This window comes from Clarias gariepinus, chromosome 10, assembly GCF_024256425.1.
Source record: "Clarias gariepinus isolate MV-2021 ecotype Netherlands chromosome 10, CGAR_prim_01v2, whole genome shotgun sequence".
Classification (NCBI taxonomy): domain Eukaryota; kingdom Metazoa; phylum Chordata; class Actinopteri; order Siluriformes; family Clariidae; genus Clarias; species Clarias gariepinus.
In genome coordinates, this window is record NC_071109.1 from 11126339 (window position 1) to 11248234 (window position 121896).

The following is a 121896-nucleotide window of genomic DNA, read 5'->3' on the forward strand; positions in this document are numbered from 1 at the left end:
GCACTATCACATCAGCACGATGACGATATGATGTCATTGCCATCGCTCTGATAATGCTGACGTCATAAATGTGCATGTGTCCTCCGAATCAAAAGATTATTTTTTCCCAATTTCTTTTTCAATCATCCGGGCCCTTTTGCTCAAAAACTCGGCACATGGAAAATTGGCACACAGGTTGGAATCTGCTGCTATTAGGACACACACTGCACATCCTACACATCCTACACACAGACTATACACACAAACTATTCATCCTACACACACATACACCACACATCTTACACACACTACACATCCTGCACACACTACACATTTTACACACAAACACTACACATTGAACACACACTACACATCCTACACAAACGATGACCAGCCCAAGAACCTGCGTCATTACAATCATAACCCAGCCTAACCCAGCCCATATGATCTCAAAACTGTAAGGATGCAAAATTGCAAAGTGATTTTTGATATCTCAATCTGTTTAGCCATGGTGATGCATTAAAAATATGCTGAAAAGTAGCTAATAACTTCCTGGGTGACATCATATTAAGTGATATCACATTAAGTGACATTAGCAACCGGGGATTTTTGGAGGTTTTAACATGTTCCAATGCGATGGCACAGGTGCTTGAGCTGATCATCATTTCTTGCCCCCGGGAGCACCAGAAAGACATGTCCAGTTGTGATGATGCCTTAAAAGTATGCCATATTCAGTGACATCAGCATATAACAGTTAACAATAGTTTTTAGGGTAATGGCACCCAATGGTTCACGTTTCTAATTCTGGATAGTCAAGATACAACATGTTTGTATTATCCATATTATGAGGATTAAATACTAATTTTGTAACTACAGAACCCTGATGAAAGTGAGTTAGAAGGGAAGTAAGTTAGTGAGTAAACAAGAAAAAAGGAAAAAAGAAGCCAGCTCATTTGTTTCGAGCATTATTTAAGACATTAAGCAATGAAATAGCAATGCATTAGAGGCTACATTGTCCTTATACCACACTGCCTGGTATTTCTTCTGGCCAATTTAATTTTTATATCTGACACAGGATTTTAAACCACTTCATCTATTTCATATCTAAAGACATGCTCAGCACATAGCTCATAGAATTGTAACAGTAAGCCACTATGCGTGTTGCATAAGTGTGCTTGGTTTGGACCTCTGTCCTTTTTTGCCCTCTGCTGGCTGCTAGCCTATGTGCTACGTGCACATAGCTGTGCCTATGTGATCATTCATTTTTTTTCTATACCACTTATTCTTGTATAGGGTCGTGAGGGGCCTGGGGCCTAATCGGGGGAGCTCGGGGTACAAGGCAGGGAACACATTGGACGTGATGCAGAGCACACACATTCACAATGCCAATTATACACTATGAATAACTGGAAATGCCATTGCAACTACAATGTATGTTTTTGTACCTTTGTGGTGTAGGCAGTGTAGCAGCTACTGTACTAAGCATATAACTGCCCTCAGCAGGATAAAAAAAGCTATCTATTTCACATTTCATATTTTTATATACAGTAGTTCTGTATCATGCTTGTTCTGTATAACTGCATTTGCAGTCAGGTGGTCCTTCCCATTTTGGCCAACCAAAGATTTATTAGAAAAACATAAAATTTCTAGAGGGATGGTTTCGTATAATCTGCAAAAAACTGATTTAACCCAAAATTCCCAAGTCTTAGTCGAGTCAATTTTACAACAGCTCTTTGACTTGACTTTAACTTGCAAATAACTCCTTAGAACTGAGTTTGTAGAGTGAAAGTCCTTCCTTTTTATTCCCTCTCTCTTTGTTCTTGCTATTCTTTTTCATCTGCCATTTGATTTCCCTCAATTCTAGCACGGCCAATCAGAACTAATAAGGACTATTAGCAGGCTTGTACCCCAGTCCTCTATAGTTCCCAGAGAACTAGCAACACTCCTGTAAAAACTCCTGTAAAAAAATTCTCAGCAGTGCTATGCACACCCCAAATTCAGCATTCCTGCTTTCTGGTCCCCGAAACCATCAGTGTATATTTTCTATATGACTTTATTGCATTTTTTAGATACTCCTATGTTCTTGCCATTCCCGTTCTACGTCTTCCCTGACTTTTCCTCTGTACTCCATTCTTCTCCATTTTTATGAGGAATGACTTTGCTACAGTATATCATGTAATATTTTATTCCCTTTAATATTCCCTTTATTCCCAATTCCAGCGTGGCCAAGTACTAAACATGACTTAACTTCACCTCCGCTTACTTTACTCCGATTCTTTACAGGCCTGACATTATCTTATTAGTAATGTCAGGTTGAGCTTTTTGATTTCTGGCCATAAGAACATCAATGCTGCTGAATCAGAACAAATAAGAACATTTTGCTGGCTTGTATACTCTGTCCAATACAGTTCCTAAAGTATGGCTGCCAAATTTGCTGTAAATACAGAGATTCCATCTGTGACATGTTGCTTAATCTTTTATTTCCAGCTGGGCTACCAATGATCTCGATGGTTGCAATGATGATAAAATTGAGAAAAATATATACAATCCTTTTAGCTGGAAAGGGTATTAAAAATAACACAAACCCCTTGTGCTCTATAAATGGACAAAGTGCAATAGATTCTGAAAAGTTAGTCATCAGTAAGCAGTCATGTAATGATGTATTACAAAAAGTAATGAGGTTTTGATAATGAGCAATAAAAAGATGAATACACTGCCAAAAATGCATATCTTAACAAGTGGAAATAACTTGACTTTAGTAACATTTAGTCACAATTTTAAAAAAAATATGGACGCTAATGTTCATTTATGACATTAGCACTATAAAAGCATCATCAAAATGATGGCGATGACATCATAGTCAAGGTGTTATCGTGCTGATGTCATTTCTAATAAAATGTTTGGCTGGATTCAAAAACATTTTACTTGCTAAGATGTAATTTTTGTTTTTACAATGTACTTTCATAGGAATATGAAAGTAGTCTAAATGTTTATGATGTGACTATTATTCATTAGGGGATATTAACTTACATATTTTTCCCTATAGCTGCAGGAAGTTTTAATATGGGTGTGCTGGTTAGGCATATGCACATGCAAGAGCAAACAGAACCATGTTAAATATTTTTCTGTTTGTGCCTCAGATGGTTGTAACACAATTTAACATGGATAGGCACAAGTGCAATGTGATTTCATATGTTCCCATATATGCTGAGTTATGAAACTGCAATATCTTTTGGAATTCATCCTTTCAATTGTTTTCAGCTATTACATTTTTCGCCTTTGACATTTTTCCTCTATATTCCACTCTCTCGTGCTCTTTCACTCTCTGGAAAAACAGTACTCTCTATCTTCATTTTATTGAGTGTCCCTCAATTCCAGCATGGTCAGGCACCCCATAACTACATTTCACCTCTGCTTCTTTCAATTCTTTACAGGACTGATATTATCTCATTAATAAGGTAAGACAGAGTTTTTGATTTTTTCCTTTGCGTTGAGTCTATCAGTGCTGCTAAATCAGAACAAATAAGGACTTGTGAAAGTTTTGTATACTCTATTCACTATCCTTATTTGTTAATAAGGTTTTATGGTTTTGTTTCTGTTTCCTCTGTTCACTAACACTTTGGAGATGTGCTGCTGACAAAAAGACAGAGGCAGAGCTAAAGATGCTATGTTATTCATTGGGAAATCATAAGGACAGGATTAGGAATGAGCATTATTGGATGAACAGTGCATGTAGGATGGTTCGGGTATATCGAAAGGATAATGTTAGAGAAGAGGCTGCAGGACAAGAGGAGAAGAGGAAGGCCCAAGGGGAGGTTTATAAAACCAACTAACAAGAGCAATTAAAAGAAGTGTCCTCTGTCCACTACAGTTCCCAAAGAATTGCTAGCAGCTTTCCTGCAAGAGCAGAGATTGCGACTGTGACGCATTCGATTTGAATTCCAAGGTGTGCTACGTACACTTCAAATCCAACTGTCCTGTTTTCTGGATCACTCAAACCATCAGTGTTCATTTTTAGATATGACCTCATTGGACATTTGAGATACTGCCCTAATTTTGGACTTTCACAAGCACTTCTTGCTCTGGTATAAAGTTTAAATTAAGGCCTGGTACTTTTACATTAGCAAAAGGTTTTCTCCCACAGTCCAAAGCCATGCAGATTTGGCTCACTTGCGTTCCCAAATTGCCCATAGTGTGTGAATGAGCGTGTTTGTGTGTGTGCCCTGTGAAGAATTGGCACCCTGTCCAGGGTGTACCCCGCCTCGTGTCTCCTTGGGTAGGATCCAGGCCCCTAAGACCCTGTTTACAGGATAAAGCAGTATAGATGGTGAGTGAGTAATAAGCAGGGCAGGGGGGTTGGAGGTTGACCTAAATGCCCCATAGAAATGCCTCAGTGCATTTCCCAGCACATTGTCTAGCTTTCTAATCTTTTTTTAGAAGCCGGTCAATAAATATAATGTGCGGAATCAAGTACACATCTTAACATTGTTTAATATAATAAATGTATGATCTCTCTCTCTCTCTCTCTGAAAATGTCTAACGGCATCTTCCAGATTTTCCGCAGTGCTGGGCGTATTGGTACAACCTTCCCACGTAAATCTAAGCACGACTAGAACTTTGCCTGGGTTCCTCCGCCACTTTATAACAAAAGTAGTTTCTTTTGTATCTTGGAAATTTAAATGTTTTTGCATTCTTGAGCAATTGCATTTAGCTTTATATAAATGTAATAATATAAATGCATTAAGACTAATATTAGTTAATTATATAAATGTCTTATATCAGTCAGATAGGGATCTAGTTTTTTTTTTTTTTTAATCAAAAGTAGTCCCGCCCTCCACCGCCATTTTGTTTTAGGTTATTGTTAGCAGGAGGTCTGCGATGGTGGAAATGAAAGCTAGTGCGTTTGATTTTTACAAACTCTTCCTTTTTTCAATTTGAGCCTGGACAGACACCAATACCGCTTCTACACCAAAACAATCAAGAGTAATTCGGCGTAGTCTTAGGTTTGTGCTTGTGGTTAAAAAAAAGTGTTCTTCTTTTAGCTAATTAGCATCGCTAGCTAGCTAGAAAACGAGGGGAGAAACATCGCTGTATTTATTGCTGTAGCTGAGATTTTAATGTTGCTTTATTAAATAGGCTTCATTCACACCTATTTGTGATAGAATTTTTTGAACCAACGTTAGTAGCTTATTTATTGTCACACTGACGACCAGTCTGCAAGAACCGAAGTCAGGCGGAGAGATGGCGAGCTCGGTGGGAAACGTGGCCGACAGCACAGGTAACCTGCACAACAAGAGCATTAATCTAATGAGAATACAATCAACGTATTTCACTATGTAATTATCCATAGAACTGTTAGTGTTAAAAATAAAGCATTATGAATAGTTACAAGGTGTTAATTGATTGATATGTTGCTACGAAAAAATTATACCGTAGCGTGAATTGATGGCCGAATCTATTCATTCGTGCTCCACCATCGACAAAAAAAAAAATGCTAAATATGTTAATGTTCTATAACAGTAAGAGGGGATGGTTTGATACTTTCTTATAGCTATTTAATTAATAGGAACGACAGGTAGTACGTTTTGATAGTGATATCTTTAAAAAAAATGCTTCCACTACGTAATCAAATTGAGCGAAACAGTGCCCAAGCTTGTTGGTCTGCGCATGCGCTGTATGGATTGACAGAATATATGCTGAAAGAATAATCACGGATCCAACAGGAAGAAATGCTTTAAAATGTTTTTTAAAAAAATTACATGGTGAAGGAATATTATTATTTCCTGTGGGGCGAGGACTTTTTTTAATATAGCATTTTGGAAGGCGTTTTCAGCGTGAGTACTTTGCAATAGTAACAGTTTAAGCAAAGATACTTGACTTAGTAAATTCATTCATTGATTTTCTATAACGCTTATGCTTCAGCGGGGGAGGGGCTGGAGCCTATCCCAGGACACTTTTGGCACAAGAGAGGGTACTCCTTGGACAGGGTGTAGGGCATGGTGTCTAAGATAAAATATATGGGTGGTTGCAACAAGGATGAATTTGAGAAAGATGCCTTTCGCTACTGCTATGTTGTGTTTTAATAAAATCTTTTTAGCTGCAAAGGGCAGTAAAATAATAACGCAAACACTTTTTATGCTACATAAATGTGGTCAGTCACCATTTCTCTGAATGATGAGGTTTTCATGGTAAGCAGAAGCAAGATAAATGGTGTGGTTATAGATGTATAAAAGTAGTCTCGGTTTTTATCCTGTGATTATTATTCCCAAGTGGCCATTAATTCACTTCTTTTTCCCTACAGCTAAAGTAAGTTTTCATATGGGTGTGTTGGTTAGGCGTATGCAAATGCAAGAGCAAACAAAACCTTGTTAAATATGTTTTTCTTTGTGTACCTCAGATGGTTGTAACGCAGTTGACCATTGATTGTCAGCTTTGGTCGGCATCAGTACTGATTCTTGTTGAATTTATTTCATCCCTTCTTCACTTAAACCGCATCATTTTCATTTAATGGATGAGTTCAGTGATTGGCTCATGTACAGTAAATTTAATATTCTGTAGTCATCCTCATTTGTTAAATCAAATGCTCACTACAGGTAGTCCCTGACTTACATTGGAGTTACGAATTTCCAAGGGTTACGACCGGACCACACTTCTACTTCTGGTTCATAGTGATGGTAAATAATCCTAATTTTGGGAAATCTTCAACATAAGAGTTCACAGTGAAAAAAAGCTAAGACAAAATAGCGTCCAGGATTCCCCTCGCGATTTTAAGGCGCAGAGACAACTCTGTTTCATTTGTGAGATTCATTTCATTAGGCGCCACATGATGGCAGACATAGATTTGATCAAGTGGATTGGCATGCTTTACAATGTATTTTTGTGTTAAAGGCATATAAGCCTCACTTTGTCTGACTTAAGATTAAATCGGACTTATAAATGTGCTCCTAGAACATAATTTCATACGTCTGGGACTACCTGTATTAGTATGATGTAGTCATCATTGACTTTGCACGCTCGTACATAAAGTTATAAAACTGCAAAATCTGTCTGAATTCATCCTTTAAATAGTTTTCCAGTTAATTTTTTTTATTTGCTTGTTTTTTTTTTGTTCCTTTCATCTTGAGTGAATGAGTTTCTCATGTCCAAACAAAAAATAATCGGTCTAAAGTTAATACATCCGTACTATTAGAGAAACTCAGTCATTATTAGCATGTTTTTTCTTTTTTCTTTATTTCTTTATTTTTTAGTGTGATGGCCTTTTTATTTAATAAGCATGATAGTTATTTGTCATCTTTGTTCTTTGTCATTTTATTTTTGCTTCATTTCCATTTTTGCTAACATCTTGTTTCCCCCCCTCCTCCTTTCGGGTTGTGTTGGTGCCACAGAACCAACAAAACGTATGCTTTCCTTCCAAGGGTTGGCTGAACTGGCACACCGCGAGTATCAGTCGGGTGATTTTGAGGCAGCAGAGCGCCACTGCATGCAGCTTTGGCGACAGGAACCAGACAATACCGGTGTTCTGCTGCTGCTTTCTTCAATCCACTTCCAGTGTCGCAGACTTGACAGGTAAGGCTTTTAGGAGGACCTGCATCTCCAGTGGGTTCTTGAAGTGCAGCTGCACTGTTATGACAACTTGACATTTTTTTAGGGTTCAGTGTCTTAAAATTAGCAGGAGAAATCAAAACATGGCATTTACAAAATTGCAATATAAATCAGCATCTATGTATCATGATATCATATCACTTGTGATTCCCATCTCTATCATTCATACTGTGTGTACCTGTGCTCTGAGCATGGGCATTAGGAAGACTAAAAGCTAAACTCACTGGTGAGCTTGGAAAAAAGACACTTCCTAATCTTTATACAGTCCACCTTTTCGATTTCTCATATGTCATTCACTTTCGGATTCCTGATCAGGGAGTGTATTTGGCTGATGACGGAAGGAATCTCAATCTTTTTTAAAAATGTATTTCTTTGTACGTGGACTTCAACCTGGAAAATCGCTGATTTACAGAAAAGCTAATTAGCTTATTTTTAGGTTTAACCTTTTAAATATTTCTACAAACTTCTTGCGTGTCAATTAGTTATTAATAGATTCCCTTTTTCCACAGTCAAAGTGACAAGGATCAAGCTTTCAACTCGCATAATTAATTTATTCATTTCTGTAGACTTGCATTAAAATACTTTGCCCCCTTTTTCCTCTGAGAAAGTAAGAGGTAGCTAGGAAACCTTCACTCTGATATGAAACGAGAAACATCGAATCCTTGTTCTTGAACACTTTTCCCATAAACAACACACTTACCAGTCCTAGCTAGTATGGACACATTATCAGCAGTAACACTTAAAAAAATAAAGTTTCACTTTAATTCTCTGGTAATGGGAGAGTCATTTTCCTTCACTGTGGCTTTTAGATTTGTGATGATCAATGGCAGATGGCTTTTAGAGAGATGATAAATCTCTTTAAATTTGCTCACTTACAAGACAGATTGTTCACCGGCACTCCTTTCCTTAGTGTTTGTTTTTCTTACTCACCAGACCGGTCTGCTTATGAGGAAATTGTACATTATGTCACTTGGCACAATTATTTAAATCTGTCAAATTGTCACCCCATCTCTTCACCATGTCGCTCATGGTAAAAACTGTATACTGATTTCCTTGTTTCTGTTTCATAAAAAAAAAACATTTTGTAAAAAGTGTGTTGGCAGTTGAGGAAAAATACTATTTCTGAGAGCTCTCATCTAACTTATTTAGGACATACTGATTTAACACAGCTCTCATTTGCAAAAAGTACAACATAACTTTTTGAAAGAAAAGGATATTTGTCTTGCTGGGCATGTATGGCTAAATCCAGTTGTTTTATTGGATCTTTTATGTTAAAGAATATTACCTGTTTTGGATCTGATGTCAAGACACTTGGCTTCTGGCTAATTCCCCCTCCTGAATGCAGGTCTGCTCACTTCAGCACTTTGGCAATCAAGCAGAATCCTATGCTTGCTGAGGCCTACTCGAACCTGGGCAATGTGTTTAAGGAGCGTGGTCAACTGCAGGAGGCGATTGAGCATTACCGCCATGCGCTGCGCCTCAAGCCGGACTTTATCGATGGCTACATCAACCTGGCAGCAGCACTGGTTGCAGCAGGAGACATGGAGGGTGCTGTGCAGGCTTATGTATCTGCTCTTCAGTACAACCCTGTAAGAAGAATTTAATAGTAATCCCTATAAAAATTGAGCAGCTTAATAGTTTAAGAACACACGCATTTGTATTTTATTTATTTTGTTTTTGTTCTGTTGCAGGATCTGTATTGTGTTCGCAGCGATTTGGGCAACCTCCTTAAAGCTCTTGGGCGTTTGGAAGAGGCAAAGGTCTGTTTTGATATGTCAGCGTGTGCATGATGTTCAGTGTTATTTTTGTTTCTTTATTTCTTTCAGTTTTCTCTGCTTTTTTCTTTAGACACTAGCTTATTGAGTTCTCTCAAATCTTTTAAACCTGTACTTTGGAAGTGAGTGCTTCCCTGACCCCAAACAGACACTAAGATCTCTTCCTGCTTTCTAGACATATGGTGCTTCTTACTTTTTTAATTCTCCCTACCTTTTCACCTGTCCTTCACTTTAGGCCCACACCATCACTTACTCTGCTGTTTAGCGGACCTAGCAACACAGCTAGTGATACAAGTTCCAAAGAGGGCAATATGCTCTCTGTGCACCTTCCAGAACCACACCATCAGAGTAGTTTAATTTAAGACCAAAAACACCAAACATTATCATTACACTCACAGGGACCTCTTTATCTTCAATGTTGTGTTTATTTAAATTTATTTATTTTTATATAGTGACGAGTTTAAAGTAGCCATATTCTCCTCATTGCCATCCTGCTGCCCCCTCTCACTCCTTTTGCTTTGCTGTCTTTCAACACTGCTTCATTCTGATCTAGTTTCTCAGTCAGTGCCCCTTCACACAGGAAGAAAGGCTGGGTCCTTCTGTCTCTCACCAAAGGGGAAATCTTTAAACCAAATTGTTGTTCTGGCATTCTCTTTATTTTTTCCTTTAAATTTTTTTTTTTTTTTTTTTTTTTTAGAGTTATGGAGGGATTATGCTGGCTCGGTCTTAAACAAAACAATGGATTTTATATGAAATTAGTAATATTTGCTATGCTAAAAATAAGATGGCTTCCAACCCAGAACTGGTTAAAATTTTGTTTTTCAAACAAATTGACATTTATTCAGTACTCTTTGAAAGCGCCTGTTTTGGATGACTCTATGAAGGTCACTTTTTTTTTCCCATTCCCACGCACAAAACAAAAACACAAAAAGCTTTCCTTGCTCTTAACCAGATGAGTACACTTTTTGATTTTTAGATTTGTGGGAGATTAAAGTTGCAGAGAAAGGTTTCTGCTTGTTGGTTAGAAGCCCTCTTATTCGTTGCCTCAGGGGGGAGGAGTGGGGAGGAGCACCAGGGTTCCAGCACCCCTCCATGTCCGCTCTGTCGCTCTGCCCCCCCGCGCGCTCGCTTAGGGCCCGTGGAGTGTGCGCGCTCAGAGCTGCTTGCCTGACTCTCCAGCCAAGCTTACTGATACTCTTTCAGGACTCCACAGTGTTCCAGTAAACAACCAGGCTGTATTTTTTCCATATTCATATTTAAATATCACTTTCCACTCTTCCGTTTTTCGCAGAGATTGGCTGAGTAGCCCCTGGGAGGTTTAGGTGGTGGTGTGCGTTGTTGACACTGTGGTGATGTTCGTCCTGGGCTGTGTCAGGCAGGCAGCTCATAATCTGCACTCCACTGCACGCGTCAGATGCGATGATAGAGAGAAAGAATTACACACGCAGCGCAAGCATTGACCTCTTTATTTCAGAGCTGTGGATGCTTCTAGATACAAACCATTAAACCACAGACTTTTTTCTTTACCCATTGGGCAGGATTCAAGAAGGCAGGACAGGATAAATCAAGCAATGTATTAAACCATGTAAACCATGTAAGAGTTAAAAAAAAAAAAAGTAAGGAAATGATGGAAAAAAAATTCTTCCTTTGTGTTTCCATTAATGGTATGATTAATATTATTTATAAGAACATGTTTTTCAGTTAATTTGGGGAAGATCAAGCCAGTTAGCCTCCCTCCTTTTACTTCCCTTAAAAGAGGTTGAATAAACATTGAAAGTGTAACACAAAGCCTTTCTTCTCTCCCATCCCTTCATAAGCATTTCCTTATCACTTTAAAAGTTCAATTGCTGTTAATTGCATGGTTAAAAATTGAGTAGGATATTTTATTATTTTTCTTTTATCTTTGTTTTTGTGAATATTTTTATATCCATATAAAACAAATGTATTGATTGTCGACTTTTACTAACGCTCTTGTTTTCTTATTTTGTCTCTTTTGGTTTCTTCCACCACTGATATTGTTATTTAGAAGGTTTCAGGTGGGTGACACTATTCCTGCGTAGGTGCGGTCTGACGGAAAGGAACACTAGGGCAGCATCAGTCCTCTCCTCTTCTTCCAGCTGCGGCCGCTACCCCCAGACAAAGTCCAAAAATATGGTAACGGGTTTGTAACTGCCAGCAAAAAAAAAGGCTTTATGCCTAAGTTCTTCTGTCTTGTTAATACCTTTTGAAGAACAAAAAACAGAGGAATAAAAAGTAATTGACGAAAGACTACAGTTTTATTTATACTTCCTCTGTGCAACTTAACATCGCCCAAAACAGTGATTAAAAAATAATATATGTATTGGATGCAGTAAGCAAACAAAAACACAGTAAGAACCCTCTAACTCTTACTTGTTAATTATTTTTTTCCTATTGCTTTGGTTTATCCTTTTGTTTTTCCTCTTGATTTGGAGTTGCAGCGTTCTGCTGAGCCGATGATGCGCTGTGAGTCTGCAGCGACGCATGGGTTGCGCAGCGAGAAAGCGCCCTCTATTGCGATCCAAAAGCGCCTGCGCGCAACAAATGCTCCTCTTCCCCCTTCCCTCCCGGCCTGCAGACTACAGATCCGCCCATCTAGCCCACTAGCATGGCACCCAGTGGACCCCTTGCCCAGCACAGGACACTATTGGCAAGAAGTTTAGATGACCAAATTTTAGCCACAATAAATCCTGAAATCTATGTAGAATTGAACAGCTTTTTAGCTATGGTGTGTTCCTGAGGGTCGGATGTACCTAGAGTGTGTGTCAGTCTGGTGGGCTCAGGAGTGCCAGGGGCTTTTGGTCTGTGGTCTGTGCGCTGAGCCGGTGCGAGCGCAGCGAAAAGCGGCAACCAAGTGCAGTGCGACCACGGTGTGGCAAAACTTAATGGCCGCCCGTGTGGCTTTTTTGCGCCTGCATTTCAGGGACCTTCACCTACACTCCATACAGGCATTTAAGGTTGTGAATGCAATCAAACGAAATCCAGTTTTATATGAATTTGTGCAGTCTTAGCTCTCAGCTCTAGTCATAACGCACAATCTTAGTTTCGGTGTATTTTTTAACGTCTCATACCATTCTTTCATTAATGAGACCATAACTGAAAAATGTCAGTCAGGGTGAAGGTGCTGGTCAGATTTGCGCAGCGCAGGAATAAGCGTGCAGCTTAGCGCGGCAGAATGGTGCGCATGCGAGCCCACGCTGTAGACTCACTTTTTGCTTTATGGAGTATGGACTCTAACTCTGGTTTTCTCTACCCTTTTTGTTTTCTTCCTTTTTATTCAATCTCTTTATTTATTTATTTTCCCCCCCAACCCCACATCTCCTCTCTCTGCTCTATTACTCCTCTCTGGCCCTTTTCCTTCTGTTGCTTTCATTGTTAACCTATCAAAGGCTTGCTACCTGAAGGCGATTGAGACTCAGCCGAACTTTGCTGTGGCGTGGAGCAACTTGGGATGCGTGTTCAATGCTCAGGGAGAGATCTGGCTGGCCATTCATCATTTCGAGAAGGTGAGTGAATGCTTCCAAATAAACGTGGGAAGCAGTTAAAGTAGTGTTTTCTGAGAATAACAGATATAGCTGGATGAGGTCATTGATTGGTTTTGTTTGCTTTGTAGGCAGTAACCTTGGATCCAAATTTTTTGGACGCCTACATCAACTTGGGCAATGTGCTTAAAGAAGCCCGCATTTTTGACAGGTAAACTTTCACTTTTGCTGCCCTGTTTTTTCTCTCTTCATTGTTAAACTATGATGTCAGTAGACTATACGATGTTGAATTTAACAATTTTTGTTCCTGAAGAGCTGTTGCTGGTTATCTACGAGCTCTCAGTCTGAGCCCCAACCATGCTGTTGTCCATGGCAACTTGGCCTGCGTATACTACGAGCAGGGTCTAATAGACCTGGCCATCGACACTTATCGACGTGCCATCGAGCTGCAGCCTCACTTTCCCGATGCTTACTGCAATCTCGCCAATGCGCTAAAGGAAAAGGGCAATGTAAGGATCTGTGTCTCTGTATAATGCCACATTGTTGTTTTTTTTGCTTTTATACAAAAAGCAGTACAAAAGTGATATTTTGTGGTGTTACGTAGGTGTCAGAGGCTGAGGAATGTTACAACACAGCACTGCGTCTTTGCCCAACACATGCCGATTCGCTCAACAACCTGGCCAACATCAAACGGGAGCAAGGCAACATTGAAGAGGCTGTCCAGCTCTACAGGAAAGCTCTCGAGGTAAGGAGTCTAGAAGTATTCACACGCTGTTTGCCCTGGCTCTGCACACTTGGGTCAGCCATGCACCTGAAGCAAATTTCTCAGTCCCTTTGTTTGCCGATGTGTTTGTTGAACAGGTGTTTCCAGAGTTTGCTGCAGCTCACTCCAACCTCGCCAGCGTCCTTCAGCAGCAGGGCAAGCTGCAGGAAGCCCTCATGCATTACAAAGAAGCTATCAGGCATGCTATCATTTCTGCTCATTTATTATTATTATTTTTTTTTTATTCTGTCGTAGGCATTTATGCTGTGTGGGATTTTTATAAATTTTTCCTACACTTTGAACACCTACAGGATAAGCCCCACCTTTGCTGATGCGTATTCCAACATGGGAAACACACTAAAGGAGATGCAGGATGTGCCGGGGGCACTGCAATGCTACACACGTGCTATTCAGATCAACCCTGCATTTGCAGATGCTCACAGCAATCTGGCTTCAATACACAAGGTACTGTGGTTTCCCAGTACTGACTGCAAAAAATAATTGCTGCTATGTATTATGTTGCAAACCTTTTATTGTTTCTTTAATGGCGCGTTGTGAATTTTGGGCTTTTTCCCAATGACTAGCACGGGGCATGATGTTAATCGAAACACCCCACACAGCATTTTAGCAGTTCAAAAGTAAACGTATTGTAGTGTGTACCAAACATCTGTTTCATGGTGAAAGGTGATGTGTCAATTAAATCAATGCCATTTTGCACTTTGTCCCACAGGACTCTGGAAACATTCCAGAAGCCATTGCATCTTACCGCACTGCTCTGAAGCTTAAACCTGACTTCCCAGATGCATACTGCAATCTTGCTCACTGCCTGCAGGTATGCACGTTAATTGTCGCTTCCATTCAATGCAATTTAAATGCCTAGATTTATGGAGTGTAGCTTTGTCTTTTATTTTATAACACTTATTAAATTTAACTACTGTAGAATACTTAACATTCATATTTTAAGGCTTAACTTTAAGTACTTGTTAGAAAGAACTATTAATTATTTAAATGCTGTAACTTAAAGTCCTATTTAATTAAATTTCTGTGTGAGGTTTAAGTCTAAGCCAGTAGGATTAAAATGCACTAAATAAATGTTTAAGCATCAGTTTTGATCTTCTATCTAGTTGCTCTAAATTTACAACCATAATTTTTTTCAGATTGTATGCGACTGGACTGATTACGATGAGCGCATGAAGAAGTTGGTTAGCATCGTGGCTGACCAGTTAGAAAAGAACCGTCTGCCCTCAGTGCATCCTCATCACAGCATGTTGTATCCTCTTTCCCATGGCTTCCGCAAAGCCATCGCAGAGAGACATGGCAACCTCTGTTTGGATAAGGTACGTATACAAACAAAAGGTAGAACTGTGTGATAAACTTTACTGATTTCCATTTATAAAGTTAATGTACTTTCCCTCGGTTTCTCACATGGAAATATTACCTGCTTGCTAAGTTATCCTTGGCTTAAAACTATTTCAGTGGTTGGGGCGAAAAAAGTGCTTTGAGAGATACTGACTGACTGCAGTGATCTTTATCCATAGTTTGTCACAAAATATCAGTTGTCTTATGATTCCCTTATAGATCAATGCTCTTCATAAACCTGCATACGAGCATCCTAAGGACCTAAAAGCAAGTGGGGGGCGTTTGCGTGTTGGTTACGTCAGCTCGGATTTCGGCAACCACCCAACCTCCCACCTCATGCAATCCATTCCTGGCATGCATAACTCTGAGAAGTTTGAAGTGAGTTTTTTTTTATTTTATTTTTTTATTTATTTTTATTAACTCAAATACTTTTTTTGTTTTTGAGTGTATTTCTGATGGATATGACTGTAATCTGCTCTGCAGTATTGTGCTAAGCTGGTTAAATTCTATTTCCAGGTCTTCTGCTATGCCCTCAGTCCTGATGACAGCACTAACTTCAGGGTCAAAGTGATGGCCGAGGCTCATCACTTTACTGATCTTTCCCAGGTTAGAACATGCCACAAAAAAGCAGATTGGAATAGCTTAAATCTCCCTTTCCTGAGTTCAATTTTAATAATGTTTCTTACAATTTTCTGTTTATGTGTATCTTTTAATAAGATTCCCTGCAATGGTAAAGCTGCAGACAGAATCCACCAAGATGGAATTCATATTCTAGTCAACATGAATGGCTATACCAAGGGTGCCCGTAATGAGCTGTTTGCCTTGCGTCCAGCTCCCATTCAGGTAAAAAAATAATACAAATGAACACTAATAATAGATGCTTATGCATGATTTTATTCATTTAAACAATTTGATAAATAAATATATATATTTTTTTTTAATCAGGCGATGTGGCTTGGCTACCCTGGCACCAGTGGAGCTCCCTTTATGGACTACATAATTTCTGATAAGGAGACATCTCCAGTTGAGCTGACTGAGCAGTATTCTGAGAAACTGGCCTACATGCCAAACACATTTTTTATTGGGGATCATGCCAACATGTTCCCGCACCTTAAGGCAAATATAGCTATTATGAATTTCCTTAACTGATATAATGTTGTAATAGTGTTGTCTTAGACAAAGAAAAACTTTTTTTTTTTTTTTTTTTATTTTTCAGAAAAAGGCAGTGATTGATTTCAAGTCCAACGGACACATTTTTGACAATCGCATCGTACTGAATGGAATCGATCTCAAAGCCTTTTTAGACAGCCTTCCAGATGTCAAGGTCATTAAGGTTAGTGAGGAACCTCCAAAATATTAAAAAGTTTGTGCTTTATTTTCCTACGTGACTCCATTGCTGATCTGAGGATTTATTTTTTTTTATTTTTTTTTTGTAGATGGAATGTGACAGCCAGGAGTCCACAGATAGTAACGGAGCCCTCTCCATGCCAGTCATCCCAATGAACACAGCTGCCGAGGCAATCATAAACATGATTAACCAGGGCCAGATCCAAGTAACCATCAATAGTTTTACAGTCAGCAATGGCTTGGCCACCACTCAGGTACTTCTAAACACACAAGAATACTTGAAGTCTTTAAAATCGACCGCATGAGTAATCTTTTAGCTTCCTTCATGTGGATGTGGCTGTTTAATAGCTGCAGGCAATGTTGTATTTCTTATTTGCCATGACACCTAGTAGACTTTTTAAGTTGGCACTAAAATAATAAGGGTTTTATCGGTTACAGAGTTAACTCACTTGAGTTTTGTCTTGATTAACAATTTTGTCTTGAATACTAATTTGTTCGTGTCACAGCAGTTTAGTAAGTTTAATTTCCAAAAAGCTGAGTCTGAATGCTGCTTAAATAGCACAAAGTGCATGACATAATGATCTGTTTATTCCCCCCCCTTAACAGATTAATAACAAGGCTGCAACAGGAGAAGAGGTTCCTAGAACAATTGTGGTGACAACTCGCTCTCAGTATGGACTGCCTGAGGACTCCATTGTCTACTGTAATTTCAACCAACTCTACAAGATTGATCCTCCCACTCTTCAGATGTGGGCAAATGTAAGCTAAGCAGTGTTTTTTGGGAAATCTTTTTTTTTTTTTTCTCTTTGCTTCTGCAGATTTTTTTTGCATTGCTCATTTTTTTAACTTTATTTTAGATTCTGAAACGTGTGCCAAACAGCGTTCTCTGGCTGTTGCGCTTCCCAGCTGTGGGTGAGCCCAACATCCAGCAGTATGCCCAGAGCATGGGCTTGCCTGCCAGCCGCATCATATTCTCCCCTGTTGCCCCTAAAGAGGAGCATGTTAGACGTGGCCAGTTGGCTGATGTCTGCCTCGACACGCCTCTCTGTAATGGCCACACAACTGGCATGGACGTGCTCTGGGCTGGCACGCCGATGGTCACAATGCCAGGTTAGTGACAGTCTGGTGTGTTTAGTTATGTGGTGGTACATCGATGAGAGATTTAAAAGATATTTTGCATTAATGACATTGCAGAAACATTAATAAATTGCCGGGTGTGGGAATGTGTTTTAAAAGTAGCAAACATACAGAAAGCTGTAAATAGAGACTGTATTCAGCTACAATTAACTCTAGAATTGCAAAAATATGAGAGAGCATGTTAACATCATTAGACCAAATGTTAGCAAAACTATTTATCTTCTCACCAAAAATATTTTTTTTAATTTAAATTGTTCTCAGTCTACATGAACTTTAACATTTAAAATCCTTGATTTCCCTTTTCTCTGTTTGATGCATGTAGGTGAGACACTTGCCTCCCGTGTGGCTGCTTCTCAGTTGACTTGCCTTGGCTGCCTTGAGCTCATTGCACAGAGTCGGCAGGAGTACGAAGATGTGGCCGTCAAGCTTGGTACCGACATGGAGTTGTAAGTCAACTTTACCAACTAAACTAGCAAATTTAAGCAATTCTTTATTTTGTAAATGGGACATTTAAAGCAAGTAATGAGATTATAACATTGGATACAGTAAACATTGTTTGATATTGCATCTTGGAACATATTCCATTTTATTTCAAAGCTCCTCAACTTTAAAAGTGCTGTGGAAAAAAAAAAGAATGGAGTTTCTTCTCCTTTTTAGTGTTAATTTATTTTATTATATTGAACATTTGACCTTGCAGTTAACCGCATTGTGTTTATCAGGTTAATAGCTAATATTTGACTTATTAGGCAATATTTGGCAGTTCATGGCCAGTTTGTAATTCCTCAGGAATCTCCTTCCAGTAAACTTGTAGCCCACTTAAAACACCTGTCCCTTGTTATGTCTTGCAGCTTGAAGAAAATCCGATCTCGTGTGTGGAAGCAGCGTATTTGCAGCCCGCTTTTCAACACTAAGCAGTACACCATGGACTTAGAGCGCCTCTACTTGCAGATGTGGGAGCACCACGCAAGCGGTGCGAAACCTGACCACATGGTGAAGATGCAGCTACTTGAGAGCAGTGAAAGCGCCTGAGTCCGCCCTCTTTCCCTTCTACGCGTTACCCAACACACATACTTCAGTTTTCATCAGTGTCAGAGACTCCCTAGAGCCTGCTTTTGAGCACCGTCACTATGATCTGCCCCTTCAGCTATAGATTTAGTTTCTGTGAGCCAGCGTGGAGTGTGTAATGATGGACCCTTCTTCACACTGAGACTCCTTTCCTCCAGAAATCTTATCGACACTGGCTTCCCTTCTGCTGCTTCTCTGTCCTGCTTGGGTGTGGACTTCTTAAAAATGGAGTAATTTTGTGTCAAATTGTGACCTTCGTGTCAGTAGATGAAGGTCTTTTTTCTTGAAGCATCAGAGGGACAGTGTTGAACTTTAAAATTTTGGCATTTTGCAAAGATGAGTGATTGGCTTTAATATGCTAACGTGAATGTTTGCCTTTTTAGTTAGCAGCTGTTTCTGTTTTAGTATGTTCTTGACTGGGAATAAGGTGTGTGTGATTTTGATTTTCCAGTGCTTTTTCTCCCTTCCCTTTAATAGTTAGTAATGCAAACTATTTTCATTTGTATTGTTTATTGAAACATGCCCAGAATGTTTATGGAGAAGCTAGAATGAAGAAAAATAATAATGCAAATCCAATAATAGCCTGCAAACTACTCTAGTATTCATCGTAAATTCTAATTTGTTTTATTATTTTTACCAGAAAGGTTCAAGGTAAGTATTTTCCAAGTTCCATCTTTTTTTTACACGTCTTCCTATTGATCATTTTATTTATGCTGTCAGTCAAATTGCAAGGCTCTTACATAAAATGAAATAAAGAAATGTGGCAAATTCTCAAAATCAGTCTTAATTTTAACTGAATAAGTAAAATATTTTATTCATGCTTGGGAAATTCTGGTTTAAAGGTATTCTATGGTCTTGCAGTATTAAAAATTGTGACTGTGTTGTAAATGTGACCCTGAAAGTTATTTAAAATAGTCTTGGTCCTGGGAAACATTAAAATTATGTGCATAATAAGCAAACCTTATTTCATTATTTAGTAGAGAGAGTCTGGAACGTACAGTTTCATATACCAGCAGAGTTTTTTTTTTCTTTTTAGTGTACTGAATTAAAAATGTAATTTAAATAACATCTTTATTAATAAGACAACCCTACTGACATTTGTGTGATTTTACTACGGCAAAATCTTATAGCCTTAAGTGTGTTTAACACACCACAGTCAGGCCCATTACACGGAAACTGACTAAAAAAAATGCAAGTATACACTGATCAGCCATGACATACAGTACAGTAAAAACTACTTTACTAATGTTGTGTTGGTCACTCTGCTGCCAGGCCGGACTAGTTCTGGACTCTAGAGGTGTGCTGTTGTGTCTGGTACCATGATAAGCCATGAGCTGTGGGGCCTCTGTTTGGACTTATTTGTGCAGCACATCCTACAGATGCTTGATCAGACTAAAATCCCCGAAATGTCATGGCCCGTATTCACAAAGCTTCTTAGTATTTGCTTAGAGAACTCCTATTTTAGCTTAAAAAGTCCTAGCTGGGAGTCCTAGACTAAACGTGATCCAGTAAACCTCAGAGCAACTCTGAGTAAGGAAAGTGCAAAAACCATTGTCTTAATGAGAAGGAGTGGTTGACCCGGTTGCTGGGGATGATGCTGCAAATCAAGGACTGTAATTGGTTAATGAATCTGTAATAAAAATTGTATTATCATGAATGCAGGGTAGATATTTAGCCTATAACAAACTTTGCAATTGATTTGACAGTCAAATGTTAAAATGCTTTTAATGCAGCCCATTTCCACACAGTAGTTACTATATATATATTTAAGTTCTTACATTTATTGACCATACTGATTTTATTGCTTGTAATCCATTTTAATCCGTTTGATTGATGGGAGCAAAATGGCTCAAATTTGTATTAATTTACATGATTGCAGAACAGTATTTAAGCTGCTCTTTTGGATGGTATGTAGCCAACAATCCAAGAAAGGTTGTAAGGAAGTAAAACAACAAGAAAACCCAATTGGGCAGAAAAGCCGTGTGTTTGGAGAATATTTTCCGCCATTTTGTCCTCTGCTATAGAAACTCTTAAGCCTCTTAAAAGTCTTCCTCTCTACTCTTAACAATTTTTACCTTAGGAACTGTTTTTAGGTCCAAGATGTTTCGTGAATCATTATCTTTACTAAGATTTAGTCCTAAATTTAAGGGAAAATTTTAAGAGAATGTCATGATTATCATCACTAGGAGTAACCTTCAACTCTCATGTTCCTTAAACTTTCCTAAGCGATGTTAGGAATGTGGCAGGGTATCTATGTATATTTTTGAGACATCTGCCAGGTGATTGGTGGGCGGAAAAGTGGCTACTTGGATGTTTTAATATGTGTACAGTAGAAAAGGTATCTTACATATTAATCCATTACTGGGCTTAACATATTTAAAAAATATTTTGTTCTTTGTAAATAATTTTAGATATGTATAATATGATATGGCACGGTGGTGTAGTGGTTAGCACTGTCGCCCTTGCACACCCCCGTGACCCTAAATACAGGATGAAGCGGTATAGAAGGTGAGTGAGAGTGATGAGTAACATACGAGACAAATATTTGACTTCTATAATAGCATTAAATGATCATTGTAAATATGTTCATCATTATAATGTAGAAAAGATAAATACAAGCAAAATAAAGTGAATGTTCTATAAGAAATGGGAGCATTAGGTTTGAGGATGATCGTCCATTATTAATAAATATACAAAACATAGGGATGGTGTTGGCCCAGGGTTGAGGCTCAGAGTTACTGATTGGGAGGATGGCAGTTCAAACCACAGCTCTACCAAGTTACTGCTGGGCCCTTCAGCAAAGCCCTTAACCCTGTCTGCTCCAGAGCTGTATTGAGGATTCTTGTTAAGGGCATTCTGTACCTGTTCTTTTAACAGGAAGTCTATTTATTTTTAATCTTAAAAAAAATTCTCTATGATTTCAGAAAATTAGAATAGAAAAAGATTTTTAACACAAATGTTGGACTACATGGAAGGCAGCATGGTATGCGGGAAGGCGATCAGTCTGTGGCACTGCTGATGTGTTATGGAAGCCCAGGTTGCACTGATGGCGACCTTCAGTTCTTCTGCGCTGTTAGATCTGGTGTCACAATACCCCATAGATTCTCTATGAGGTTTAGGTCAGGTGAGTTTGCTGCCCAATCAAGCACATGAATAACATGTTCCTCAAACCAAGTTAATACTTCGGCAGTATGGGCAGGTGCCATGTCTTATTGGAAAATTAAATCAGCCTCTCCATAAAGCTCGTCAGCACAGGAAAGCATGAAGTGCTCTAAAAACTTCCTGATAGATGGCTGCACTGACCTTAGACCAGATAACACAGTGGACCAACATCAGCAGATGACATGGCTCCCCAAACCACCACTGACTGTGCAAACTTTACACTGGATCCCAAGCAGTTTGGATTCTGTGATTCTATCTCTTCTTCCAGGCTTTGGGACCTTAATTTCCAAATGAAATGCAAAATTTATTTTCATCTGCAAAGAGAACTAAAAAAAAAAGGCCAGTCCTTTTTGTCCTTAGTCCAGGTAAGACGGCCCTGATGTTGTCTGGACTTGACAAGGAATGCGACAGTTGTAGCCTATTTCCTGGATACGTCTGTACATGGTGGCTCTTGAAGCACTAACTCCAGCTGCAGTCCACTCCTTGTGAATCTCCCCCAAATTCTTGTATGGGCTTTCGAAATCTTCTCATGGCTGCGGTTATCCATGTTGCTTGTGCACCTTTTTCTACCATATTTTTTTGGTATTTTTAGTTAAGTAGCTAATTAGAGTGTAATACCATGAGTCTCCATAATTTAACTTTTTTCTCAATATTCAAATATTTTGAGATATTTGAATTCTGGGTTTTTATTAGCTGTAAGCCATAATAATAAAAATATAAAATAAATAAATAAAAAGTATTAGTCTGTGTGTAATGAACCTATATAATGTGTTTCACCTTCTGAATTAAATTACTGAAATAAATAAACTTTTCAATGATATTCTAATTTACTGAAATGCATCTGTATATTCTTGCATTGAACTGCTTTAACTAACGTCTTTTGCTGACAAGACATTGTGGAAAAGTGAAGGACATGGGAATGCATAACCTGGAAATTGCAAAGAGTAATTAAGTGTATAGCGCATGTGCAAATGTAACTGGGGATTTAAAAAGACCATGTTCTTTACAAGGAAAACAGTTATTAATAAGTATACAATAAAAAAAATGCAATTTAACAATGTTCCATTCTTTTTCCATACTCATTATCCTGTGTACAGGGTCACAGGGGCTTTGAGGCTATCCCAGGAAATTGGGGCACAAGGTGCCAATCCATCACAGTTCAGGCACACACAACAGGCAATTTGAGAACGCCCAATAATGCATGTCTTTGGAACCCAGCAACAACATGCAACCTGCATGTACACAGACCCTGAGTCAGGATTCAAACCCTCAACTCAGAGAACCCTGGAGGAGTGGGGCCACAGTGCGAACTACTACGCCAACGTGCAGCCGGCAGGATTTTTAATACAAGATTAACATGGAGAGATATAGAAGTGCTTGCTTTTAAAGTGTAAAAAAATGTGCTAATTGTCAAGTGGTGTCTAGCAGGATCCGTGAGAAAAAAAAAAACCCAAAACAAAACAAAACAGTCGCAGTAATGTGTCTGATTGTTCTGGCTTCATTGTTAGAACACAGGGTCAGCATGCATGGCACCGCCGCTAGGGGCGCTAGACAAACGGAAGTTGAATGTGTTACAAATTCGTGACCATTTCCGGTGAGGCAAATTTGAACCGTTTTATCGTCACTGAGAAAGACGAAATACTTAATTTTCGTATTGAAACTCATTGGCTAAAAGGAAGCTTGTTTCTCCTAACAGAGGTATTTACAACGTTTGTGGATGGAAAAGTTTCTTGAACTGTGTTTATTGATAGTCTCGTGCAGCCAAGTATCTTAACGTGTGTGTAGACATTTAAAGTCGTAAACAAATCGTTGAATTGTCGCTTGGGCTTTGCCTCTGTATCGGAAATCCACTGTGATCTAAAATTCGTGTTTTTCTGACTGCAGGCAGCCATGGACCCCAACACTCAAAGGCTGTTTGAAAGAGTTGCACAGAAACTGGGCTGGGACAAACCTGGTGCTTTGGACCGAGCAGCAGACGAGGTGAATAAAGTTTGGGGTTGTATCAGTTAATATACACAATGGGTGTTCATGTTATACGAGGAGAAACTACCTTTATGTCTCTATTTAATTCCCTACTAAACTAATGTACTTATCCAAGCATTTTACTACTGCTTGGATACCAAAGTCTTTCCAGTACACCAGAACCATAATCGGACTGCCTGAAACTCTGGCCTCCCAGGAACTCCTTTAATTTGTGGAAAGGGCTTAGTGGAAAGTCAGGTCTGTATGGGGATGTTTCAGTAACTCCCTGCCTAATTTCTATAATGTGCAAGTGGTGTTTGTAAAGTTCCCACAGACTGATTCATCTCTTCTGACACCATGTGGTCCACCCAGTTCAGGATTGTCATTATTCATGGACGTTCAGGCCTATTGTACACTGTTCAGATGTCTTATGGCAGTTTTAAGAGTCTCATCACCGTATTGTGTCTGATGTTTTCTGTAAATGTCAACTGGGTCGCAGCTTTATTCATGAGAATTCTAGGCTTGACTTAAATGTCTCAAACAACAAAAGTTTAAAGTAACATTTAACTAAAGGGGAAAAGGCAGATCCTTTTTATCAATCCGAATATAATTGAAGTGTTTTGGAATCATTTCTATGTTTTTATTCAATCTAAGGTTTTAAATTATTAGAAAAGAAAAAGCAAAATGATAGATGATTGGACTCCCTTATGTTTAAAACACTGGCTTGCTAAGTATTATTTGTAGTCTGAAGTGATAGCATTCAGCCATGAAGCTGCATGTCTTATTTACTGACTGGTAAAGGAAAGACTCTATAAGAGTTGCAAGTTTGTCTGCCACAAAGATATATCTAACTGTAAATGGATGAAACAAGAGATAATATATTTGACAAATTGCTACAGTATAGGAGGAAAAAATCTTCAGGATGTGCTATTATTGGAAAATAAGTAGTTTTATGTTGCATCAAACTATAACACATCTCCCTTCCATTGACTTTTTTTCCTTCTAACAGGATGTTTCGTCATATTTTATTCCTTATATAAACTATCAGCTATTGCAGCTATTGCAATTCAGTGTATTCTGCCTAGCACTCCCTGACATGATTGACATTTTCTTTTTCTTTTTTTTTGCACAGTTGACCAAAAATTTGAAAAGCAGACATGATGCTGTTGCCAGTTTTGAGACTGAGTCTGCTGAGAGGAAAGAGTCTTTGTTTCTATCAGATAGCGACAGCTCGGAAAAGGAGAATCGGCATGAAGATAAAAACATGCCCTCAAATGAAGCGCTATTGGACTCCAGTGATGAAGAATTTAATCAGAGTAAGTTAATTAAATAAAATCCAACGCACCAGTAGAAATAGAGTTGTTTGCAAATAACCAATTCTTGTTCAGTTCTTGCGACTAAGGCTACACCTAAACCTGCTGCCAGACAAATCTCATCTGTCAAGGAAACAAGGTGAGATTTTTTAATTTGTTCACTTTGTATTTCTGGTTATTAATAAGTGGTCCATGTTAATAGGAGCTATATAGACTGACAGGATTGCTCATAAAGTTGGTATCATGTGAAGATATTTCAAAACCTACTTAAATATCAGACAGCAGTGTTACAATGTGATCTTTATACATAATATATAAGATATGGTGATTTATTTTGTCATTATTTCTAGAGAACCAGCTCAGATTATCTCCTCAGATAGCGATGATGGCTTTGAAAACTGTAAGTTATTTGTAAATGCTAAAAAATATTTTATTAAATTTTTGTAAAGTTTAAGTTAGTAAAAAAAGTTTTTTTTGTAGTTTTGAGACGTGTGAAAACCCCGAAGGCTAAACCAAGGCCTCAGTCTGTGAGCGGTAGTGATGACAGGTTGGTGAAGTCTGTGATGGCTCTTGATAGCATCTTAAGCTTTAATTGTACAGTATAAAATTCTTGCAACCTGCCAGCTTTAAGTAAACACTGGTGGGAAAGAAACAATATTACATGATGATATATCCACATTATTGTTTAATGAATTAATTTCCTGCAATCTTACATACAACTGATACTTTGCCTAGAACTACAATATCACATTTTGTTCATAATAAAGCTGTGAGATGCATTGTACATGTTCTAATTCTACAAATTATTACTTATCTGTATATTACTGAATTGTTTCATATTATCACAAAAAGAAATTCTTAAAAATACGATGATCTAAAGCTGTATGAATTTTCACAGCCTTAAACATTTCATAGTAGATGACTTGTCTTCTGATGATGATTTTGTTGTGGAGAAGAAGACGTCTATTCCAAAAGGTAATTTTTAAAATAATTTTTTTTACAATGTGATGTACTTGTCAATCGACAAGGAGCGTTCAAGTCAAACTGGGATTTTTGATAACATCAGTGTTATTTATATGTGTTATTATAGTAACACAGTTGTAAGTTATAGAATAAAAACTTCATTTATTTTTCTATATAATGCCCTGCTGCACTAATGCATCCCAAAAGTTTCACTAGTGCTTGGATACCATCAAGGTAGAAAGTTTTCTCAGTACTTCGGACCCATGATCGGACTGCTTGCTTCATGTCTGAAACTCTGGCCTTCCAGGAACTGCAGTGGGCTCCAAGCCACCTCATCTAGGATCATCATTCGCAGACATGCGGCTTTCTTTACACATTTGTAATATTCAAATGTTTAACTGTGGCTAAGAGGCTCATAAGTGTTGCGTCTTTAGTACGTCAATTAGATTTACTCCTCCATAACTAGAAAAATGTAAAAGTCTTGGTTTGACTTGAACACCCCTCAAAGTAAAATCTTATGTTGTTTTGTCATTAAAGCTAGCTTTTTGTGGTTTTTGTATCTACAATCAGCCAAGCTTAAGACTCCCAAGTCTAGCCTGAAGAAAGAGAAGCTCTCCAGTCAGTTCGACTCTCCAGTGTTTCTCAGTAACTCGGATGATGACAGCGACATTGTGATCAAGAGCACATGGCGAACTCGGCACAGTCGCCCATCCTCGCAGGACAAGGACGCTACCATGAAAGAAAATAAACCCAAAAATGCCCCATCTTTTTCCTCTCCTCTTGTTTCGGTCCACACACCCAAGCCCTCGTCAGCCCCTCCCACACAAAGTGGATGGCGTGAGGACACGGGCAGCTCAGAAGACGAGTTCCAGTCCTTGCTGGACCGCATCAAGAAAAATCAAAAGTCTGGAAGCAGCACATGCGCATCTCCTAAACCTCTAGGTAAAATCACCACATATGTATAGTGTTTCTCTAGGTGTATGTGCATGGGTATGAATTTTCACGTCCAAATTTATTGTTACTGTCATCTGTGTATTTATTATAGAGCCCAAGGCTGCAACAGCCTGTGTGACCCCATCTGTTAAAGCACAAAAGGACAGTGGTGGACTTCCGGGAAAAGGGTCCCAGGTTACCAGAACTCCAGCACAGCTTCCTATCAGCAGACCTGTGAGTCAGACAGAGCCCAGAGCAGGCCACAGCAGCAGGTAGAGTTAATAGTTTCTGAGGGAATTGAATTGAGTACATGACACAAATCTACTTCTGATCCTTTTCGTCTTGATGTACGAGGGTGAGTCAAAAACTATCTGCACTCTGACTGTAGAATTTATTTTAATTAACTTTTGGTTAAAACAAAGGCATACTTTTTCGACATCTTTTTTTTCAATACACTTTGTCCATCTGTTAACAACCTTTTGTAATCTTCGTCTTTGCTGGGCTGCTTTTAGTAGACCAAAGAGTTGAAAGTCTAACAGAGTAAAATCAGGACTATAGGGTGGATGTTTTAACACCTCACAATTAAATTTTTGCAGGGTGTCAATAGTGAGAGTTGCAGTATGCGGACGTGCATTGTTATGCAAGAGCACAACGTCCTTGGATAACAGTCCTCTGTGTTTATTTCAAAGTTTAGGTCTCTTCAGTGCACATCACTGTAACGAGCACTATTGGTTGTTGAACCTTTTTTGATAATTTTTTAATACTGGCCCTTGAAAATCCCAGAAAACTGTAAGCATCAATTTTGTAGCAGATGGTTGACTTTTGACCTTTCTCTTGGTTGGTGATTAAAGATGTTTCCCTTCCGTAATCTTGCTGTACTCACAGGCTCGTAATGATTCTCTTTAAGAGATTTTCATGTTCTTTAGAGTATTGGTCCAAATTTTGTTTGCAGATTGTTACACCCTCAGACCACAAATCACTCCAAGCTGCTTTCCTTTCATGCAAATTACAAATGGGGCATCTATTTTTGCTCGCGCCGCAGTTAAAAATGAGCTAATGTAACACGTTTACACCAATAGAGAGACAGTAGCCTTGAACCGAAAGCACTGATAAGCACCCGAATCCAGATCATTTTTGACCCACCCCTTGTGGATGTTAATGTTTATTGGTGTTAAAGTATTTTATATCAGAATTACACAAAATGATTGCGAATTGTTACACAAGAGTATATTATATGCTATAATAAAAATACTATTTATTTATTTTGTATCTGATGCACCTTAACATGGGCACCCCAAAATAATGCTCAGGGTTTTATTATGTGCAATATTTATTTTTAGTACAATATTTATTTTTACAATTGGAATTTCAGTATACCTGTATTTTAATGCTATACTCACTCTTGAATTGTCCCTGTACTTTACTGTTGTCTTTTTACTGTTGTAGTATGCCAGTGCAGCCTAATGTAGCTGTACATCCCAAGGCAAATTTCCTCCGTGGGACAATAAAGGATATCTTAGATCAGATATCAGATTATTTCTTATATTTACATTGACTTATGTTACACTTATTGTGTACAAGATAATTCACAAATGCTTCAGTGGTATGTAGTTGAAACAGGCTTTTCAGTGTATGTTTTTAAAATTATGCCCTTTTGTTGTGTGTCTCTGATAGAGTACCTGTGTGTAAAACACCAGGCTGTTTTCTGCAGTCGCTGTCTTTTCCTGAGTCAGTGTACTACCGCAACTTCAAGATAAAGAAAGAGGAGCTCACCAGCAAACTCTACCAGCTCTATAACACTACTGTTTTTGAAAGCAAGGTCAGCTTTAATCACAGCCTATGTTGCATTTCTAAGTTGTATAGTGATGAGTAGATCATAATATTAGTGCTTTTTTTTTTTATTTTTTTTTTTTAAACCTTTGGATATAGGTTTTGATTTGACTGCAGGCAATGAAAAACCTTAAACCCTTATTAACTAGGAAGTTTATTAATTAATTAACCATAATAAATAGGAAGACCTGAAACAAAACAAAAAACACAAGACAGAATAATTATCAAACCCTCTTTAGTTTTGTTTGTTTGTTTGGTACAGTAGTTTTTTTTTCCCTTGAAAGTTTGATTTGTCTATTTTATTTCATAATTATTTTCCAGCTGCCCTCTGACATGTCGATCAAATGGAATACAAAGATGAGGAAGACAGCAGGATATTGCATCACCGGACTGGAAAAGGTCACTGGCGTACGATACGCCCGTATTGAACTATCAGTCAAAGTCTGTGACTCTGCAGGTAATTATTTTATTAGTATTTTTTTCAATTATAAATTTATGTTTATATTACATATTTTAGTATTCTAGAAAAATATATAAATCTTTGTATAAGTTGTACATAAATGTATGAATTTGGCCACATAGTGCCAATATATATGCGTACATATGCAGCATAATGCAGTCAGATCCATAAATATTTGGACATGGACACAATTTTCATGTTCTTTGCCTCTGAACAAAAAGAAGCAATCAAGATTTAAGTGTAGACTTATCTTTAATTCAGGAGTATCAACAAAAATATTGAACTAACTTTAGGAGTTACAGCCTTTTCATTTTCCATTTTAAGTCCTTCCATTTCCACAGACTTAAAAGAAATTGTACAACTGACTGAAAAGCAGTTTGATGGGATTATTTTATGACGAATTAAGGAGCTATTCTATTCACCTTATTAGAGATAGCAGAAACTTTAGAAGTAGTCAAATAAAACCTCTGGTACAGCAACTCCAAAAGGCCTGGAAGACCACGAAACACTGATAATGGATGACCACAGATTTCTTTTCTACCTTGGAGAAAAAACCTCCTTCAGAACATCTAGCCAAGACAATAACAGTCTGGAGGAGATTGGTGTATAAATTGTCAATTAAGATTGTCAAAGTCTACAATCAAGAGCATGTTGATACAAAGAAATAAAATGCTCTTAATTGGCAGAGCGATCCATCTGCTCTCAACCCAACTGAGCATGTTTTTCACTTACTGAAGACAAAACCCAAGGCAAAAAATTAAAGCATCTTAAAAGAGGACACTCAGCATTTGTCATATCTTGAGAACTTGACATTCTCATTGTCCAAATTCTTTTGGACTGGACTGTTGGATATATATATATGTTTTTTTTTTTTTTCCCTCTGCTGAATTCTTATTCCATTGCAGATCGTTTAAGGGACACACTAGTTCATGAAATGTGCCACGCAGCCACATGGCTTATAAACAACGTGAGGGATGGCCATGGTCCTTTCTGGAAGGTCTATGCACGGAAAGCCACCCTGGCTCACCCTGAGTTGCCCATGGTGACCCGCTGCCACAGCTACGACATCAATTACAAATACCAGTACCAGTGCAACCGCTGCAAAAACACGTGAGTGTGCTCAGCTTTCATTTTTTTTTACTTTCTGGCCACCTTTGTCTATGTTTGACAGTTGAGTCTTATTCGACAGACTTCATCTCTCTGCAAGATTACAGTACAGTCCCAGTTGACTTTACATACTTGTCATCACACAATTCTTAGTCATAAGATCAGAAAAGAAAGAGTCTTTCTGGGATACTTTCTTGGTATACTGATGATGGTGTAACCCCAATGCAAGAACTAGAAAACAGCCTCAAGAAATAGTCTAAAGTGCTTTAACGAGTTCATAAAAGTTAATGTTTTTATTATTTTTTTCCCCAACAGGATTGGCCGTCACTCAAAGTCTCTGGACACACAAAGGTTTGTGTGCGCACTGTGCACAGGGCAGCTTGTCTTGCTCACTCCGTCTAATTCACGTGGCCCGACACCTTTCGCCACGTTTGTGAAGGAAAACTATGGTACAGTACGGCAGGAGCTGGCTGGACAGAGTCACGCTGAGGTGATGAGAAAGCTTAGTGCCGACTTCGCTAGCAAGACCCGCCTCAGTCAGAGCTGATCTTTTTGTCAGACTTTCCCAGAAGTTTGCTGCTCCAGGCTCTGTTTTTTTTTCTTCCATTATACACAAAAAAGGTGATTAGCATCTTTTCTGTACTTGTGTACCTCATCTGAAATTGTTTGGGCATTATGGTTTACATTCTTCTATGAAGGATTTCTTTGGCTATTTCAGTTTTTTTTATATATATCATTTTAGACTAGTTAAATGTGTGTTCTTTCCATGAAATGTTTGGCTAATATTAATAGTTGTATATATTTTTTTGTATTTGAATCTTTAACTGTTTGTTTGTTAGTTTCTTTGTTTAAATAAAGCATTGTTCATGATTACTGAAATAAATGATTTTATGCTTTCATTTTTTTCTATATATATTTTCTGAGATAAAAGAATGCAGTTTTACAGAGATGGTGGATATATGATTTAAATGACAGGTGGGGATCAAACTTGACTGCCAGGTTCTTAACAGAGCTAGAAAGATTAATGGTGTGGCCAGAAAAGGAAATGCAGGTAACTGGGGAGGAATGGTGCTGGTGGGGGTACCAATGAGAGAGGGCTTTAGTTTTGGTGCTGTTCAATTTAGGGAGGTACTCTGAGCCACACCTTAATCTCCTCCAGGCAACAAGTAAGAGGTGATGGAAGAGACGGAGAGGTCAGGTTTAATCTCGCATACAGCTGAGTGTCATAATGGAATGAGACTCCATGCTTGCCAATGATGTGGCCCAATGGGGGCATGTAGATGTTGAAAAAATTAGCCCGAGAACCAACCCCTGTGGCACCCCACAACTGACTGAGTGGGGTAAAGATTTGCCCAAGGGCGTCATACTTAGCTGATGAAAAGACCAGATGATTTCTGAAACTTTCAAGTTTCAGTGAGTCTGTGCCCATAAAAGTGTTGCGTCTTCCTGTTCTTTGCTGATGAAAAAATCCCAATGTGATCTTTTGCTGTTTTACTTCTTTTATTAACAAAATATTTTCCCGCTATGTAACATCTCTCATTCGTAGTGTTTTAACATTACTGATACTTAATTGCGTATTTGCACAGACCCAAACACAACTGCATTGATTTATTTTTTTAGTGATTTATTAATTGTCACAAAACTGTCGAAAACTTTATTTAAAGCTTTAGCAAAATAATACAAAAATCACATTTTGCTATATTATGGCATTTTTGTCTTTGCCTCAAAAAAAAACATGCACACAAAAATTACTCTAGTATTTGCAATTCTCTTTTCAAAACTTTTTCACAAAATTACCAGAATGGATTTACATTGTTTTGTACTGAAAATCAAACAAAAACAGAAACATAAAATAATAATAATAATAAAAAAATAAAATAAAATAGGCCTCAATAAAAATAATTAAGACAGCAATAAATAATATATATTTTATTTTTGTGTCTGACAGATGTGGTTCTTCATATAAGGCAAGCTCATCTACCATTGTCCTAAATACATAGAACTGTCTAAAGATTATTTGATAAAAATATTTGTATTTATTAAAATAAAAATAAATAATTTTCTATCCTTCCTTTTTTAACTAAAATGTAAGGGGTAATATTCAAGAGCCACAGTTTAATATACAAGGGGCATTCAAGTCAAACTGGGACATTTTTGAATATCAGAACACAGTTATAGTGATGGTTAAAAACTTGATTTATGCGTCTTTATAATCCCCTGCTACACTAATGAACTTATCTAGTGTATGGACACCATCAAGGTAGAAAGATTACTTAGCATGTACTCAGGACTGTATGGGGGCTAATGGCAATAACTCCCAGCCGATTCCCATCGAGGTGACTCGGAGCCAACTGCAGAGTCTCATCTGCCTTTGAAGTCTTCTGTAATGTCAATCTATTTTATGACTTCATTTACATCCCAGACTTGAACACCCCTTGTATTTGTATTTGCATATGAAATGCTGAATGAAAGAAAAATGTGAACTTACATATCAGCTTAGTATTTTTTAACGGACATGGAATAAGTAAAGGGGAAAAACCTAAAAGGGAAAACACACAGCAAGCTCAGCATACAACAGCTCTCCCTGAAAGATTGCCCTCAGGAAGTGTAAGCAACATGATCAAGATAAATAGTCACGTTAACATACAGTATACACTTGCACTAGATTAATGCTAAGATCAAAATCTTATACGTAAAGGCTGTTGTAGGCACTGCAAAAGTCAACATTGATCAAAAATCCAACATTTTTGTGGTATTTAAAATTTTTCCCAAATTAAATATTTTTTTGACACTTTACTGTTTTTTTTTATGTCTTAAAGTATTCAATATAGTCATTATAAACAACCATCTGAAGTAACACCAATAAGTCTTAAATCAGCTTCTCAAATACAGTAACCTGTAGGCATAAGATATTCTTTTATAAGATACTCTTTGATGCTTTTTATTTATCACCCCGATCATCTTTTTGTTTGTGCATTTCAGTGTCTGATGAAACCAAATTACTGCTAATATGATGCTGTCTAATCTTCTTTTTCAGTACAAACATGTTTTTTTCATGATACGAAGAAACTCCTGCTGGCTCACTTCTCCATCACCATCTCGGTCTGCTTCTTCAATCATCTCCTAATGAAATAGCGATCAGTGATACAAACCTTTTCTCATCATTCAAGAATTGTAGAAATACAGTCATAGGGGAAAATACTATAAGTGCACCCTCCTTCATTTCATGTTATGTTTCAGGGCCTAAGGAACAATTGTTTGGTCCTTAGGACAAAATGCCTTAAAAAGACCAACAAAAACCCAAAGAAAAAGAGGTATTAACATAAAGTATTTTTTTTTCTCCATAAAGTGGAGCGCATTGTTGACTGTAAGTTTCCCAGGTTCTGGGGAGGCGAAACACGTCCAAATCTTCATCCACACATCCATCACCACACTTGACGATTTGGATGAGTTGTTTGTGATGACGCAATGAGTTTCATGCTCAATATTCTTTTTGGAGAGAAGGAACCTTTCCTAACCACCCTTCCATGAAAGCCAAACTTATTCATTCTTTTTCTGATTGTGCTTCATTTTCATGAAGAAGCCTGGGGGTTTCATGATGTAACATTTTGATAGATTTTTTTTTATATCTCTGTGCATTAAACAGTCTTACCTTGGACTGAATTGGCTGTAATGCTCACTACTGGGAAGACTGGCAACTCTCTTGATTGTGCTCCATTCCACAATGGGGAATGTCAAATTGTTTGGAGATGGCCTTATTGCTTCTCTAAGGTCATGGCTGATGTTCTTTCTTCTTGGCATGATATGGACACACAACCTATTGCTTTGTGTGCATTTTATAAGTAACACCTGGCTGCTAAATACTATTTTAAGGATTGTGGAAAGAGAAAGTGTCTTCATTCATTCTTCTTCTATATTGCTTATCCTATGGTCACAGGAAGCCTGGAACCTATTGAAGGAAACGTTGGGCACAAGCCGGGGTACACCGTGGATAGGGTGCCAGTACTGTACATCACAGAGCACAGACATACAAGCACTACACATCAATTAGCCTAATCTCGAAGTCTGATGTCTGAATCTCTGAATGTCTAAATAAGTAACAGAAGAAAACCACCAAGCACGGGGTGATCCTGTGTGCAAACCTTATGCACATAGACCTGAGGCAGGAATTAAAACCTCGACCCTGAAGGTTCGAGGCCACAGTGGAAGAATCTGAATCTGGCTTCTGAATGTTGGTTTGGTTTTTAGGAAAAATAAAAACATATTGAAACCTGTTGTGTTTTTAGTTGTTTATAGTTATGATGAGTAGGACCACACATTTGCTATTTATGCCCTGATAAATAAAAATTCAAACCGGATTAAAGTAGGGTGTACTTTCTTTATACTGTATATTGTATGATGAATCTCCTCACCTGAAGCTCCTCGTCAGTAAGGTTCTCACCGAGCTCTTTGGCAACTCGCTTCAGGTTGCGGAAAGATATCTTACCGGTTTCATCATCGTCAAACAGGCGAAAGGCCTTTAGGATTTCCTCTTTGGAGTCTTTTTCAGCCTTAAAAAGATAAATGGTAAATAGTCAGTGCGTACATGAGTTCAGTATAAATACACCTACATTACCAGTCAAAAGTCTGGACACACCTACTAATTCCATGGTCTTTCCTGATTTTTACTGCTTTCTACACTGTAAAACAATGCTAAGCGCATCCAAAATATGCAACAATCTCCTTTGAACAGTTAATATTGAGATATGTCTACTACTTATTTCTTGGGAAGGTCTTCATGAGAGTCAGTTTCATTATGGTGCTTGATGGGTTTTGCAAATGCACTTGACAATACTGTTCTTGCATGAACTATTCCAAAACAGCTGACTTTAAAATAACATATGACTGTGTCATATGTGCTATTTTATAGTTCTGAAATCTCCAGGATTTTACCAGAATGTAGAAAATAAATCATAAGGCAACAAAAAAAATTTAATTAGAGGCTGTGTCCAAAAATGTGATTGGTATTGTATTCCTACAAGACCCCAGATTTCAGAGTTCAAAACAATGTCCTGGGACAAGAACCGTTTTGATAGTACAAGAGAATAAGTCTTACCATCTTTTGGCTCATGATTGCCAGGAAGTCATCAAACGAGATCTTGCCAGTGCCATCCTTATCTACATCTGCAATCATTTTCTTGATCTCCTCTTTTTTGGGCTCAAACCCGAGAGCCCTCATGGCAACCTGAGTCAGGAAAGATGCCATTAGCAATAAGACACCCATGTTCTGATCTGTTATTTTTGCACTTTGTTAAACCGTACCTTGAGCTCCTTCACTTCGATGTAGCCTGAGCCGTCTGTGTCGAACAGCTCAAAGGCTTCTCGGATCTCCTGCCTTATTTCTTCTGTCAGTTCAGGTTTAGGACTTGCTTTCTTACGAGGAGCCACAGCTCCAAGCGATGGCCTTTTGGCACTGGTGGCCTACAGTAAATAAGCAGTGGCATCTTAACTTCTATAGTTAATTCATAGGCATTTTCTCTTAAAAAATATAATCTTTTTCTTGATATTTTAGACCTAAGAATAAAAGAACAGAACCAGACCGAACACCACTTGACTTTTTTCTTTGGGGAAATCTGTTGTCAGTAGTTCAGAATCTGCCCAGAACCATTGTTGAACAAAAGAAGGAAATATTTTCTGCATGTAACGACATCAGTTGTCATACAGTACATTAAAAATCCTGCAACTTTCTTGTATTCAGAGTATTCACAATTGCCACATTTTCAGTGGCTGTCAGTTTGAGCATTTGCTGCAATTTATACTTTTAAATAACATTTTTTGGATCCATGGGATTGGATCCAATCTTTTAGGGCAACCTGTATAATAATAAGCACTAAATCAGTAAACCCTTATTTATTTACAGTGGCATAAAAAAAAATTTGCCCCTCGCTGACTTTTTTTTTGCATATTTGTCACTTTTAATTGATTGAGATCATCAAACTAATTTTAATATTACACAAGGTTAATGCGAGTAAATACAAAATGCACTTTTTAAATGATGATGTCATTTATAAATGAAAAAAAATCTGTCACAACCTGCCAGGCTCCATGTAAAAAAGGAATTGTCCCCTAAATCTAATAACTAGTTAAACCGTCCTAAACCTGATAACTTTTCCATGGATGCCATTTTGTCCAGATTCTTACTTATTGTTTGATCATAAACACTGACCATAACTGAGTCAAGTGAGGTCTGCAGTTTATTAAATGTTGTTCTTGGGTCTTTTATAAGGTCCTGAATGAGTCGTCGTTGTGCTCTTAGAGTAATTGTGGTAGGCCACAATTTAAATTTAAACCAAGTCTGGCAGAAATGAGGCATGGCAAGTGAAATTTAACTTTCCAAAAAAAAATAATAAAATCACAGTTTATTCATGATTTAGCAAGGGGGGAAATTACTTTTTCACATAGGATCATGCAAGTTTGGATTTTCCTTTTTTCCCTTGATAAATGAGATCAACATTAAGAAAATGCATTTTGTATTTACTCAGATTATCTTTGTGTAATATTAACATTTTTGCCAATCTGAAGAATTTAAGGGTGACAAATATACATAAACAGGAAGGGAGTGAATACCTTTTTATAACACTGTATTTATTATTGTTATTATTATTATTTAGTTGTTTTTATTGTTGTTGTTGTTTTCATAATAAATAAAATATAAAAATAAAATGTAAGATGCTCAGATGTTGAGGCTATTATGTAATGCATAATTAAAAATATATTTACTATTTTCTACCCATACTACCCATCAGTCCGGATTCACAGAATCACAGTCACGATCTTGATGCTGCACTGAGTCAACATTATGGTCACTAAAGATCATCTAAATCCGATTTATTGTTCAGAATGCATTTCTTTTACACTAATATTACCCAGATACGTCTTGTCTTGGGATTGCATAGAGTCTACGGATATTTATGAACATTCGGTGTTTACTGCCCAAGTGCTCAATATTGTAGAAGATGTCGTGTACAAAGCTACAAGCGGAGCGATTAATCGACTGGATGGATGCGTACAGGATCACAGCAAGGCTGATGAGGATGATGATCTCATTACTCACCATTAAGGTGGCAGAAGTGCAGCAAGACAGCGATCAGATGAGTCCTTCTGTCTTTACAGTCTGTCAGCATGTGGTTTATAATATCGTGGCTGGTTTTATCTACAGGATACAGAGAGATTTTACAGTAATAAAGGATGTGGATACATTGCTTACAGCATCTTCTCTCTGATGAGATACAGGCTGGTGGTTTGTCAGTGGGCGGGGAAAGCGCTTATTGGTCGGAGAAAGGGCTTTTCCCTGTCACAGACACACACACACACATTAGAAACGACACTGTAATGTGCGCTGAGATAATAATAGTTTTTTGTTAATATTGATGCTTAAAAAACCCTGTTTTTACTTCATATTCAATATGTTTGTAATGTTTATAAATTCAGATTGATGTGTAATCAATCTTTACTTGCTTTGGCAACAATGTCCATGCCAATAAAACCCTTCTAAACTAAACTGAACTGACCCTGGTGGGCTTTCATTAATATTGTATCTGCTACAAATCATACTCTTAAAAGTATCAATAAATAAAACTACAAAAGCAAATGTAGTAGGAGTGCAAATTTACGTTAATTTTAAACCCTGGGCGGACACTTAGAAAAATGCCATCTATTCATTGGTCAAAGCAATGGCGGAACATTACGTAAACCTCTCTTCATTGGTCAAAAACATGAGTTCCTTTTTAACGTTAGGTCAGCTCAACCAATGACAGAGCTCGCTCTTCTCAGCTGATATGTTCATAGGTCGAATTTCAAATCACAAATTACAGGAAATATAGTACACTATATAGTGTGTGAAACCATTATTTTACACACTACATAGTGCACACATAAAGGACAAAATAATTGATTTGAAATTCAGCCATCGATAAGGGTTCTGCGTGCAAAAACTGATATGTTCTTCACAAACGAATCGATTCCTTGAGTTGGCTCTGAGCCTTTATTTCCTTTTTGTAATGCAGAACAGCTTTCTGTGTTTGTTAATTAGAAGGTAAAGTAAAATTATTTGTAGCTGAAGGAGAAAAAACTGGTTAGGTAATTGCAAGCTCTTTGTCTGGTTTAGCTGTTTGGGATCCGAAAGAATCGGTTCTCATTGATTACCTGAACCAAATGATTTGACTCACTGGAATTCCCATCACAAGTTCAGAGTCTTCTTTATACAAGTGTGTGGGGGTGAAGGTTTGCTCGATATCTAAACTTTATACGTGTGGAGCTCTCAGTTCTCCAGTGTAAAGGAGATCAGAACAGCAGAGAGGACTCAGAACAGCGTTAAACAGTGTTTAAACAATGGCCACGCGCATCAGACCGGTGAGTGACAGTTTTTTTGCTTTTGTTTTATTTATTATTTTATATATTTATATTATTATTTATTTTTCTTATTTCTATAATAATAATAATACGAATATTCCATTGTTTCTCATGTCTTTAAAGCAACTTGAATTGAAAAAATATTGTAAAATGTCAGAATCTCCTTGAGAAGTTTTTATTTATTAAAGTAAGCCATGAATTATCAGTTAAATTAATATATTTTTTAAATATAAAAATGACAGCTCGTTTGTAAGTTGCTTTGAAAAAAACATACCAAATTAATAAATACATTTTAAATGGATTGGCCCACATACATTCTTACATTTCCAAGCACATAGAGGAAATTTGGTCTTGGAAATTTAGGCAACAATCATCCTTCCAAAGAATCATCAATCAACAAAAGAACCCAATGACAATTCACACACTAACCAGCGTTTAGGATCGAACCCGGGACCCTGAAGCTGTAAGGCTGCAACACTTCAATACAAATACAATGTCTGACCAAAACAAAAGTCACACACTCGGATCTCATTGACCGCCTTTAGCTTTTGTTTAGCTGACTTAATTTTTTGTCACGTAATGTTGCTGAGCCTTGACCTGACCAGGCTCAGCGACATTACGTCATAACACAACTTCACGTCATAACACTGCCTGTGACCTGCTTCTGGAGCTTCTCTTCTTGTTATAATACACACATTGTTCTGGAATAGGAAAGTGGAAATCTGAACTCATCAGACTCATCATGACCTGTTTCCTGTTTTCCAAGTGATCACAACTGAGCCAATGGTTTTTCAGTCTCTTGCGCTGCGGAATTGTGGGTAATGGTCTCCCCTGCCGGGTCTTAGTGCACGTCTCTTACTGGTATAATCAACATGTACTATAAAACTGTAACCATGTGTGTGCGCATAGAAGATATTTTATTTTGTGTCTGTATGTGTATGTACAGCACGTGTGTAAAGCAAAAGCAAGTCCAATCTTTATGCTTCCTAGCAAATGGAAACCTTTTTTTCCCCCAAGTCTTATCACATTGTGTGCTTATGGAAATGCTCTTACTTTCAATACAAGTATTAAGCATAGCTATGGTTTTTACTGTTGATATTTATTTTTAAGCATGCAATTTCTCCAAATGTTTAAGTGATTTCCAGTCATGATTTTCTTCTGACCACATTTCTTCCATGAAGTTGAAGTTTCAGCACCATCCTTACAGGATTTAAATATTGACTAGTTCTTAACCCAGTGCCAATCCTTACAAATCTCCTTAATTATTTATGGTGCTTCATGCCGGCCAATAATTTCACAGGCATTATGTATATCTTGGAGCCACAAAGTGTAAAATATAAAAAATGATTAAAAGGTCTAAACATTTCTCATATCACAGAACTGAAATTTATTAAAGCCTCAACATTTCTCTTAAACAGAGCAGCAAAAGATGTGCTGTCATTGGCGGCTCTGGCTTTTTGGGAAGGCACCTTGTTGAACGTCTGGTGGAGAGAGGCTACTCAGTGGCTGTGTTTGATATTGCACAGAGATACGAGATTCCCGGAGTCACATTTCATCAAGGAGACTTGTGTAACAAACAGGTTATCAGATTTTTACATTTCTTAAAAAAATGTAATGCAAGCACTAAAATGCATTTTTCCATCATTTACTTTTATGTCACAAAAAATCTTATTTAATATTGAAATAATTGAATAAGTAAAAAATTAATAAAAAATTTTTTTTAGCTCTTCACAGGACATATAAATTATATTTAAGTGTTTTCCCCCATCAGCATCTATGTAGATTGTATATAATATTTGATCATTTTTTATACAGTGAAACCTCGAATTGCGAGTGATTTAAAAAAAAAATGACTTGGAAAACAAACAAGTCTTGGTTTACGAGTACCGAGTATCTATCATGCTATTCTATCTATCATGCTATATCTATCATTCTATTTTTCATGTACAGCATATTTCTATTTTTATTTTTAGTTCTATTTTTCCTAGTTTAATTTAATTTTTCTATTTAATTTTTCTATCTTATTTCTCTTATTCATATTTATTTCTTATTATAAGCTTTAATTCTCTTTTAGGCTGGCAATTGTATAAGCATTTCACTACATTTCGTACTGTGTATGACTGTGTATGTGACAAATAAAATTTGAATTTGCATGCGCTTCTTGTTTTGACGCAGCGCGTCAAGTGATCACAACTGAGCCAATAGTTTTTCAGTCTCTTGCGCTGCGGAATTGTGGGTAATCGTTTCCCCTGCTGGGTCTTAGTGCGCGTCTCTTACGGTATAATCAACATCCGTGCACGCGTGTACTGTTTACTTTAATACTGTGACCACGTGTGTGCGCATAAAAGATATTTTATTTTGTGTCGGTATGCGCGCGTGTTAAGCAAAACCGAGTCTCATTATTATTTTTACTTTACAGCAGTGATTCTGTTAGTGTGTCGCTCAATCGAGTGTCCTTAGAGAGATTTCTTGTTTATTTTTCCAAAGAAACAGTGTTTAACTTGTGTGTGCGTGAAAAGAGCGGAGGAAGGGTAACTGTGTAAGACGGGAAAGGGAAGAGGGGATGGGCTCCTTACTTACTCCAGACAAACACACACAAACACACTCACACAGCGCCTGCACACACGAAAACACTTATCTGTCGGGATTTATTAGTACTTTTTTTAAAGGTGAAATGGAGGTTAATTTGTTTTATTTTTACTTTATATTTTTTATTAATTATTTTAATGTATTTATTTTTTGGGGCTGTGGAACGAATTATTTGAATATCCATCATTTCTTATGGAAAAATTCTATTTACGAGTGTTTTGGAATACGCTCGTAATCCAAGGTTCCACTGTATAGATAATTGGACTGGCAATAATATTTATATTATATATATTTATATATTAAAATTAATATTAATATAAATTTGGGTATTTTCATAACAATTTACACACATTGCCAGAAAAATAGGGACAGGATCGGTAAGACAGATCAGTAAAGAACAGAACATTTTATTTCATTCTTTTATATCATTCTTCTCATTTTTAGGATTTGCTCAAAGTTTTGAAGGATGTGTCACTGGTGTTTCACTGCGCTTCTCCTGCACCAGGCTGCGATGATCGGAATCTCTTCTGGAGAGTAAACGTTGAAGGCACACGCACTGTTATCCAGGCTTGCCAACAGGCTGGAGTGCAGGTATGGAGAACACACTTTAGAGATAGAGTACTTTGGCAAATCTGGTTCTTCCCCAAACTGTTGCCACAAAGATGGAAATATACAGTATATGTATAGAATCACTTTGTGTGCTGTAGTATTAAGATTTCCTGTCACTGGAACTCAAACCTTTTCTCACATTAAAGTGTACAAATTGAGCTTCATTAAGACATACAGTACTTCTGGAGTATTGACTGAGTCTTAAGCAGTCTCATCCAACAAGCCAGATCTCTCTAATGCTCCAAAATCAAGTGGAACTCCTTCCCAGTAGAAGTTATTATAGCACTAAAGATTAATTCTTGATATTTAAGATGTTTAAAAAGCACATATAAATGCACATATCGGAATCGGATCTGATGCATTTATCATTAAAAAACTGCTGCTTATGTATTGTTCTTGTGTTATGCGCATTTCGCAAGATTCATCCTTGAAAATTGATAGATAACTTGTCGCCAACTTCTGAAACTGATGCATCTATCTGTGTAAACTGTTCACACAACAATTCACAAACACTACTTGCACATTACAGGAAATTACAGGAAACACTATGATAAGTGCATTAATGCATGTAGGAGTATATAGAGAAATTATATTATGTTGTATAATTTTCATAAAAATGTGTAATAGTTAAAAACCACACAACAGAATATATTTTACATTTAAATAGTTCAGTAAGGCGTCATATAAGCTTGTCCATGTGGGAAATGCACCCCTGGATAGAATGTCAGTCCGTTACAAGGTGGTGGTAGGAAAACAAAAAAGAGAATAGCCATACTGAATAAGAAACTAAATATAAAAATGGGTTACAGTCTCCACACAGAATTAGACCAGCAACCCTGCAACTGTTCAATTGAATTGAATTCAGTTTTATTTATACGGCGCGGCGCTTTTAAAATTAGTCATTGTCTCAAAGCAGCTTCACAAAAATGAAAGAATTTTTTAGAAAAGAAAATATTTGGAAGTGTGTATGTGTGAGAAAAATGTGTCTAGATAATAATGAGATGAATGAATAATGAATGAAATGTCTCTGATGAGCAAGCCAAGAGTGACGGCGATGGTGGCAAGGGAAAAACTCCCTGAGATAGCAATAGGAAGAAACCTTGAGAGGAACCAGACTCAATCAGGGAACCCATCCTCATTTGGGTGATAGCAGATAGAAATAACATCATGTGTGTTGTGCGGGTGAAAGTTCAATATAACAGAAGTTATTTAAATTAACATAAAGTCCAGTTCAGCACAGGGAGTCAGTCGGTGCAGAGGGCAGATGGGGGTCTGGGTCACTGTGATGTGACAACACTGCTGCCCGTGCCAGTTTTAAACATTTAAGTATTTTTAAAAATGTATCTGTATACTTACATACCTCATTTACTTAATATCAGCAGATAAAGATTTTAACTATTTATTCAGTCATGAATGAGCACGATGGCTGCTTTAATGATATTAAAACATTAAATACTGTCATCTCAGTTTATCAGGATTTATTAGAAACATCAAAAGTCACTTTGGATTTGAGCACTGAATTACTTGATATTTTACACTTTTTATTATCTGGTTTGTAGAAACTCGTCCTAACCAGCAGTGCCAGTGTGGTGTTTGAAGGAACTGACATCAAGAATGGAAAAGAAGACTTGCCTTATGCAAAAAAACCTATTGATTACTACACAGAGACCAAAATTAAACAGGAAAAGGTAGATATGGTTGTACTTTATAAGTGTTTTTTCTTTGTTGGTTGTGTCTTAGTATTCCCGAATTAGTTCCTTAGATATGGCCAAAGCTGTGCGATATATATATAATCAAAGCAATACATTATTTCTATTTCTCTGCTGAATAGTTAGTCTTGGAGGCATGCAGTAAAGAAAAAGATTTTCTCACTGTGGCAATTCGTCCTCATGGGATCTTTGGTCCACGAGACCCCCAGCTCGTTCCCATCCTTGTTGACACAGCACGCAAAGGCAAGATGAAGTTCATCATTGGGTAAGTGGGTGTGACTTTATGTAACTAATGAGAAATGTTAATGTTAATTGTCTGTCCCTACATGGAGGAGTTGACTCCTTCTCAGTTTGAATGACAGTACTTTCTGTATTCATAAAATAATTGTTTTAACTAAAGGAAGTTACAGATTTTCCGATTTATAAGAAAATGTTTCCAAAGTGCAGTTCATAAATTATTTTATTTGTAAAGATGGTCTTAAACCTGACAACAATTTAGGTTTAGTCTAAAGAACTTTCTATATAAGATAAACTTTTCCACCGCCCACGTCTTGTACAATTGAGAAGGATAGCATGAAACCAGGCTAGTCATAGAGTACAGAGATTGAGAATGTCTTTGACTGGAGCACGTATGCACACACAAAAGCATGCCATTTATTCTTCTACAGTTTAGTATCTCCTTAACCATGACTACGTGTAATTCACCTCTACAAGGGAACAAAGGCTTTTCCGGTTTCAAAAAAGATTCTTGGAATAAGACTGCAGGTAGTTCAGACAAAATAATGTTCATAGGTAATCCTGGAGAACCACGCATGGACCAACGTGAGAAATTCTGCAGAGCATTGTCCCATTTCAAAGTTCTTTGTAGCTAGGTTGTCTCTCCTTGATGAATACATCATGTCTATTTCTTTGAGTATTTCATCCAGATGTGAGGCTTATGGTAACTCACTCATGTTCTCTCATCTCTCAAGATATGATGAGAGCTTCATGATCAGATACTATCTTCATGGATCTCAAAATGTGTTAACATATCCATAAATAGCAAATAAATTTTTTTGGTAGAAGATGGTAGTGTTGGTAAAGTCTACACCCCACTACAGCATTTGTCTTCTACTGTGTGGGTGAGAGAAGGGAGGAGAAATCTAAAGGTGTGACTATGGATATAGAGAGGTGTAGGCAGATGAAGAAATTTGACAACAGGCAGTGCTATTGGGACAGACGGCATATGAGGAAATAAAATTCTGACAGCTGTTAAACACACTATTTCACCGGGGTTTCAGTTGTTGCATGTGACACCAGAGCCAGAGATGCATAAGCTTAGATCGGGCTGGGTATCGTTCATACATTTTTGAAACTCAAACTTTTTTGATAATAATTTGAACAAAAACAGAAATGAATTACTTATTACGGTACATACAATATGTTTGCATGTTTCCACGTCAGGCAGGTTTACACACTCAAAGTTGTTTCATACCATAATAAGTATAACTATTACTATATATAACTATATTACATTTATTTATCGATTTGATGGATAGATGGATAGTAAAAGGTTCCACTAAAGAAGAAGTTGCTTTCTTCTGCACCGAGTACCTTGTTTAAAGACAAAAAGTGGAAGTTCATTTTTAGGAGTATAAACTTTAAAATGAACAAACCCACTTTCATAGCTACAATGTTTTAATGTGTGTGAACTGAACTAACCCTTCTGAAGTGTAAATGTGTACAAGACCGTTAACAAAACTTTAAATTGTAGTAAATCAGCTTACTTTTATGTTGTTAAACTGCTTTGAGTGGAAAATTTACAAGTTGCTGATACATAAACAGAGAAAAAGTTAAACCACATTCTGGTAAATTGGTTTCTTTGTTCTATGTTATGAAATGACTATGAATGTGTATGCAGACAAAAAGACAACTAAAGTGTCTCCAAAGTGTAATGTTATTTTCTTTCTGTTAAAATTTTTGTATAAACTTTGTATAAAAAGTGTCATTTAAGAACATGTATTAATGTCAAGGTATTGGTAGCAGTATCATTATTAAATTCTTGATCAATACCCAGCCCTAGAAAGCGGCATATTAAGTCTCATGTCGATCAGAGCTGTGATTAAGAGTTTGGATGGCTCGCACAAGATTTACTAATTTTAAATTGTGCCAAGCTTTTTAACATCAGTCGTGATCAATGTTGACATTTCTTTACAAGTCATCTAAGGGTTTGCAGATATGAAGATATGCCGTACTCGTGCACTAGGAATATTGCCAACATTTTTAAAGAGTTTACTTTTTTTTTTTTAATTTTACAAAGCCATGGTGACTCTAGGCTACGACTATACAGTAAGTCTTCTAATTAAGATGGTATTAAGATGTGTAAATCAATACTCTAGTGAAATGTTAATGAAACAGGTGTTAAATGGTTATAAGTTATTCATGGTTATTATTATCATACAAAGGGATTATATGCTACTGGATGTTCAGTTGTTAGTTACATAGAAAATGGTGTTCGTACTGCATGATTCAGAATAAAGAACAAAACATTTTATTACCAACGTATTTTAATCCAAATGATGCAATATTTTTGTGCTGACTCTTGCGCATAACATTATGGATTAAGCTAGAGCATGAAAATCATCTTATGTGGGTAAATCGATTTTATCGAAAAATTGTACTGGAAATTATAATAAAAAAACAAAGACCTAGCTTCAAACATATCTTTGGTCGCATTTGATGATAAAAAGTAAATAGGCCATTTACACTGTATTGCTTTTTTTGATTTGTGATTTTACAGAGATGGTACTAACTTGGTGGACTTCACCTATGTGGATAATGTAGTGCATGGTCACATCCTAGCTGCTGAGCATCTGAGACCAGACTCCCCACTTTGTGGAAAGGTGTGTATGAGTTGGTAAATATGTGCATCATTAATCATTCAGGGACAGTAGCTGCATTTACATGGACCCCAATGTTTCATTGTAATCAGAGTAATAGGCCAATCAGAAGTATCATATAAGCACCACAATTGAAACATACTGGTCTTGTCCGGCTCAGTCATAATAAATTTTCAATCAGAATGAAGGGTGTGGTGTAAATCATCATTTAATGATCAGTTAAATAATTAATAGGGAAATATTAGTTATTTAAACACTTGACCTGATTGTTTATTTCATCTCTTGTTATATTGTTTTCCCGATATAGAGGTAACATTAGGTGACGTGGCGAGTTTCTGGGAGGGTAAATCCCCAGTCAGCTTTCATACCTAATCGATAAGCTCCGTGAAAACAACTCTCCTTGCTGCAGACTTTTATCCACCGGATACTAAAGCGAATCTTCTTCATAAGAAATAATGGAAACTCAAATTATTCGTTTTACAGGCCATAAAAATATACATATGTATATACAAATGCATAAAAATAATTAACACAAAATATAAATTAAAAATAAAACAAATTAACCTGCACTAAATCCCAACAGATAAGTGTTTCCGTTTAGGCGCGCAGGCGCTGTATGTGTGTGTGTGTTTGTGTGTGAAGCTAAAATAAAAGGACAGGAGGCATCAACACCAAGAATATCCTGTTTAGTCCTTAACCAGGGTGAAATTTGACGCGAAATCAGAAAGCAGTCATTTGTATTTGAAACACTTTAATTATACGAGATTTTTATCATTTATAAGATTTTTTTTTTTTTTTCAAAATAAAGAGGGCATAATGGCATGTTAAACAGTGCATATCTTTTCATATCCCTTTGTGTTACAGGCATACCACATAACCAACGATGAGCCGATCCGTTTTTGGGATTTCATGTCCCAGATGCTGGTCGGTTTAGGCTACGATGCCCCTCGCTACCACCTGCCCTACTCTCTTGTATATGGCATAGCCATGCTGCTGTGGGTAATTACCTTTCTCCTAAGTCCTCTGGTGAACATCAAGCCCACCTTCACCCCCATGCGTGTCGCACTGGCCGGCACTCATCACTACTACAGCTGCTCCCGTGCCAAGCAGGACATGGGCTACCAGCCAGTGGTGAAGCTGCAAGAAGCCATAGCTCGAACTGTGGCCAGCTACCCACATCTGAAAAAAGGAGTCTAATGTTTTGCTGAAGTGGACAGTGTGGATCAGATTTTGGTTAATTTTGCTCTCTGTGGGAGAAAAATAACTCAGATTGAAGCAGTCTAAATGTAAACAATCAATACCATTTAACCTCAGGAAATGTTGCTAATGGTTTATAGCATTAGAGCCATAACAAAACATTGTTTTTCTATAGCAGAACATCCCAAAGTTAGCCAGTTTTTTTCTCAGTTTGTCGTTACATTTATTGTTGTGAAACATGTTCATTTTATCACTTGCAGTGTAACAGCTGTGCACAGCTACATTTCTTTTCTCTTCTTTCTATAAATAAAATTAAATAAATATGTCCCCAAATTAACGAGTGATTGAGTTACAGCAGACACTATTGACAGAGTAGATGTTATAGAAAATAAATGAATGCCTTCTAATCAGAATTCCTAACACAGTTTATTCAACCAAGTAATTGAGGTCTAATTGTTTTGTTGAACTCTATAAGATACCTGATGTTAGAAGTAACTACATATTGTTCATGATAATGCATGCACCATTTTTGCCATTGTAATTCTGACTACTTCTTCTCTTTATATTGAAATATAACCATCTGTATGCCTAGAAACTCTAATTATTATTATTTTTCTTTAAAGAATCATTCAGCAACAAACTATATATTAATGTGTTAACAGCTACAGTATATAAGTATCAATGTATTAATAGCTGAAGCTTACTTGCTCAACAATAGAAATTTTGGTGCACACATTTAATCCAAATTGTCCTGGTCTGTGTACTACTTGTACATCTGTATAGTTTGAGTTACTATTGTGTATTTTGCCCGGGGGCAAATTCATAAAGCACAATGGCCATCTTAATAAATCTTATCAGCTCTCATCATCCTCATGCCGACATTCCATGTGAACCAGGTTGAGCCAGGTATTGATGGATAAGAATGTGTTGATTAGTTTTCTTAAACAGCAGTTTTGACAGAAGCACCAGCAGCCAGGCAAATCATGGAAATGGGGATATTTGGGAAAGGTGCTTCCAGTGTTAGCGCTTTGCAGCAGAAGTAAAACTGTAACTTGTTCTAGTTTTAAATACACTGAACACTTTCTAGATGAATTGGAACACTGACTGCATAACAGGCCTGCTATGAATAATCTGAATGGACTAGGCTACAGTCTCCAGTCACAGAGACATTTGCAAGAATCTGTGTCTTCCAGTGACCTTCAACATGGTAACACTTTAGGACGTCACCAGTGGGGGAAGCTGCCAAATAATAGAGCAATGGACTACAGAGCAATGCTAAAGGATAAATCTCCTAATTAATTAAGAAAATTAAATGGCCATAAGGACTGCAGTCAAAGCAGGTGAAGAAGTAAAGCCTTGAGATTGGAAGGAGTTTGGGGTTGGCATATACTGTGTCTATATATATAAAAAAGAAATAGCAAAAAAGAAACGTCCCTTTTTCAGGACTGTGTATTTCAACAATTATGTTGTAAAAATCCAAATAACTTTACAGATCTTCATTGTAAAGGGTTTAAACAATGTTTTCCATGCATGCTCAATTAACCATAATCAATTAATTAACATGCACCGGTGGAATGGTCGTTAAGACCTTAACAGCTTACAGAAAGTAGGCATTTAAGGTCACAGTTCTGAAAACGAGGGACACTAAAGAGACTTGTTTACCGACTGTGAAAAACACTCAAAGAAAGATGCCCAGGGTCCCTGCTCATCTGCGTGAACGTGCATTAGGCATGCTGCAGGGAGGCGTGAGGACTGATGTGGCTAGGGCAATAAATTGCCCCACTGTAGGACGCCTGAGACAGCGCTACAGGGAGACAGGAAGGACAGCTGATCATCCTCGCAGTGGAAGACCACGTGTAACAACACCTGCACAGGATCGGTACATCCGAATATCACACCTGCGTGACAGGTACAGGATGGCCACAACAACTGCCCGAGTCACACCAGGAACACACAATCCCTCCATCAGTGCTCAGACTGTCCGCAATAGGCAGTCCATGAGGAGGAGATGCACTGCAGTACTTCAAGCAGCTGGTGGCCACACCAGATACTGACTGGTACTTTTCATTTTGAGCCTCCCTTCATTCAGGGACACATTGGGAATCATTTTTAGTTCATGTCTTATGGTGTTGACCCTTTTAGTGTTCATACAAATATTTACACATTAAGTTTACTCACTCACTCACTCATCTTCTATACCGTTTTATCCTGTCACGGGGACCTGGAACACATCCCAGGAGGCTTAGGGCACAAGGCAGGGTACACCCTGGAAAGGATGCCAATCTATAGCAGGACACACACTTACACACACTACGGGCAATTTGGGAATGCCAATTAGCCTAACCTGCATATCTTTGGACTGTTGGAGGAAACTGGAGTACCTGGAGAAAACCCACCAAGCACGGGGAGAACATGTGTGTCTATATATATATCCATTTGGAAATCAAAGTCCATGAGTGTGGAGTCACTTAATTCTTCCCTCTGCTATATGAAGATAGTCTGATTTCATTTTTCAGCAGGACTTTGCACCTGCTTGATTGACCAGCAGACCTGCCCGACCTAAATCTGTGGGGTCTTGTGAAAAGGAAGATGCAAGAAACCAGACCTAACAACGCAGATGAGCTGAAGGCCGCTATCAGAGCAACCTGGGCCTCCAGAGCACCTCAGCAGTGCCACACAATGCCATGCAACTCCAGATCATAACGTTGTCTCCACAGGCTTGTACAGCGGGCACTATGCATGACGGGTGCATCGTTTCATGTGCTTCCTTCTCACCCTGATGCACATATTTTTTTGGGAATAGTGTCAATCCGATCTCATCAGACCATCAGACCTTTTCACAGCACCATCCTTCCAGGTTGCACAGCTCTTAGCCCAATTCCAGTCATTTCTCCCCTAAGTTGATTTTTTTTGCTTGATGCAGGACTGTTGATTATTTTCCTATCACCCCATGCTCTGTCATGTTTTGTTCCTCTAATTGGGTGTCTGTGAGCTGTTAAGATGTTAAATCCTTTTGATCAATGCAAATGTTGATGATGTATATTTTCTTTTAGGGCTCTTATTATGGAATGCAAAACTTTTTATACGAGCAGTTCACATTTTCTTCGACATTTGTTCATAAATACAGTATTTTGTCATCTTTCCTTTTATTTTCTAAATACGGGGTGTAACTATTTACACATGGATCAGCTGTGTTTACACTTCAGGTTGTGTATTAACAACGTTCTCTTTCATACATCTGTTAGCTAACTGATTTGCCTCGGGTTATTTTTGTAACTCCTTCACCTGCTGCTTCCTTGTTAATCGCTAAAAGATCGGAATTCATAGCAAATAAAGTTTTAGAACGTTCGAGACTCTGGGGATGGGCAGATAGTCTAAATTATCATGCCTGTTTCTGTGTGTCATAAACGTTGCACAATGCCGCGCAGCCAGCTGGACCACGCCCTCGATCACAAAGCCATCATCGATCCTTTAGCTTCACTTGTTCGTGACACTCGCGCAGCTTTTCCTTTTACACATTTCTGCCATTCCTCTTCTTGGTGTGGTTTTGAGTGAGTGTGAGTGTGTGTGTGTATGTGGAGGCAGGAAGACACCGGTGAGATACCTGACATTCTTGTAAAAAATGCATTTTTCATCAGCGGCCCAGGCGGACTGACCTGTTTTGAGTCATGTTTAAGGTGGTAGCCGGGACGAAACCCGCCTGCTGGACACCCGAGTGATAAAGTCTTAATGAATTCCTGAAAGCCTTGAACTGAGAAATGATTCAGCGCCTTAAAGGTGTGTCTTCATTCTTCTAGTCACACCTCTTGTCTCACTGTTCTGTTGCTACTGACAACTTGACAGGTGCAGTGTGACTGTTGTCCCTTTCTCTGATGAATGTGACCACCTGCATTCGAACTAAGAGTTGCTGATTTATGCTTCTGCGAACAGACCGTCCCCATATTGTGAATGATAATTAGCTTGTCATGCAATTCCCATGCTGATGTGACTTAATTAAGATGCAAGAGGCGCACTGTGGCATTGAGCTCAGCACAGCTTAACTGGATTCCCAATAGGGCCTTCGTACTGTTGATGAAAAATCGATATCTGCTATTTCAGTAAGAGCAGAGGCGTTGCCTCCGACCGCCGACGCGCGTACCATGGTCACCGGTTTGACTGAGCAATGACAGATGTGTTCCACATGAACAAAAATCAGATGGTGATAAATAAAGGTAGCTCCTCCTATTGTGTCCTGAAGACTGCATACACACACACACAGAAATGCATATGCACACACGTACACACCCATACTTGGCGGCCAGTCTTCTTAAACTGGCTGGGCTTGTCAGTCGTGCCAACGCCCGATTCTGCTCACTCTCTAGCAGACAGCTGTCAAAGCTTCCTCAGTGTGTATGTGTGTGTGGACTGACACAGAGCACACAGTCTTGCTGTTAACTTTGTCTCGTTTATCAAGCTCTGGTTGCAGGTGACTGGCTCAGACTGAGTTGTTCTACACCAGTTTTGGATTTGTGTTAGATAAGATAAGGTAGGTTTGTGAATGTATGGGTAAGAGAGAGAGAGAAAGAGAGGGAGAGAGAGAAAGAGAGGGAGAGATTTGACCCATGGTTTATTTGTGTATCTATTTCGGTTTGGCTGAGAAAGTTAAAATTCTATGTACATACTACTTAAAGATTTGAGATAATGTATGAACCCGTCTGAGCTGTCTTTACACTTTCACTTCCCTCACTGCGACATATTTAAACATTACTATGGTATTTATGGCATTCGACTGGACTTTATTACGCATTAACCGCTTATTAATGCTTTTATGTCAATCCATCTTGTTTGATTAATGCCCATGTGATTAATGCAGTTTTTTTTTTTTTTTTATGTCACAATGTTTAAACTTCCACCAGTGTTTACCGAAGAGATCGTGTTTTTTTTTTTATCCGGTGGATAAATTGGACTGTTGATGGGTGCAAGGCTCTGTGTAACTCCTGTGATTTGTGATACATATTCAGGCCTCGGTCCACCAGGGCAACGCTAGTGCAGACTATAATGAAGAAAGAGCTAATTAACGAGACTTTAATGAGCATGTGGCGAAGGATAAACCAGCCAGCTATGCAGTTCTGTAGCTCTAGAGGGTATTAAGATATATGTCCTGTTTATCATATTTAACAACAAATTGATCCTGAATGTGTGGATTTGTTATGATTAAAAAACAGTTTGCGCCAAAATGGAAGTTCTTTTCATGAACAGAACCCGACTCCTCACTGGTAATTACAGTGTGTGTGTGTGTGTGTGTGTGTGTGTCATTGAGAGACGGTGTGTATACTGGGAAAGTGGAGGGACAGGCTGGATGGCATGGCTAAACGATGACTCAGGATTTCCAAACAGGCGTTAAAGTGTATAAGTCATTATAAAACCCTGGCCTTGATTATTATTTATTGTTTTAATCATAGGATGAAACGAGCTGTTGCTTTTGCATTGAATTAAATTTGTACATATCATAAGATACGTGTCTTTTTTTTTATTCCACCCAAGGTTGACTAGAGGAAATAAAGGAAAATTGGAAATAAGGAGCCAGAACCATGTCTAAAGGTGAGCTATACAGATTTTTGTTTCCTTCCACGGTTTCACATGCATGTCATTTCCGGATGAGCCTTTTTAGCAAACCCAAAAAAAGCATGACTAATGGGAAAGGAATTAAAACTGTGTGCATGAATACCGATGGTAATGTTTTCCCCATTTATACAAATGTGTACTATGTGAAACTGGAGTGCACTGACACTCAAAACCTGTTTTGTCACATATCGCACAATGGCAATACCTCTAGTATGTACATTATATACATGCTTCTTCTCACATGGGTATAATGCGTCCCTTTATTGGGAGCTGGCTTCTACAGTAGTTTATGTGTCTGTTTGGTGTGTGTGTGTGTGTGTGTGTGTATACATGTATAGAGGGGGACAGGCAATCTGTTTTTCGTTCAACAAAGATTCGTACTGCACTGAAAGGAGACAGCAGCTGGATCCAACGAGGCAATCCGCCTGAACAAGAGGAAGAGGATGAAAAACCATGGTGTGTATGGGAAGTCTGACTGAAGGACTAATCTGACTTCATGTCAAATATGAATACCTTATGACTTATGGTAAATTACTTTCCACCCTATCAAATGTAGGCTTGCAGAGGTGCGTGCACGTCGGCTCAACAGCGACTTCACCGAGCCCATAGATAATAAAACACCACCGGAACCAGAAACTCAACCCTCAGCGAGTGTAGACAGGTCAGTGCCCATGTCTCGGTTCGCCCTCATTGGTGGAATATATTAAAGAGCGCTACTTAACATGCATCCTGAGGCTAAATGTTTTCTGAGTGGCATTTATTGCAATCACTTTCTCTTTTTTAGCAATTCCAAATCATCTGGATACCTGATCAGGTAGGTCAGGTATTATATTCATGATCCGTTGCTTATGTCAAGCTGAATGTATAGTAAATTTGACAAACGGCTTTGGGTAATTAACCACATTTTTTGCAGGGGTGTTTTCACAAAGACTGACACCAAGGCAGCTTCATCATCCTCTAATGGCTACATGTATGCATTTTTTTTTTTTATGATCGTTACTATTACAGTACTGTGCAAAAGTCTTATTTTTATTTAAACAACATGTGTTATACAGTAGATATTTATTTTATGACTTTGTATTAGTGAGTCTGTATAAAAGCATGCTAGATGTCAAAACATCACTGAAATTTTACAAATTTCATTTTCAAATTGGTATTTGAGTTAAAAAAATGAAGCAGGAACTTTATGCACTGCTTTTCACACAACCCAAATAATAATAATAATAATAATAATATCAATAAATAATGACATTTATCAGATTTTAGCTATAAAAGGAAATGGTTATAGCAGGTTAAGATCCTCAAAGTATTTTTCCAGAGATGCTCCTGTTCTTACCACACAATGTACACTTGCCTGATCAACAATCAGAAAAAAACACACAACTGTTTTAAAATAATAAAATTATTGACCTGCATTAAGCAAAGAAAACTAGAACTGGACTAAGAAATGGCTGATGCATAATTAAAATTCGGGAATGTTTAAGTCTTAACTTTTTGGAAGAAATGTGATTGGAAAAAAAATCATGACTGGAGATCACTTAAACGCTTGGTGAAAGTGCATTGTAAAAAATCAACAGTAAAAATCACAGCTATGTTGAATTGTGGAAAAACCGAGCATTTCCAAGCACACAATGTGACAAGAACTCGCAGGATTGAAACTAAACAGCTGTGTGGATATAAAAAATTTTTACTCGTAAGTGCATGAAGCGATGCACCCATTACTGTACGTCCACAGGATGTGGTGTTACGATCTGGCGTTGCTTCAGTTGGTCAGGTCTAGGTTTATCATTATGTGGCAATAAAATAAAGTCAGCTGATGACCTGAATGTACAATACCATTAGTGGATATTTTTTCCTTCCTGGGTGACAGAGATTAATTTTAGAACTTAGATTGTACACAATTTTTACACGTGAATCGCCCACTACACTGTGTGCTATAATCAAAGTTAAAGGCTTTGGAATGAAATATTAGTTTGTAACTTTTTTTTATTGACTAGCAGGGTATAAAGTGTACCTCATGCATACTGACGCATTTGTAAAAAGAAAAGGGTTGTCAACCAAATATTGACTCTGTCTGGATTATCACTATTTACAGCTCGTTAAAGTAAATATTGAATGCCTTTATATATGAAGTTGTCTTTAATTTCAGCCACTTTTTCCCATGTGCCTAAGACTTTTGCAGAGTACTGTACGTATATTCATGATAAAATAGCTAAATAAATGATGATTTATGTAAGTAAACATGGCCTAATATGCGATTGTATCATCTATGATTGTTCTCTTTCAGGGGAAGTTCTGGCTTCGTCAAAAAGTCCTCTGAAGGATACAAGAAAATGTAAGTGCTTGCTGTGGAAATCCATTAATCGATGCAAACGAAGGACTGAGGATCTGTGATTGAAATTCAAGCATAATGCAAAAGTAAAAAAAAACTTTGTAGCAAATCGCTTTCCCCCTGTTGTTCGCAGAGCTCCGCATACTGTTCGCTCGACCGTGGAGAAAACAGAGACATTGGAGCCATCGCTCAGTTCAGATGAACAGGAGAAGAGGTGAGAGGCGCTTCGCATTTGCACCTGCAGCTTTTTCAAACCAGACGTCATTGTTCACGGTGGTCCTCTTATTCAAAGGAGGCATGAACTGTACTATCTGATGTCATTCTTTTCCTTTGTGTGTGTGTGTGTGTGTGTGTATATACAGGACAATGGCAGCCAGCAAAACGCTGAACAGCTCAGCAGGAAGACAGAAATCATACGTGATGTCAGCTGCAAAGAAATATGAGTATGTTTTTGTGCCTAAGTATCGGGACTGGTCTATGTAAAGTAGTACAGTATGTTCTTCCTCAAGCACCATTGGGTCTAAAATCTAAAGCATGACATTTATTATCACAGTACACCATACCGAAGTGTATTTCACTGCAATTCCTTTACAATAGTGCATCATAAATGAGTTTCTGGTCATTTCACACTTAACAATTTATATCATTTTTTATGTTTTTTTGTTTTTTTTTCACATTTAAGGTCAACTCCAGGGACAACAGACAGCCCTGCCTCATCAACCACTGAACCAGCTTTCATTGCTAAAAGGTCTGAAGTATATTCTGTGGCTAGGTCACATGTCTAAAAACCATGCTGGACTTTTTCACTCATGTCTTTGTCCTCTCTCTCTCTCTGTGTCTGTCTCTGTCTCTGTCTTTTTATGAGTACAGAGTGGTTATCGGTGAAGAAGACGACACTGGCTCTTTTCAACCATCCACCCGGGTGTCTCCTCCTAAACAGAGGTAGCCCTAACCAGTTCAATCAGTTCTCCCCACATTAACCACACAACTCTTCTTTATTTTTCTTTCTTTTTTTTGTTAAACAACACTGAACTTTGCACTATATCAACCAACAGTGTGGAGATGAGCGTTGATGAGCTGACAACTCCAGAATCCTCATCAAAACTGAAAACCAGCACCAAATCAGAACCCACAACTAAACAAAGGTTTATTATACAATACATATATGTAAAATTACTACTAATGTTATAATTTACCTTGTGGTCTGTTTCCATGGTGATCATACGCAATGTTTGTAAACATTTTTTTTTATTGTTTTTTTTAATAGTGACACCAAGAGCACGTTCTCTGATACCCTGCTTTCCACCACCGAATCCATCAGGTACCAAAATGTCATCTGCATTCCTGAAAAAAAGCCTTGATTTTATTACACATCATTGCTGACTCGTGTTCATCACACTAAAGTGCACGCAGAACCGTTTGCTTATATGCCGGTTCATAATTGAAAAGGAAATTTAATCGAATTGTAATATAATGTATGCCGAGTCGTATTCATGAAGATTACTCTCATGGTGAATTGATCTCTTGGGTTAGCAAGGGATCATCAGCTTAAGCTCATTTCATGTAATAAGAAAGTGACAGAGGAAATTAAATAGGGCCAGTTGATACAGCTGAGTTTAAAACCATATTGGAGCACAGACAAAGAGAGCAAACACTTTAATGGATTCTACGTCCAAAGACGTGCACAGTAGGGTGAGTGGTGTTTACTGGGTGTGTGAGTGTGTGAGAGTCTGGGGCCTGCAATCTCTTGGCATCCTATCCAGTGTGTATTCTGCCTCGTACCCTAAATTCTCTGGGATAGACTCCAGGCCATCATACAGAGGATAAGCAGCATGGGAAATAAAAGAATGATCCAAGCCTAACCAGAAAAAACATTTTTTTTTAAAAATCTATTACATTTATCAATTTTTCATTGCTTGTGTCTCTGTTTTCTCAGCAAGAAGACTGCTGCTGAAGTCCGTTCTCCTGTTCCAGAGACAAAAACAGTCTCCAAACCTGAGCCCAGTCCTACTAAAACAAGGTGTTTAGCATAATTTAGATTAGGACGTTATTATTATTATTATTATTATTATTATTATTATTATTGGTTAATATCATCATTTATCAGTTCCATTTCTCCATAGGCTTTTAAAATGATTCATTATTTAAATTGTTATACTATTGCAATAATAAAACCCCAGATTAAATAAAGATATCACTGAAATTTTATTGAAATTGGTTACATTATCTGCCTCTGCCATTTCAAATGTAGTTACTTTAAACCTTTGATGTATGGGTTGTTCAAGTCAAACTGGAACTTGGAATCACAAATTTCTCATGAATGAAGTTGTAAAACCAGTTGACGTTTACAGAAGACTTCGAACACTGTACGGTGATAGGACTCTTAGCTGCAGTAAAACATTTAAACGATGCAGATGTTTTAAGTAAGGCTGTGCATCTGTGAATAACGATCCTGGCCAAAGTGGCTTAGAGCCCATTGCAGTCTTTCCTGTGAACATTCAGAGAGTGGAACCCCTGCTCCATGTGGGAACTGTAGGCACAATCTTTCACAAACACCACTTGCACATTACAGGAACTCGGCTGTTTTAAAAAAAAAAAAAATTATTTGCCAGGTTCCACATACAGTCTGGCCTTTGCTCTAAGTGATTTTCACATGGTTGGAGCATTAAAGGAGTTCCTGGGAGGCCAGCGGTTAAAATGTGCAGCAGGCAATTCAATCATGATTCTGGTGTACTGAGAAATATCTTTCTATCTTGATGGTGTCCAAGCTCTAGTGAAACGCTGTGATAAGTGCATTAATATAGCAGGGGATTATATAGTTTATTTTATTTTATATTTTATATCATATATATTATATATTATTAACTGAGTTCCATTATTCTGCAGTACTGGTTTGACTTGAACGCCTCCGGATAAAATATATTTGGATTGATGTACATTCCTATAAGATTATCCATTTATTTTATTTATTATTGTCTTTCTTTGAAGCACTGTCAATGAGAAGGTTTCTCAGGCCACTCCAGTTGCCCCAGTTGCTCCAGTTACCACATTGAAGAAATCTGCAACACCTGAACCCAAGCCAGATTCCACTCTTAAAGCAAGGTACATTGTATTTCTTTTAGTCAATAGATAGTTGGCAAATAAAAGGAGAAAACCCCCACAAGGTTTAGAATCATAGGATATAGAGTGCACATGTCTCTGCAACAGTACTGGTGGAATGTCTACCATTCTCCCTAAAGGTATGTCTTCTGTTATGTTTTAATAATGGTAAGATGCATTGTCTTGACCTGTTTGATTTGGTTGAGATCTGGTTACCATGAAGACCCCGTAACATGTCTGTAAACCCTGGAAATGATTGCGTGTAAAAACCCCAGTATATCAGCATTTTCAGAAATACTTAGATCAGCCTGTCTGGCCCAAACAACCAAGTTATGTTCAAAGTCATTAAAATCCTCTTTCTTAATTTTTGGTTTTGACCATGTCTACACACCTAAATGCATTGGGTTGCTGCCATGTATTTGCTGTTTGGTTATTTGTGTTAACATGCAGTTAAACAAGTATAAGCTTATGAAGTGGCCTGTGACTGTATTTGTTATATTACCTACTGTCATGGTAATCTGACATGTCACTGATTGTTCAACAAACCTTCTGGAATTTGTTGTAAAATCTGTGCTATGAATACCATGCATGACTGCATATCTAAGTAGATATGTGGACGTGTCTCATTTTCTGGTATGTTGTCTGATCTTTTTTAGCACCACTGAACCAGTCGCTCCAGCCATTCCAGCGGTAAAGGATATCCCATCTAAAACACCTGAAACCAAGCCCAAAGCAGAGACCACACCTAAACCAAGGTTCAGTTCATTTCTATTATTCAAGATTATCATCAAGCAAGTGTAAAGACATATTAGGTGGATGTAAAAAGATTGAAATGTTTGTGATCAGTTGCTCTATTGACTTGAATTAGAATGCATTAAATCATGTGGAGGTAGGCCAACATGAAATGATGATAAAAGTGAAAGAGGTAAACAGAAATATAAATACCTGAAATATTGAAATAAAAGAAGTACGGTTTTCACACTTCTGGTGCTCCTTAGACAACGCTTCTTATTGTATTCCTAACAGCAGGGCTTTGCATTTTGAATGTAGGATGTTCACACCCCTTATGCTTCATTGAGGTTTTTTACTTTGAATATAAGGTACCCACATCCTTTCTACAGGCTTCCCAGTGTGTGCCATTCTGTAACGTCTCTTACTCAAATTTACAAAATGTTCTCTAGTAAGAATAACAATGAGAGACAAGGATAAAGCAAAGAATCAAAAGAAAACGTATAGCAATTTGAGATTATATTATAATAATAGAAAAACATACTACTTTAATAAAGGCTGAATGCTTAAAGATGTTAAAACTGATTTTAGGTTTTCAGGTTGAGATTTTTAAAGCTAAATAAGCAGGCTTTACTTAAATTAGACACAGCATGTATCATGTTGATCATGTTATATTATTTTGATTATGCTAAAAAGTTCATGTCATTCTTTTAGTATTGTTTTTTTAATGAGTTTAATACTACTACTACTACTAATAATAATAATAACAACAACAATAATCCATGAGATAGGATCTGAAACGCAATTATACTGTAGAAAAAAAAGCAAAAGAAGACATGGTACTATAAGAAAAAACACACACACACACACATACATACATATATATATATATATATATATATATATATATATATATATATATATATATATATATATATATATATATATATATATATGTGTGTGTGTGTGTGTATATATATACACACACACTTTATTTCTTCTACATTCAAAACATACTTGCACAGTGGCGGCTCCACATAATCTGATTTAAAAATGGTGTAAAAGCTGTTATTTGAAGTTTTCTGACATGGTTCAGACTTTCAAGAAAGAAAGAATGGCTAGTAAAAGAATACATTTCTAAGAGATGTTGTATTTTAAATGGTAATATGAAAGTTTGTTTTGTGAGCATGTCACAACATTAAATGTATGTAGCTATAACACATAAATGTACAATGTGTCGCATAAATTATGAAATATGTTATTGTTGCAAGGTGCATTATACTGTATAGAAAGCAAGGTGCATTATATATTTATCATAGATTTGTGGATGTGGTGTAGGTTTAGATCATTATTATATTTTTATGCATCTATCTATCAGACATGCTTGCTTTTACTTATTATTTATTTATGTACTTGTCAGAATTTCATATTTATTCTCACATTTACAACAAACCTGTATTATATTTGGCAGCAGCAGTATGTGTTAAGATATTTTATTAAACAGATTAATATGGTGCACATTAATGTACTGTTTTTTTTTTTGTTTTTATTTGCATCTCTTTACTCAGTATCACCCCAAAGCCTGTTGAGAAGACCAGTGCCTTGAATGATAATGATCTTCTGGATCTGACAGGGAGGTCAGTGTGTCTTTCTCCATAAAAGCAATTTATACTATGAATTCATCTTCCAGACAATAATGGTGCTGAATGTTTATAGCCTGATGCTGCTTCCTTCCTGATACAACTTGCATGCATCTAGTCTATAGACTGTTAGTGAAATAGCCACAAGAAGGTGCTAGAGCTACATTAATAGTAATTCCATTCCATTTCAAGTGCAGGCACGTTTAGATGTTCTAATATAACCAGTTTGTGTTGTTATCGTGTGTTTGTTTGTGTTATTGTGCATATTAATGTTTTCTTTTTTTTTCACTTCAAGCGCTCCAGGGAATTTGGTGGACCCCATGCCACCCAGCACTGATCTGCTAACAGGAGGGTGAGTTCACTACTTTTCCATTAACACATGCTCACTATTTGGTGAAATCACAATTATAATAGATTATAAGGTTTTAGTCCCCCAAAACAGAATGTTTAGAAAGATAAAGCTTTTCCCTGATGTTTCATGAAAACAATTTATGGTTTTATTAAGTACATTATATGACATTATTTTTGTATACCTGATCACAGCACACAAATGAGTGTGTGTGTGTGTATGTGTGTGTGTGTGTGTGTATGGATTGGAACCCTGTCCAGACTGTCCCCTGCCTTGTGCTCTAAGTCTCCAGGCCCCCTCATGACCCTGTACACAGGATAAGCGATATAGAAAATGAATGAAAAAGGAAATCATTCAGCCACAAGGGCAATAGTCAGCACTGCAGTTTGTACCAAAGATGTTCAGTGGGTTTGAGGTCAGCGCTCTGTGCAAGCCACTTGAGTTCCACACCAGCCTTACTGTAGCAAACTATGTCTTGATGGAGCTTGCTTTGTGCACGGGAACATATTTATACTGGAATATGGTTTAGGTTTAGCAAGAGTCTGTGGAAGAAACACACACATGGGTGTGATCATCAGGTGTCCACAAATGTTTGACCATATGGCATACGCCATCGGAGGAGAGACTTTTTATAAAATACTGTATGAGATGAGTCAGATAAGACGTCAGAGCCAAATTGACTAACAGTAATTACTGTAGCAATGATTATGATTGAGGACAGTCTCTCCCAACCTAGTTCAGGGTTCATGTTTGTGCTCTGCCACATCTGCAAACACACCTGTCACTTGATGAGTGTGAGTGCTTTATGACACCATAACCTACAATTCTAAGGTAAATCATTGACTATTCCTGCAGAGTTCTACCCAAGACAGAGAAGGCCAAAAAGTCTTTGGATCTGCTTGCAGATGATATCATTCCATTTGACACCAGTACTGACAAGTAAGCAGGGATCTTTATGTTTCTTGTTTTTTTGCCTGTCTTATTTGACGTATCTACCCGAGATTTAACACAGATGAAATAAACAGTTTTTCACTGATCTGGCTATCTCTTTGAATTCCTCCTCAGACTAAGCAGTGATAAAACATCTACCAAAATTGAGATATCCAAAACTGTGGTGCAGACCAAGAAAGATGTAAAAAGGTACAGCAACTTTTTGTTTTCCTTTTTGTCAATAAGTCCAATGCTTGCACAACATCTGGCACATATCCAGTGTGGCTTTCAGTAGGGCTTTATAGTCTCTATCAAAAAAGAGGTGTTTATACAATGAGTCAATGCAGCAAAAAGACATCACATGGCCATTAGAAAATATAGTGCTTATTTTAGGGTTTGGTGACGACCACTTTGGTGCCTTAGCTGTTCAGACAGCCAGGAAAGGTCCAGTCCAACGTTTTGTTGTCAGTCCAGCAAAGAGTCTTTTTTTCTATTTTTTGTCTTACTTTTATCTTTGAGGATAATGTAATCTTAAGGGAAAAACGTATATCTTAGTAAAAATATCTTAAATAAGTACAAATTTAGCCTGAATTATATTCATTTCAGATTGTTGTAAATCAAATATAAAATTTTTCAGCTTGTTTTTCCTCAATTTATGCTTTATTATGGCGGGTTATTTAGCTTTTTTTCCCTAAAAAATAGTTGCAGTACCATTTCCAGTGTTTTTTATATCCACTTCATCATGTACTATGATATTAATGCGTTATCCTATACGTATTAGCATTCTCACTTTTTTTCTTTACTCTAAGCACTTCAATGACATTGGTGGACCCTGTTCCCACCACCACTGACTTGCTGGCAGGAAGGTGAGAGATTAAGTCCTCGCTCTTGATTTTATGGCAATATCTTAATGTAAAAATACTAAATATGTTTAACAGCTTAGACAAAATCTTTGCATAGTGCGACTTACAGTATATATTCTATACTACATAAAATATAATTATCATAATTATATTACTTGTTTTTTGTTTGCATGTATCTCATCAGCGATTTCTATTAATATGCATTTCTAGCATATTGAAATTAGTTTGTCACTGAAAGTGAAAAGGAAGATAAAAAAATATTTAAATTCAACTGTAATCAAGCAATCATTAGACTTAATTTAAATATTTTTTATTTGTAAAGATATCATTATGTCTAAAGAAGCATTGGAAGGAAGCACTTTAAGGCAGATGTAAAGGTTTTAGTGAATTGTGATTGTTACTTACTTTAAAAAGGAACATCTTTTTATACAGTATGTAGATACAGTGCATTCATCATTCCGGGCATCACTGGGAAAATAAGATTTGCTTTTGGCATGATAACCATTAAAATGAAGTATGATAGGACACTGAGTGGGACTTGAGTAGACAATAAAAATATGATGTGCAAATTTGATAACACCCACAAGAAACATGCAGACTGATTTTTTTTATCTGTAAAAAAAAAAAAGGGCATCTCATTGATTTGTGGAGGAATTGATTATAGATATGCATTTTATACACTATTATATCACATGAGCTTAGTGGACAGTTTTTCTAGGCAAATTTGTGCCTACAACATGGCTTGTTTTTTTTAATGAAAATTATATATTTTTTTAACATAGCTAATCAATGGCTGTAGCCCATTGCTGTACAATCCAGTGGTATTTTGGGCAGAATAACAGTTTGTCCTCAGTATACAGTATAAATTACAGATGCTCAGTGGACATATTTAGTGTTTTATGGCATGATGATCTGAGCAATTTACTGGCTATTAAAACTTTGTTTAATCATTCAGCATTCCAGTTTAAAATTCAATATATTTTTTTACTTATATGATGGATTGTGTAAAATTGTTGGATTCGAAATAGACTAACAGTGTGGATCTTTGTGAGTGCCTTATGACACTGTTACCTAAAATTCTGAGATGAATTATTCACTATTTCTGCAGAACCAAGACAGAGAAGACCAAGGGATCTCTGGATCTGCTTACAGACGATATGCTCCAATTTGACAACAAGTAAACAGGACTCTTTCTGTTGTATATTTTGTTTTATTTGATGTATCTACCCAAGATTTAACTAGATACACTTAAGGTATTGTAATTGATCTGCTCATCTTTCTGAATTCCTCCTCAGACCAAGCACTGATAAAACAACTACCAAGACTGAGATATCACAAACTGTGCAGACCAAGAAGGATGTAAAGAGGTACAGCAACTTTTTAGTTTTTCTTTTTTCTCCCTTTTTCCCCCAAGTCCAGTGCTTACACATCATCTAGCACATATCCAGTGTGACTTACAGAAGTGCTTTATAGTTTCCATGAAGTCAATAAATATCCAACTAAATTAATGTTTATACTAGCTGTCGTACTGTTTTCCGAGCATTGGTGGCTCGGTGGTAGGTTTCTCGCCTTTCATGTGTAAGGCCCGGGTTCGATTCCCAGCCAATGCCCAAACCCCAGCCACTGGATGCAGTGCCGGTCCCAAGCCCGGATAAAATGGGAGGGCTGAGCCCTCAACTTAAGCAGCCGAAAGACCAACAACTAGTTGCAGTACCATTTCCTGTGCAGACTGACTAGTGTTTCTTATATCCACTTTGTTATGTGTTATGATATTAATATGTTATCATATATTAACATCCCCCCCCCCCTTTTTTTTTTAAACTCTAAGCACTCCAATGACATTGGTGGACCCTGTTCCCTCCACCACTGACTTGCTGCCAGGAAGGTAAGAGGCTACTGTACATGCTATTCTACACTTTTCTATTTATTCCATGCTTTTGATTTTATAGCAATACCTTTCCATGTATCTCATCCCCAATTCCATTTCTAGATTTACAACTCTGACTCCACAACTCTGACTCCATCTAGATGTAATCAAGCAATCATTAGATCTAATTAAACTTTTTTTATTATTATTCATAAAGTTATTAGTATGTTTAAAGAAGCACTGGAAAGAAGCAGTTCATGGCATATGTGCGGTTATAATGAAGAGTGAATGATACTTACTTCAAACAGTAACATGTTTTTATGTAGATACATTCATCGTGCAGGAGTGTCACTGGAAAAATAAGACTTGTTTTTGGCACGATAACCATTAAAATAAAATATGATCGGACACTGAGAGGGTCTTGCGTAGACAATAGAAATGTGTTAACACCCGCAAGAAACATGCAAACTGATTCTTTATTTGGACAAAAAACAACATCCCCTTGATTTGTGGAGGAATTGATTGTAGATATGCATTATTATACCACATAAGCTTAGTGGACAATTTTATGGCCTGGCTGTCTTATCTGAAAAAAAAAAAAAAATTATAATAATTTTAACACAGCTAATCAATGGCTGTAACCTGTTGCTATACAATTCAATGGTGTTTAGACAGTGTAACAGTTTGTCCTCAGTATAAATTATAGATGCTCAGTGGTCATATCTAGTGTTTGTATGGCATGATGATATAAGCAATTTGCTCAGTATTTCCTTAGTAATTTTCCCAAAACACAGAAAACTATAAAGTTTCTAAAATCCTATAAGCGTTCCAGTTTAGAATTTGATTATATGGGTCTTTGCCCGAGAGGAACTGCCTAACAATAATTACTGTAGCAATGATTATGGTTTAGGACAGTATTTCCTGACCTAGTTCAGCACTAATGTTTGTGCTCTGCCGCTTCTTTAAACTCACCTGACACTCATGATTGTGTTAAATTGTCGGAACTGGGATAGAGTAAGAGTGTGGACTTCTAAGATGAATCATTGACTATTTCTGCAGAACCAAGACAGAGAAGACCAAGGGATCTCTGGATCTGCTTACAGACGATATGCTCCAATTTGACAACAATACTAACAAGTAAACAGGAATCTTTGTGTTTTATATTTATTTGATGTATCTACCCAAGATTTACCAAGAGGATAAACTAAAAGTATTGTCATTGATCTGCTCATCTTTCTGAATTCCTCTTCAGACCAAGCACTGATAAAACATCTACCAAGACTGAGATATCACAAACTGTGCAGACCAAGAAGGATGTAAAGAGGTACAGCAACTTTTTTGTTTTTTTTCTTCTTTTTTCCAGTCCAGTGCTTACACATCATCTGGCACATATCCAGTGTGACTTTCAGAAATGCTTTACAGTTTCCATGAAATCAATAAATACCCAAATAAATACATGCTTATACTAGTTGTCATACCATTTTTTGGGCATTGGTGGTTGAGCGGTAGGTTTCTTGCCTGCCATGCAGAAGGCCCAGGTTCGATTTCCAGCCATTGAGTGGATGCCGTGCTGGTCCCAGGCCTGGATAAATTGGGAGGGTTACATCAGGAAGGGCATCGGGTGTAAAACCTGTGCCAAGTTGTTGTGCAGATTGAATTGCCTACATTTACTTCGTCATATATTATGATATTGTGTTATTATATTTTAATAATATTCTTACATTTTTTTTTTTACTCTAAGCACTCCAATGACATTAGTGGACCCTGTTCCAACCACCACTGACTTGCTGGCAGGAGGGTAAGAGACTACATGCTATTTTCTACTTTTCCATTTATTCCAGTCTTTTGATTTTCTAGCAATATTTTACTATGAAAAATACCAAATATGTGTAATAGCTTGAGAAATCTCTTTGCATAGTGTGACTTGGACATTTTCTACTATACATACTTATACATATAAACTAGACTCTTTCTGTTTTTCCTTTACATGTATCCACAATTCCATTTCTAGCATGTTAAAATTAGTTCGCCCCTGAAAGTGAAAAAGAAAGATTTAAAAGAACTGGAAAGACTCGACTGAGGAGCACAGCGACATACAGATATAATCAAGCAATCATTAGACCTAATTAACTTTTTTGTTCATAAAGTTATGAGTATATCTGAAGAAGCACTGGAAAGAAGTACTTTAAGGCATATGTGAAGGTTTTATTGGATTGTGGATGTTACTTACGGCAAACAGTAACATCTTGGATATGTGGATACATTCATCATGTCACTGTGAAAATAAGACTAGCTTTTGGCATGATAATCATTAAAATGAAATATGATAGGACATTGAGTGGGTCTTGATTAGACTGTAAAAATGCATTGTGCAAATGTGATAACACTTACAAGAAACATGCAAACTGATTCATTATCTGGACAAGAAAAGAGCATCCTTTTGATTCGCGAAGGAAATTGATTATAAATGTACATTATTATTACTGCATAAGCTCAGTGGACAATTTTTATGTACACTTCATTTGTGCCTACAACATGACCTGGCTGTTTTATCTTGAAAACTTTGGTGTATCTATTCACTGGATGTACCCTGTTGTTATCCAATTCAGTGGTATTTGGATTGTATTGCAGTTTCTTCTCAGTATACATACAGTATAAATTATAGAATTATAGCACATATCTAGTGCTGAGCAATTTACTGGCTATTTTCTCAGCTCTTTGCCCAAAACAAAGAAGACTACTGAAACATTGGACCTGCTGGCTGATGATATTATCCCCTTCGACACCAACAAGGACAGGTCAACATTATAGCTTCGTAGGCTTCTCACTACAAGTATTTTTACGTATTATATATGTATTTTTATGTTCAATTCTTTAATATCTTTTTTCTAGACTCAGCACAGACAAAACACGGAGCAAAGTGGAGACAACGACAACCGTCATAGAGACGAAGACAGTCAAGACGAGGTAAGGCACCCTCTTCACTGTTTTTCCTTTATCATTATTTAAATATCTCCATCCAGCTAGGGGCTGTGGAGGCCAATAGTAATCATTGTATTTATTCCTATTTGTACGACTGTGGTAAGACCGCCAGTCAACATTCACACACTACGGGCAATTTAGAAACACCTAATCTGCATGTTTTTGGACTGTGGGAGGAAACCGGAGAACCCGGAGGAAACCCACCAAGCATGGGAAGAACATGACCCGATGCGGGAATCGAACCGAGGATCAAATCATGAAAAAAACATAACAATACACAATACAATACAACAGGTTAAACTATACTTTAGTGTCCATGAAATCCATCTAATTATTTAGCTAGCTTTAGAAATGATTTATACTGCTTTATGCATAGAGATTTTTCAAAAACGTGCGGCTTATTTGGGAATGGGGTGCAATGACTTTTATAAAAAAATCAAATGTTAATCCTGTTAGCATCAGCTGCCAGAATGCTAATCATGTTAACATCACATTTACATTTAGACATTTGGCAGACGCTCTTATCCATACATTTTTATCTCATTACACATCTGAGCAGTTGAGGGTTAAGGGCCTTGCTCAATGGCAACTTGGTGGTTGTGGGGTTTGAACCTGGGATCTTCCGAACCATAGTCCAATGCCTTAACCACTGAGCTACCCCTGGCCCCATCACGCTGACAACATGCAAATGATGTTGCTAGCAACATGCTAATCACACTGGCATCATCTTAGCGACAGATTAGATTAGATTCAGGTAGGCATCATGCTAACAACATGCTAATGACGTTGCTAGTTACATGCTAAAATATTTCGCATAATGCTCGTGACATGCTACTCATGTTAGCCTCATGCTAGCAACATGCTAACCATCTTAACATCATGCTAATATTGTTATCTTCATGCTAATATTGAGTCTAGCATCGCAATAGCAACATGCATCATACTAGCAGTGGGGGTGGGCTCATTTTACTCAGGCAACCAGTCAGTCTCTCAGGATCCTGGTGAAGCTGTCAAGCAAAGAGTTTTGCCACTGACATGCATCACACTAGCATCATGTCAGCGACAGATTAGATTAGATTCAAGTAGGTTCCTCTCTAATTTATATATGTTATTAGAAATACCAGAATCAGCACTGTAGTAACAGAATCTATCATAGAAATCAAGGCATGTGATCAAGGCACAGGTAGTTTGACATCTGCCAAACGGCTGGATTAAATTTTTTTTAACTCTGTCGAGTAAATTCAGGCATTTACAGTGTTTAATCCAACTACACTAACATGCCACATGCTGCACTTAGAAACATTTACACAGAACAGAAAAGATCCTACTGCAAAGTAATAGATGAAAGCGTGCTCTAGAGGCAGCAGAACCCATTCACAGACTGCACCTCATCAGCAGACTGAGTGGAGTCCATATTAACAATCACATCAGTATTTAATTTGCATGTGCCGAAGTGTTTTCTCGCCTTTCAGTGAAATCAGTGTGAAATTGTTTTTTTCAGCTCTGATGATCCATTCGATCCGTTTCCGATAGTGAGAGAGTCCACAAAGAGGTAATGATTTGGCTTAAAAACAGTGACAACACAGGCAATCATCTGTGTACACATCACACCTATTACAATGCAACACCTTCTCTCTGTTTCTCTGGCAGCTCTGTAGAATTCTTTGATCCTCCTCTGTCCGACAGGTACGTGGACAGACATAATGCCTGAACATCTACTTGTTATACATAACACTGATTTTTAGGAATGATTGCAAATTAACTTCTTATATTGTAACATTTTACCTTTTAATGCTATTTTCCAGCAGAAACGGCCAACAGCAGACAGTTTCAGTCACATACAAGCAGACGTGAGTCAGCACTGTTCCTTTTCCAATTGCTTTCTCTTGCCTCAACACCCTGCAATAGTCACTGCTTGGATTATTAATGACCACACTTGGCTTGCTGACCTAGAACTGATTAGGCTGTCATAAAAATAGCCAGTCTAGACTTTACCAAAAGTTTTATACTCTGCTGGATATCAAGTTACTGCTTCCCAGGCATCACCTATTCGTTTCGCTTCAGTGTATACTCAAAATGCATGAAAACGTATCATGATTATGATGTCATTTATGTCTTGTAAATGTACAGTAGGTCCACTAAAACTAGCTCGCCATGGGACAAATGGGAGGTTCCCCCTGTAGACATCACACAAGAGGAAAGGTAAATATATATATATTTATATATATTTTTATATTTATATATATATATATATATATATATATATATATATATATATATATATTTACGGAAAGGTAATATATATATATATATATATATATATATATATACGGCTGAAATAGTTCTTACTGAAAGTACATTTACTTACATTTAATAGCAGTACATAGTTTACAGGCTGTAAAAATGTTGTTAAATGCTATTCTTTAAAGCCTCCTGCTGCCTGCAAGTCATCTTTATTTTATTATTGTTGGATTATATTGTAATTACCATTTATTTGTTTGATTTATTAGTCCTTGAACCGTTGTGCCATTTTTATAAGCTTTTAAATATTTTACTGTTTTCTTCACAGTGAGCCCAAGCCTGAGCCAGAACCAGTGGATGAGTAAGTGCCGCTTTCCTCTGCATTAACACAACAATACTGCACTGGATTTGGTCTCTGTCTGTAAAAAGAGTAGTTCATTTTCGGTACTTTTTTAAAGATGCGCTTACATGCCATGCTGAACATTGTATCAGTGCCATTTAGTGTCACCACTGGGTCAGATTGTCCCTTTGTCAGATCTTGCAACCAAATCTTGGTCAGAGAACACTGGTATTTATGTGAAGTTATTATTAAATATATAAGCTCACTGATCACTTTATTAGAAACCCCTATACTTGCTTTTTCATGCAATTATCCAGTCAATTATGTGGCATGGAAAAAAAAGCAATGCAAAGAGCCTTAGGTAATGATCACATTGACATGGTTGCTGGTGCCAGGATTTTATAAATTTGTTTTTTTTCCCCCAATCCTTATCTCTTAGCTTTCAGTAAACCGTGCCCACTTAAGCTTCGGTTTCTTGTCCTGAGTTGACAGGAGTGGAACCTGATGCAGTTATCTGCCTTTGTATCTCATCTGCCTTTAAGATTTGCCATGCGATGCTTTCTGTGCTGCTTTTCTGCTCAGCACTGGTGTAACGAGTGGTTAAGTGAGTTCCTGTGAGCTTGAACCAGTCTAGCCATTCTCCTCTAGTTTTCCTCAACCAATAAGATGTTCCCACCCACAGAACTGATGCTCACTATTTCAGCAATTTCCAAAATTATGAGTCCAACCCATGCAAACGAGACACAATGAACTATACCCTGGTCAAAGTCACTGAGATCACATTTCGCCCCAGTTTTAATGATGTTCATGATTTATGCATTGTACTGCTCCTGTTTGACTGGCGCATTAGATAATTGCATAAATGAACATGGTGCTATCCAAAATCTTCTTTTTACTTAAATAAAACAAATTACTTGTGATTAATAATGATCATTTGGTAAGGTTGTTCTTTTTCTTTAAATTATAATTGCCAAAGATTATTCATCAGATTTAGAAAGGGTTAACAAACTGATATAAGTATATAAGCTTCACTTTCATGGTCAAATTCATATACAGTATATGATCTCCTTACATTCTGTAATAAGGAATGTTAAGCCAAGTTAAAAATCATAAAACAATAATAACTAAGAGACTTGCATATTAATCAGTTTGTTATTTTCTTTTGTTTCCTGACAAAATAAAAAGCCTTTAGGCTTGTATCATGTTGTTAAATCATAGAATTGCAGAAGAAATTATATACTGTATACATACAGTAGATAATATGTAACATTATATTATTTTCTTGTGTCTTATTTTGAACAGCAGTTACAGTTCCTACACCATAACAGAAGAAAGCAGTTTCTCAGAGCCTGACAAAACTAAAAAGTATGTATTTGCAGATTGTTGACAGATTGTTAATTGTGAATCAGTATGAATGAATAGGTCACTCACAGGGTCACTTCTTAATTCTTTTATTTTTTCCTCTTTCCAGGAATGTTGTCTATGTTAAATCATATGTGAACTCCTCTGAGCCACCCAGATACAGCAGTAGCAGATACGACACGTGAGATATTATACAATATATTTTCATTACAATTATATGAAATTTCTTTATATGAAATAATATAATATTTCTTAAAACAGACACGATTTGTTCCTGACCACTGGTGAATGATGAAATAATTGTTTATAAAGATAAAAAATATAACAGAGATAATTTGAATATATGTAAAATTGTAAAGCTTTATACTGTATGAGTGGGGAAAATTTAGTGTTGATCCTTTGTAATGAAAATTTCCAAAATCACATTCGAACTTATTATTATTAAACAAATATTTTTATTAACCCCCTGAAACTTCTAATCTATGAGCAGCAACATTACAGAAGGATAATAAGGTTTTCTGAGGATGATTACAGACTCCCAAGAGACAGTAGAAATAAAGCAGGCCAATGTGTTACTGTACTAATCATGGGAACACAAAGCAATTGTAGTGAAGCTTACATTATGTAGTGCAATGGACCAAGCTGTATAATGTCTCGGAAAAACAACAAAAAAACCAACGATCATGTATGGAAAAGGCCAATGTCTGTGTTTTTCTCCTACAGTGACTATGATTATGTGACCTCGAGCTCCAGCAGTTATGCATACAGCAGCCCCTCCAGGTAACTACTGGGAATCAATCAGAGACCATATTAGAATAGCAACAGAATTTTGATGTTATCATAAATTATAAGTCTCTCATTTAGGAAACAGTTCTTAATATGTAATGATATCATCAGCATGAGAATCTGTCTAATGCTAGCTTAACTAAACAGCAATGAAACTAATGTTACAGCTAATTCCAAATGAATTGCAGTGATGTGTTTATGATGATTATGTTTATGATGATTTTGTTCCTGATTTTTATTTTTATTTCCAGCATGGTGACCATGACCTCCTGCACGTACTGCGGCAAGCTCGTAGGAAGCGACTCCAAGATCACCATTGACCACCTCAACATCTCCTGCCATCCTGAATGCTTCAAGGTACATTCTAGTGCCATTTTGTATATTCTATTTACTCAAATTCGTAATTTTTTTGCTTACTGTTATTTTATATAAAATAAAATATATACATTATATACAGATTAAATATAATAGCTAAGCAGAATTACAGTACAGTACATTTGCCAGTAAACTATAAGGGCAAAAAACCTACAACAACCAATAACAAAAAGAAACTTAATCGTTCATTAATTATTATCAAGGGAAAAATGTTCAATTGAAATCGGTTTGCCTAGCACTAGGTGTCACTAGACATCAACTGTTATATTGAGCCTCCAGACGCCTCACAGACAGTATAACTGCAGATCGATTCCTGCTATCCGCTATCACCCAAATGAGGATGGGTTCTCTAAAGGTTTCTGCCATCTCAGGGAGTTTTTCCTTGCCATCGTTGCCCTCGGCTTGCTCATCAAGGACTATCTGATCATTTTGATTTATACATTAACATTTCATACAAATTTCCATAATTTTCTTTTGATTGTGTAAAGCTGCTTTGTTAAAAGTGCTATACAAATCAAATTTAATTGAATAAAATTGGTGTAATGATAAAAACTAATCAGCAACGTGGTGCAGTAGCAAAGAACATTTACACTTGCCACCCCAAACTCGCTTATTTTATAACATCCGCATATACAGAAATGTTTTCTTCCTTTTATACCAAATCATTACCAACTTTTATTAATCAAAAAACACAAAGACATGCATTTTAAGCATTAATAGCAACCATTCATGAACATCCATGAAACAAGTTAATTCCTACTATTCCCCTGCTGATTCAGTACATTGAGGTTGTCAGCTGAGTTCATTTTATTGCCGTATAACTTTGCCGAACCTAGACCTGACCAATTGAACCAAACGCAGGTGATAAAACTGCCTCCAGAGGCCTGTACATCATGCACTATGCATGATGGGTGCATCGTTCCATGAGCATCCCTCTTTATTCTGATGTACTCATCACTCTGGAGACTACCTGGCCTATTAACATTGCTTCAAACACCCAATCTTTATGCTAACCTATATATATTTACTAATTTGGAAAATTCAAGCCTATTTTCTTACAAACAAGTGGGACATGCAGCTGTTTATTCCCAATCCTATACGTCTTTTCTTGCACTATGTATGTGGAAATGCTCTTATTTTCACTATTAAACATAGCATTGATTTCCACTGTCAATTTGCATGACCCAACTTCACGAAGCATTAAAGTAATCTCCATTCATGTTTTAAAAAAATAATAATTATTTAATTGCTTCAACAAAGTTGATGGTTCAGCACTATTCTCCCAGGTTTTAATAATGTGTTCGACAGCTCTTAACCCAACTCCAGTCATTTCAAACGCCCTTATTGTTTTTTTTGTTGCTTGAAAAAGGCCAATAATTTTACCCTTTTTAAATGTTGACTTTTTTTGTAGCCAGAAGAATATTGTGGTATTCCTGAATGCTATTTAGCTAGGAAAAAATTATAGAAAACTTCACCAGATCACATTTATTTTCATAGAATTTTAAGAGCATTTAATATTAGCCTTAGGTGTTTAGTGTCAACCATCAAAGGTACTATGGAGGTCACTATAGACACCATAATGCAGAGCTTCTATAAATCAGAATGGATTCAACAGCACTGATATAATTATATATAATAGTGTAAATAATTATAATATATTATATATAATATAATTATATATAACAGTGATATAATTGATTAAAAGATCTCATTCAGTATGTATATAATGTATATGTAAATTTTTACATATTAAAGAAAAAACTGGATTTTTCTCAACAATAAACTGCAATACAATAACAAGATCTTGTTTCTCTTCCCCAGTGTGCAGTCTGCAGTAAACCAATGGGTGATTTCCTCCACAGTATGTTTTTGCACCGTGGGATGGTCCACTGCGAGAACTGTTATTCTAATGTCATATAAGCCGAGGTTGTTTTGACGTACTTTCTGCTTCATTACTTTGGTGAATGTTAGTAACAGAGACGGATTAATTCCTGAGATTTGATATGTTCACAAGGTAACATTCTTGGAGGATAGATTCTTCTTCTGTGTATTTGCTTTTGTCTTATTGTGAGAGGTGCCTTAAAATCAGCATCAGGTTCGTGTGGTTAAGTGGGTTTTCACTTTTTATACAATTTACAAGCTTTATTTCATCTTAAATTTAATATTACAAAAAAAAAGGGTCTCCTTTGTTGTTTGTTCTTCAAAGTATAAATACTTCTTAAAACTGTGAATAAATGTAGGGTTATAAAATGCCTGGTGTGTTTGTTCATCTTTTAGATTTCACCATCAACCACAATCGATATAAGGTTTACTGAGTATATATATCTCTTTAATTGTTCTGCTTTCCACAGTGTAGCAAATAAATAAATATTATATAGAATACTGGTATCAAAATGTTTACATATGCACACATTTAAAAGGCTAAAAATGCCTGGAAGACACAAAGCAGTTTTCTATTTGACAAGAACAGCAGCTGAATCTAAATGTCAAGTTCAGCTTCCTGAAAAATAAATTATTCATAAAGCACGTAAGGGCTTGTTCATAACAGCTGCACTGATAAACAGAAACAGAATGATCCTATTCATATGCAGATCATGTTCGAATGTGTTTCCAATTACGATTTAAACAGCCCTCTTATAACACTGCAAATAATGTCAAAACACAAACTAATCATCTACAGATTAAATGTAAAGATGTGATATGCCTACTGTTAACAAAGTGACTTTTTTTTTTGCTTCCTGGTTTTGGCCCGTAGCTGTATGACCCATTAACGAGTCAAACATGATTGCACTTTACAATTGCTCTTTAGTGTTCTGTGTATTCTGTCTTTGGTACGAGTTTGTTTGGCACAGTTAAGGTAGTCCTTTATTTTAAATGTTCACGAGGTAACATTCTCGGAGGGAATTTCATGTCATTGGCCATGACGGCTCGCGGCCATTCTGTGAATGTGTTGCCATAGCAGTCCGGGGTCAGACTCGTTGTGATGTAGCAGTGACAACAATCCATCTGCCTGGTCCAGACTCTGCCAGTAGTCTTCTGGCCACATCTGGAGCCAGCTAAACAAAAACACACAGAGTTGAGAGAGGATCAGAGTTTGTTTTGCTTTATACCTATTCCTACAGTGGTCTTTAATAAGTGCCTTAAGAACTAACAATGAGAACAATCTGGACAATTAGATGATTATTCATGTAACCATTCTTAACCTGATTTTTTAAATATCCTATGAGAGTCTTGATTTAAGTTTAAAATTATTTATCTTTAAGACATGTACAGTGTATTGTTAATCTGATCATCACAGTTTTTAATCTAGACACAACTGGGGAGGAAGAAAAATTCTTGTCTAAATCTTCAAATCAAACTAGAAATCAGTCAGTTCAATTCCCACCCAATGCCTAAACCCCAGCCACTGGATGCAGTACCGGTCCCAAGTTATGTGCAGATCAGATGGTCCGCTGTGGCAGCAGCCGAAAGACTTAACATCATTTTTTTTTCTTTTTAATTATGACCCAAGATGACTTAGAATCGGTTCTCATGCACACATGACAAGATTCTTCATATAGAGACGTTGCTGCTGAATTTTACAGCATTTGTGGGTTTGCATGTGTTTCAAGACTTCTGGGCTGCTTTATATTATTATTATATTATAATAAAACCTTGTAGAAATGTTTCTAACATTGCTACTCACATAACAGCAGTTTCAGAATAGGCGTTTAAAACCTGTCTAGGCTGTCTACAAGATCATATGTCACAGCTCGAAATTCTCGAACAGGAAAATCTTAAGAACCTACTTCTCCCATCTCGGAATTCCACCAAGTCCAGCAAATGATGTAAAATTGTAAGTTTTGGTCTTTGTTTAAGTCATAGAAATATTCACTTTAAATCTTTAACATGCAAAATTAGAATATCGTAAAAACATAATAAAAAAAAAAAAATGAATTAACAAAGTAAAACTCTCATATTCTAGATCTATTAAATATAAAATATTTTCATCCTTTTAGTAATAATTTTAATAATTAGGCCTTATGGCTTAGATGGAAATCAACTCGCTGGAATAAAAAAAAAAAAAAACCTCATTTGAGAACTTAAAAGAAATCAGCTTTCTTCCTTGAAATAAATAAAATAACCAAATAAAAAAAAAAGTGACATTACCTATCATTAGAGTCCATCTCCTCTACACCTCCATACCCAGGCCTAGGCAGGGGACATCCCATGTGCGTATTGTTGGCCATCTTTGGTTCTGGTGCTGGATACTTGTCAGGATCTCGTCTGTGCATCTTTGCTGCCGTCAGCCGTTCGTTCTCCCGGTCACACACGTAACACTCAAAGCCATTCAAGTAGTTGGGCTTGCTCATGTCATTGATGCCCCACTCTCGGTTCTGAAGGCCTTCTAGGAGGCGGAGGTTGGTTACCTTACCTGGTGTCTTGTATTCCAAGTAACGCAAATACTTGGCGTCGTCTTCATCCAAATCCAAGATGAACTTGGCTAGCTCTTGTGGAGAGGAGAAATCATCGATCAAAATGGCAGAATGCTCGTTCGGGAGCCAGTCAGCTACAGAGGACGAGCCTCTGTAGATGGGCACGCATCCTTGGTGCATGGGCCGCCACAGTTTCTCAGTCATGTAATCGGGGCACAGTCCGTTCTCCAGGGCGAGGTGGAACTTGTAACGAGCCACAAAGCTCATAAAACGCTGATCCTCACCCGTGGCTGTGCTGGTGTCCTCTAGATACTCAGGCAGAGGCTTGTTATTGAGACACTTTCCATAGGAGTCAACCTGCAAAGAAAGTTAAAAGCTGATCAGGTAAGAAGAGATAAAACGATCATTTTAGGTTTTACATGAACAGAACTGTAGTATATGATGAGCCGAGATGAGCTTAATGTGGTCTCTTATTGCCACTTTTCTTAGTAAACTAAGCATAATTGATTACAATTTGTGAATTTACAAAGTTTACAAATAGCCATTTGTTATTCGGAATTATATTTTTATTTGCTGTTGTCCAGTTCTTAAAACGATGCGACACAATTGAGCAAATACAATGCATCCAATTGGGAAACGAGTTAATTAATCTCATTCGGCCTCCAGTTCCTACCTGTATGTACTTCATAAGCTCCTGGACATAGCGGTCGCGGTCTGAGGGCACGTCGCAGTGAGACTGCATGTACAACACAGGGGCGAGTCCAGCTTTTCTCCAGCGGTTCTTCTCCTCCAGAGAGACAGAGGGCTGCTGAACCAAGTAGTTGAGAGACGGCAGCCACTGCAGCGTTAGTGGATAGTCCGACTCTCTGCGGAACGTAGCTGTGTAATTAAAGAGGCGGATTCCAGTCCCATGTGACAGTATGTAGTTGTTCATTGGTGACTCTTCGTGGAACAGCGCCCAGGTTTGGTGAGCCAAGCGGGGCAGCGGTGCCTCATATGCACGAAAATCCGTGCCATAGAAGATGATTGAGGCTGTCCGACGGTGTAGCTGGACCTTGCGGTTTCGTGTCACCAGGCAGGATGAGCGAGCGCAGTCTACACGCTCTGTATCCCCTGGAAAGTGTGGGAACAGGTTGGCACTCCACCACAGCAGAATGGGCAGCTCCTTGTTCTTGCGGGTGTCAGAGTTGCCCGGGCCTCGGTAGGAGCTCACGCTAACAAACTCCATGTCGGTGAGAGCACTCTGGGGCTGGAAAGCACCCAGGTCTACTGGCTCCTGTCCTGAGCATGGCAGCACACAAAGCTGCAAAAACCACAAGCAAAGCACAAGCCCGGCCTCGACAGCCATCTGAACAGGAAAGAAATTAAATTGATCCGTCTCAGTGAAATTTAATTGAAATGGTAATGAGAAAATTAGTTTGCATAGAGAATGGTAACAACACTGAAGATGTAATACACTGATTCATAATAACACACTTTTGTTTTGAACTCATAAAAAACCTGTAAAATGTGTTCCAATTCATAAGCACTGAGGGATACGCTTCTGATAAATGAGGCAACATGTGCTAGCGAAAAACGTGAGTCAAAAATGATCTTTGGTTATATTAAAACCTCAGTCAATACCCCAATTCCTTAGTCAATACCCCAGTTCAATAACTGGTGCCAAGAGAAACACGGACAAACACGTTGTCTGTGAGAAAGGTTTCCATATATTAACAGGAAAAGACAGGGTATTTATAAGTTAAGCCGAACATCTGGTGTCATGTACATCTGTTACTACAAAGAACACAAGCCATTTTAACATGTCCTGGTGAAATCCTGAAGAACAAACAGTGAAAGTTGTACAGATGTTCATCCAAAAACAAAGCAGGAGGTGTTAGCTTGAGGGAGGGGAAGAGAGCGAGACTTAGAGAAAGAATGAGACAGAGAGAGTGTAAGAGTTAGCACCATAAGATCAGATCAAAGAGGAAACAGTAAGGTAGTAGCATGGAAGATTAAACACGCTAACATCAGATCCACAAGGATGGTGACAGAAATGTATCGGCAAGAATGAAAAGGAAAGGTTTACAGGACGGTAGTGAGACCAGCAATGCTGTACGGTTTGAAGATGTTGCTGCTGACAAGAAGACAGGAAGCAGCGCTGAATTTAGTTTGGGAGTGACAAGAATGGTAAGGATCTAGGATGAGTATATTATAGGGACAGTGCAGGTAGAATGGTTTGGGGACAAAGTGAGAAAGGCCAGATTAAGATGGTGTGGACATGTGCAGAGGAGGGATGCACATGTCCAACCCATATCGGGAGGAGAATGTTAGAGAAGAAGCTGCTAGGCAGGAGAAGAAGAGGAAGGCCCAAGAGGAGGTTTATGGATGTGGTGAGGAAGAACAAGCAGGAAATTGAAGTGACAAAGGACGATGTGATAGACAGTGTTAGATGGAGACAAATGGTCCGCTGTGGCGAGTCCTAACAGGAGCAGCAGAAAGAAGAGGAAGAAGAAGAACACAAGGAAGAGAGTAAAATTAAATTACAGTATTCTATATCAAAAATCTCTTCCAAAAACTTTTGGAAAATAATCACAAACTCTTGTAATTAGAAAGAACTCGCCAGAAGTTAACATCTTGCATTTTTTAATTACTGTATAGACATATAATGCTCTGGACTAAATACATTTGCATTAAACTTAGAGATTGCTTAGAGTTTGACACAGACCATACATGGTTCTCAAAAATGTATATGATGTGTGTAAGAATGCATGTTAAAATGAAATGAAAAAAAAAAATTATAAAAAATAAAATCACTACAGCAAATACACTGTGTTGTATAAACAGTGAAATGATTGAACACAGACACATCTGATACTGTGGACACGCCTATCTTTGACATACGCTCATGAATATTAATGAGCATGCAGATGAAACAGTCATGTGAAAGATGTCATGAACTTAAACCAGTGAAGTTTTTTTTGGCAGAATCCGTTATAAGCTTGCATACTTTTTTTGTTGTTGCTTTTTTTAAGGTCTCAGGTCATGAGACATTAATAAGGTCTCAGGTCATGTGATATTAGTACCACAAAAGGAAGGTTGGGCCTAATTAGCATACTATAAGTACAGGCTGCACAAAACTATTTCCAAAATTACACTTTTTATAGATAGATGTGGAAGGTAACTACGATAACAGTATCAATCTTTATTTTTATGAATATTCTTAAATATTCATAAATATTATATTCCTTAAATAATCTAATTAACTTTAAGGGTTCTGACAGATGTGTTACATACAACATCTGGAAAGAAACGTATCATCTGGACATCTAATTGGAATTAAAAGTCATTAGGAGACAAATCATTTACCAAACCTTTTTAAATCCCATGTCCAGGATATCAAAGGTGAGAGACTTTATGGAACAGCCATCTGCAGAACTGATCACTAATCATGTACACACACACACACACACTGGAAGAAGTATCCCTGCATCTCAAGACAACAAACACCGTGGATTTCCTTACCTTTCTTTAAATCAACCGCATCTAGCTTCACCTCATCTGATCCTTCCGTGTTGACAAACAACAACAAAACAACAACCGAGACGGGATCGCAGTGAGGGTAAAACTGACTTTCATTACTTCTTTGGCGTCTAAAGGGATGCTCAACCTGAACTGACGTGTAGCTGTAGACATGTTGCTCTATCGCCCACTAGCGTCCTGGAGGCACATCACAAGGGGAAAAAAACAGGAGACTAACCAAGAAAAGAAGACAATACACAAAAATTGAATGTAATATAATTTAATATAATTTGGAATGTTATGGTGTTATTTAGAATTTGTATTTTAAATGCTTTTGTTTTTGCTACACAAAACTGTAACGTAATTCAATCCTTCCAGAACCTGTTGGACTTTAGGACCAGGAGGAGACAGTCACGGTGGAGTGAGGGACACGCAGGCAGGAGCGCGAGCGCGTCAAATCTCAGCAACAGGGACGCTGTATACATAATGAGGTAACTACGAGAACATCTCAGTAGGGAAAAGTGCATAAACATATAAAATGTTGTTAAAATATTTGGTTATAGAGGATACCGTTGTAGTTAAATATATTTAGTTGGTGTAAGTGTATAATCCTGACGGCTTGTATGTCGTTAAGGGTCAGTATATTCCTCGCCGGTAATGAGCACTGCGGTGTACTGTAGCTGGCTAACAGTAATGCTAGTGTTTTAGGGTTTACGAGTTTAATTTAGCGAAAATTCTGTTACAAATGTTTTAAAATGATATTAAAGGTGCTATGATAATTTAGGCTCTTTTTGGTATATAACACAGACGTAATAATTAAAACGGGTTTAGCAACCGCAAGCTAAAAACAGTAGGTACTTGTCAGTGGTGTCTGCGCATGCGCGAATCCCATCTGTTTCCTGTTTATCGTCCTTATTTACTGACTCATTGTTGTTATGTACCCAAAGCTTAGTTCTGTTCACAGATATTGGTCTACCTTTAATCTAAGAAACTTAGTTAAAAAAAAAAAAAGCACTAAGTGTCAATAGATCACCTGGCATCTTGCTGCTGTACTGCAGTGTCAGTAAGATTACCTATTGGGATAAAACTGACAATTTCTCCTAGAGCTGATAAATATCCGATTCATTTCACTTTAATTTATATATCACTTTTAACAAGGGTCATTGTCGCAAAGCAGCTTTACAAAATCAAATTCGATTTGGTGATGTATCGCAATTCTTTTGTATGACAATTTATGTTTCACCACATTCACTGATTACTGAAATTTTGAAAACAATTTTACTAAATCAATTTTGGAATGTTGTCATTTGTTATAGTAAAATCTTTTATTTATTTTATAATCCTACAGTGGTGGTGCACTCTAAACTATTCACACATTGGCAGGCGGCACAGCGCCCTGTGTGATAGGAGCATCTTATATGGCAAGTTTGTTTACAATTGTAACAAAATTTTAAAGAAGTGTATTACCGAATCTTTATATTTATTCATATTATATTTATATCGGCTGGCCACTGGTGGTTCCCATCTCTAATATCTTTTGTTTCAGAGTTACTAATACAAAGGATTTTTTTCCGCCAAACAAACTTGCTTAAACAAGCTAATTTTCACTTTAGACTCACTCACACTCATTGTGATTGTGCTTAATGATTGCTTTTGGACAGTTGCTGGCTAACATTAAATATTTTAAATGTGATCACCACAAATTCTACTACTACAGATAAGGTACCAGTTTGGATACAAGTTTAGGTTAAATTACGGCGTTCTATAAAAAATATAGATTTTTTTTTCAAAACCATTATGAGCACAAAATTCATAAGTTATATTGAGACAAAAAGCTCAGCTGTTCTCAAATAGTACCTGCAAGAACAGTATTGGAAAGTGCATTTGCAAAACTATGATAAAACTGTAAAAGACCATGGAATTAGAAGGTGTGTCCAAACGTTTGCACTCAGTGTTTAGTTGAGCAGCTATGAAGTACAGATTTCTGTATTTCTTCATAGATTTGCACCCAAATGAGGATGGGTTTCCTGTTAAGTCTGGTTGCTCTCAAGGGAGTGACATCTCAGGAAGTTTTTCCTTGCTACCATCGCCCTTGGCTTGTTCATTAGGGACAATCTGATCATTTTGATTTATACAAATTTCCTCACATTTCATACACATTTCCATAAATTTATTTTCATTCTATAAAGCTGCTTTCCGACAATAACCATTGTTAAAAGCACTATACAGATAAAAAATTTGAATAAATTAAATTTTAAATCAGGTTTCTAGATATCCAAATTAAACATTTTAGTTTTTACTTTTATTTATTAAGCAAAGTTATCCAAAATAAATATCTTTGTCAGAAAAAGTATGTGAATCTCAGCTTTTAATGTCTGTTGTGACCTCTTTGTGTTTTTAAAGAACGCCATACATTTGTAAATGCCTATCTCGGCCGAGGTGGCTCACTGGAGCCCACTGCCGTCATTCCTGAACATTCAGCAAGTGGAATGCCTTATAGATGCTTGTACATTACAGGAACTCAGCCGGGAGCTATTGCTACTTGCAATAAAGCTATTTCTACTTGTATTGGTCATTAAAGGAGACATCTGAGTGGCCAGGATTTCATACATAAAGCAAGCAGTCCCATCATGGCTCTAGTATGTATACTGAGTAAACTTTCTACCTACAAGAACTTCTGGTTAATCCTCATGGTTTTGAGCAAGCTTCAGACAGGTGGCAGTGTTTGTTTTGGATAGTAGTGGCTTCCTCCTTGCTATTCTGTTTAGTGTGTTACTGATAAACATACTACTCAGTGCAGGAGTGGCCTGTAGGTCCTTAGTAGCTTCCTGGAATATTCTTTGCATTCATGACAGAGTAGCAGTAGGGCTAAATTTGCTTCATTTGGACATTACTTGCCTTACAGTGGATTACTTGGTTAGGTTATTTTGAAACCTATTCTAATCTGACGAGCATTGATAACTCTCTTTTCAAGATCTTAGGGAAACTGAATGAACTTATGCATCTCACACTTTTATAAAACTGTGTGTGATGAAGACCAGAAATGTTTGGGAAGCAAGGGAGGGCCTGCTAACCCTGTGCATTCCTGGTTTTTACCTTTTATGAGACACCTGACCTTGATTACCTTGATTAAGTTTCACATGCATTTTCTGACATGAATAGATTAGAATTTTAAATAAATGCAAAAACGTATCGATTACATTCAACAAGTGCCCTTAGACTTCCATTATAAGCAAGTAAAAACGCTGGACTGATTATTTAATTTGTTTACACTTCATACTCCTTGGTTCTTATGTGAAATACAAAACATGGTTAATAACCAATCTCTGCGTCTCCTATACGAGGGAGTTTCCCTGTCCAAAGTCTCATCCAATACAGATAAAAACACCAGACACAAAGCTGTTTAGATCACGGCTCTTTCTCCTGTACAGATTTGTTCAGCATGCTGGGTGTCAATTTGCAACCAGGTTAGAGAGTGTGTGTGTTTCTCTTTTTTTTTTAAAGCAATGCGGAGTACACTTGTGAGACACTACATTTAATATTATTAACTTTATTGGTCATAAATTGACGTGTGGTTTGTACAGAGAACTATGAATAAAGAACCCAGTGTGGGAATTGTTTACAGCAAGATTCAAACTCTATTAATTAGTCTATATATTTTTGTGTGTCTGTTTAGGTCACGTTAAGCCTGCCGTATCTGGCACCATGAGCGGCAAGAGCCTCCTCCTAAAGGTCATCCTGCTCGGTGACGGCGGCGTGGGCAAGAGCTCGCTGATGAACCGCTATGTGAGCGACCGTTTCGACTCGCACTCGTTCCACACTATCGGAGTAGAATTCCTGAACCGCGACCTGGAAGTGGACGCGCGTCCCGTTACGCTGCAGATTTGGGACACTGCTGGCCAAGAGCGCTTCAGGAGCCTACGCACACCTTTTTACCGTGGCGCCGACTGTTGTTTACTGACATTTGCTGTGGACGACGCACAGAGCTTCCGCAACCTCAGTGCCTGGAAGCAAGAGTTTGTGCGCTACTCGGATGTCCGCGAGCCCGACCGCTTCCCCTTTGTCGTGTTAGGAAACAAAGTGGACAGGGTCGAGGACGGTGAACGGCAGGTGCCCGAGGAGGAGGCGCGCGCATGGTGCCGGGAGAACGGCCATTGCCCGTATTTTGAGACCAGTGCGAAAGATGACACCAATGTAAGCGCTGCCTTCGAGGCCGCTGTCCGTGAAGTGCTGGCCTGCGAGGATCACGTCGATCACACTTTGCTCGGAAGCACTATTGACCTGCACGGGAATCGCAAGGCACCGCGCTCTTCCTGCTGCTGAGGAGCGCACCGAGATTTAAGGCTTCAAATGGCGTTAACCTTCTAGATCCTTCTCATCACTGCCTACTCCTGCGAAGGTCAATATAATAAAAAGGGAGTAGATGGAGTGTGTAGGCTTGAGGCCTTGAGGAATTCCCAGGCTTATTTAGGTACCGATGTTGGAGGAATTCTCTTTAAGTACATTGTCACTGGTACAGTATTTTATAGTCTGCTTCTCTGCCTACATTTGTAAAAGATCCAGTTGTATGATGGAGGAGGGGTGTATCCTTAATGTGACGGTACACTGGCTTTAATTGAGTACGATCTGCAACACAACTACCCTTGCAGTATCACTGCTATGGTGTAGTGTGTGTATGTATGTGTATATATAATATATATGTGTGTGCGCGCGTGTGTATAGGACATCACACCAGAACATCTAAGGATAAAAAGTCTTTGCTGTTTTGCATTAACCTTTTGGATGAGCCTAATCTTTGCCTACACTCACAAAAGGCAAAGGGGTACGATAAGGCTGCAGCATAACTTTGCTTGTGTAGCGAAATTACACACGTAGTGTCAACGGTACGCAGTAGTGTAACTTCTTCCTGCCAAAGGCTCTTGTGCAGTGGGGGTTCTGATTTCTTTGCTTTCTTTTTCTGGAGGTCACGGGGCTTAGACATGCTTCGTGAAGCTTTCATTTCCCCAAAAGTACATATACCTTGTTGCACAAGTCGTCATTCTGAAGCTTCGCTTTTTATGAAGGTGGTTTATCAGACAGTCTGTGTTTCTGCTTGCCGTGTTGTACGTTAGCCTAACCACAGAGTTTCTACTTCTGTGTTTTGTGCTACATTTCAGTTTGTGTAAATACAACTGGAAGACTGGTGATGTGTAAATTACCTTCCATGACACATTTTAAGTTTCTGTTCTTTCTTTCTTAGGTACAAATGCTATTATGGTACTATTTGACCAGGTTGATCTTTAAGGTTATCGTCTGACATCGGCATGATCGTGTCAGAAACATGTACCAGCTCTCAGTCACATCAAAAATAAGGGCTGTCTCATGTTGAAAATCGGTTTCGATCACGTGTTCACTTTCAGCGCTTCACATCATAGCCTAGGAAAGTTCGAAAAGTCGGTCTTAAGTCAGTACTAATTGCACTTGTGTAGCAGTTGACCCTCAGGAGCACTTGTGCTCCGGGTCAGCTCACATTGTTTTGCTGCCTTTTGCCTTTAAATGGCAAAATCATTACCTAGTAATAACTGTTTGCTAATCTGAATGTGAAAAAAAAGCACATTTGCTCTGGCGTCTTGAATTTAATTTTTATAGTGTTGCAAAAATGTTCTTGTGCACAGTCTTGCATATTCAGATGCATTTAGCACACAAGATTTTGACATTGTTAATATGTTTAACAATATCAGATTAGATATTAACCTCGCCTTTTTGAGAATAAATCAGATCCGATAATGATTTGATATGTACTATATCTATCGCTGCCTATATTTAAGCAAACATTCTTCAATCCTTCGAAGTTTACTCTCCTAACTTAAGTATTGTATTAATCTAAAGCATGGTCCTTGCCTTCGCTTGCTCTCACATGTAACCTCCACAACGCTTTCTGCCACCTTCCTGCAAATGGTTCATACAGCAGCCTACGCGGGTCTCCGTCCACTTCATCACAATTGGTTAACGAGAATGGTTCACTGTGAAAAAGCATCAGTTCCAATGGACGTTGTTTTTCCTCTCATGTTTGCTCCCTATATTTATTGTCTGTATTGGATAAGATGGCTGATGGCATTTTTAGACTTACTGTAGGTACCTGAAGTTGTTGTGTTCACTGTGATTTTGGATGATGTTATTACCTTGTTTGGAGTTCATTCTAGGGATACATATATTAAAATTGTTTTAATGATTTTTTTTTTTAAAAAGCTAGTGTAATTGTTTTTGTTCTTTGTTAACCCAAATCTAAGTTACTGGTACTCTGCAATAACCCATGTCTACTTTTTGGAATGCAGAATTTGCATATTACTTTACGGAAAATTATTGCTTTGTAAATCCGCATATGTGTTCACTTATTTATTACTGCACTGACTGTAAGCGCTGGCTTCTCAACTAATGTCAAATGTTGTAAGAGTTGCACTTGATGTTCATCAAAACTGCTATGATGTTTTACACCATAACTCTGGCAAAGTATTTTCTCTTAACGTGATCACAACTTGTTTAACGATGCCTGAGAATGGCTGTTTAACTCCTCAACCATCCAGTCCGGTGTCTGGCATTGTATACGTCTTTGCAATAAAGGCAGCCAAGGCTGCTTTTGTTTACAAACAAATTAATTGGCAAATATCCAGCATTAGTGTCAATAAACCTTACACTTGACTGACTTTGTGTGATTTGTTTCATTGTCATTGAGGGGGGAATTAAAATCTACAAAGCCATCTGAAGGACCATCAAAGTGTATTTTTACAAGGATCTCAAAATTACAATGTACTTTAAATTAAATAAACAACAAAAAAAAAATCCCAGGACTCAAACATCAGTCTTTCTGATTACAATCCCAAACTAAAAAATATTTGCTTAACTTAAAAAACTGGCCCTGGGCATTTCTGAGAAATCATGCTAACAGGAGAAATCATCACCAGGTTTGGAGGCGTAGGGAGAAGTGATACTGCCACTGTGGCGTTTCGATATCCTGCTGCACAGCACATCGCTCTTCTCCTCTTTCACTCTGTAGCGCTTGTATCTTAGCAGGATCTGCCACTCGGCCAGCAGCATGTGACAGTGAATCTGCCGACGAGAAAAAGAAACTCTCCACACCTCCCCAGATCTTGACACGAACCCTGATGGATTTACTCTTATTGAAGTCGCTTTTCTCACAGAGAATGATTCACCCCTACTGATTTTCTTTATTTATTACCAAAATCTACCCTGCCCTCCAAAAAAAAGGAAAAACTTCACTCATGTGACTTAAACACTAACAAATATTGCTAGTAGCATTAAACAACAATTTGATGCATACAGTGTAAATAAGGATTAGTAAAAAGAAGAAAAAAAAAAAAAATCTACCTACAAGTGTTACACAATAACTACAATTTTCTCCCGATAGTTTTAGGGATATAGACGGAATACATTTTTTTTTTTTCCCTAGATGAACAAGACGAAATGTGCCTCTGAGATGCACAAAGCTGACACTAGGGGGAGACTGAGCACTCAAAAATGTCTTCATTGTTTAAATAGTGGATCATCAAATGATTTTTAAACTGGGGGAAAAAGAATTTTAATTTGATGCACAACGAATGTCGGAATGAAATCCTCAGGAAACCTCGGGTTGGTTTCTGTCTCTTTCTATACCCTGCAAGCTCATGCCTACGCTGTCCCGCGCATTCATAGCTCTGATGGATGCTCGTCCACCCCCAAGTTTCAGATCAATGCCGTCTCAAAGCCAGGCGTGACTATTATTCTCTAGACTATGAGAAAAAAAAAAAAGTGCTGAGGTCACAGCAAGTCAGTCTATATTGGCATGTCTGGACACCATGGTGACCAAATGTGAAAGGTTGTGGCCATAGTAACATGCTAGTTTGTTCTTTAAAAAAATCTAATTAGTTTCTCAATGAATGACTGATAAAATCAGTTATTTCTGTTAATAAAAAAAGTCTAACAAAAAAAAAATAAAAAAAAAACATTAATTGCATGTAAAAATAAACTACATTGGCTATTCAGCTACAGCGTACAGAGGAAAACTAACATCCCACAACTTAGGGATGTAGGCACTTGTATAGAAAACACAAAAATGCTATTTTCAGATCACAAAATATAAACAGCAAAAGGTATATTAAAACAATAGAGGGAGAGAAAAAAAAAGGATATCACACACCCTCTACCAAACATCATGCAACCCTGTGCTTCCTGTCCAACTGAGTCATTTGTCCTTCAGGCATGAAAAGGCACTAAGACAGCTTTTAAAAAAAAAAATTATGGCACTGTAATCAACAGCATTACAATCAATGGTCATTAAATAGTCTGTTGTCCTGCCTCCAGAACAAAACCATTTACTAGCCTCTATGCTTCAGTGTTACATCATTACCTGCTGGACAAAGAGAGAGAGAGGAAAAAAACAACACTCAGTTGGCCTGTTATAAAGTGTCAGTGAGACAGGAAGAAAGTCTTAAGGAGAAACAGAGGTGTTGAACGGGTAGGTGTGGGTCTTTCCATACGGTGCACAGCGGATACAAACAGCATGGATTGCAGGAAAGGACAGATCGCTTTAACACCGTGCACCTAAGCCTTTCCTCCCCAGATAGCGTAGAACAGCGAAATTATAGGTTGTGGAGACTGTATATGTAAGCTAGAGAGAGAGAGAAAGGAGAAAGAGGACACAATAAAACAGGAGTGAACGTGAGCATCAAAAAAAAAAGAAAAGAAGCCAGAACGATATAGAACAGTATCGCTATTACAAGACGCAGAAAATAAAACAGCAATGCTAACTCAGGCTGTAGATAATACACACTGATGTTACTGTACCAGTACAGCATGGCATACTATAACTGCATAGCGAATTCTCACAGTACAGTAGGCGTTGATTCATGTTCTACAGCTGTAGCAGGGAAAGTAGTAGTGGCTGTAATTCAATCGCAGGTTTATAATCATATGCTTATTTTTTATAATTTAGTGTTGTTTTTACGGTAACAGGACCACATACAAAATCTAATAACATGCAGATTAAAACTGTTATTTAAAACAGGGGGAAAAAAAATCTAATCACTGTTATAGCACTGTACAGCTTTCTATAACGGCTATTTATTTACCGTTGAAAAAAGGAGTAGTTTTGTAGTGGTTTGTACGTTTTCCACAGTTTCTATAGGAAAATCTTCACAATATAGACAATTCGGGTTTCTATAGTCTGTAATATGACAAGCTGGAACTAATGTCTTAGTAAAATAAAAATGGAAGCTGTTAAGGGCATAGCTGTTAAGTGAAAACAGGAACTAATTGGTTCTGCTAATGTTCCATAATAATAAATGCAATTATTAATTTAAAACCTGTAATGCTTGGCAAGTGGCTACAAAATGGAAAACGATCAACTTTGCTTGCATCACACCACCCTGTCGTTGATTATATTCCTGTAACAGTAGAACACTTTGTTGCATTTTTCCTCATCCTTACCCGATGGCTTCTGGTTTTGACGCCCGTGCTAACACTAATTAGAATGCAATGTGTCCCAGGCAGACACGTCATATACTCATGACACTCTCACACTCCTGACGAATAGGTTAAAAATCTTAGACAAAACAGACAAAAGCCGCTGTGCTGTTTTAAGCCTGGGCAGACACAGCTGACCTCATAACTAATGGAGGATTCGAATTCTTCTACGCCCACATCTGCGTTGTGCCGTCACTGGGACACACGACTAATTGTTTGCAGGCATTTCAGTCCCCGGTTGTGGTCTTGTTACTCACCAGAGCCAATAATGTAATCCCGGCTCCAGCGAAGGCAGCAATGTAGAGGTCGTAGGTCAAGAAAAACTGCAAAATGAGATTCACCAAGTCAGAGCTGTAAGCGCTAACGTTTGATGTCAGATCTATCTCGGGCAAACCGCTGAGGCCGATCCTCTGAGGGTTGGCTATGAGAAACAGAATCATGTTTGGCCTGCAGGAAACACTTACCTCCCTTGTTTTGCATACATTGAACAAGGTCATTCCACACGCTTTTCCTGGCACAGTGTTCCATGGAAGTAAACCTGGAAAATATATAAAGCTCTTGTTATGCAATGCAATAACAATAAAAATAACTTCATGGAGAAGCCAGTTGCAGATAGCAATCTTCAACATCCATTGTGTGGTCCACACCTACTTCCATAAACAAATAGCTTCAGGTGTAAACTGATTTTAACATTGATTTTTTTTTTCTTCCTAAAAAGTAAAACCAATAATCAGGAACCAGGTGGGGAAATCTAAAGGGTCTATAGGGTAGGATATGGAAGTACACCCTATATAAAGTGTTATGTGTCAGAGATTCTCAGGTCATTTAGAAGAAACCAACTAGCTTCACTTCATTGACAGTTAAGCCCATTACTTTATGCACAGCTCTTGTATGATCCTGTCACAGCATCTCAATGGGGCTGACTTTGACTTGACCTTTCTAACACAATGAATATTTTCCACTTAAGCCATTCAGATGTCCAAAATTCTCAACATGTGACTTCACGTTGGCTCAAGAATATTCTGATATAAAATTGACTTCATCGTTGAATCAAGTTGTCCTGGGTCATTTGCCTGCAAAACAAGCCCAAATCCTCACCCTTTACCACCATGCTTGACAGTTGGTATGAGGCGTTTGTGGTGATACACATTGTTCATTTTGTCCCGTGGTCTCATCAGTGAAAAAGATTATGCTTCAAAATTTTTGTGGCTTGTTCAAACAGACTGTTACGAATGCAAGTCATCCACCTTTCTTTCCATAAAAGCTATATCTGTTTAGTATTTTTCTAGTTGCGCAGACATGTAAAACATTTAACGTGGTTAAAGAACATACAGGCCTTCAGGGAGCAGTGCTGTGAAAAAGGATTTACACTTTGTCAGATAGGTTCTATTTAAGTGATTTCTTGATTCAACTGGTCTGGCAGTAATCAGGCCCGGGTGTGGCAAGTGCAGGAGGTTTACACTGCTTTTTTCCCTTAATAAATGAAATCATTAAAAAAAAAAAAACTGCATGTTGTATTTACGTTTGTTTGATGATCTAAAATCATTTATGTTGGAAAAATATGCAAAAAATTAAAAACAGGAAGAGATAACTACTCTTTCATAGCAGTGTACATAAAGTAGCTCTTGGGTTTTTCTTTATATTTCTGATCTCTCATTAAACAGTCTGACCTTGGACTAAATTGGCTGGGACGCCCACTCTCGGAAAGACTGCCAACTATCTTGAAAGCTTTCCAATTGTAAGCAATCCTTCTTCCTATGGAATGGTGGATTTCAAATGATTTGAAGATGGCCTTGTAACCCTTCCCAGATTGATCAAAAGCAACAATAACTTCTCTGAGGTCACGGCTGATGTCGTTTCTTCTTGGCATGATGTAGAACAATCTAAAAAATTTCGGATTTTATAAAAGTAGGCAGTAGACTTCTAGGTGATTCACTAATCTTGTGCATTTCATTAGTAACACCTGGCTTCTAATTACTCTCTTAATGATTGTTTAAGTAAGTAGGGAGACTGTACTTATTTATTATTTATTGTCACCTGTTTTCTGAATGTCACCCGTTTTCCTTTTTTTTTTTTTTTTTTTTGAGTGACTACATATCACAATCTGTTGTCATCTGAGGATATTTGTTATTTAGACACTGATGAATAGAAACAGAATTAAACGAGGGTGTACTTTCTTTTCCCCCCCATGTGCAATGAATGTACAGCTCATTTACTGATCTCCAATAATGATAGATGAGTTGTTTTGAAACAAACAGATTCTCATACATTTGTACCCAGGTTTAGAAGTCAAACAACAGAGCTCAGTCTCTCTTTCATGTGCATGCACACACACACACACACACACACGCACACATCATATCATAATAATCGGCTAATTTCACACATATTATGGCAGCAACCAAAAGACAACCTTGGAATTTTAATCAGCCTTACAAGGGGCCAAATCAAATCCCGGAGCTGTCAGGAGGGAAAAAACAAGTGTGATAAAGATATTAAAGGATTCAAGAGTGAGTTCATTACCAAACTGTCTGGCATCCATGCACAGCTGGTTGATGCTTGAGGGTGTCTCGGAGAGAAAGTCGATGGTGCGACAGGTCGCAGCCATGTTGTAGAAGAAGTAGACAGGAAGTGCGGAGAAAGCAAAGACGAGCAGCCAGATGACAGCCAGGACATACGTGATCACAATGAACTGCGAATAAAAATCAGCACCCGAGTGTTTCTGATGTCCCTTATCTCTCTGACACACACACACACTCTCTCTCTCTCTCTCTCAAAAACTGTACCGTTGGGACTGTTTCAGATGCTTTCTGTCAAGCAGAGTTTTAATATATTACATACAAAAAGGCAATTTCATGCCAGGAATGAAAAGAAATGAAAAGGACATAATCCCAATAAACTCTATACTTAAAAAAAGCAAACATTTTGGCAGCCTTTATAGAAATCTTTAATAAATCATAAAAAAAACAAACAAAAAAAAACAACAATCCTTACCGTCGTACTGAGACAGCGCCCACACACAGTGCTTCTGAACTCGCCAAACGTTTGCTTTGCCACACTGGTCGTGTAAAAGCCTTCAGCCAGCAGTGCAATGCAGTAGAGAAAGAAAAAGCTGGCCAGGCCATAGATAACGTACTGGAAATACTCGATGCTAAAAGTGAGAGAGAGAGAGAGAAAGAGAGAGAAAGATTAAGAAGAAATGTTTATCCTATGTACTGTATTATCCTGGATGAAGACATCATGGATGAAGACGTACAGTATATGCATCAAGGGTCTCTAGAGATCTAGTAATGAACCAATTTTGGTCTTCCACAGCAGAATGAACATCATTATGGGTTACTTTCAGATACTTATTATAAATGGGTCCATTTAGGTTAGAAGCAGACGTTTCACATGCTCTCTCTCTCACATACATACAAATATATAATATATATATATATATATATATATTCCTAGACGAGCACTTTCCATTACATGAAAAGTGAATTACATGACATTTACAGGTAGGCTAGAGCGATGTAGTCCTGCAGGTTGCGAGCGAAGTAAGTCTCGATAAGCCTCTCGGTCTCGGCGAGCGCCTGGTGCCCACAGCCACAGAACAGCGCGATGCCAGAGAAGCAGAGGAGAGTTGCCACCACGGACATGTACGGAATTCCTCCAAGAAACCGCATGCAGCAATCGTAACAACCTACAACACACAAAAACACGCTTTTACTTTCTCTATCAAACTGTGCTTTTTTTTCTAGATTTTTCTTGTGGTGTGCTTGTTTGCTTTCTTGAAACTTCATGGTCTCTGTTTCCTAAGCTAGCAAATTACCTGAAAATTCACTATCATATTTGTTAGTAGCTTTTTATCCGAGTGACCTTCTTATCAAAAATATAATAATAATAATAAAAAAAGATACTCATCAGATTCATTGTACAGTATATAAGGAAAGGCAAAGAGAAATTTAGTTACAGAAATGACCAAAAAATTATTAAAAGGATTATAATTCATGAACATATTTAAGCATTGATTAATTTTCTGTAACTTTCATCCTTCACAGGTACTTGTATAGTGGATGCACTGTTTAATCTAAGGCAAATAAACATGTTCGCATTTAATGAAGGAAAAACTAAAATACATAAAAGGTTAATATTTTGAAGGCTTCTTTAAAGAGGTGTGTATTTACCAATGAAAAAGGAGTCTCCAGTGTCAACATTTCAAAAAAGGAGCAGAAAACTATTTGTCTCATGGATAATCTACGATATTAAAATAAACCCTTTTGGACTTGCGATTATCAAAAAATCTTGACTTCAGTGCTGGTAATGTGTTCCTATAACAGCACTATTGTTATGTTTTACTCCATGCCTAATTTAAATACAAATCAGCTCAAATCAGCTATTGTGTTCCTTGTTCATCAGTGGCAACACCAGTCATTTAAAAACAGTACAAACGAATACACAGATACCATTCATTATATTTCCAATGAGTGCATATGCGTCCTATGATATGAACACTGAGGCATTCAGTCGCACCAGTTGGCTCCACAAAACTTCTTATCTAAAAGGCCACAAAGCAAGCAAGGGCTTTTTCTGTAATGGATTGTGAGTGCCGGGGTGCACCACAGCCCACGGAGTGTGAGAAAAAAGGGAGGACCGTGGCACTGAGGGAGAGTGTCTCCTTTTGTGGCTCCACTGACAATGCTCTTTGTCTCAGAGCAGCTCGGGGGCACAAGGGCACGCAATGTTGACGCAAACAAAAGGCCAAAGCCACCTCAGTTACAAACAGATCAACTTTTGAAAGCTGGCATCGAGGGGAGAAAAGGGGAGGGGAGGGGGATGGCTTGTGACTGCGGGCGCAGAAAGGGTGCTGGGGGAAGTGCTGGTAGATCCTTCCTTCCCAGGATGCAACAACACAAAAAAAGGATACTCGCACAAAAGATGCCCCGGGTGGGACAGGAGGTGCATGGCGGGGTTTAGGTCTAAATTGAGGATATCAAAGCAATTGTAAAAAAAATAAAAATAAAATAAATAAAACAAAGCAAAAAAAAAATTTTGTTTTTTTCCCCCATCATCACCCTCTTTACAGACTGGCCTTGTATTAGTTCAGCTGTAGATCCGCAGCAACTTGTATTTCTACAGACAATAAATGTAAATTTAACTTTGGGCTATTTGTGGAAATGAGAAAATCAATGCTTGTGCAGGCAGCATCGAGGGAGCCTTGGATCTTTTACAATTACACTGAAGCTAAAACGACTTCCATAAAAGTGGAATAACTTTGTAGACCAAAGCCTGGCAATTGCTTGTACAGGAATTTATTCCAGCATCCATGGTTTTAACGCTTCAACATTCAATTTGTTTTTATTTAATCAACTTCTCACGTGACGTATATCACTCAGTTAACTCGATACAAAGTTACACCAAGCAGGTTGATAAAGCCTTTGAATTATGTAAAGTAATAATTGAAAATAATAAACGAAGTCGTTAAAAAAAACTTTAAATCAGAATGAATGCAAAACAAACAACAACAACAACAATAATAATAATAATAATAATAATAACAACAACTCACCCATCTTTGAGGACAGTGGTGTGTGAGCTGGTCCTGGCAGTGTGTGAGGATGGTGATGGTGATGGTGTGTGTGTGAGGATCAGGCCCGCAGCTGAGCGCGTCTTTAAAGGCCAGCTTCTGCACTGCGCGTCTCAGACAAAGCACACAGGACGCGGCGGCGGGGATTCGCTCTCAATGTCCCTTTTCAATAAAGTGCACTAGAATGGTCGGCTTGAAGACCGAGCAGAATGAATGAGGAGGAGCAACGAGGTCAGGGCTTTCTGTGCGCTGAGACATTAACTCCAACCACACACACCGCACAATCCACATGAATTAGCATAGAATTACTGGGGCTTTTCTCCTCCTTCTGGATATAACGCTTGTTAATAAAGCGGCGGGATTTTAGCTTAATATGAGACACGTACCAAACATCTTCTACATAAACTTCATTACATTACATATTATTCATTTAAATCAGTCATGTGGTGTTTTTTTTGGAATGTGACACACGTGTAGGCTGAATAACCAGCACGGCCATCTGTTTTTTTTTTCAGGGGAAAGTAACTCCCGCTACAAGTGACGTCATGGGTGAATTTGCATATTGATTATGGTCGAGAAATTTTTTTTTCAAAACAGAAAAACTATACTTATAAAAATAACTTATTTCATACTGAAAAAGAAATAGTTTCTCATACAATCACAAACAATTTATTTAGTTAAAATTACTATTATTTCTATCAAGCACACAAATAAAGTGAACTGCAGTTGGTTACCAGTTTACCAGCAGTGTTGGGGGACGTTACTTTTTAAAGTAACTAAATTACATTACAAAATTACTGTCATAAAAAAGTAATCAGTTACATTACAGCTTTACTTTCTGATCAAAGTTACTAGTTCGAGTACTTTTCCATTGTATAAAATTAAACCTCCTTTGTGATTCCTCATGCATGTTGTTTTAGTCAAGACCTTTATAATTATTCTACCATCATCACTCAGAAAAGTTTGGCCCATAATCTGTTACCTACTAATACCCCTATCTCATCTACGCGGTTTCTTCACACACACACACACTAAGGAAACGACTGATGTCTGGCTCACGGATTACATAAATTGTCTGAATAATGGGTAACATTTAAAAAAATATAACTAAATAACTGAATACAGTACTTAAATGGCGGACCTAACGTGTTAGATTACTCGTTACATCAAAAAAGTAATTCAAGTACTTTTACTTTGTAACGCGTTACACCCAACACTGTTTACCAGACACCCTTATCCACAAAGACTTATATTCTTATATATTTGAGCATTAAGGGCCTTGCTTAAGGGCCCAATAGTGTGAACTTGTGAACTAGTGATGGTGGTTTGAACCTCTGACCTTCTAAACATTAATCCAATCTTTAACCACTGAGCTACCCCTGCCTCCCTTACTATTAGGGAAATCATGTAAAGCAGAGGTACTGAATTAAAATTTAGGAAGGTCCAGATGATAATATTTTCTTTAAGCCGAGGTCAGAATTTCACACTTGTGTCAGGATTCAGATCTCTATATATGCAGTCATTGTAAGTCTATATAAAAAAATAAGCAATTTTAAATTTCCATAGCGTTTCAATAATATTTATTGTCAATTTTTTCGAACATGTGGACAGGTTGATTTTTGATTGACTTGAATCTTTCCTTGTATTTGTATGGAATACAATCAATAATCTTTAATTAATCTTTAGTGAATCTTCATTTGCATGGTGCTTGACTGCAAACAAATATGAAAGGACTCTGGTTGCTCGGTCATACTGAGCTCTTATTTCGTTTGCCTAAACAACCAGTGTTTTATTTCATGGTCACAACATGAGACATATTGGTTTTAAATACTCTGCATAAAGAATAAACACATTCATCTTTGAGCTTTAATTAATAATTATATTTAATTCCTTCTACTTTTCTTTTCCTTGGTTTTTTAGATTTTGTTTAAATCGGAAATACAAATTATTAATAAAGTATTTATCTTTATCTTAATTTAGTTACCACATGCACAAAGCGTCTTCAAGCTAAAATAAAACCTGATAGTAAATAAGAGCTATTGAGTAATTGTGCCATCTGTAATCTGATTAATCATTTTGATACTTGATTATGAAAATACTCATTAGTTGCAGCCCTATTCTAAACAGCTTAGGATGAAGGGTCTTGCTCAAGGGCTCAACAGTGACAGCTTGGCAGCACTGGAGCTTGAACCAGGGACCTCCTGATCAGCAGTCCAGTACCTTAACTACCAAGCAGATGGGAGTGCTACAATCTGATGCAATTAATTGTATTAGAATTTGTACGTTGATTGTCATACGCACACTCAGATTGTCCACTTGAAGTCAGTCCCAATGTGGGGAGAAAAATATTAGTCCCAATGCACATGAAATCTAGGAGATGTTTCACTCTGTGTAATTACCTGACATGGCTATCAGTGATCAGCTGTATAAATCCACTGCACAGGGCTTGTTAAGGCTGATTAGACTTAGCTCCTGTGACATTTTATACCATTCTATTTTCTTATCTTACAACATTTAGTGATGCAGTTACAATCAGTTTTACAAATGTCTAAATTGTCTGCTTTAAAACATTTGTTAATTGCGAATAATCTGAAACAGTGATTGGTCATTTGAAACGTAGGTTAACAGAAGGAGATTGTAAATTGATCAAACCTGCTCCCTGATACTTTATACCAAGCAGCTATTCTGTCAGATAGAGAGCCATATTGAGTGCAGGACAGTCAATACTGTTTGTTAAAAAATTTTATCTTTGTTGTGTGGCTATATTTTGAAGATAAGTAATGAGAATAATAAAAAAGCTAAAAAAAAAAGTTGCCTAAATCTGGGCTTGGTTGTTTTCCTCCGGGACGGATTGGCACTTCGTCCAGGGTGTACCCTGCCTTCTGCCTCGAACAAGTTTCCTTCCTTAGTTACCCTATAAATCCAAGGATAAAGTGGTATAGATGATAAGTGAGTGAGTTGCTAAATCTAGTGTCACTGCATTTGTAAAAAAAAAAAAAAAAAAAAATATATATATATATATATATATATATATATATATATATATATATATATATATATATTGCAATTAAAAACCAGGTAATGATTAGACCATCTAAGACATAAGAGACTTATGATGATTATGTTAAGACATTTGCATAAAGAAATCCTAAAACCTAAAAAAAAAAAAATGATATAATGCATTATACTACACATTTCTAAGAAAGGTCAGAAGAATTCATATAATCACAAAAATGACTAAAAACTCTTTTTTTACAGCATTAATTATAACTCTATAGTTAAAAAATGCTTTTTTTCTAAGTGTAAATCAGACCTCTTGACAACCTCACCTACTTGTTTTTGAGTGATAGTAGGTAAACCTTAAGGGTTAATGTTTTGTGCATGTTGAGACGCTTTCATGCTGAACACGGTTGTAAAAAGTGACTAGTCTATAGTCTACCATATATAGGACACCCTTCCTTTCATGTGTCATTCTTGACAGCTCAAACCAGTCCAGGCCATTTTCTTCGGACCTTTTTTTAAATCAACAAGATGTTTCCACTAACAGTACAGTATCAAGTGCTCGCTAAATAATAGCATTTAATTCATAATCAAATTTGACATGAGACATAGATATTATATGACTTGTGTCAAAGTTTAATAAAAGTTTAAATATAGTTGCAGGCAACGATGACGGGCCCAAGCACCCGGCGGCGATGGCACAGGGTGCTTGGGGCCGTTATCGTTGCACCGCGCAACCTGCACACGTCACACACTATACAGTTCTGATATCAGATTAGTGTGTGTGTTAACATTTGTGATGTGTGTGTATGTGTGTTTGTGTGTTATACAGTATATGAGTGTGTTTGTGCATGCATGTGTGTATGAGTATTTACATGCGTGCGTGTGTGTGTCTGTGTGAGTGAAAGGTGTGTGTATTTATGTGTGTATGTGTGTGGTATCAGTGTGTTTGTGCATTTGTGTGTGTGTGTGATGTGTTTACATTTGTGATGTGTACGTGTGTACTGGAAAATAAGCATCACACCATGATGCTACTTAATGTGATGTCACTGAACATGATCGTATAAATTCACTAGGAGGAGTATATCAAAATCAGGTGCGTTTTTGCTAACGACCCGAAATAACCGGCCTCTTGTTGAGTTGAGCCTAGGACATGCGGTGTGAAAGTTGTCCGGCTTAATGAGCTCTAAATGTGTGCATGGTTTCGTGTGCCTACATCAAAGTGTGTATGAGCTATCCAGCTAAATCTTGCCTGGGGGCCTCTGGGGGCTCCGGCCACGCGACTCTCAGGCATCTTAATGGCAGCAGATTCCAACCTGCCTGTCAATTTTCACGAGTTTCACCAGAAAAGAAAAACTACGAAAAAAACAAGAGGGTCCTGCGTACCCTATAGTGCTTGGGCCCTAATGAAAAACTGAATAATTTGTATTTATTAATTAATAAATACAAATACAGCTACAGACAAACAGAGATAAACTATTTTAAAAATGCATTTGTTATGTACAGTATGTAGTCACAAGATGCCTAGCTTTTCTATTTTGCTTATCCTCAGCACCAGGGGCAGTGAATATTGGAAATGTGTGCTGAGATCACCGCCAAACTCTCCCCACTGGAAAATGTGATGTTGTACACCTGGAGAGGTATGCCTCATACTGTATCCTGTATAACTCCATCCATCCACTACTGCAGTTTCGGAACCTCATCTTTATGGGAATAACATCATAACAGACAAGGGCACCTCAAGGTAGCGTGCTGCCTCTAATGTCTAGCGTGTTTTTTCGATAAAAGGAGGTCACAGTCTAATACCTCCTGGGCCTGTGTGACAGCCTGTAACACTAGAGGTCACCTGTGTCTTTGCTTGGTTAGAATAAAAAACCTGCAGTCACACTTGGCAGATAAGATTTAACACCCCTTTTTATTCAGGTGATTGGCAGGTGATTAAGAATTAGCTCTAGTTTTATACTGTGTTCTGATATTAGGAATGCTATGGCGCCAGGTTACCAGCACTCTCCACCAGAGTGGAGTAATTACATAAGTTCAGAGAACCAGAACGTGAATCAGAAATAGATCAGGGGAGAGACATTTTTGGATAACTACACTAGTTAGTGTAGTTCAAACCTTATGTCCTATACTTATGTCTTACAACTCTACTTACAATTACAGTACACTCATGCTTTTATTGTAAAAAATGTCCACATACATTGCAAAAACTGGGGTGAAAAAACTGGGTGGCCAGAGCACAGAGCTCCGACCTCAACTTAAGTGAACACTTTTAGGATGAAATGTAACACTGGCTGCTCCTAAGACCTCCTCAACCATTGACTTCACTATATCACGCTTGTGGCTGAATGGGAAAAAAATCCCCACATCTCTGAAAATTAGTCGAAAGCCTCCCCAGAAGAGTGAAGGTTATTATAGCAGCAACTGACGAATAATTCCGATTGGAGATGTTTAACAAGCACATACAGTATGAGTATTAACAATAATATGCATGATAATAATAATATTTTTTTGTATTCATTTGTATTAAATGTATTCATTTGTATTCATATATTTAAATTTATTTTTAACGAAAACAACAGGCCTAACTTTAGTTCCAAAAAATAAATAAATAAATAAAGAAATAATAATAAAGAAATGCAGGAATAAAATGACAAAAAAAAAAAACACAGAAATGCATCCCACAGCAGCCATATTAAAGCATGATTCATATGCCTCAGGACAATTTACAGAGATACTGCCATGTTGATAGACGATTTCATTGTGATGCTACTATTGTGTCTTCACAGTGTCACTGATTATTGTTTTCAAATAATAGCAGACCTAAAAATGTATACTGTACAATATGTCACTCTGTTTGTTACAGACGACTTACTTTGTAGTTTCTGAGACATTAGACACAAGACACAAGACTTCCTTTATTTTCCAATATGCTATTTGTTATGGAAATTTTTGCGCTGGAACATTGTATTTATCACTCATGTATGTAGCAACTGTAAATATGCTTTAAAAAAATAAAACAAGCTATTTTATGACAAACGTTATCCTACTGGAATAAACCCACTCAACAGGGACTTGACAGATAAACAGCAGGTAGCAATCTGCCTTACAGTTGCAAAAGACTGTAAATGATGATCTGCAATACTTGATGAATCATCACAGGATATTCTGCGATGGAATTATATCCAAAAGAACATCATTCCATTTGAACTACCTCTGACCCCAAACTAGGCAGTCACATAATGTTTTTTTTTTAAATAATTAATTTTACAAATTATTTTTCTCTGAAAAAAAAAATCTTGTTGTCTTTAAATCTACAGAAAGGCCTGTCTTCTGGATCTTCTACATTCCTATTTTCTTTAATGTAAGATCAAAGTTTTAGACAATCATCTTGATGACAGCACAGTGTTTTAGAAGCTCTTGCCTGTGTTTCAATGTCCTGGTGCATGAAATTGCTGAACAGTTTTACAATTTATTTACCAACCTGACAGCCAGGGTTGTTTTGGCAAAGATGGGCCACCTAGAGGACATTGCATTTGATGTTTCAGATGACTGTAGGATACGCAGGTGAGTATATGAGGAATACCACATGCATTACTCCTGAACATCATAAGTCATGTTTCAAGTCTGAACCAGGCTCCTCGGTTGTGTGTCGAGCTGTACGTATCACACCACCCAGTGTAGAATCATTTCCTATAACAGCATGCAATTTTTGTGTTTTATCATGTATTCTTTGAAACTCGATGTGACTGCACTCTTTCAATCACATCTTCTGACTTTTTGAAAAGGTGGAAATGCAACTTTCAAACTAGACATAAATCACAGCTGTGCTGAAATTAAGCACAACAGCCTCAAGTGTGATATTGCTTTTATATAACAGTTCAACAAGCAGCATTTATTATCAGCAGAATATGGATTTGTTTGTTTAGTTATTTTGCTAGAAGAACCATTAATGTGTTATTTAGTATTTTGGATCAACACCTCATATCTCCATACTTTGGTTCTAAACAGCCAGACCTGCTTGTATTTTAATGGAGTTTCGAGAAATAGTCGTCCAGCCTTTCTGCAGGACTTTTTTTTTGCTGTCATTTTTAGCAAGACTTTGCTATCTGATTTCCAGTCCAGTCCCTGCACCTAAGCAGAGGAGTATTTTTTGTTTGTTTAGCCACACAGTGGCCTATGAACTATTCAAGTATAAGAACTATTTAACTTAAGGCATGAACCAGTGAGAAACTGGTGCAGATGATGACAGATGATCAGGCCGGTGATTAGTGTACTGGTGATGCTGAATGCTGAGTGGTTGGAACAGACGAGAGGGGAAATGAGTTTGCTGCTGAAATTGTTACATAATCAATAAGGATAACATAAACATAAACAATTTGCAGCCTGTCGCAGTAAAACATTTGCTGTAATTAAATTTTTTTTTTTTTTACAGAATTTAAATGTAATTTTATTTAAAATGAATAAATGAGGGGTGGCTCAAGTACAGTACTGTATATTACATATTTAAAAAAAGTTTTATGGGGAGAAATCACTACAAAGTATTCTGACTAATCACTATTATCTACTAGACTCTGCTGATATCCACAGTGCACAAGGGCTTAATAATCAGTCTGCTTAAAATGAAAATAATGTAAATCATGCGCAGTGGCCTTCATATTTGTCACATTGAAGCAAGTATTAATGCTTCCCAAAATAACCATCTTCGACACAATCTAAAGGATTTTTTTCTTAGCAGAATACCTCCACAACAAGTTCTAGAGAATCTATGCCAAGGCACAATGAAGCTGATGGCTTGTGGTGACCCATGAACTTTTAACACGCTTGGTTTTCCCTTTAATTTTTCACCTGTCTGGAGCTGTATCATAAAGTAGACGCTGAGGCACTTTGCTTGAAGGCTCAGACTTCCACAGACATAGATTAGAAAAGACCATTCGGTAGTGTCCTCTGCTTAAACTGTGATATATTTGATTTAAAATGCCAGTAGTCAGTATGGCTGGAAAATGTATATGATTTTATAAAATCATTCATAGAGTGGTTCCATGTCAAGAAAACAGAGCGATATAGGGAAAAAAAACAGTAAAGGTTGAAACTCAGGGAAATAACTCTATGAACAGCACACAGAAAATATTGCAAAAGTGCAGAGAAAGAGAAAGAAAGAATGAGAAAGAAAGCTTAAGGAAGGACATATTCCAGCCTTCTCTGCAAAATATGTCAGAATGTCACAGCCTGAGAGAAAGTGAAACACTTATAGCGCTGCACACACTGTACTTTATGTATAATGTGTTCAGTTACCTGGCAGTATTTTTGTTGTTGTCCGGATAGAATGGTGGAAGTGAGGTGAGTGTGAAATCAAATTGTAAAAAAAACATAAAAAATGTAGAACTTACAGCTATGTTTAATAGTAAAGGTACTGTAAGACCATTTCTACAAGGACCGTGTGAAGAGAACTCAAGGGATTGGGACTAAACAGCTGTGTATAGCCTTAGGAAAACCACTTATCAGTCAGGCTTCAATTCGCGTGAAGAGACATGAATGAAGTGATGTAACCTTCATGCCTAGTGCCTACTGTACAAGCATGTGGGGGCAGTGTTCTGATCTGGGGTTGCTTCAGTTGGTCAGTCCAAGGTTGAGCAACATTATGTGCCTTAAAAATGAGGTCAGGTGACTACCTAAATATACTGAATGACCGGGTTTTTTCATCAATGGATTTTTTCTTCCCTTATGGCACAGGCAGGTTCCAAGATGTTAACTGCAGTCTGAGTCTGGTTTAACTTGAGTCTGGTTCCTCTCAAGGTTTCTCTCAAGGTTTCTTCCTGTTGCCATTTTAGGGAGTTTTTCCTTGCTGCTTTTCCTTGACAATTTTATCATTTTGGATCACACATTCACATTTCATACAAACTTTCATAATTCTTTAGATTGTGTAAAGTTGCTTCGCGACAATGACAATTGTTAAATGTGCTATACAAATAAAATTGAATTGAATTGAATGTCAGGATTTGTTAGGTTCAAATTGTGAAAGAGTGGTTCAGGGAGCATGAGACGTTATTTTCACACATTTTCACCCTAACCAAATTCAGAATCTTTTGACGTGCTAAAGCAGGCGTTACGCTGCTGTCTGACTTTTCCATCATCAATACAAGATCTTCGAGGGAAATTAATGAGACTCTAGATAATAAATGTTTTGACATTTTTTAAGCTTATCAAAATGATGCCACAGTCGTAATCATAGGAATAAGGCAGTCCAATGTAATATTAGAATATACTGTATTTCTCTCTCTTTTTTTGGCCAGGCAGTGAATTTTATTGATGTTATTAACATAGACATTTATTTTAAGTTGTGATTATAGAGACCTGGCAGGTTTTCCCAAAAAAAAAAAAAGGTCTATTGTAAAAACCACTAACCCCACAGTTACTAATTCAACCTGCATTGTCACATATTTTAATGAGATACAGTATCTTGATAGACATCAGTGATTACATTCAATGAAATGTCAGTCTGTTGGTCTACCAGTCACAACATGTTTTGCTTTTAAACTTGTAGCTATGATGGACACAGATGCTGTATATTATATATATATAATCAAGTTACATATCTATCCAAACCAAAAACCAGTAGCTCAATCAGATTTGACCCGATTGTATCTTTTAAAAGACATTGCAGCAAGATCAAGAAAATGTCAATTTAAAAAAATAATAATTTTGTTGATGTACGCTTAAACGTTCACTTGGATTTTCTTAAATGCCTCAAATCAGAAATAACAGTTTGCACAGAAAAATATTTTTGCTGATCAACATAGTACCAAAGTAACATTTCTAGTTATGTATTGTTGGACATTTGATAAGCAATGATAGAATCAGCATACTGAAATGTTATATCCTGCTGTCACATCACTAGCGCTGAAATGCCAGAAAAGCAGTCATGAGAAATGAAATGCATGTTAGCATACACAGTTGGGTCAAATATGTCTACTTGCAATCACTAAATTAATGAGACTCTTTATCGATCCTGGAAAAAAGCTTATTAAAGTTTAAGGTTATACTGTAGGATGTCTGTTGGTATTCATATAAAATATTATACACCTTTATGGCTTTTAAACATGGTGTAAGCTGTGAAATGGCTGCAATCAAAGATGCATCCTCTCGCAGCAGCCATTAAATCCCGCAGTTGTCCCCAAAACACAACTTTTTCAAATGAAACACAATACACATTTGAGGCTGCACATACTTGAAAATTCCTTTGATTATTTGGGGGGGAATTTGAGAGTGTTCTAATCAAGGCTTTAGAGGATTAGCAAACTCGCTGGCTGACTGGTCTCTTAGCTGATAGCACTCAGCCCTCACAGGCACTTAAACCATAGAAGTCTGCTCCTGGGCTAATCCTGGTTATTGTTTGTGTTAACAATTATCATGAGATTTTTTTGTCTGTGTGCACCAGACCAATTATAAACAATTGTTCCAGTGGAACCAACTACTGAACTGGAATACAATTATTATTATTATTATTTTTTTTTATCTTTTAGACTTAGCAAAGGAATTTCTGTGTAATTTAGATCAAATTTCATTTATTCATTCATTCATTCATTCATTTATTCTTTAAAAACCTGATCTGAATTGCGGTGGATCTAAAGCTAAACCCAGAACAACTAAGCACAAGATGGGCTGCCAGTCTGTCACAGTTAAACACCTTGAGACCGAATTTTTTTTAGACTAAAGACATTTCTTTCCACCTTATGGTCTGATCACATAAGGCATCAACATTTAGCGTATTGTATTTTTACAGTAGATGAACATTCACTGACAACAATATCTACAATAGGACTAGTTGTTTTCAATGTACAGTATATTATATCTACAGTATAATCTCATTAACAAATCTAAAGAGGTACTGTCCATGACATACCATACCTAACTAGGTTGTTTTGGTTCATGAAAAAGTTCCTGGTAGATAGATTCCTGTTTGTTTAGGTATTTCACTTTTGCATTTACTTGAACATTATTAAACATTTCATTATGGTGCTGTCTGCACAGTGGCTAAGTGGTTAGCACTGTTGCCTTGTACCACCAGGTTCCGTGTTCGATTCCGTCTTGGTTCTGTGTTCATGGAGTTTGCAGTTTTCTCTGTGCTCATCGGCTACTCCAGTCCGAAGACATGCAGATTAGGCTCATTGGCATTCCCAAAAAGTTGTCGGTGTGTGCCTGTGTGTGTGCCCTGCAATGGACTGTCTATCATTATTAAATGAATCATGTCTCATTCACATAACAATAATGCATAACATATGTTTATAAATTTAAATGTTTCAGTTCAAGTTCATTAGTGTGATCTTGCTTACACTTTTTTTTCCGCATCAAGTGTTTTTGTTTAATGCAAATTATGAAAGTGGCCAGAAACATGCATACTGAGAACACCATCATACCCAGACCAGAGAACAGTAGGAGCCAAGGCAGTTCTGTACATCTCTCCATCAGATTATAAGATTTTGGTAGCAATGGGAGCTCTGAGGCTGGGGGATTATATGGTGGAACAGTTGTCAGATGGCACTGCATGGAGATCTCATTGACCAGTAAATTAACCCACACTGTGGCTTGAAGAGGTATAGGCTTCCCTCTATCACTGACTCTGATTAAGAGGTGATGCATACCGTGGTCTCTGCCCGCAAGCTGCTGCACCAGTGTGATGTTCCCTGAGTGTGGGTCGATCTGAAATGGGCTGGGATTGATTGGCTCCCTGCCTATAATGTTATAAGTAATATCTGAATTCATGCCTGAGTCACGGTCAATAGCGTAAATTTTGGTGACGATGCTGCCAGCGCTGGTGTTAGGGGATATGGTCAGGCAGGAGAGGTTGCTGCTTGGCAGGAGAACCTGGGGCTGGTTATCATTTACATCCTCCACATAAATAGTTACAGATGCAATGGAGGAGCGGTGAGGCCTCCCACCATCTACAGCCAGCAGGAGCAGGTCATATTTCTCATGCTTCTCCCGGTCCACCTCACCTGTACAGCGAAGTGCCGACTGGGACAGGTCCATGATGAAGGGAGCATGCTTGTCTAGTACTTGGACATCCACCACTTTCCCATTATCCCCCTCATCTGCATCCACAATTCCAATCTTTCCAACCTGGGCTAAGAGTGAAATGCCTTCAGAGATGAAAAAGATGAAGTGTGGTGTGACGAAGGTTGGCTGGTTGTCATTCTGATCCAGGACCTTTATAGACACTGATGAAAAGGCCTCTAATGGAGGGGAGCCGTTGTCTCTGGCCAGCACTGTGAGACTGTATTCTCCTTGTTGCTCTCTGTCTAAAGGGTCTAAAACAGACACTACACCTGTTTCTTCATGAATATTAAAAATAGTAGGCGTATTATGGATCAGTCTGTATGACACTTTGCCATAGAGCTGGCTATCTGCATCATGTGCGCTGACTTGTACTAAAGATGTGTCAGGCTTATTGTTCTCTTCTACCTCTACCTGATAGTAAGTCTTTTCAAACGCTGGAGCATTATCATTCATATCTTCAACTACCACAATAATCTCTTTCTTTGCATGCACACGTTTGCTGGCATCAAGTATAACAACAGTAACAAGATATTCACTACAAAGCTCAAAATCAAGTGGTTTTGAGGTTGAGAGTAGATAATTGCCTGCTTGTGCTTTCAAAGTGAATTCTGTGCTGTCTTCCTCTAAAGACAGAACCCTTTGGACACTTGAGATGTCTCTCAGCTCCAAAAGAGCCAAGAGAGTTGGAGGCTCATTCTCCTGTAATACAATCGTTTGGTTTCTATACTGTGCCACATACTTGATATTGATGGTTGGCTCAAGGCTCACCACTGGCTGCAGATATACAGTTACCTGAGTTAGTTCGACAGGGCAAGGTGGGCTATTGACAACAACTTTTAAAACATGTTTCTCCAGACTGTCTAACTTCATATCCATAGCTATACTGATCATGCCTGTGTTTCTGTCCAAATGGAAAAGTTCTTTGGCCCGATCTGAGATCTGGAAACTGAAGGAGTAAGTGATCTGACTGTTGCTGCCTAGGTCTGGGTCTATGGCATGAACCTGGGCCACTGTTGTTCCCCGGGTTGCTCCACCTGGCACCGAAACAGTGTGAGGGTTATCAGGGCTGAACTGCGGGCACTGATCGTCTACATCTAGCACCGTGACAACAAAAGACACCCTAGCACTCAACGGCGTAGAGCTACAGTCTACAGCAACAAGAACCATGTGGTGCTCGTTTTGAGTTTCACGGTCCAGCTCCCTTTCAACAATCAGCTCAATGGCAGAACTGTCCTGCGCCACGCTGAACAATCCATGAGCACCTTCTAAATGATACCTTATCTCTGCGTTGCTTCCTATGTCTTCGTCCCGAGCCTTGTCATCCAACAGCACCCTTGTCCCAACACATGCATCCTCTAGAATTCTCAAATGAATTTCACTTGTTTCAAAATAAGGAGCATTGTCATTAATATCCTCCACAATAATAGTTATCTTTATCAGTTCTTGTTCAGGACCCACTAGGGCATCAGCTAAGATGGTGCAGTTCCCACTCTCCTGTAATGGACACAAGATCTCTCTGTCAATCCTCCACAAGGTTGTGAACAAATCCCCGGTTTCCTTGTTAACTCGTAAATAGGAACTCCCAAGCAGCTGGAATGGAGGTGAGTAGGCTCTCCCTACGCTGCCTATTTTAATTCCTTCTGGTAGTTCCTCCACTGTCGAAAGAGTCAACAGAGTGTGGCATATGATCTGCCTGACAGATGCTATGAGAAGCACCTTCTAAAAAGAACCAGAGAAAGCATTTAACAGACTGAAGTAAACATCACTTTACTTCCCATATGAAAGTTTAACAGCTATTCAAGGTTTAAACGCACAATCCTTAGGATAAAATATGTCAGTATAATATACAATCCTGCTCAGTTGGATGTTTTACTCAGACCTGTAGATGTGGATATGAGATAAATCTAAATCACCAGATTTTACAAGAATATCACATATTTCACTTAAATAGTAGTTTAGATAGTAACTACATTCATAATTCTAATTATACAAAAAAAAAAAAAAGCATTACAGTTGTATTTGGTATACTGTATCAGCCCTGTAATTTATGAAGGGATAAGGCTTTGATGTGCTTCTGCATTTGAACAGCACATACTGTTTTTTTCTTGTTCCTTAATACATTGTAAGATAATAAAATCAATATTTTCATTTTTTTAGGCTAGTACACCTCTTGCACAACAATGCTTCATGCCCAAACAGCTTATCTAATCGAGCATGTTTGACAAGTGGGTCTGTCAGAAAAAAAGTCTGCAAGATACATAAAAGTATTTACAAGAACAGCTTGCAAAGAATGAATTTGAAGAAAGAGCTATGCTACTCATTACATAGAGAGAGTACAGACAGATTGTGCGAAAACTCACCTGTAACAGAGACAGCGTGTTCATATTTCTGCGAGACGCAGGTGATCATTCTTCGTGTGGGTGCTCGCCGTGTGGAATGAAACTTGAGTGCGACTAGGATTTCCGAGGGAGGGAACTCTTAAACTGCCAAGTCTAAAAGAATGGAGCCTGCTTTCATTTTGAGATAAAAACCTGTCTCTCAGCTGTCAGTTTTTACGGTGTCTTTAACATGTTTTTCTGGTGCAAAAGTAGTTTGATCCTCGTGATCAAAATAAGTTTATTACATTTTGCAAAGACGTAAACACACACACACACAAATGCACAAGCACACACACATAGCTTCCACTGTTATAATTAATAATGAAGCTGATTACTTAAAGTGAATAAAAATCAGACATTTCCAAAGCAAATTTTCAAATCCAAGTGGCAAAAGTTTTAAAAAAAGGCTGTAGATCTGTGAATGACAATCCTGGCTGAGGTGACTTGGAGCACACTGCACTCATTGCTGTGAACATTCAGAGGGAGAGAGATAGAGATGCACCTGATCCCTAAAAATGAATGAATAACTTCTTGTCAACTTGAGAAAGAGACAAATCTGTCTGTAAAACCTGTACACACGATCATTCAGTAACTTGGCTGGGAGTTATTCCCACTCAGTTCTCAACCCCGGATTGACCTTACTGCAAGTCATTTCCACATGATTGGCCATTAGAGGTGTTTCAGATGTGAAGCAGTCAGTCTGATCACTACTTCAGTGTTCAGAGTAAACATTTTATCTTGATGGTATCCAAGCACTAGTGAAACGCAGGGATAAGTACATTAGTGTAGCAAAGGATTATATGGAGAAATAAAGGTGTTTTTTTTCTTCTTCTCTCATAACTGTGTTGCAAAAGTCCTGGTTTGACTTGAACGCCCCTTAATTCAATTAAACAACAGAATGACAACCGTAATTGTATTTTGTTTATAATTTTGGCAAAATTTCTTGGGAACAAGTCTACAGCATCCAGTTGAGATTATCTACTGGACAAGGGGTGACCTGTAGGATTTATAGGATATAGAGTATGTGCATGATATACTGTACAGTATATAACATGGCTCAAATAGTTAGTGGCATATACAGTACAGCACCAGTCAATAGTTTGGACACGGCTTCTAATATATCACCTTTTTTTTAAGTGATATATTTTTTACATTCTCGAGCAATACTTCTCAAAACTCTACTACTCTACTACTCAAAAATATGAAATATCACATATCGAATTAGATAACAACATCAACAATCAATTGTTATTTTAAGACATGACAGTCAGAAAAGTTCTTGAAAGAACAGTATTGTCAAGTGCATTTGCTAAACTCATTAAGCACCATGATAAAACTGGCTCTCATGAAGACCTTCCCAGGAAAGTAAAACCAAAACTTACCTCTGCTGCATGGACAAGTTCATTTAAAGTTAGCATCCTCAGAAATCACCAATTTATGGCACTTAAGTACCAAAGTAGCAGACACATCTCAATGTCAACTGTTTAAATGAGACTTGCATATTTTGGATGCCTTCAGCATTCCACAATGTAGAAATAAATACAAATCAGGAAAGACCATAGAATTGAATGGTGTGTCCAACCTTTTGACTGTAAGTACTGGTATGGTAAGTAAACGTCATAGGTTATAAGCACTTTTTACAACTGTAGTGAGCTGAACAGCATTTCAGAACAAACAATCTGTAAACCTTAAGGTGGATGTGCTGCAACAGCAGAGGGCCAAATCAAGTTTCAGAGCAGGAACCTGTAATCCCTATCATGGGCACTAACTGTAGAGTTTTGATACTCTTGAACCGAGGCAATTGAGATACTGCAGGTGTACCTATTAAAGTGGATGGTGAATAAAGTATATTTACTTTACACTACCCTCTACTGTATAAACTGATCACTACTCCTAGACAGGTAATCCTAGAAGAAGCACCTACAGTAGGTTATGTGTTTTAAGACGGCTACATAGCTAACATGGTGCAGATACCTAGTCATCACTCCCATATGGAGTTATTCCGTATACCATTTACACAAAATTGATAGCACACATTTATTTAAAATGTCGCTGTATTCTGTAGTCTCGTATTTTCCCTTATTTGAGCCCAAACATGTTCCAACCTGACAGTGATTGTAGTAAAAACAAGGTGCTTGAAGACATGGTTTACCAAGGTTGTTAAAGAAGACTTGAACGTCCTGCACCCATGAACTTATTTGGAATAAAATGAAATGCTGATTGATTCCCAGGCCACCTTTACCAACATCAGTGCCTGAAGTTGCTAATGCTCTTGGGGCTGAAAGGTACGTTCCTAGCATCCACAATCCCAAACCCAGAGCCTTTGCAGTAGAATGGATGTTATAACAGTGAAGGGAAACTAAATCTAGAATGATATGTTCAGAAAGCAGATGTGTGTAATGATAAGGTGTCCCTAATCTTTTGGCCATGTAGTATATCTCACAAAGTTGCAAAGAACCTAAGGATAAAATAAAAAAAAAGGTCCAGCCCTTGTTAAATCACATAATATGTAGGGGCAGAGGTGCCACTGTGTGGAAGAGTGGAATTGACCTAGTGCCCCTGGGTTTTTTTTTTAGGAAGTGGGAAGGAAGGCCACGGAAACTGCAATTAGCAACCTTCTGTATATAGTGTGTTTATTTTTGCATACTTAAAGGGTATATCTAAGATGTTTTTTGTAGGCTATTTTTCTCCCCGAAATGTCTACAAACTGCTGAATAAGCACAAAAAGAGTTATTCACACTAACAGCGTGCTAGAAAAATTTCACGCTTTCAAAAATAAGAACTACGAGGAGACAAAAACAGTTGACTTTATACAATGTAATAGCTGCAGTGTTGAACACTAAGCTCAGGGAGCTGTTGAAGACTCGACAAATCTGGAAAAAGGACTGTCCTAAAATTGTGGCTAAAATTCTTAGAAGTAGCTAATTTTTTAGAAGTAAAATGTATAAACCAATCATTCATTACATTTAAACCTTAAAACATTACATTATGGCCACTATTGTGTACTGTAGGTTCCCTTTGCCACCAAAGCAACCCTGCCCCCTTAAGGCGTGCTCTGGTATCTGGCAGCAGGACAGTAGAAGCAGATTCTTTAAGTGGTGTAAGTTAAAACTTTGGCCCTTCTTACAGTCGCTCTAATCCTTATGCTTGACCATTTTTTTTTATGCTTTCAACACATCCACTTCCATAGCTACTGTGAAATGGGCCAAATTGTAGTGGCTAGACAACTCAGTTAGAGCAGCTTCAAAACTGCAGCTCTTGTAGGATGTTCTGGGTCTGCAGGTAAGGACCAAAAGTGATCCAAGAAAGGAAAACTAGTTAACTGGCAACAGGGTTATGGGTGGCCAAGGCTCACTGTTGCACATGAGAATGCTGGTTCTAATAGAAAGGTGTCAGAATACAGATCAGTACTGTTTTGGTGGGGGGGGGACCTACTCAATATTGTGTTGGGGGTCATAATTTTATGGCTGATCAGTGTAATTTTTTTTATTATTGCAGAGTGACATTATGGATTCATTAGAATTCAAAACAATTTACTGTGAAGTAAAGTAAAACTAATAGAAGGCATTAAAAAATGTTTTCTTTGAGAAATCTTGTATGGACATAAAAAAATTAAGCTTTTATGCATGATTCAGAGTCTTACATTCAAAGCCTACATTGACAGGATAGGGCCTGTAGGGTGGAGGAACCGACTGGCATATTTCTTACCGAAATCAAAACATTAACCTACAAAGATAGACTTCTATCGTTTAATAATGGCCTTTTCATTCGTGCCAGTTTTTAATTATTGTCATTTTGCTTTAGGTTGGCACCATGGCGGTTGCCTTGCATCTGCGGGGTCGTGGTTCGAATCTCTGCTTTGGTTTCTGTGCGTGTTTGAGTTCTCTACATGTTTGGTGTGTTTTCTCCAGCTACTCCAGTTTCCCACACAGTCTAAGAGATGCAGCATACACAGACTGCCATTTTGAAATGGCCTATCCTGTACGATTATGTGTGTGTGTGCTTGTGACTTGTGACAGGTTTTCACCCCATCCAGGGTGTATCCTTATCCCTTGGATGCAACTCTACAGAAATGGTATAAATGATGAACAGATCTTGATGTTTTATTTCCAGATCAGATTGTTAAAGTCTGTAGGGATATGGTGGTACAAACGAAATAAAAAGCAGCAATGTGGTGAAAAGGTAGACAAAGAAAATTGTAAAATGTAAAAATAGAAAAAAAGGATGAAGTTTTGTGGCAGCAAACAGACTATACTACACTTGCAGCTAATGAACTATAAAGTTTTCTGTCTCGGTCTGTGTTGAGTCAGAAGTGAAGTTGCGCTCTCATTGGCTGAGACTCTGCTCTTTTGGAGGCGGAGTACAACGATGCTGCTGGGTGACAGTGATGGGCGGGGCATGCGGCACAAACCTTTTTTTTTTTTTTTAACCAATCAGATGACAGATGTTCTTTGACAGTAGCTCCGCCTTTTTCTATCATCAGCACTTACTCAGAGAGACGTCTCTGCCTTTGATAACTTTTTACCACACACTCATACTAGTCACATCTCTCTCTCTTTCTCTCTGAGGCTCAACAGTTCTTTAGGAAGTATGTCGACCGCAACTTTCTCAGGTTAGTTTCTTCTTAATTTTCTTTTTAATAATTGTTAACCAAAAAAACAGCCATTATTATGCCTATTATTAAGTAATTTATCAGAAACATAGCTGTTAAAGTAGAAAGCTGAAGGCGTGGCAATAGACCAGGCTGTATTAGATGGGATTGTCTTTGAGTGTGGCTCAGGAGTGTGTGTGTGTTATACACAGAGTTAGACTTTGAGATCGGGGAGCTGCTGGAGGAATTTGAGGCCGTGGTGGAGGAAATGCGCGCTTCGCCGGTGAGCGCGAGCGGCTCCCGCGAGCCTGTGCCGCGTGAGGCTAAACAGCGAGGCGCGTGCAGTGATGGAGTGACGGACAGCGGCATCGAGGACGCGGATGACGGTGAGAGCTAAATCTTCATATTTAACCTCACAATATATAAATCATAATTTTTATGCCTGGAGAGTTAAACTAAGCTTAAATGTTTAATTATCTAATTTAAACATTTCTATTTATCAAAAGTTAAACAATTTGTATGACCTGAAAAATCCCCCTAAAATTAAGGGAAGTTTTTTTCTTTCAATAACGTGTACGAAAGGCGCGTCTAGTCACGTGACTAGGGCTCGTTCTAATAGTCGAAGAAGAAACAAGCTGACAAGGATTAATTTTCCATTAAGTTAGTTTATTTTCTCTATTTATTGATTTATATATTTTAGTGGTTAGCACTGTCGCCTTGCACCTCCATGGTCAAGGGTTTGATACCCGCCTCGGGGTCAGTGTGCGTGGAGTTTGCATGTTCTCCCCATGCATGGTGGGTTTCCTCTGGGTACTCTGGTTTCCTCCCACAATCCAAACACCTTAGAATAGACTTATTGGTGTTCACAAATTGCCCATAGTGTGTGTATGAGCGTGTGAATGTGTGTGTATGTGCCCCTCCATGGTGTACCCCACCTTGTGCCGTGGGATAGGGTCCAGGCCCCCGAGATCCTGTATACAGGATAAAGTGGTATAGACAATGAGATGAGAGTGTTCTGTTAAAAGTGGATAATTAATTCTATATTTAATTTTTTAAATATAGAAATATTTATTCACTGTAAACAGAACCGTGTATTTTATTCTTTTATGCTTTTGGTTTGTAATTGTTATGCTTGCTATTAATAAAAAAAAAAACTTTTAATCGTACAGTTCATTTGATTAAAAAAAATGGGACTTGCTAAAGAAATCAAAAGTTGTAACAAGATATATTTTGGCATTTTTTAAATCCCATAAATAATAATAATAATAATAATAATAAAGCTGACACATAATTGAAAACAAAAAGACGTGAACAGGCAGTAACAGATACTGCAAAGAAGAAAAGGTAAAGTGACGTAAACACTTTTTAATCAAAGTTAGGTACACATGAGACAGCAGTTTGAAAATTTGAAGTTCAAAACTTCTGATATTGTTCAAATGTAGCTTTTTAAAATTAGAAATTCACGTTAATGTCTTTAATTGTACCTTTACCATCCCCCCAAAATATTTTGTCTTATTTCATGAATATGTAACCACTTGTATGCACGTGTCAAAATGTTTGCTACAATAAGCCACATTTAAACACATTCTTCGATGACCTTGTAGATAAGTGTGTTTTCAGACCTGTAAAAAGTTTTTTCAGAAAGTGAGATGTTGTAAAACTCACACCTGTTTTTTTTTCATGTCTACTTTAAGGTTGCAATGCTACAGTAACTTACCTAGTGTTTAAAAACACTCAACAAAGGCTTGTGGAGGTTACATAAATTAGCTTGTAAATGGCAAATGTACAATGTGGGAGTTTATTCCACACTGGGAGTTTCCCTCAATGATCAATATTAACCCCCACAAACACACACATTTATCCAACACATTTTTTAGGTTTTTTTTTTTTTAAGTCACACAACAAAGGTAACTCAGAAGGGCATCGTGTGCTACTGTCAAGTCATATATTTATATTAGATTTGTAACATTAAATCACTTTGTGCGTGTGTGTGTGTGCGTGTGCCTGTGTGTGGGTTTGTGTGTGGGTCTCAGGTAGTGAACCGTCTCAGGCAAGCAGCTTGAATGCGAGTGTGGAAGAGCTCAACACTGCAGGCGTGATGACTTCACGGAAAGGTATCACTGTTATGTTTCAATCCTGATAATCATCACATTTACACAACAAAGCTCCAGGCATTTGAGTGTGTGTGGGTGCCGTTTTTTTGTACAGCTTCATACTTTGATGAAAGTTTCAGATTTGTGCTACCTCTTCACATCTCAGTGACTTCCACCCATGCTTATGCCTAACCTTTTAATTTTAGAAGAGAGGGATTATTATAGAAGCTTAAACTGAATTGAAGTGTTTATCAGTAAAAGGCCTTTATCTTATTTTGTCAGACGACCATACAAAAAGGATAAGGCTCTGAAGTGTTCCACTTCAAATCATAGCAAGACAGAAGAGCTGATCTTTCTCTCTCTCCTTTCTTTTTTAAGAGAATGTTTATGGTAATACTTTTAATGCAAGACTCAAAGCTGACTATGCAGCTATGAATTTGCCCCCCCCCACACACACACAGACTGTCAGATCACATTTCCTACAGTAGAATATTCCAGAGGAAATGCTTGAGCACTTAGCAGCGTTTCTCAACATTCCAACGCATACCATCATCCACCCTTTTCTTCATTTTATCTCCCTTCCATTTCCAACAGCTAAACTTGGGGACACGTCTGACCTAGACAGCTTTATCGAGAACCTGGACAAAGAGCTTGCAGGTAACTCTAGACTCTAAATTACTGTAGTAATTTAAAACCATCCCTTTTTTGTCAATCATTATAATTACAGGAATTAATTAAGATTTAGTTACAACACTTTATTTCTAAACAATCAGGTTTAAATCCTGATGTCCAAGCCATCTTTGATTGAAAAAAGATAACTGTTAGAAGAAGTGTACACTAAGAAAGAAAATATATACTGAACTTGGATATTGCAAATGTGGTCTTTTATTTACTAGAGGGAAGATATTTGTTTTTGATTGCTACTCCACACCATATGTTTATTTATAAGGTGTAGATATGTCCTCAAATAAAAAAAAAAAATTGCGCAATCTGTGATAAAGAGTAGAGCCCGAACTGAAATTTGCATTGGAGTGATAATGGTGCTGCTACGAAATTACCCCAGTGGCTGCCTATCAACAAAAGACCAGTGGTTTAACAAGGCCTGCTCTCAGCATGCCATGCTATCAGTGGGTTGTAGGGATAAGTGCAGATCATGAATCATAAGTCCCCAGACATCTGGGCACACTTTGAGCATGTTAATCCTTTCTGCCTGTCTCCCCTGTCGACCCGAGCTATGACAACTTTATCTTCTTGACAGAGATGTGAACAGACAGGACTCGTGTAACTACAGGACAGGAGCCAAGACTATCAGCACTTACCAGCAAGAACAGACAGAGAACTGGCATCCATGAACAAACCAAAACCCCCTTGGACAGGACTTTCAGGATGTAGTACACCAAACAAGAGAAATTAGCACGATAAATGTTTAATCTTGTTAAATGCATCTTTTAGTTTATTAATAGAAATATTGATGTACTTATTTATAGTCCAAGTCTCACTGAATATGAACCAGCACTTATTATCCAGACTTATTACTGATTGAGGTAATAGGACTGGATTATAATATTTTTTGTAGTTCTTGCTTAGAAGATTTGCTCTGTTGAATTAATTTCAAATGCTGGCTTTTTATATCTCATAAACTATAACCTTGTTTCAACTCAACGACCTACGACCAAAAAACTAACAGTATCCAGGAGTTCTAATTACATTGTTACTATTAAATTACGAAGGGTGTTCAAGTCAAACCAGGACTTTTAAATGTACTTACAGTAATAACAGAATGAACTTCAAGACAGATTTTACAAGAGTAAAAGACAAAACTTTTACAAGAGTAAAAGAAAAAAATATAGTATAATCTTGATTTTTCAAGAGGAAAATCTACCTTTTTTCTCCCTATAATCCTCTGCTACACTTATCCCAGCATTTCACTAGAGCATGGATACTATCAAGGTAGAAAGTTGTCATGCCCATATCCTGACTTTCCTGGAACTGCTTTAATGCCCCAAAGATGTGTAAATGGCTTGGAGTAAGGTCAGGACTATACGCTGGATATGGAAATAACTCCCAGACAAGTTCAAGTGATGTTTACGAATGATCGTGTGTACAGTTCCCAATGTGTATCTTTGTGACAAGTTATCCATCGATTTTCAAGAATCAAGCATTCCACACAAATGTTTACGCAAACAGTGCAGTTGGCTCCAGGATTGTCGTTTGCAGCGTACTTTAAAACGTTTGCACCATTTAAATATGAGACTAAAAGTCTCATCACCATACTGTCCTTGAAGTCCCAGTTTGACCTGAACACACCTTATATTACATCTTTATATTTTATGTATAAATACTTATGGCAGCTAATTGTAGTAGACTGTTTTATGTTGTTTTTACTGTACAAATAACCATTTATTTGCAAATAGCTTTTGTACTATGATAATGAATTATATTTTCTAAGAAAAAGGAAACTTTCGTAGAATAAAAGAAAATACATTTTTATTTTGGTAATTTGTTGAAAATTGTCATTTTTTCTTACTGTGCAACTATATCACATTTCATTTTCATATTTATTTCTCAGTACCTCGGTATATCATTACAAGGCATGGGTTTTGTCTTTGGTTTAGCATAGCTGCACATAAACAAGGAAATTGTGGTTTGTCATCAGCTTAGACAGGAAGTACATCAGCTGCACTGCTCTAGAAACAGTGCAGTTGATGGAGTTCATCACACAGATTCGGGCGGGGGTGTATGGAACGGTAATGCTCGAATAAGCACAGATTGTGCAATAAAGAGGCAACGATTCCCAATTCTCTTGGACGCAGTGGAAAACTGAGCCACAGTCATCACATTTAAAGAGGAAGCAGACTTGCAGAATTGCATCATCACCAATCATCAGATCTCAGCAATAATTTATAGTAAGCACTTGAAACACATGATGATTGTATCATTCATAGATTTGCCTATATTTATAGCAACCAAAGCCACAAGATCTCAAATCTAAGATAAAATCTTTCACAAAGAGAACACAATATGCAATATGTGGTGGGGTTTTGAGAAAAGAAAAAGAAAAAAAAAAATACAAAAACTACTGTAATAAAGAATATTTTGTGCACGGTTTCTTTGAGCCACAAAGATAATGTTTTGCAATGTGCACAATATTTTGTCAAAATTGATAAATACATTTGCAAGAGTGTTTGTGGCAATGTACATATGTAATTTTGTAGCAATAATTTGTTGATTGATTTTGAATAAAAATACAGCAATATAATGAGTCAATGGCAGCAAATTGAAGTGCCTTTGCTAAATTCTTCAGTTTTGTTGCCCACAATTACTATTTCAATTACACAGATTGTTGGAGATCATGAAAATGTTACAATAGATTGTAATTATCATTTTCTTGTTTTTTTTCTTTTTTTAAGAAAATATAAAAATAAAATAAAATTCATAACAGCTGTTATTTTACTTAACTGGAAGTTTTGCTTCACTGATCATATGATAAAAGGAAGTGATAAAATTATAGACAACTTTGTGTGCTTAAGTCTGTAAGATTGTGTGATTGTGTGAAGTCTGATTGTGTGCTAATTCTTAATTCTTTTCCTCTGGCACCCAGTAAATGTTTTTGTTAATAATTATTAATAATTGATAATTTGATAATTATAATTTATGATAAACGTAGATTGAGAATGTTCTCTTATTACAGTCCTTATTTTAGCACAATTCAATGTATTTGTCATTTTTTTTAATTGAAAGATTCAAAACATTTATTTCTGATCACTGTTGAAACATGAACTATAAATAATGAGGCATTTAACCTTCTATGACTACAAGCCAATTAAAAGCTAATATGTGGCCATACAGCTAAATGCCCCATCAATAGAGAAGAAGCACTGCTTGCTTTGACATCTCCTCGCTGTGAGAGGACCAGGGCCAGATGAATTTGGACAGATTCTGCCCCAGTCACTCAGTAAAGCGAATATCTCTCTTATCCTTAAAAAGGGAAGAGGCCTGATAACTGTGCCTCCCACAAGCCACTAGCCTTACTAAACTCTGACTAAAAGCTGCTTTCTAAGATACAGACCATACGTCTAAAAAACCTGCTCCCTCATGTTGTTAGATATTACCAGACCAGGTGAAACGCCTGTGATAATACAGTATGAGAAGATTCCTTAATGTCTTTTAGCTTTCCCAGAGCTCTAATGACCCTCCGTATGGGATTTTTCCTGATGCCTTTTGACCAGGTTGACTAGTTCTGTTTACAATGCTGTGAAAGTAGGGCCAGGCAAGTTTGGACAGCATTTTTTACTCAACTAATGAAATCATAATTTAAAAGATTTTGTATTCACTCGGGTTATCTTTGTGTAATATTAAAATTTGTTTCATGATCTGATTTAAGTGTGACAAACATGCCAAAAAATAAACAAATCAGGAAGGGGAAAAAACTTTTCCACTGCACTGTATTCTAAATAAATTTTGACCTGGGCAATAAGTTATTAGCTGTGTTACGTGTCTTTACAACACCCCAACAGCAGCAGGTCTTACTAAAGGAATGAGATCTAGTAACTTCCTTTTTACTGTGAGAATAGACAGGGTGACCCTCTCAGCCTATTGCTTTTTGATATCTCTGTAGAGCCATTGGCCCAGGCAGTAAGGCAGAATGTTGTAATATCCAG

At 37.6% G+C, this 121896-nt stretch overlaps 10 protein-coding genes across 17 annotated transcripts; 6 read left to right on the forward strand and 4 right to left on the reverse strand.

Annotated features, from left to right (window-relative positions):
- Window positions 1-4832: 4832 nt before the first annotated feature.
- Window positions 4833-19304, forward strand: ogt.1 (O-linked N-acetylglucosamine (GlcNAc) transferase, tandem duplicate 1). Of its 3 annotated transcripts, none has more exons than XM_053505182.1 (22): window positions 4833-5257; window positions 7365-7545; window positions 8927-9170; window positions 9273-9341; window positions 12764-12880; window positions 12988-13067; window positions 13170-13365; window positions 13461-13601; window positions 13718-13818; window positions 13931-14084; window positions 14350-14451; window positions 14777-14956; window positions 15198-15356; window positions 15495-15584; window positions 15696-15821; window positions 15924-16094; window positions 16195-16311; window positions 16415-16579; window positions 16932-17084; window positions 17183-17435; window positions 17785-17908; window positions 18311-19304. In XM_053505182.1, the coding sequence occupies exons 1-22, from the start codon at window positions 5221-5223 to the stop codon at window positions 18489-18491; spliced, it is 3141 nt and encodes a 1046-aa protein (XP_053361157.1). In that variant the 5' UTR covers window positions 4833-5220; the 3' UTR covers window positions 18492-19304. The 3 variants fall into 3 exon arrangements, with proteins under 3 accessions (XP_053361157.1, XP_053361158.1, XP_053361159.1); XM_053505183.1 differs by having other exon boundaries at window positions 7395-7545; XM_053505184.1 differs by lacking the exons at window positions 4833-5257; window positions 7365-7545; window positions 8927-9170; window positions 9273-9341 and adding an exon at window positions 9387-11510.
- A 3982-nt stretch (window positions 19305-23286) lies between these two features.
- On the forward strand, window positions 23287-31130 carry gcna (germ cell nuclear acidic peptidase). Its single transcript, XM_053506092.1, has 13 exons — window positions 23287-23387; window positions 23574-23669; window positions 24784-24967; window positions 25040-25103; window positions 25315-25364; window positions 25445-25511; window positions 25863-25939; window positions 26498-26869; window positions 26973-27132; window positions 28535-28679; window positions 29012-29147; window positions 30056-30260; window positions 30573-31130. The coding sequence occupies exons 2-13, from the start codon at window positions 23580-23582 to the stop codon at window positions 30802-30804; spliced, it is 1782 nt and encodes a 593-aa protein (XP_053362067.1). The 5' UTR covers window positions 23287-23387; window positions 23574-23579; the 3' UTR covers window positions 30805-31130.
- A 740-nt stretch (window positions 31131-31870) lies between these two features.
- On the reverse strand, window positions 31871-37525 carry cetn2 (centrin, EF-hand protein, 2). The gene is given in 6 exon segments (XM_053505122.1): window positions 31871-33380; window positions 34670-34807; window positions 35353-35481; window positions 35559-35717; window positions 37351-37380; window positions 37382-37525. Coding segments are annotated over 6 exon segments (585 nt in total). The 5' UTR covers window positions 37421-37525; the 3' UTR covers window positions 31871-33290.
- A 759-nt stretch (window positions 37526-38284) lies between these two features.
- On the forward strand, window positions 38285-48041 carry nsdhl (NAD(P) dependent steroid dehydrogenase-like). 2 transcript variants are annotated; one of them, XM_053506289.1, is made up of 7 exons: window positions 38285-38648; window positions 40067-40228; window positions 41682-41828; window positions 43406-43534; window positions 43678-43820; window positions 46335-46437; window positions 47299-48041. In XM_053506289.1, the coding sequence occupies exons 1-7, from the start codon at window positions 38628-38630 to the stop codon at window positions 47629-47631; spliced, it is 1038 nt and encodes a 345-aa protein (XP_053362264.1). In that variant the 5' UTR covers window positions 38285-38627; the 3' UTR covers window positions 47632-48041. The 2 variants fall into 2 exon arrangements, with proteins under 2 accessions (XP_053362264.1, XP_053362265.1); XM_053506290.1 differs by lacking the exon at window positions 40067-40228.
- A 3924-nt stretch (window positions 48042-51965) lies between these two features.
- Window positions 51966-75341, forward strand: znf185 (zinc finger protein 185 with LIM domain). Of its 2 annotated transcripts, none has more exons than XM_053505368.1 (39): window positions 51966-52156; window positions 53154-53211; window positions 53574-53691; window positions 53792-53896; window positions 54020-54049; window positions 54149-54205; window positions 55523-55570; window positions 55701-55781; window positions 55930-56010; window positions 56250-56315; window positions 56438-56509; window positions 56623-56712; window positions 56835-56888; window positions 57504-57587; window positions 58556-58669; window positions 59323-59421; window positions 60964-61032; window positions 61331-61387; window positions 62240-62323; window positions 62450-62524; window positions 63124-63180; window positions 64286-64354; window positions 64473-64544; window positions 65006-65062; window positions 66104-66181; window positions 66297-66368; window positions 66786-66842; window positions 67759-67842; window positions 67937-68011; window positions 69528-69578; window positions 69677-69712; window positions 69832-69876; window positions 70157-70228; window positions 70596-70628; window positions 71910-71972; window positions 72079-72150; window positions 72693-72749; window positions 73007-73112; window positions 74952-75341. In XM_053505368.1, exons 2-39 carry the CDS (start codon window positions 53202-53204, stop codon window positions 75048-75050), a joined length of 2649 nt encoding a protein of 882 aa, XP_053361343.1. In that variant the 5' UTR covers window positions 51966-52156; window positions 53154-53201; the 3' UTR covers window positions 75051-75341. The 2 variants fall into 2 exon arrangements, with proteins under 2 accessions (XP_053361343.1, XP_053361345.1); XM_053505370.1 differs by having other exon boundaries at window positions 51967-52156; window positions 69835-69876; window positions 74952-75339.
- A 112-nt stretch (window positions 75342-75453) lies between these two features.
- On the reverse strand, window positions 75454-81194 carry fut11 (fucosyltransferase 11 (alpha (1,3) fucosyltransferase)). The gene is made up of 4 exons (XM_053505371.1): window positions 81050-81194; window positions 78219-78893; window positions 77280-77902; window positions 75454-76186 (listed from the first exon to the last, which is right to left on the reverse strand). Exons 2-4 carry the CDS (start codon window positions 78891-78893, stop codon window positions 76042-76044), a joined length of 1443 nt encoding a protein of 480 aa, XP_053361346.1. The 5' UTR covers window positions 81050-81194; the 3' UTR covers window positions 75454-76041.
- An 84-nt stretch (window positions 81195-81278) lies between these two features.
- rab9b (RAB9B, member RAS oncogene family) lies at window positions 81279-87264 on the forward strand. Of its 2 annotated transcripts, XM_053505376.1 has the most exons (3): window positions 81279-81316; window positions 81425-81537; window positions 84723-87264. In XM_053505376.1, exon 3 carries the CDS (start codon window positions 84752-84754, stop codon window positions 85367-85369), a length of 618 nt encoding a protein of 205 aa, XP_053361351.1. In that variant the 5' UTR covers window positions 81279-81316; window positions 81425-81537; window positions 84723-84751; the 3' UTR covers window positions 85370-87264. The 2 variants fall into 2 exon arrangements, with proteins under 2 accessions (XP_053361351.1, XP_053361350.1); XM_053505375.1 differs by lacking the exons at window positions 81279-81316; window positions 81425-81537 and adding an exon at window positions 84443-84513.
- Window positions 87265-87785: 521 nt separating this feature from the next.
- plp1a (proteolipid protein 1a) lies at window positions 87786-96369 on the reverse strand. 3 transcript variants are annotated; one of them, XM_053505372.1, is made up of 7 exons: window positions 96099-96323; window positions 94046-94232; window positions 93539-93695; window positions 93068-93236; window positions 91009-91082; window positions 90802-90867; window positions 87786-88132 (listed from the first exon to the last, which is right to left on the reverse strand). In XM_053505372.1, the coding sequence occupies exons 1-7, from the start codon at window positions 96100-96102 to the stop codon at window positions 87965-87967; spliced, it is 825 nt and encodes a 274-aa protein (XP_053361347.1). In that variant the 5' UTR covers window positions 96103-96323; the 3' UTR covers window positions 87786-87964. The 3 variants fall into 3 exon arrangements, with proteins under 3 accessions (XP_053361347.1, XP_053361348.1, XP_053361349.1); XM_053505373.1 differs by having other exon boundaries at window positions 87963-88185; window positions 96099-96361; XM_053505374.1 differs by having other exon boundaries at window positions 88071-89690; window positions 96099-96369.
- Window positions 96370-107399: 11030 nt separating this feature from the next.
- pcdh20 (protocadherin 20) lies at window positions 107400-110557 on the reverse strand. The gene is made up of 2 exons (XM_053505994.1): window positions 110534-110557; window positions 107400-109892 (listed from the first exon to the last, which is right to left on the reverse strand). The coding sequence occupies exons 1-2, from the start codon at window positions 110555-110557 to the stop codon at window positions 107400-107402; spliced, it is 2517 nt and encodes an 838-aa protein (XP_053361969.1).
- Window positions 110558-115040: 4483 nt separating this feature from the next.
- si:dkey-27i16.2 (regulator of cell cycle RGCC-like) lies at window positions 115041-119734 on the forward strand. The gene is made up of 5 exons (XM_053505060.1): window positions 115041-115163; window positions 115355-115528; window positions 117176-117256; window positions 117830-117892; window positions 118494-119734. The coding sequence occupies exons 1-5, from the start codon at window positions 115142-115144 to the stop codon at window positions 118499-118501; spliced, it is 348 nt and encodes a 115-aa protein (XP_053361035.1). The 5' UTR covers window positions 115041-115141; the 3' UTR covers window positions 118502-119734.
- The last annotated feature ends 2162 nt before the right edge of the window (window positions 119735-121896 follow it).

Bases quoted from the DNA above. Each gene is read 5' to 3' on its own strand.
- plp1a (XM_053505372.1), bottom strand. The intron at 93,237-93,538 runs GTAAGGATTGTT...TTTTATTCGCAG, and splicing joins GGCGCTGTCTCAGTACGACG to TTCATTGTGATCACGTATGT. The intron at 88,133-90,801 runs GTGAGTAACAAG...TCTCGTCGGCAG, and splicing joins GGATTACATTATTGGCTCTG to ATTCACTGTCACATGCTGCT.
- si:dkey-27i16.2 (XM_053505060.1), top strand. From the start codon at position 115,142: ATGTCGACCGCAACTTTCTCAG. The intron at 115,164-115,354 runs GTTAGTTTCTTC...TGTTATACACAG, and splicing joins GTCGACCGCAACTTTCTCAG to AGTTAGACTTTGAGATCGGG. The intron at 117,257-117,829 runs GTATCACTGTTA...CATTTCCAACAG, and splicing joins CGTGATGACTTCACGGAAAG to CTAAACTTGGGGACACGTCT.
- rab9b (XM_053505375.1), top strand. From the start codon at position 84,489: ATGCTGGGTGTCAATTTGCAACCAG. The intron at 84,514-84,722 runs GTTAGAGAGTGT...GTGTCTGTTTAG, and splicing joins GGGTGTCAATTTGCAACCAG to GTCACGTTAAGCCTGCCGTA.
- znf185 (XM_053505368.1), top strand. The intron at 64,545-65,005 runs GTACAGCAACTT...TTAAACTCTAAG, and splicing joins ACCAAGAAGGATGTAAAGAG to CACTCCAATGACATTGGTGG. The intron at 70,229-70,595 runs GTAAATATATAT...TTTTCTTCACAG, and splicing joins GACATCACACAAGAGGAAAG to TGAGCCCAAGCCTGAGCCAG.
- pcdh20 (XM_053505994.1), bottom strand. From the start codon at position 110,557: ATGAACACGCTGTCTCTGTTACAG. The intron at 109,893-110,533 runs GTGAGTTTTCGC...GGTTCTTTTTAG, and splicing joins ACACGCTGTCTCTGTTACAG to AAGGTGCTTCTCATAGCATC.
- ogt.1 (XM_053505182.1), top strand. From the start codon at position 5,221: ATGGCGAGCTCGGTGGGAAACGTGGCCGACAGCACAG. The intron at 7,546-8,926 runs GTAAGGCTTTTA...TCCTGAATGCAG, and splicing joins CAGTGTCGCAGACTTGACAG to GTCTGCTCACTTCAGCACTT. The intron at 13,068-13,169 runs GTAAACTTTCAC...TTGTTCCTGAAG, and splicing joins GAAGCCCGCATTTTTGACAG to AGCTGTTGCTGGTTATCTAC.
- fut11 (XM_053505371.1), bottom strand. From the start codon at position 78,893: ATGGCTGTCGAGGCCGGGCTTGTGCTTTGCTTGTGGTTTTTGCAGCTT. The intron at 77,903-78,218 runs GTAGGAACTGGA...CTTTCTTTGCAG, and splicing joins AGCTTATGAAGTACATACAG to GTTGACTCCTATGGAAAGTG. The intron at 76,187-77,279 runs GTAATGTCACTT...GTTTTTGTTTAG, and splicing joins GAGATGGACTCTAATGATAG to CTGGCTCCAGATGTGGCCAG.
- gcna (XM_053506092.1), top strand. From the start codon at position 23,580: ATGGACCCCAACACTCAAAGGCTGTTTGAAAGAGTTGCACAGAAACTG. The intron at 25,365-25,444 runs GTAAGTTATTTG...TTTTTTTTGTAG, and splicing joins CGATGATGGCTTTGAAAACT to TTTTGAGACGTGTGAAAACC. The intron at 30,261-30,572 runs GTGAGTGTGCTC...TTTCCCCAACAG, and splicing joins TGCAACCGCTGCAAAAACAC to GATTGGCCGTCACTCAAAGT.
- nsdhl (XM_053506289.1), top strand. From the start codon at position 38,628: ATGGCCACGCGCATCAGACCG. The intron at 38,649-40,066 runs GTGAGTGACAGT...TCTCTTAAACAG, and splicing joins TGGCCACGCGCATCAGACCG to AGCAGCAAAAGATGTGCTGT. The intron at 41,829-43,405 runs GTATGGAGAACA...TCTGGTTTGTAG, and splicing joins GCCAACAGGCTGGAGTGCAG to AAACTCGTCCTAACCAGCAG.